Source organism: Natrix helvetica, assembly GCF_964273705.1.
Source record: "Natrix helvetica genome assembly, chromosome: 3".
In the NCBI taxonomy this organism is placed as follows: domain Eukaryota; kingdom Metazoa; phylum Chordata; class Lepidosauria; order Squamata; family Natricidae; genus Natrix; species Natrix helvetica.
This window is the reverse complement of record NC_138549.1, coordinates 130,154,529-130,284,639: the sequence shown is the minus strand read 5'-3', so window position 1 is coordinate 130,284,639 and position 130,111 is coordinate 130,154,529. Positions and strand designations below refer to the sequence as shown.

Below are 130,111 nucleotides of genomic sequence, written 5' to 3'. Positions count from 1 at the left end.
TAGCAAGATGGATGATATATAAATTCAATAAATAAATAATAGTTCAGCAAAAGTAAATCTATCCATGAAAACGGCAAAGCTCTGGTGGCTAGTGGATAGAATGACTAATATTTTAAAGTCAACATTTCAACATTTGCTTGGTTTCTCAACTGCTTTTATAGTCAGGGTCAGTTTAGGAACCGAGTTTAAAACAGTATACATGATGGATGGATATTTCTAGAATACATATACAATATAACACAACCCTTACTTATCCCCAACCACTAAATATCTACTTAAATACAAACATCTTGCATCACTTGTGGAAGGTCTCCAGGTCTGCTTTTAAGTTTTATGGTAGGGAAGAGAACTCTCTCAAGGTGTGTATGTCCACATTGAGTAAGAAAACCATCTCTCTTCTGTTTCCCACCTTCCCCCAACCAATTGAATACCTGGACATATCATTATTGTCCAAAATCTGAACTAACACGTAGGTCTTTTAATACATTTAATTTCAGGGCTATGGGAAAAGGGAGGTAGGATTATACTTGAATGATCTTATCAGAATTTGGCATTGGGGGTGCAATCAGAAGGTTGAGAAAGAAGGTCCAAGTTGGATTAGAGCTGTTGAGTGGGGTTACAGACATTTTACCAGCCCCAGCCCTCTTATGTGTATTGCAGTATAATAACAACCATAAGGTAAATAGCAGTTCACATCTTCATGGCTTAAGAGCCATGGTGGTGCACTGGTTAGAATGGAGTATTTCAGGCTAATTCAGCTCACTGCCAGGAATTTGATTCTCACCATCTCAAGGTTAACTCAGCCTTCCATCTTCCAAGATCATAAAATGACCCAGATCATTGGGGACAATATGCTGATTCTGAAAACTGCTTAGAGCAGTGATGGCGAACCTATGGCACATGTGCCACAGGTGGCACGCAGAGCCATTTGTCAGGGCACGCGAGGCGCTGCCCTGTCAGCTGGCTAGCGCACATGCGCGTGCTGGCCAGCTGAGTTCACAGTGACTTCCGGTTTGCTCTGAGGGTTGTTTTAAATGCTCCGAAGGCATCAGGGAAGCCTCTGAACCGTCCCTGAAGCCTTCGGAAGCCTTCGGAACAGAGGGTCATTTTAAATGCTCTTTTCGCCCTCCCCAGGCTCCTATAAAGCCTCTGGAGCCTGGGGAGGGTGAAAAAAGCATGTAAAAATGGGGGGGTCACGCCTGTTGTGCGTGCATGCGCACTGGGGGGTCGCGCATTGCATTCTGGGTGCGGCACGCCTGCACATGACCCCCCCTGCGCTCCCCCCACTTGTGGCACATGAGCCAAAAAAGGTTCGCCATCGCTGGCTTAGAGAAAGCTGTAAAGCACTATGAAGTGGTAGGTAAGTCTAAGTGCTATTGCTCACCATCCACAAAAAAGAAAAGGCAGGGATATGGTGCTTGGCTGTTAATAATGCAACTGTCCTTTCTAATTGACATTTAGCCTCTCATTTATTATTTTTTAAAGGCCTCCACAATATATTGTTCTGGTGTAACTACCAGTAACAGTATAACACTATTTTTCTTAAATACATAAGGCAGTGTTTCCCAAACCTTGGTAAATTGCTCAAAATGGATAAAAGTGTCATTTTTCTCCCTTCGGGTAAGAGCACACAAACCCATCACCCAATCACAACAGGAACATTTATATTGACTTGAAAGTTTTTACCGTTGGTAAAAGGTTTTTCTAATAAGCACTGTCTAATACGCATTTTTGTAGTGGAGGAAAATGTCTAAGTAGCACATAGACAGGTAAGAATGGTTGGGAGTTTTGTGGATCCTACCAGTCTTTATTTCATCAGGAGAAGTAGAAATACAGGGAGATGCAAGCCCTCTGCTCCCTAAATAAAATCATTTATGGTAACAAGATTAGTGCCTTAATGTGATTCCAATTAACCAGTGTTAACTCTATAGAGAAAGGCTGTAGTACCAACTTTACTTCTGTCTCCTTACCTTGCAGCCTTTGAAGATGAGTTGACTTTGTAGGCAAAGAAGCTCCAGTTCTAGTCTATTGACCTGGGAGCCTGGCCATTGTGGCCCATTGAATAATAATATTGGTTTTCCCCAACAAGGCACCTTCCAACTTGTATCCCTCCCCCAATTTATGCAGGTCTCAGATTCTAAGCTAGTATATGCCTGATCATATATCCTTAATGGACCCAGATTTTACACACAGGGATCCTTTCCCACATTCCTTCCTTTACATTTCACATTTTATCTCCTTGTGTTTGTGGATCGGTCCCTTCAAATGGAAGTGGGAGATTTGTCAGGGGAGAGTGGGATGGTTAGAGAGGGAAAATGGCAGGAGAGGGCACTGCAGGGATGACAGGCATGAGAATGTTTGGTGGGATGCAGCCTGGGTAAAAACCCAAAGATGCCCATTGGGAAAGCTGTATGGAGTCTCTAAGAGGTAGAATAGTTCAAGACTTAATGGACCATCAGTGGTCAAGTGCAACTTTAAAGGAACTCAGCAACCCAGGGCAGACTGCCTTAGAGGACAAGGACCAGCCAATGGAGGAAAGTCCAGCACTATGGCCAATACAATACAATACAATACAATACAATAGCAGAGTTGGAAGGGACCTTGGAGGTCTTCTAGTCCAACCCCCTGCCTAGGCAGGAAACCCTATACTGTTTCAGACAAATGGCTATCCAACATCTTCTTAAAGACTTCCAGTGTTGGGGCATTCACAACTTCTGGAGGCAAGCTGTTCCACTGATTAATTATTCTAACTGTCAGGAAGTTTCTCCTCAGTTCTAAGTTGCTTCTCTCCTTGATTAGTTTCCACCCATTGCTTCTTGTTCTACCCTGAGGTGCCTTGGAAAATAGTTTGACTCCCTCTTCTTTGTGGCAACCCCTGAGATATTGGAACACTGCTATCATGTCTCCCCTAGTCCTTCTTTCTCTTAAACTAAACATACCCAGTTCCTGCAACCGTTCTTCATATGTTTTAGTCTCCAGTCCCCTAATCATCTTTGTTGCTCTTCTCTGCACTCTTTCTAGAGTCTCCACATCTTTTCTACATCGTGGTGACCAAAACTGAATGCAGTATTCCAAGTGGGGCCTTACCAAGGCATTATAAAGTGGTATTAACACTTCACGTGATCTTGATTCTAACCCTCTGTTGATGCAGCCTAGAACTGTGTTGGCTTTTTTGGCAGCTGCTGCACACTGCTGGCTCATATTTAAATGGTTGTCCACTAGGACTCCAAGATCCCTTTCACAGTTACTACTGTTGAGCAAGGTACCACCTATACTGTAGCTGTGCATTTCATTTTTCTTGCCTAAATGTAGAACCTTACTCTTTTCACCATTGAATTTCATTTTATTAGATAGTGCCCAATGTTCAACTTTGTCAAGATGCTTCTGTATCTTAAGCCTATCTTCTGGAGTGTTGGCTATTCCTGCCAGCTTGGTGTCATCTGCAAATTTGATGAGTTCCCCATTTATTCCCTCATCCAAATCATTGATGAAGATGTTGAAGAGTACTGGGCCCAAAACAGAGCCTTGGGGTACTCCCCTGCATACCTCCCTCCATGTAGATGCAGTTCCATTGAGGACTACACGTTGCGTGCGGTTGGTCAACCAGTTACGAATCCATCTGGTAGTGATGCTGTATAACCCACATTCTTCTACTTTATCTAGTAGTAGGTTATGGTCTACCTTATCAAATGCCTTACTGAAGTCCAAGTAAACTATATCGATGGCATTCCTTTGGTCCACTAATTTTGTCACTTTGTCAAATAATGCAATAAGATTAGTCTGGCATGATCTGTTTTTGACAAACCCATTTGGATTTTGGCTATTACTTTGTTTGCTTCTAGGTGTTTGCTAATTCGTTGTTTGATTATCTTTTCCAGAATCTTTCTTGGTATTGAGGTCAGGCTGATAGGTCTGTAGTTTCCTGGATCTGTTTTTTCCCCTTTTTGAAGATGGGAACCACATCATCTCTTTTCCAGTCCTCTGGTAGTTCCCTGGTGCTCCAGGATCTCTGAAAGATATAGTTCAGTGGTTTTGAGATCTTGTCTGCCAGTTCCTTCAGAACCCTGGGATGTAGTCCATCCGGTCCTGGTGATTTGACCTCATCTAGGGTAGACAGGTGCTCACTTACCATTTTCAACTTGTGTTATTATAACTATTTCAACTTGTGTTCCTAATATGATTTTTGTGGTGCTGTTTTTGGTAGGTTGGACTGTTTTATCCCTTTGTGTAAAGACAGATGCAAAACATGAGTTAAATAGTTCTGCTTTCTCCTTGTTGCATGTCACCTGCTTGCCACTTTCTCCCAGCAATGGACCAATTGTTTCCTTAACTTTTTTCTTGTTTTTAACATGTTGGAAGAAGCTATATTTGTTATTTTTTACTTTTGTGGCAAGCCTTTCTTCTGGGTGACCCTTAGCTTTCCTCACTTCAACTTTATATGCTCGGGCTATTTGCTGATATTCTGCCTTAGTTACGCCCCCCCCCTTTCCACTTTTTATACTTATCTTTTTTGTCTTTCAATTTCTCAGAGTTCTTTATGCAGCCATGCTGGTTTCTTTTGGGAGCTATTATTTTTCTTCTTCATTGGTATTGTGCTAGACTGGGCTTTTGTAATCTCATTTTTCAAAATTTCCCAAACTTCTTGAGTTGTTTTCCTCTTGAGGATTCTCATCCATGGAATTTTTCCCAAGCTGTCTCTAAGTTTATTGAAATTAGCTCTCTTAAAGTCCAAGACTCTAGTTTCACTTTGTTCTACTACTTGTGTTTGCATAATGTTGAATTCCAATATTGCATGGTCACTTGTCCCCAGGATTCCTGTCACTTCAACACCTTCTATCATTTCCTCTCTGTTAGTGAGAATTAAGTCCAATATAGCTGATCCCCTTGTTCCCTTCTCTACTTTTTGGGAAACAAAGTTGTCTGCTAGGTTTGTTAGGAACCTGTTGGATCTTCCACTTGGTGCAGGGTTTGTTTCCCAGTTGATGTCAGGGTAGTTAAAATCCCCCACTACTATTGTGGTGTGCTTCCTACATACCTTAGTTAGCTGACTAGCAAAAAGTTCATCCACTTCCTCTGCTTGGTTGGTTCCCTGTAGTATAGACCTATGGCAATATCATCCCCCTCCCAAACCTTTAATATTGACCCAAATGCATTCAAGATAGTTCTCATCATTGTTGTGCTCTATTTCTGTAGAGGGGTAATTATTTCTTATATATAGTTCAACTCCACCTCCTCTTTTATTTGGTCTATTTCTTTTAAATAATTTATATCCTTCTACAGTAGCTGTATGTTCCATTTGTTGGTTTCATCCCACCAAGTTTCTGTAATGGCAACAATATTGTATCTGCCCTCTTTTACTTGAATTTCTAATTTCCCCTGTTTATTCCTCATACTCTGTGCATTGGTGTATAGACATTTGAATCCATTTTTGATTGACCCTGTGTTTACTGTCTACATAACCTGTGTTATGCCTGACTGCTCCTATTTTCTTGCCACTTGTATGATTCATGCACATGGTATGGCACTCACTATTAAATGCTTTGTTTTGCTTGACAGCGGGATGATAAACTTACCCGCACGAGCATCTGTGTTACATTGACTGATAACCCTATGAATTTTAGATTGCTAGGGACAGAAATGTTCTGTATCAATTAATTCTCTGTCCCCGCTGTTCAGTTTAAATGTTTATCCAGAAAATCTGTGAATTTAATGCCAACTAACTCAGTCCCTTTCTTGCATGGGTACAAACCATCTCTTTTGTTCAGTTTTTCATTGGACCAGCTGCAGACATCATGACTAATAAAACCATAGCCTTCCCTTTTACACCACTCCTTTAGCCACACATTAAACTCTGCAACACACTGGCCCTTCCGTTTTTATTCCTTATATACTGGTAAAACCTCTGAAAAGATAAGCCTACAACCTATACTACTAAGTTCATGCCCCAAGCTCTGGAAATCATTCTTCACAGAAAGTACATCTTTTGGGGACAGATCATTTGTGCCAAGATGTCTAATAGCATCAACATCATAGTCCTTACTTGCATTCTTGACTATCTTAAGAATGTGCCTCTTGTCTCTGCTGGCAGTAGCTGGCAGACACCTGACCTCTTTTAAAACCTTCATATCCTTTCCTAAATTTACATCCCTTATCATTGAATCACCAACCAGAAGGCAACTTCTCTTTTTGCATACCTTGCTCTTCTTGTGTGACTGATGTGTGATACCTGGTTCCCCATTTTGCCTTTCCGAAGTAAGTTCTTCGTTTTGGACCATGATCCCCTGCTTATTTGAGTCATCATTATCACAACTACCTTGACCTGTCTCTTTAGTGTCCCCATTAGGGTCAGCAAGGGCGCTATATCTGTTATGCTGGGTCACAGCAAAAGCTTTGTGTTTATGGTTCACAGCTCTCACCCTTCCAGATCCCACGGTTGTCCAGACTGCTCTTCTCCTGCAGGATCTTTGCGGTAGGGGGGACTGATAGCGTGGCATCTCCGTAGAGTGGAATGGCCAAATTGGACACCTAATTTCTGCTTGGAGAACACAGATTAGAGATTCTAGAGAGGTAATCTGTCTATGTAGACTAGTAATTTGTTTACAAAGGGGACAGTATCCAAATTTGAAAAGAGTACTGCGAAAGACAGGTGCAAGACAGCTATTACATTGAACTAAACTGGTCATTTTGAAATAAATAAAATCACAATTTCAAGTGCACTAATCCAGAATGTATTATTACTATTTTGGTTTATAGACATATGATTCAAATGAAATGGAGTTAAAGGGCCACAACCTACTCCTCTTTGTCTCTCTGCTTCCACCTTCCAGCCAGCCGCCCCAATCACCAGCCACAGGAAGGTTCAAATGAAATGGACCAATTAGTGCTGAGGCTACTATCATATTGAAACTAAGCATTAGAAACCATCTGCTGTGAAAGGCTTAAGGTTTTCTGGTTGGGAAGCAGCCATTTTAAATCTAAGCAGGAAAATGTGGGTGTGAAGCATATATTCACTCATCTGGGTGAAGGAGGAAGGATATGTCATCTGCTCCTGTACTTAGCACTGGATTTCCCATGATGGCAAGCAAGATCTGCCCCAAGATAGACAGAAAACTGTTCTCCTTAAAGCAGGAACCATACCCACCCTTAGGGAGTCTGATCTTAGATTCTGATCCAAAATCACATGGAAAAGTGAGGTAATAGATTGTTTGGCCTTCCTTTTTCTGTCTTTTTTTTAAAGAGACATAGTGGATTTGCTTTGATCCCATGTCACAGGTTAGCTGTGACAGTGACTTGTCAGCTTGTCTAATCTGGAAATAGTAATAGAAAAAATTCCATGGCTGGATTACTGAAAACATTTAATCTTCCCTCCTTTTTGTATTTTGGTTACCCATGGTCTAGCAGCAAGGAAAAGATGCAAGTTTTAAAAGGGGTTGCTGACTTTGAATATTCAGCCAAGCATCAATTTCCCAGATGCCATTTGCATCACCTTTGTTGAATGGGAAATTCCAAAAAATGTTAATAATAAGGAGGAACCAAGTCCATTTTTAAAAAAAGCAAAAGCAAATGCAAATTAGATCATTTTTATCAACTACTGGGCCGTCTTTTGAGAGAAAGGTCTGATGTGTCCAGAATGAACACAATGAACGGTATTGCTATCATTTTGCTTTGAAAATTGAAGAAGAAAATATCAATTTATTAAATACATGTAGAGAAGTATAGCTTCCTGCAGTCACATGATTTCCAAGACTACCTGCTGGTTCCCCATTGGCTTTGCTTCTGGGGATCTGTCAAGAATCATTGGAAATTGTAACTACACTACAACAGCCACAACTTTGCAAATAAACTGATCTGAACATTCTAGGAATTTCAGCTCAACTGGAATAGTAGGTCCCAGGTTGTTCATATTTTTAAGCTAGCAGATTTTAAGTCAACAATTCAAAAAATTGTTGCATTATAATGCATCATTTGGGTTAACTCGAGGATACAAACAAAGCAAACACTGAGAATTCTGGTAATATATAGGTCTCACATGAAAATCTCCAGATTAGTGGTTGATTTTAGTTATTTCTTCAGGAGATAACTAATCATGTAGTAGACAGAAAAAATGGTGCTACTTGCTTAATACATGTAATGAAACAATCTCTAAAATGCTAATGCTACAATTACCTTAAATTGCAAAGATGACATTGCAACAACAGTTTATCACAGAATAAGATATTATATGGTAGTATCACATTCCTGAAACCCAGTCAAGAGTTGATATTAGTTGCATATAAGCAATTTCTAATCATGGTATTGAAATGCCCCTCTGATCATTTTTGGAAATTGTCCCCCACTGAGTCTCCTCCATGCCTTAAGTATGGCTATTCCCAGTAATACATCCTATGTCAACAAGCTGCTCTGGAACCTGCAGTAAGATTAATAACATTCATCTGATTATGTGCTGATTTCAAGTGATCAATATCTACAGTAACAGGTTGCAATATATCTAGCTGTAAAGGCTTTTGGATGGAAGGTTCTCATTCAACTGACACTTCATTGTGTTTTCCTGTCATCCTAGAGCTGTGAAAATTTACATCATCTTAAATCACACTGCCTAGATAGCATCTTAATGAGCATCTGGAATGGGGCTTTGCTGGATGGCTCCTACACATGACACTGGCTGTAGTTGCACTTATTGCCTAACCCTTGGCAATCTAGAAAGGAATTTTATTTTGACTGCATAACATTCTACTCCGTCCTATCCCCCCTCCCAATTCCCCACTATAGAAACAGCATAGTGGAATAGAAGTGTGGCAGGCCAAAGATCCAAAGGGAGCATGGCTGTAGGCCTGACAAATAGTGTGTCTTCTATTATCTTAAATGTTCCAAATATAGTCGAACTGTGTCAATGTAGATTTCAAGGAGTCCCAACTAATTAATATATATATATATATTATAAAATGCATATACCTCCAATTTGTGTCTTTGAAGCAGTTCTTATTCCAGTCTCTACATCAATCCATATTTTCCCAAACACAGAAAAACAGTATTCGAACATTCTGCTTCAATATTTAATTATAATGATCTAAATTAGTTAAGAAAAGCTGTGAGATATTCCCCACTCTGGAAAAAAAATTGGAAATGCTTTTGAATTAGTATGTGTTTGGTTCAGGTTCATTCAAGGCTGACTCGTCCATGTAAATAATACAACACAGGGACAAAAAGATCCTTAGTTGGTTAGGTTTCCCATTCCCATTCTTATTCTGTATTTGCTTATATCCTGTTTGGTTTCCAATAGGAGAGTGCTTGCATAAAAAAGTGTCCATTTCAAAAAGGTTGCCTTTAGGCCTTTCTTGTTAGATCTTCACTACATTAATGGCCCTTCCTAATAGTATTGTAATATAAAACAGTGCATTTACTTCATAAGTGTTGGGAAAATGAACTAAGCATTCTATTCCAATTCCATTTGTTGTAAAATGAATTGCAAGTACAAAGATTTGATACAGAATAGATATAGCAGTAGTATCGTGATAGTCTGAAATCTACACTTAGCTTTGGAAACTCAATGACTTTCAGTCAGTTGCTATTCCTCATTGTTTCCCCTTTTGCATTTGAGCATGCAAGAAGGGGCAGGAAAGGAGAAAGGTAAAGAGGAAAGACAAAGAAAAAGAAGAAAAGATGGAAAGAGAGCAAGGAAGGAAAAATAAGGAAAGGAGAATGAAGAGGAAAGGGAAGGGAAGGAAGGAGGAAGGAAAGGAAGGCAGGCAGGCAGGCAGGCAATTATAATGAGAGTGAGGGTCCCAGCCTCCCAAGGTCAAACACAACCCTGATGCGGCCCTCAGGGAAATCATGTTTGACACCCCTGTTCTAGAAGGTCTCTTTGAAGACTAATGCAAACCTAACCATTTCCTAATATAATGTAAAATGCAATATAAAAGTGTAAAGTCCAAGGAGAACTTCAGGCTATATATGTCAATCAATTGTTCAGTTTCAGGCATTCAAATGTTAAATGACAATAATAAAAGCATACGAATATACACATAAATATACATTTATGTGTACATAAATATTGCTATGTCATACATATAGTACATACTTATCTCAGAGAAGTAATATAACACAGTTTAGAAACAGAGACAGAAATAGTAAGCACTTTTCTTTTTTTCAAAATCACTCCAAATTTCCTCTATTATTCACACTAGTCTTTGGTTTGGTTTTGTTCCATTATACAACACATAACAATATCTTTCCCTTATCCTATTTTTGTGGCAATCACTATTTTATATGCCTGTGTTTCCCATCACAACTTCTTTCACTTCAATCAAGTATTTTCTTTTTTGTATTTCCTGTTTAGTCTCCATGGACTTTTGTCACTCAGTAACTAACATCTAATTATTATTTTCCAAGATGTTTCTGTCCCCTTTCCTCACATTCACATTTGTTCATTCTCTTGGAAGATTAATCTATCTTGTAATACTCTTTCACCCTTTGTCTTTTATTTCTTTTACTTCCATTTTATAGAATGGAAAGCATACATCTATAGGACTTTTTTTTTTAAAAAAATAAAAATTATGGCTTTACTTAGGTCTAATGTTGGTACGATTTTCACATCAACAAAGAAAGTTTCACTCTCTCCAATGTGATAATGTGCTTTATCTACATAGACTAAAAAAATAGTTAAATCAGTTTCTAAGGTTTTTTTACCCTGAAAGCACACATTTCTACAATCTCTGTCCTGATTTTTTTCAGGGAAAGCAAAAAAGATTTCAGGGGTTAAAAAAAAGGCATGCATAAAAACTAAGGAATATATTTCATTAAAGCCATGAATGTTCCCAGTATTAAACTGAGGAGTGCCTTCAGAAGGGTCTATCACAATTCACCACGGCCAACTCACATGGCCAACGTGCCATAGCCAACTCGCTGCAGACCAACTCGCTACACCAATCTCACCACAGTACAACTCACTGTGGGACAAAAGTTGCACTAATATCAAAGAAATGGTGGAATAGAAAAATTAAAGAAAGGATGCAAAAGGAGGGACAGAATAAAATGTGAATGGCAGAAATTAAAATATTTTTATTTATTTTAAATAATTACATAGAATTGTTACATTGTCCTGCAGCAAGTTGTCCTGTGACAGGTTTTCCCACAACGAGTTGGCTGTGATGAGTTGGTTGCGACGAGTTGGCTGTGGCAAGTTGTTCCATTTCCCCTTCAGAAAGGACAGGATTGACGGCAATGCTGATGTCTTGCACATGCAATGCCATTAAAATTGGGTGGACCTTCAGTCACTCTATAATGGTCAGCTTGCCTTTTTTAAAAATCCTATGGCTATCCTGCTTAAAATGAAATATGAAGAAAATCACTGATACTCCAAGTAAATTCAACCCTGGAACCAAAGATTTTAGAATGGTGCAAAACAGCATAAAAATAGTTACACGATCTTATCAGAATAATCTGTAAATTGAATTTTACAAAGAAATATCATTCTGATTTTAAAGCTCCTTAGCCTTTTTTTTTTAACCAATCTTCAGTCTTAGGGTAAGATTGGCACACAGAAGGACGACAAGGGTGAACAAGTAACAAAACATGCCACAAACTGTGCCTCTTGTATGTGATATTGTGTACAACATCACAAGTACAAAAGGACATAGCTTGTTTATGGAAGTCACATTTGGTCATTATCCTGGCTAGTCAGAGATGCCTATACTTCTAAAGAACCAAAATTTCCACTTCCATAGCTGTATTGTACTGATATACTTATTCTGATGTCATAACACAGAAAACCCCAGATGCTAGCCGGGGCTCATCCTCTTTCCTCCAACTGACCAATAGGCAAGTCCAAGAATATGTTCCAATTAGTGTCCAGTGCTCACCCTCAGATATCATAGGTCATGTGGTAACAAAATTTTACTTACTAAGGAAGTTGCTAGACTAGCTTCCCCCTGCATGTATTTGCATGCATTTACTTCTTGTGTTTGCCAAAATATCCATGAAGGTGCTGTGATGGAAAACTGCATGATAACATCAATTCTTTAAAAATGAGCAAGGAAATCCTCCAGAGACTTTGCAGCTTACTCACTATCTTTCCTCTGTTTTGTTTAAAAGCTACTCTGAATGAGAAAAGTGAAATGGGAGCATCTCATCAATTTTCCCTCATAGCTATGATCATGGTTACATGTTGCCACAGTGGCTGGATTTGAGGAGGAAAAGAAATAAATAATGCATCCAGGAAGCGACAAGTTCCAGGAAGAAAGATGTTTAATTTTTATGGAGAAGGGAGGACCAATTGAGAAAGTGACAGTTGATTTCAGTCTTGGATCCAGAAGCCACGGCAAGGCAAGAGTTCCTGCCAATGTGAAAGTTACAAGATCTGTGATGATTCAAAGAAAATGCCCACATTGCTCTAATTTTAACAGATATAACCTGATACTAAAGCAAATGATAAAATTAGCTTAATCACATCCAGAGTTGATCCTAATTGAGGCAATAATTTATGTGAAAGGGCTCTTAGAAATGGCAAACAGGATGTAATCTGCATGTACAATAATAAATGAAAGTTAACTCTGCACATAGGTAAGGAGCACAATAAAGAGTACTTGATTTCACTCTCTTATGTGTAAAGAATTCTGAAGAGGATATTCCACTTCTATGCGCTGGGACCAGGTGCTTATTTCATCACCATCTATTATCAGGCTCCTCTCTTGTTTACTTGTCTCTTCAAGGTTATCCAACCTTAGGAACCAAAGAAAGCTGCTTAATTGTGTGTGATTTATGAATATGAGTATCCTGGGGACATGCATTGTTCATTTTAAAGATGAAATAGAAAGTGTGGTATACATAATCCTCATCCCACTGAAATATTCTGAAAAATATGTATTTACTGTATATTGCCACTTAAATCCCATATCAACTGGGTACACAATGACTCTTCTAAATTGACTAATCTAATCATCCAGTTGGGGTGTTCATTCTTCTGTCATTGTTCCTAACTGGAGTGGCCATTGCATCAAAGGATTAGTAGCTTTCATCTCAAGTGCTTTGAATTGTATGGAGTTTGGTCTTTATAATTCTGTTTTCTCATTTTGTTTGTTTTAAAGCTATATACAAATCTCTCTAGGGCAACATTTTGTAAACATTTTGAATTTATCAATGTTTTGTAAACTTTTATAACCATTATATCAGATAAATTCCTGATTTCCTGAAGTCATCTTTCTTGTTAATCTCACATTGAGTTGGTTCAAGAGAACCACTGGTAAGAAGTACTCCATTTTAACTGATCCTGATCAGAAGGAGAGCGAATAGTTCATAATCATTATTAAAAGTTATTTAATATCCTTGAAGGTAAAACTAATGTATTGCCCCCTCCCAAAAAAAAATCCCTGAGAGGTAAAGGGCTTTTCTCTGCTATGCATAATCACATATTGCCCAAAATGACAGGCCATGATATCAGTATAGCTGGGAAATGGCAAAGATCTAGGGCCTATACTAGCGCTACAATTTTTACATACCATTTCTGCAAATCAGCATGTAATAAGGATTATAAGGATGTGGCGATTTTCCTGGCCAAGTTTGGGATTTGCTGAAATCAGCAGTCAGTTCTGGCGTCAAGTGCACCATTGACCTTGGCATAAATATTCTCTGTGGGATGCAACAAAGCCCCTCTGGAATTTTGCTTTGGTCTCCCAAGGCTAAGGGCAAATAGCTTTTTTTGAATTTTAAAGCAGAAATTTCTGCAGCAAGATACTTTCTTGTTTTGTTTTTTTTTACTATTTTCACAAAACGTACAAGAACTATAGAGTTGTTCCAAAATCTTCTGATACCTGTGTTCTCTCTCTCCCCTCCCAATTTGTGAGGAAAAAACAAACTAAAGTTATATTAAATCAACTACAACGGTTAAAGTAAATCAAACCAGGTAAACCAAAGTAAAACTAGGAATGCATCGCATCTCCCTTGAAAGCAAACCAGAGAAATGAAAGAAATCCTAGCCTCAGAAAAATACAAGATGGGACACATTCACTAGACATTGTTACTGTGTCACTTCCAACTTTTGCTGCCCTTGGAACATTCAGCACAACTTCCAGCCTTCAATAGTTTTTCACCCTTGTACAGCATTGAGAACAGACAAAATAATTCCTACTAATCATAGTCAAGATACAGAATTATACAGTATTCTTTAATGTTTTAACTTCAGAGGATTAACTATCTGTACCATAATTAGTAAATAATTTGTGCTTGATTTCTTGGAAGGATTTTCCACATCAATGAATTTACCTTACATTTCATGCTTCCTGTATTTCTTTTTTTTCCTTATTTTTTTTATTTTCAAAACAAACGCAACACATCCTTCTTTACATACTGTAGAAAGTGTATCAGTTGGTTACAAAAAGACTTTCGTGCATCTCTTCCACAGTCAACAAACATAATTCATATTAACTCAAGTATTTTAACTCAGATATTTATACACATTACCATCATCATACTTCCATTTTCATTTGACTATAATTGTTTAAACGTCCTTCATCATAAAATATATCAAGATTTAATACATAACCACATACTGGCATTTACTATTTCTAAAACCCTCCAATAATTCTGAATCCTTATATCCTATTCTAGCTAAACATCCATAATATTTAATAACAAAGTTTTCTAATCCTCCTTTCCAAATCAGTGTTTACAATTTACATCCAGTTTTCTTATGTTGTACCCATACCTGTATATATGTTGTTATCATTATCCCTCCTTTATTTAACTATATCCTGCATCATAACATTTCCCCCCTAATAATCAAGACTTAATTGTATCTAACTTAGTTCTTTTTTATTAACCTTTATATATAATCCAAAAGGATTTCTAATCTTCCTCTGATGGGTACCATTCAATATTCATATCCAATTATTACTTATCATAACACTACACATTATATACATTATTATCATTATTAATTATTTATTTAACTATATCTATTGCCACTAAATTTCACTAAGTTTAACTAGTTTTAAATTATACCCTTCCATCTATCAACCTGTATCTTTCCAGTAGCAAAACAGTCTCATATCTTCTGCCATTTGTGGAGTCAGTCCTCTAATCATCTCCTTAATCAACTTTGTATGGACTCCTCTTAGCAACTCCTTGCTTATAAAATCTCTCATGTAATTTCGATGCCCTTCTTCTGTTACTTTAATCAGCTTATCTTTGATTGTCGGCAGTGTTATCAATGATATTGCTAATAAAATTTCTCTCCTTAAATCCATAAATTCTTTTGTTTTTTCTTCTTCTGTATCTTGCCATCTGGGGTAGATTTCTCCTCCATTTAATTCCTCTTTCAGTATTCCACTCTTTCCATTTTCAGAGACAAACCAATCACCATAAATATCAGCAATTTTAATTTCTTTATATTCATTTTCCTCTTCGATTTTTAGGATTTTAACCACCACTTTTTCCATTTGATAAAATCTCCAACTTCTTCATCATATCTTACTGTTAGATACTCTAAGTCTTCCAACTTCTTCTCTATCCTCTCATATGTGTTTGATAATTTCTGTATTTCTGAGAATATATTTTGCAGACTTAAAATTTCTTTCTGCTGTTGAATGTCAGGCCTGTAATTCTGTTCCTTTTAGGATCTTTGGCCTGCCACATAATTAAAACATATATATTATGCTGTTTCATTGGTATAGTAGTTGGGAGGGGGGAATAGGAAGGAGTAGGATTGTGGAATGTATTGTTATGAATTTCTTAAAAGCTCAAGGTCGTCTTTTGTCTCCGCACCTCGACACCTGGCCGGAAGAAGAGGGGTGTGCATGCCAGCGTGGAAGATGAAGATTGGACCATGTGATGAATTATGGGGTGTGGGGAAAAATGATGAACTTTTAACTGGGTGAATTCACCGGATGTACATTAGAGTTGAAATTCACCAGCTTAATGCCAACATGCCTGTCTTATTAAATTGGAGTTTTAAGGACTACTTTGTCTTGGACAATGATTTAATTCTGCATGATATTTGGAACGCTGCAATTATTTCAACTCTCCCTTAAAAAAAAATTTCTTTCATCGGGGTACTGAATCCCAGCTCTGACCCAACCTTGGGCAGGACGAAATTTCAGTGAAGATGGAGGAAGGAAAGAAAGCAGCAGAGAAAGCTAAGGATGATGGATCGCTTATTTTTGTTGAAACCATCTATGCACCTTCTAAAGAAATGGTTCAACAAGCAGAGGCGAAGTAAAGGGAGCTTCAGCAGGGCGCCCGGCGAAAGGAACCGAAACCAAGATATCCCTCACAGACGGAGTTTGATCTGCGGGAGGAAGTTTCGGGATTTATTGCTTCTCAGGAATGCTTGCTAGAAGGAGAGGGGGCCCCCAAGGGGGCTCTGGCAGACGACTGGAGCATGGGGAGAAGAGCAAATGAATGGAGATCTCAGTCGCTATCACGCAGCCAGTCTTTGATGGGCCTTCCGGACCAATTCCGACGCCTAAATGTGAGTGAACAAAAACCCCTGGGGCCCCCAGAACCACCCGGGTGGAGCCTAGCAAAGCCCACATTATCCTTTCCCAGCAGAGAAACTGCTGCGCAGTGGAGCGGAGACCTTGGGTCTTTCCACACAGCCATCAGCGAATCAGCACCCCCCCCTCCTGGAGTGAAAAAAAGTTGGGAAGTAAAACTTAACCAGCCGAAAGGGGCCTGGAACACTTTCACCTCCCCCCCTCTGCAAAGCGATGGCTCTGGACCCATCAATCAAGCCAATTCAGGTTGGGCTTTCTTCCCGGGTCATGGATGGGCTCAATGCCAGTGGACGCCTGCCCCTTCCCAACGAATGGCGCCACCCCAAATAGCTGCTCAGAGGCAGAGCCAGGGACTGGGACCACCACAGGGCCCAGCCCCCCCACCAATGCCTCAGCAGGCTTTTGCCCAACCGATGGGTGTGGCCCCACAAAGAAGCTTACCACCCCAAGCAGCAGGCCGACAGGTTGCTCCAGTTCAACCACCAGCACCCCCTCCTCCTCCCACACCCCCAAGGTTCCGTGCAACCTATGATGGCAGCCGAGACAAACTAGCTTACTTTATGAATCGAGTGTTGGCATACATTGACCAAGTAGGCCCACAATACCTGACGGATCGAGAACTGATCCAAGAAATAGCAGAGGGGATGAATGAAGGAGAGGCAGCGCAATGGATAGCGGAACTCCATGAAGAAGCAGCTCCTGAGTTAGATGACATAACGGGGTTCATCCAACTGATGCGGGCCCGATTTTACGATGTGGCCCAACAGGTAGATGCTGAAGACCAGATCCAGGAATTACGACAGGGGGGTCGGCCGGTCAAAGAATTAGTTTGGGAATTCCGGAGAATAGCTGGAAGACTACGTTACTGGCCAGAGAGACTATTGGTCTATACGTTCAAAAAGGCCTTAGATCCCAAACTGAAACAAGCTTGTGCCGTAAGGGGGACCCCAGATCGTATCCAAGAATGGTACACCACTGCAATCATACTGGACCACGAGATTAACACCTATCCAAAGCCAGGTACCAGAACCCCTGAAAAAAAACCGTTAGCTCACCGAACGCAGAGGCAGCAAACTGAAAAGCTCCCGCCAACCCCGCGTTCCTGGGCCCCCAAAATAAAGTGCTACCGTTGTGGTCAACTTGGCCACCGGGCATCTACATGCTGGGCTCCAGCCCCAGTTCCACAACCACGCCAACCACCTGCCAGCACAGTCAAGAAACCCCCCAGAAAACCACCAGAAAAAAGTTGTCTGGCACAACAGCCAGCAGGGGCAGAGAGCGGAGCCACTGAAAACGCCCTGGCCACCTCAGAGGAGGAAGAGGAAGGAAACCCAGAAGACGACCCAATGGTGAGTGCACCTATCCGCCCCTTCCAAATAAAAGCCAAACTCCAAATACCGAAAACGGGGGTAGAAGGGGAAGTTGGGGTGATTATAGATACCGGCTGCACCCGATGCTTAATCAGCATGTCAATAGTGGAGCAACTAGGTATACGCACCAGACCCCTGAAACAACCCATTCCGTTTGAGCAAGTGGATGGAACCCTAATTGGGGGAGCTCCAGCTACAAAGATTACTGAGTTAGTAAAACTGGTGATAGGCCGCCACTATGAGTTCCTCAGATTCATCGTGGCCCCCGGAATGCAGGAGTCAGTTATCCTAGGGCTTGCATGGTTGGATAAATGGGAACCTACCATAAAGTGGGAGGATGGTGTTAGAAAGGTGACTATTGGACTTGGGCTGTTACCACCAGTGGAACCAAAAGGCCACCCAGGAACATTGGAACCTTACAGCCCAACTCATCCAGAACGTGCAGCAACCGCAACAGACACTAAACTTCCGGGAATCCAACGAGTCCCAAAGATCTATTGGGATCTGGCGGAGGTGTTCAGTGAGGAAGACGGAAACTACCTTCACCTCACCGCGCCACAGATTGTGCCATAGAGTTCAAACCTGGGGCAACCTTACCAAAGCCCAAAATGTACTCTATGACGCCTAAAGAGATGATAGAATTGAGGAAGTACATCGACACCAATTTGAAAAGAGGGTTTATTGAACCAGCAAAATCAAAAGTGCCCCAGTGCTCTTCAGGGAAAAGAAAGATGGGGGGGTTCGCCTCTGTGTGGACTTACGAGCTTTGAATGCGGTATGCGAAAAGAATACCTATCCCCTCCCTCTCATGAAAGATATGTTGAACCACTTGGCTAAGGGCAAGATCTTCACCAAGCTGGATTTGAGAGAGGCGTATTACCGTATACGAATCCGGAAAGGGGATGAGTGGAAGACCGCTTTTAATACTCCCTTAGGCAGCTTCCAATATAAAGTCATGCCTTTCGGACTACAAGGAGCACCCGCAGTATTCATGCAGTACATAAATGAAGTGCTACACGACCACCTGTACCGCGGAGTACTCGTTTATTTAGATGACATCTTGATCTTCTCTAAGACCATGGAAGAACATGTGAAACTGGTACGGCAAGTCCTGAAAAAACTTCTAGCTGCCAAACTTTATGCAAAATTGTCAAAGTGTGAATTCCACAAGACCTCGCTAGATTATCTGGGATATCGTATCTCCAATGAAGGAGTAGAAATGGACCCAGAAAAAGTGAAAGCGGTGTTAGATTGGAAACCTCCAAGCACTCGCAAACAATTACAAAGCTTCCTTGGATTTGCAAACTTTTATAGGCAGTTTATTCCAACCTTTGCTGAAATTGCCCTACCATTGACTGACCTATTAAGAACGGGGCCTTCTCCTACTAAACCAAAAGCAAACCAACCATTAAAATGGACAATCGACTGTCAAAAGGCTTTTGAGAAATTAAAATGGCTCTTTGCCCAAGAACCCATATTGCAACACCCCGATCCAGAGCGACCTTTCATAATCCAAACGGATGCCAGTGATGTCGCGATAGCCGTGGTGCTACTACAAAAGAATAAAGAAGGCCACCTCTTATCATGCGCTTACATCTCCAAGAAACTCACCACTACGGAAAGAAGGTGGCCCATTTGGGAGAAGGAGGCATTCGCGATCAGGTGGAGCATGCTCACCTGGAGGCATCTCCTGGAAGGGGGGGATATACCATTCGAGGTATGGACTGATCATAAAAACCTCGAAACTCTCCTTGCCCATCGAAAGTTATCCCCCAAACAGGTCCGTTGGGCCCAATATTTCCAAAGGTTCAAATTTGAAATTAAACACATCCCCGCAGGGAAGAACTTGTTAGCAGATGCACTGTCGAGGAAACCCCAGTTTGACAGTAAGAAGGAAGAAATTTTCCACCCCATCATATCTCCTTCTCACCAAAAGGCAGCTCAAGTCACCAGTCGAAGCCAAGATAAACTGAGAACCGAACTGAAAGCAGCCCTCCAGACAGACCCATCGTTCAACAACAACAAAGACATCCTAACGATTAATGATGGCGTAGCCTGGAAGGGATCCAAACTGTACGTCCCTGCAGAAATGAGATTGCAAGTGCTACAGCGGAGTCATGATGCGAAACTAGGAGGTCATTTCGGATTTCTGAAAACTCTCCACCTCGCTAGACGTCAATTTTGGTGGCCGAAGATGAGGTTGGAGGTGGAAGATTATGTAAGAAGCTGTGCTACTTGTGCAACAATGAAAACCCGTCCGGGAAAGCCCCCTGGACTACTACAACAAGTGGCCAACCCTAGCCGACCATGGGAAGAGATAGCAATGGACTTCATTGTCGAACTTCCAGATAGCAGTGGTAATAAAGTAATCTGGACAGTTATTGATTTGTTTTCCAAGCAAGCACACTTTATCGCTTGTTCAAGCCTACCATCCGCAAAGAAATTAGCGAAAATGTTTGTGAAACATATTTATCGCCTACATGGAGTTCCAAAAAGGATCATTTCAGATCGCGGAGTTCAATTCACCGCCAAGTTCTGGAGAGAATTCCTAAAATCGATCGGGTCCACGCAGGGACTCAGCTCAGCATTTCATCCCAGCACAAATGGGGCAGCAGAGAGGGCCAATGTGATGGTGGAACAGTATATCCGGTGTTATGTGGACTATCAGCAAGACAATTGGTCGGACTTGCTACCTTTCGCTGAAGTAGCATATAATAATGCGGTTCACAGCAGTACCGGATTAACTCCTTTCCAGATTACCAGTGGCATGGAATTCATTCCCATGCCTGAACTACCTAAGGAACCTCCCTCATCCATGTCCCTGAATGAATGGCTGGAGGCACTAAAGAAGGGATGGGAGAATACCAAAAAGGCACTAACAGATGCGGCAGAAGCCTACAAGAAGCAAGCTGATAAACATCGTTCCCTACAACCCCCCTTTCGAGTGGGGGACAAAGTTTTTTTGTCTACTAAATACATAAGATTAAAGATGCCTAGTAAGAAATTAGGTCCAAAATTTCTAGGTCCTTTCCCAATAGAAAAGATAATTAACCCAGTTACAGTTCGACTCAGCCTACCCAGACTCTTAGGGAAAAGAGTATTCCCTAAGTATTCCATTGTAGCTTATTGAAGCCGGTAAGGGAGTCTAGCACGAGACCATCCACCCAAACTCCACCTCCTCCCGTAGTGGTAGAAGGGGAAACACATTATGAAGTGAAAAAAATATTAGATTCCAGGCTGTATAGAGGTAGTTTACAATATTTAGTGCATTGGAAGGGATACCCTTTGTCAGAAGCTACGTGGGTGAAAAGTTGGGATCTGAAAGCAGATAAATTAGTGAAGCAATTCCATGAGAAATTCCCTGATAAGCCAAAGGGTCCCCCTTGGGGAGGAAGAGGTGGTTAAAATTTGATGGTTAACATTTATGTTATTCTCTTTTCAGGAAATGTTTTTCTCTTGAGGAGAGGCCGCCTGTCAGGCCTGTAATTCTGTTCCTTTTAGGATCTTTGGCCTGCCACATAATTAAAACATATATATATTATGCTGTTTCATTGGTATAGTAGTTGGGAGGGGGGAATAGGAAGGAGTAGGATTGTGGAATGTATTGTTATGAATTTCTTAGAAGCTCAAGGTCGTCTTTTGTCTCTTCACCTTGACACCTGGCCGGAAGAAGAGGGGTGTACATGCCAGCGTGGAAGATGAAGATTGGACCATGTGATGAATTATGGGGTGTGGGGAAAAATGATGAACTTTTAACTGGGTGAATTCACCGGATGTACATTAGAGTTGAAATTCACCAGCTTAATGCCAACATGCCTGTCTTATTAAATTGGAGTTTTAAGGACTACTTTGCCTTGGACAATGATTTAATTCTGCATGATATTTGGAACGCTGACATTGAACTTGTGCCATTATCTCCAGCTAACAAACACTGCTGCTCTAGCTTGGAAGGTTTTAACAAAATTAAGCATAGATTCACAATAACGTTTTAATTTCACCTTTCTCTGGTTAAAGATATACTTCAAAGGGACATCTGTATGCTTTTCTTCTTATAAATCTCTATAAACAAGCAGTGAGACCTTGGAGTGCCAAGCCAGGATAATCAGTGAAAAAAGTAAGAGTGTTTCATTTCCAATACACAAAGCACCTGTCTCCGAGTAGCAGTGTTATTGTTGCAATCTTCTTCATTTCTTTTTGTATCTTTTTTGTATTTCAAGTTTTAAAAAAAAGTTCGATTCTTGAATGAGTTAGAAGAACACCCACAGTAATGAAAGAGAAGAATTTTAGTCCATAAGTTACAAAGAATAATAAAAGGAAAAAAAATGGAAGAAAACTTAATCCATTCGTTTTAAAAGGCTTGCATAAATTTGATCCATGAAGATAGCATTTAAAAAGTAATATAACCCACTGTCCAAAACCATTCCAAATTTAATTCCGCTGCTTATTTCTTCTGTTCTCCATTTTAAATTAGTTTTACGGTTTTTATAGGAAGTCTCTTTTAAAACGGTAAAAATTCCTCACCAGCTGAAAACACTTTTTCTTTCCGTATCCTTCCGTTTTGGATCCGCCCCGACTTCATCAGCCTAATGGCTGGATTTTTTGTCGCCGGCTTAAAGAACTTCTCTTGGATCGATCAGGGACTTTGCAATGTCCCCGAGATCAGCAAGACATATTCTTCCTGTTCACCATCTCTGCGGGACGGTTTAGGTCTGTTTGGACCACCCAGCGGCAAAAGTATCAAGGGCGATCTCAGAGCATTGACATCTCACATCGTCTCATCACGACATTGGCTCCTCCTTCGCTTCCTGTATTTCTAAGTGTGTCTTCTGGCAATGTTTGTCTCCCTTTCCTCCCCCTTCCTATTCCTACCACGCAAAAAAAAGAGTCCCTGAGTGAATATCTCAATTCAGTAAGTGAGATCTGAAAGTTGTGTTAGAGACAAAACAGAAAAGCACATATGGGAATCTAGAGGCCCTTAAACTTTCTGTTTCCCCTGCATTCCATCATATAGAAAACCAACATAAATTGTTTTTATGGTCCCAAAACCTTCTGCAATGAACATACCTTATCTTATCATGAGTACATTTTAATCTGCAGGTTGCACAGAAGCTGGCTAATCATGGTGTATAAAAATGACATCATAAACCATCTCTTTGTGCCATATAATTTTGCATTGCCTGAAATATTCTAGAAATAACATAGTTCAGTTTATTTCCACAAACTCAACATTCTTGAATAACATTGAAGTTAATTATACTAGCATTTGGCACTCTTGCTAGTTTCATCTAAAATAGTTTTCAAGTATAGGTTCTTAGGAAGATTATGTGTTCAAATAGTTTATCCCAGTCTATTCAAAACTTCCACTGAGCAGAATACAGGGCTAAAATTTCAATTAAAATTAAATAAAATAAAAATGGTAGGAAAACCCAAAAGTCTGAGAATATTTATGCCATTGTTTAAAACCAGTAACTAATATTGAAACAACAAACAATAAATGCTATTTATTTATTTATTTATTTATTTAATAAAATATGCCTTATAAGGTGAATCTTATATGAATAATGGGGCAGACATCCTCTTTGCAACCGCCAGATTAAACCCGAATATTATTAACTCCAAATATTAATGCTTAATATAGTTGTATTCTCTTCAACTAATCAGTCAGGGCTGTAAGATAGGGCTGTGTTTCTGAGTAAAAGTGATGTTTCTGTTCATCTCTTGTAAAGTCTCTGCTTAAGAGAGGGATTTTATATGGAATTAAGTCAAGGGTGGGATTCAAAATTTTTACTACCTATTCTGTTGGTGTGGCCTATTCTGTGGGCGTGGCATGGTGGTCATATGACTGGATGGGCATGGCCAACTTGATGTCACTCAACAGGAAATGTCATTGATTGGGTAAAATGTGGTGAAGCTGACTTAACAACGCTCTTGCTTAGCAACCAAAAATTTGGGCTCAATTGTAGTCATAAGTCAAGGACTATCTCTTCCTTCCTCTGTATGGCAGTCTTTTCCTAGTAAACTCCACTTTTCTGGCAATTTTCCTCTTTGTTAGAGGCACCAAAATAATCCAGACAATGTAAGCTTTCCTGCTGCAGCAGTGGGTTGGACTAGATAGCCTCTGAGTAGCCTTCTAGCCCTATATTCCTGTGCTGTGTCTTTTTCTTTTTCTTTCTTTCTTCCTTCCTTCCTTCCTTCCCTCTATGGGAAGCAACCCCCCACCCAAATAAAATATTACTCCCAGAAAGACTCTGAGAAAAAGGAAAAATCAAGCTGCTGACAAAGAAACCCGCCTGAAGCTCATTCCACATTCCTGCGAAATAGAGATAATGAGATAAAGAGCCTATAGAAAGTTTGGCTCCATTCACACAAGCAGGGAATCATCCAAACACAAAGCCCATATTGCACAAACCCCAAAACTTCAAAAACATAGAACTATATAAGAATCCTTCCTTTTATTCAGTTTGTCATTCAGCTGACCCAGAAACAAACTGCTGAATGTCACTTTGCAAACCTCCTTCCGAGCAGCTTTTCAATTTAAAGCAGGACTCCAAAGTTTGCAGCTTTAAGACTTGTGGACATCAACTCCCAGAATTCCATAGCCAGGTATGCTCAGTTCCGATTTAAAGCGACAGCATTTGTTTTTCTCCTTTGCTGAATCTCCTGACTGAAAAATGAGTTTTCTTTTTTCTTTATTTCTTTTTCTTTCTTTTTCTTTCTCCCTTCCCTCCCTCCCTCCCTCCCTCCTGCTCTCTCTCTTACTTTTTAAAGCTTTTTTTCCCTTGTCTGAACCAGCAGGGGGAAAAACTTTTTTTAAAAAAAGCTTCTGATGGGAGAACAGGTTCGGTGGCATGGCCAAGCCGCCATTACTACAGTCCTGTCCGGTATGCTAGATTTTCACTACCTCTTCTGGCATACTGTACCGTACCGGGAGGAACCCGCCTCTTAATTAATTGCAACAGAGTGGTAAATAAATGGCTCTCTGCTTATTTGATTTCAGTTAGGGAATAACTACTTATACAGGAAGTAGTTCGCAATTAAAAAATAACCATCACAGATCAGGAATGCCTACTACTGCATAACCAAATAATTAATTTTCCCTTCCTTTAAGACGATTGTATAGAACAAAGGAACTGCTACCCATTCAGTACTGTACCACTAAGTGATTTCTGTCTCACAAACCTATTCCAATATTTCTGCTGTCAATGACATCAGGTGTATAACATCTCACCACTGCCAACTTACCACAGACAATTCTCCATGGCCAACTCACTGCAGGCACCTTCCTGAAGGACAAGACTTACACTAATATTGAAAAAATAGTGGAACAGAATTATTAAGGAAAGGATCCCAAAGAAGGCAAAATGAAATGTGAAAGAAGAAAATTAAAATATTTTTAAATTATTCTAAATAATTAAATTGAATTGTTGAATTGTCCTGCAGTAAGTTGTCCCATGATATATTGACCACAGTAAGTTGTTCTGTGGCTAACTGGCTACAGTGAGTTGACCACAGTGAAATGGCTGTGATGAGGTGACCATGACAAGTTGGCCATGGTGAGCTGAGTACAGTAAGTTGTCCCATTCTGGATACGGATCTAGGGTTCACCCGCAACATGACATTTTTCTAATTCGGGAGAGGGTTGCGGCTAATCAAATAAAATTATTATTATTATTATTATTATTATTATTATTATTATTATTTGGAGGAGCTGGTAGAACTTGCAGGACTACCAAATTTGTGCTGCAATAATCCTGTAGATTATTGGATGCCAGCATAGATATATTTAGTGGTCCCCTGGATTTTTGAGACCCAAATTTGATAGCTAAATGTTGGAGCATTTTGTCCTAAATTTAATCTACAATTTTCATTTAAAATGCTTAGATCTATTAGCCAAGGCTTATATGATATTCACACATGAAATATGACTTTGTCTGTCTGAAAGCAGCCAGAGAGAAAAGATATCAAAAATGAAAAGTAAATTATTCATTCTTTAGTTTATTTGGACAGGTGAAACCAGAACCATTGTGGAAATATCCCCAAAGGGTGATAAATCAAACCAAGGATATTTGGTTAGATATACCTGCTTCAAGGAATATTCATCACTTACCGTAAGGGCTCACTATGATGCAAATATGTATATGTCCCTGGTCTTGTAACATGTACAAAGGGCTTTATATACTATATGTGGTCAGTGACTTTCCATTAAAGTCTAGAGAATTACATAATCAATAAACAATTCCTCTTATCCCTACAAAGCATACATAAAACAAATATTTCATACTCCAGAGATAATTTTATGTACCTATGTGTTTCATTACGCATGTGCACTCTAGGTATGTGTGGGTTTCTAAAACAAAGGATTTAATGATTTGCTGGAAGTCCACCTACATATACAATGACCTCTGTAAGCAAAAATCTTAGTCTAAAGCTTAATGTTCTTTCAAAACTTCAGTGAAAAGGAATGTTAAGAATCCATAGAGCTGGGACGTTTGGAAAGGGAAGTGTAATGCCTCTGATTTCTGTGCAAAAGGAAAAGCTTTGGCTACAATTGAACTGTACCATGGCTGTTCTCTAAGGTTAAATATACTCCTCTAAACTTACTGTAAATTATTAGCTTCTGACTTTTACTAATTACAGGATATTGTATCATCCGATTACCTAGCTGATACCATACAGCCTTTCTATTCTTTGCCAATCTGTCTACCTATGGATATTAAATGTATGTGAGAAATTTATTCTCTTATCATGAATTATCATAGAATCATTCCTATCCTGTTCAGTGATATTCCACTAATAAACCTATATTCCAAGGATTTATTGGTTTTACAAACCAGTTAGGTCAGTGGTTAGAAAGTGGGAGCCTGTGAGTTCAAGTCCTCCTTTAGCCATAAAAGCCAACTGGGTGACTTTGAGCCGGGCACTTTCAGTCCAAACCAGTTCATAGTGGGAACTATTGTGGGGGAAATAGAAGGAGGAAGGTGTGTCAGATATGTTTGCCACCTTGAGTTATTTACAATAATAACAAAGGCTGGATACAAATAAATAAATGAATGCATAAATACATTTAGAAGTAACCATATGCCATTTTTTGCTTCTAGATAAAGGATGGTTAGTAAACACAAAGTAATATAATACACTGCTGTAGTTTTGTTGTTCTTCCAACATTTGCCTTATCCTATATATGTGATGGGTCACAGGGTGATTCTTATTAGATATTAACAAGATTGATAATGAGATGATACCTGGAAGTATTACACTTGAATAGGGTCATAGATTTTTTTAAAGTCCTTAATAAATTATATTTTATTGTTGGTCAGCCAGTCAACCAAATGTTTGGATTTGACATTTTGTCCACCTATCAAGCCATTGTTATTATGGTTCATTGCATAGTCAGCCAGATATTTAGACTGGTTTGGCATTTCTGTCCATCTATGAAGTCCAGAGGTGGTATTAAGCTGGTTCGATCGGTTCAGACGAACCAGTAGTAGAAACTTTGAGTAGTTCGGAGACCCACAAATACCACCTCTGGTTGGCCCCGCCTTCCCACCCCCGTTGTTCCCTGTCTTATATTCTGTGGTTTTTTTTTAGCTCAGCTGATTCGTGTGGCAGGGTAGATTGCTGCGCCTCAGCTGAGCTAAAAAACAACTCAGTTCATCAGCACTGACACAAAGGGCGGTCTTTGAGTGCTGTGCATGTGCTCGAAGCGCTCTCTCATAAAACCGGTAGGAAAAGATTTGGAATCCCGCCAGTGATCAAGTCTTCCCAATAACCTGAGAAAGGCGGTATTACAGGTATCCTCATAAGGTATAAACTTTATTATTGAATAATGTGGTAATAAATACAAAAAGTGCACTATTTTTATGGGTTCTTGTATCCTCTATAGTTGTTAAAATAATTTGTAACTGTAAAATATTTGCCGTATTTGTGTCAAATACTAGAACTGATTAAGGAAAAAGTTCTGGGGTAGTTCCTTCTACAATACAACGTAAATCGTTTTCCCTTCCTCAAATTTTAGTCATCTATACTAAATAATCAACCAGATGCCCCATGCTATTCCTGTTTATTAGGAAGTTGAATTTTATTTGGTTTAAGTAGAGCTTACTTCCAAATAGGAATGCCAACTTGCTCTTGGTTTTAAATAGCTTGGGCAGGTTTTGTACCTTGAAATAGAGAAATCATCAAGGAAATGTTCACTGCTATACACATTAGTAAGATTTGCAGATCAAGTGGCTGCTTAAATCTGCACGTAGAATAGATAGTTGAAAACTTGAAAAACTATACTTTGAAATAAATAAACATCAGTCTGCTGCTGCCAAGACAAGATACTTTATGCTGACACCAGCCCTGGTAAAATACACAAGTGTATTTTAGGTATACACTTGTGTTAGAAATGTGTTAGAACATAGCAACCCTCAATGAGATTCTCAAAGTTTATACAGCAATATTTCTTTTAGTGATCATTCAAAGATGCAATGCCACTGAAAAGTGACTTATGACCATTTTTCATACTTATGACCATTGCAAGCTCACATGACCAACATTTGGATGCTTGGCAACTGACATGTATTTACGTATGATGATTGCAGTGTCCCAGTGTCATTTGACACTTTTTGCAAACTTCTCACAACCAAGTCAAGCAAGAAGAAGCCAGATGCATTCAAAAATGGCAGCGATTCACTTAACTGTGGCAAAAATGTCATGAAATGGGGCAGAAGTCACTTAACAACTGTCCTTCTGAAATTTGGGGCTCAATTGTGGTTGTAAGAAAATACGATTTCAGGAACAGAGTGGTCAATGCCTGGAATGCTCTACCTGACTCCATTGTTACATCCTCAAGCCCTCATAGCTTCAACCTTAAACCGTCTACTACGGACCTCACACCATTCGTAAGAGGTCCATAAAGAGGGTGTGCATAAGCGCACCAACATGCCTACCATCCCTGTCCTACTGCCCCCATTTACTTGTATTCATTTCCTTTGTTCATGTCCATGTTCATACTTATACCTGCTACCCTGTACATGTTTGACAAACTAATAAATAAATAAATAAATAAATAAATAAATAAATAAAATAAGTCAAGGACTCCCTATGAAGCAAGGCAATAACATAAATAAAAAACAGTACCCAGCTATATTCTTCATGAGTAGAAACACAAGAGAACTTTCAAGTCTTTTTTCTGTGTGGGCCAAAAACTCTGGTTGCTTCTTTTATTTTTCTCCCAAGCCCTCCTCTGTCCCCCACCCCTTCCCCATTTTCTCTCTAATTTCGGTTCCTCATTCCTGCCTGGATAAAATTCTGCCTCCCTATGTTAGCTCAGACAAGTATTCAAGTGAACACAAGGGGATTTAGTTGGTCTAAAAATATAACATAAGGCAACTTGGGAGCTAAAATTTCAATACGGATTATTTCTCCTAAAAGAAGCAAAGGACCTGTTTCTCTCCTGAGTAACATTTCTGGCCAAGTCCTACAAAACTGCTTTGTTTCAGACAATGAAACTCATTTGACTAATGGAGGCATTTACTCTAGGATTATTGCTGATTGCCCCAGTCTGTTCAAAATCGAAACTTCCATACAGAAACATAATTATAGTGAGAATATTATAAAGAATTTATATGCAGAACTTTTTCTTGGTGATTAGAGCACATTATGTTAAGTTAGAATCTCAACCATAAAATGGCAAATCCCAATGAGGGAATTAATGCACTTTAATTGTAATTACTACAAATCTATAGAGGTTAAACTGGGATTAAGTCCTATTGACTTTTCTATAGTTCAAGAATTGGACTGCTATGGTTTTAGTGAAAGCTTAATGTCATTTATCAAGTTTGTACCCCTTAAAACTTCAATATTTCAAATCATAAAAGTTGCCATTCTAAGTTGGGTTCATAAAGGTTGTTATAATAAGTTCATCCGTCCTAAGATATTATCCAATAAAGAGCCATAAATTCACTAATAATAAGTGTCTAGAAATAATCCCTCTACTTTGATAATGTTATCATGGTGTGTGAAAAACAATTATATTTTATATGTATGTACATTCTAGGGTACACAAAGGTCTAGAACAGGATAAATTTATTTCCTCTTTCTCAAACTTCCTTGAATAAGTTATCAGCAGAGCAATAAGTAAATACCTCTGGATACAGAACTCTGCTCTCTTCAAAACTCCCCCATCTAGAAAAGAAGCAAAGCAGTGCTAAACTTCTTGAGGAAGATTGACTCAACCTAGGTCTTCTCTTGGAAGTAAGAGTCAGAAGTAAGGACTGGGTTCATCCCTATGCTAAGCCAAGATGTGGTTTGTGTCTTGGCATATTGCATGAACTTAGCCAATTTTAGCTTATTCAATAATTATGATTAACCAAATGAACCCAACCAGTGAACCTCTCCCACCTTTGATGTCTCTCAGCTGTCCAGGGCATTATACAGAGTTATCTTTTGCAGGAACTACTGATTGATAGGGTCAAACTTCCTGCGTCTTTCATAATTTCAGTACAGTATACATTGTCAACTGGCTATACCTATTGAAATAGCTTTGCTGACAATTATTCAAGATACAGGACCTTTGCGTCATTTTGGTTTCAAATGTCTGTTATTGTGCTGTAGAAATGGTAATAATGCTTCAGCTTCAAATGATATGTTTAAGCATATATAAGCCACCATCTATGGAGAGCAAGCATTGCAAGACAAGATACTCATGTATAATAAATGAACAATAAAGAAGAGTTGATTTACAATATTGTACTAATGTGGACGCAGCAGTAGAGATAATAGACAGAATGCATTTCTTGTCATAATTTCCCTTTAACACTCTTGCAATCACTATCCTTCCAGATGGCACCCTGTGGCTGAAGAAAATATTCCTCCTTTACATTTGGAGAAAGTGCATGGGATTGATTAGTGATTACAGATCTGGCTACAAAACTCTTCTGTATATATGCACTAGCTGGCAATAAAAAGATGTGTTTTTTTAATGTTTGCCATTTATTGGATTTTAAAACCCTGGTTTGGTGGCTCTAGGAAAGACATATCCTGATTGAAATTCCTATGGATCATTCCTACAATTTCCTTGAAAACTTAGGTTTTCAAAGAACATGGAACCAAAAAAAAAATCAGCTGCATGCACATACCAAGGAAAGCTCCAGAAAACCACTAAACTTAAAGGTAACACCTTTACCAAAGATAAATAATGTATATTTATTCATATCAGATTCCATTTTACAGGAATTATTAAGTATGCTGTTAGAACATATCATAAAGGTGTAACCCAACTTTTAAACTCCGCAAAGTATAATGCCAAATTTGAATGTCAGGCATGCACACTCATTGTATATGTGTACAAGATTTGGTTAATGTAGTAGTAGTTTGTAGTATGTACTACTACCAGTAGTAGTTTCCATTCTACCAGGTAACAACCAACAGAAGAGGAAAGGGATAACAACCATTCCAATGTTCTGAGTATTTGCACAATTAGTAAATTTCTAAATAATGTTTGTTTCTGTTCTATAATCCTGCACTGCAACACTTAACCTTAAATCCCCTGAATCCCATGATATTAAATGTTATTCAAAGTAAATTATTAGAAAGCAAGTGTGGTGAAGTTCATTGCTCATGACATACAGTCCAGCACCTTATAGTGGTCACATAGAAACCTCTAGGTCTAGGAGTTCAAAGATGATAACCTTCCACTAGCTCAGAAGCATAGGATTATTCTATTTGGCAACTATATATAGCCATGGGCTGCAGACATGTATAGCAGGTTTTTTTAAGTAAGCGGTCATCACTATATCATCATACATTTACTATTCATTATGAATGTTTTGAAGAAAGAGAAAAGAGTCATCTATTTATGGGTCAAATAATTATGGCTTTGAGATCACTTTCTTCCATCCCATCTTCACAGTGATGTTGTGAAGATACCATTAAGAGTTCTGATCTATGCCTGAATATAGTAGACAGATATGGAGCTGAGGATCTTACAAAGCAACTACCTTAAATCTGGTATTCTTGAGATGTATAATGGAATGCATGTTCCAGAATCTGAAATAGACTTTGACCATATTGGCAGTGAAGTTTGAACAATGGAGTTCCACCACCTCTCAAGGACATGAGGGCAGGAAAGACAATATTACAGGTATGATATTCTTTTTCTAGGATTTCTTAGTTTCATATTAAGCTGCCCTGTAACCTCAGGTGATACAGATAATTAATTATATTTACAGGGGAACAAGTGTGCACCTATTTCCTCTTATCTCTCTGGAAACAATTAATCAGACTTCTGCTTTCATTGATAAACCAAACAAGTATGATTTCTGGGCACTGAGATAAGTTTGTAATATTAATTATACTTATGGATGAAAAATTACTGACACTCTTGCACTCCTCATTTGAAAAAAAAAACCATATATCAAAATTAATTTCCCAGGGTTAAATGTAAATTCTTGGGAACTTGTCAATGGCATCTCCATCTTTTTCTCTTCCTGCTTTACCTTTCTGTTTATGCTTCCAATTCTTCTCCTTCCCCTGTTCTTTCTCAGCAGCTGCATATCAAAACAACAAAGCAGAGTATTGCTGTAAACATCTCTGCCAATATTTATAGGACATGTAATGCTGACTGGATTGTAGCTTAGCTCCCAATATTGGCATCTGAGCACACAGAATCACTGTCAAGTCATTATACAGTCTACAGTTGTCTACTAATCCTAACCATTCACTAATCACTAACCTGTGATGCTCCTTCTTTGCACCCACCAGCCAAACGTCACCAAAATCCAGCTTTAGGTATGCAATCTCCCTTGTGTTACTATCTGAAGAACTGTCATTGTGTGGAAAGTGAACAGATCACTGCTTTTTTATTTCTCTCAGGAAAATGCTACTATAATCATTCTGAAGTAAAAAGCAGAGGTAAGCTCTGCAAATGCTTTTTTACTGCAATTTCCATCATCTCCTAACATTAGCACTAGTGTCTATGAATATATTATGAATATGTCTATGAATATGACTAGCACATATGTGTGAGGAGAACTTTTACCTTTACCTATTAACTATGACATTAGCTCTCCCAACAGAAACTGAAATCTAGTCATAGTACATTTCTTTAAAATTATTTTTTAAGGACCATGACAGGCATACAAATAAGGATAATATATTTTTATTTTGGAACTCTATTCCAATGAGCTCTTTTAAAACTGTAGCCTTGTGTGATTTGTATGCTTGCGCATCTATGTGTATAAGTCTGTACCAGTGTGGAAGGGGGAGAACTGAAACTGCTCAATTTCAGTCTCTTCCCTCAATTCAGGGAGTTCAGAATCAATTGCCACTTTTGAGGAGGTCTTTCCTTTGCTTTCATTCCACCTCTTTTATCTCATTCTTGTCTAAAATAAAACCTGGAATCAAGAAAGGAAGTGCTTTCCCCTGGACATCCCATCTTCAAAGCCCGACTTGTGGGAGTTCAGTAGATGGTACAATGAATCCCATTGTCTTTGACTGATGTAGATTGGCCATCAAGAAGACAGATAGACTGGCAGGAGACACTGTCCAGCCCATCAGGAAACCATAGAACAGGTCAACAAAAGCAATTCCTCAGTTGGCAACCCTCCCAAAAGTCCCAACTTTGGAAACAGAGTGATGTTGGGGAGGGGGGAGAGCCCACTGGACTCTGAATGTGATGTATTGTCTAAGAGTGGCCACCTAGGTCAAAGGGATCAAACAACCTGATTCTAAAGGGAGAGGAGACATATAGAGAAATTGGGGGTGGAGGGAGCTGTCCTTCTAGTGCCTTCTTATCTCCTTTTCCTATCCCCTGGGCTTTGCCTGGATAGAGCTGTTAGAACTGCCTTGCTAGCAAGCCAATCAGACTCCAAGCTCTGCCCTCTGTCCACTTGACTGAGGTGAGTTATAAATGAGTCGCCGGGCTTTTGAAGCCCAGTGCTTCTCAGTTGCAACTCCTTGCAGCAGGCAGCTCTCTGCCTCCTGTCACTTTGTGCAGCTCACTCACCTGCCCGGATCAGCCCTTTACGGCTCTCCTCCTGAGCGAAGGTAAGCCTTGCTCCAACACAATTGGGTTCTTTGTTCAGTTTGGGCATAGGGAGGGAGAGGGGGGGACTTGCTTGCCAAACCATTGGGTGTGAATTTCAATATTATAAGACCTAAGGTGCCTTTAAAAAAAAAACACCCTATTTTTTCTTCTTTTTGTGCAAAGCAAATTTACCAAGGAATTACTTGGTAATGATTCATGAAAGAAAATACGGCAGGATGTATGTGAATTCATTATTATAAATAGTATCAAAGCCCTAGCGTTCCATGCTCAGACAAATTTGCCCTGAGTTTACTAATATATATATATATATATATATATATATATATATATATATATATATATATATATATATATATATATATATATATATATATATATATATATATATATATATATATATGCTGGATAACGCAATAAATAGTCCAGAATTATGCAGTATACCCCCCTCCCCCAGTCAGAGGGGATTTAAAACTTCAGCCAGTGAATCTTTTCAATTAGATTTTAGTACCCAGCAAATCAAAGAGCGGATCCAAAGAACTTACAGCCTAAATACTGAAGAAAGGCAATTGTCGGTAAATTATGCAAGAAAAAAGAAGTAATGGCATCCAGGCAAAGATATATGAACAAAAGAAGGATGATCATCAGATCAGTCAGTCTTCCTGCTATCCTTCAAAGCATTGCCCTACAGTTCTCATCTGGAGCAGCCAGCAAGCTCAGTATATTGAGTGATGATGAATGAGAATTATAATTCAACATACCTAGTAAGCACTAAATAAGGAAGATAAAAGATAGTTAAGCTTCGGTTTTTCTTGTGGGAAAAAAAAACACGAATTTCCACCTAGCTCAAGGAGAGTCATGAAAAGTCATGAAAAACAGTGTTGTGGTGGTAGTTTGTGCCAGACTGACATTTCAAATGTCAGGATGCTATTGTCTTATTTGCTAGTATCCAAGAATTTGACATTTGAAAGAAAGAGATCGGTTTCTGGGCTCTAAGCATGCAAAAGAAGTTACAAGAGAAGAACCAGGTGTTTTTTGGCCAGTCTTCACAAAATCATTCACATTGTTTCAGAGCAAGGAAAGGATGCATATCACTAACATGAGACCTACGAACACCCCCACCCACAGAAAACCTGTATCCAATTATTTGTGTTCGCCTGAACCTAGAAACACAGAAACAGAAACTGAATCCCAATTTTTTTTGGTGTGTTTTCCTGAATCTTCCTTTTAACAACTAAGTACAAGTTAGTTGAACAAGTAAGGTTCTACATTTAGGTAAGAAAAACAAAATGCACAGGTACACTATAGGTGGTAACTTGCTCAGTAGTAGTAACTGTGAAAGGGATCTTGGAGTCCTAGTGGACAACCATTTAAATATGAGCCAGCAGTGTGCAGCAGCTGCCAAAAAACACAACCAATTCTAGCCTGCATCAACAGAGGGTTAGAATCAAGATCATGTGAAGTGTTAATACCACTTTATAATGCCTTGGTAAGGCCACACTTGGAATACTGCATTCAGTTTTGGTCACCACGATGTAGAAAAGATGTGGAGACTCTAGAAAGAGTGCAGAGAAGAGCAACAAAGATGATTAGGGTACTGGAGACTAAAACATGAAGAACGGTTGCAGGGACTGGGTATGTCTAGTTTAATGGAAAGAAGGACTAGGGGAGACATGATGGCAGTGTTCCAATATCTCAGGAGTTGCCACAAAGAAGAGGGAGTCAAACTATTCTCCAAATCACCTGAGGGTAGAACAAGAAGCAATGGGTGGAAACTAATCAAGGAGAGAAGCGACCTGGAACTGAGGATAAATTTCCTGACAGTGAGAACAATTAATCAGTAGAACAGCTTGCCTCCAGAAGTTGTGAATTCCCCAACACTGAAAGTCTTTAAGAAGATGTTGGATAGCCATTTGTCTGAAACGGTATAGGGTTTCCTGCCTAGGCAGGGAGTTGGACTAGAAGACCTCCAAGGTCCCTTCCAACTCTACTATTGTATTGTAGTGTATTATAACTATAGTAACTGCAAGAATAGGGAGAAATGGAAGAGAGAAACATATGAATATTTCTCTGTGTATGGAAGCATTTGAAAATGGCACCTGTGCTCCAATCTGGGATTCTGGCGCAGGAGAAAGGAGATAATTTAACCCTCCCCACATTTATATTCTCTCTCTCTCCCCTCTCCCTCCCTCTATGTCTCTTTCTCTCCCTTCCTCTACCTCCCAGGGCTGGATTCTGGCAGAGATTACTGCTGGTTCACTCAGGGACGCACATGCGGCTTGATGCTTGCTGCACGTGCATGCACAGTACAACTAAAATTGCCCTGCGCATGCGCAGAAGCAAAAGAAACAAGATGTTGGCACTTAGTTTGGGGGCATAGCAGGCCTGAGTCGCTGCTGGTTCCAGCGACCCAGGCCGCCAAGCTACTACCGGTTCAGCTGAACTGGTCCGAACCAGTAGGAACCCACCACTCCTCCCTCCCTCCCTCTCCCCCCCCCTCTCTCTCACACACACAAACTTATTTGCCCGTATAGAAAAAAATGTCAGAAAAATATAACCTTTGCACAAACTATGAGATGTACAGCACAAACACTATCCAGTGTATACTGGTATATACATTTTCATTTGATTCATCCTGATTCATCCTCTTCTCTGATAGATTTGGTTCACTGTTATTGAAACAGCTGTCCAGAACACAACTTTTCAACTTAACAGTTCTGGATCTGATAAGCAGAAATAAGATTTGTGCTCTGACATCACCAGGGGACCATTAATCATGTAAAGAGAAGGGTTTAAATAAACATAATCTGAAGTCATACTGAAGTAGTTAGATTGTACTATTTAAATCACTAATAATACATACTTTAGGACAGTGTATTTTTTTCCTATATGAAAAAACAGGGTATACTAAATTAATTGAGCCTTGAGAACAGGTTATACTGAACTAATTGAAAAATTATGTTAAACTAACTTAAAAATTAACAGAAAGTGGAAAAAGAATGGCCATAATAATTGTTTAAGATTCACTCTCACACTTACATACAAAAGTAAATTCCATTAATCTCAGAATGTACTTTTATGTTTAGTGCACAACATGCAGACCATGTGCTACTTCATATTTTTAAATAAACATTAAAATACTTGTGGCTTACAATTGCTAGAAAGATAAATATTTTAAACCTTTTAATTAATTAAAGAAAGCATTTACACGGAGTGATACTACTAGAATTTATAACTAGCTAGGCACATTCAAATGCATTGCCTAGATGCTTAATAAGCTTTTCACAGAATGGAGAGATGCTCTTAGGAAAATGAAGTGTGATGCTAAAGATTCTGGAGTTTATAGTCCCAACACTTCTGGAGAGCCCTGGAAATTGAGAAGCTGCCTCAGGGATCAGTTCCCAAAGGAAAAACTTTCCTACTTTTAGAAGCCTTCACTTCCGGAGAGACAATGAAGATGGTATGAAAATTGTTAGATATTAGCATATATCGGGGCAAGTCTCCTCTCTGGTCCGCTGCTACAGCGGGAAACAGGTATCGTTCTGATTGGTCGAGGGGCGTACCCGATCCCTATAAAAGGGGAACCCTCCGACCACAGAGCAAGCTGGATCACTACTACTATTAATAAAGAGCTGATAAGTCACTCCGTGTCCGCAGTCTGTTCTCTCGTTGCCCAGATCTAACAAAAATATTTGTTCTTTTCAGTGCCTGGTTCTCTAACAGAACCTGGGGGGTGGTAAAGAGGTGTGCCTTAGAGAGCTTTCTACAGGCACCTGGCTGAAAGTGTTCTCGGGTTCTAGTCAAATACTACCGTCTGTAAACTTTCTAATGTTATAATACTTTACATTGAGCATTCATTTGGGGTACTAACAGTAAGTATAGCAAATAAATTACATCTACACTGAGGGAAGTGTGCAATGGGGTACCCCCAAGGTTCTGTCTTAGGCCCAATGCTTTTTGACATCTTCATCAATGTTCTAGATGAGAGGATAGAAAGGGAACTTATCAAATTTGCATTTGAAGCTAGGGAGAATAACTAACACTTCAAATGATAGGCTCAAGATTCAGAAAGACCTTGACAGACTTGAATACAGGGTCCTAGTCAACAAAATGCAATTCAGGGGTGAGAAAACTAAGGCCGTACATTTAGGAAAGAAAAATCAAATGCAGATATGAAATGGGTGGTACCTGGCTCAATAGTAGCAACTGAGAGAGAGATGTAGGCGTCCTGGTAGACCACCATTTAAGTATGAGCCAGTAGTGTGCTACAGCTGCCAAAAAAGTCTTGCATCAACAGAAGGATAATTTCAAGATCATGTGAAGTGATAATACTGCTTTATGCTGTACTGGTGAGACCACATTTGGAATACTGCATACAATTCTGATCACCATGATATAAAAAAGAAGTTGAGATGTTAGAAAGAGAGCAAAGAGCAACAAAAATGATAAGGTCTGGAAGATAAACCATATGATGAATGATTGAGGGAACTAGGTATGTCTAGTCCAACAAAGAGAAGACTAGGGGTGATATGATATCAGTCTTCAAGTACTTGAGGGCTACCGCAGAGAAGGACTCAACTTATGCCCCAAAGCATTTGACAACAGGACAAGAAATAACAAGTAGTGTACCATTAAAGAGAAAACCAACCTAGAACTAAGGACAAATATCCTAGCAGTGAGAACAATTAATTAGTGGAATGGCTTGCTTTCAGAAATTGTGGGTCTCCATCATTGGAGGTTTTCAAGAAGAGACTGGACAGGCATTTCTCCAGAATAGTTTCCTGCTACAGGCAGGAGGCTATACTGGAAGACCTCCAAGGCCCCTTCAACCCTATTATTCTATGTTCTATTTAGAAATAACAAGTTCAGGAAAGAATGTCCATTTTGCCTCCTTCATTTCAGTGTGTAGTCCTACATACTCCCCAAGGGGAAAAAAAAACCCAATGGGAATCTTCTGGTTTTTGCTCTAAAAGGGATTTTCTCTGTCGGTCTGAAAGAAGTGGGGAGAGAAATATGTCTCATCTTTTAACCAACCTATGACTTCCACAAGCCAAGACCCATGCGCACATCATAAGGTGACCAGTCATTAGATTTCAGAGGTATAGATACAACCTCTCTCAATTGCATTAGTCCCCAATCTTTGATTGCAAAAAAGCAGGATGCAGATAATGTCTATACAACAGTGGAAAGAATATAGCCATAAGAATATTTACAACAAGCCATGGCTAACTTCTCCGGGTAATTCCAGAGATCAATAGTCTGCATCCTTCACTTAAAGACATACAACAATAGCATTCTGAGAAGGAGCAGAGCTTGCATCAAAAGTGCAATGTTGCTTTCATTATTTGCTCCTGCAGTGAACACCTCTGAAAGTAGTAGATTGATCCATGGATTCTTCTGCTTGCTTCTATATCTTCCTTTCTTTCACACTCTGCTTCTTATTTTTCTTTCTTTTCATCCCCACCTATCTTTGCCTCATCTTTTGCCCCCAGTACACCTTTGTTCATATTCTTTATTTTGCTTCAATCCCAACATATTGGATTTTTAAGAGAAAGCTTTATGCCTACAAGGAAGTTATAATCTAAATCATTGTTTTTCTAACTTGGCAAATGCATAGGCTTCAAATCCTAGAACTTTCCAGCTAACCTGCTGGCTAAAAAATTTTGGAAGTTGAAATCCACAAATCTAAAAGTTGACAAGTTAGGAAAAAACACTGATATAAATGGAACTATAAATGTCAATAGGATTTGGATTTTATCTAGATCAAGACAATGTTGCCCAGTGCTGACCCAGATTTCCAACAAGTTAGCATGAACTGTTTACTAAACTTGAAGTGAAAAGAAGATACAGAAATATAGAAGGAAAAAGAAAAGAGAGAGACAAAAATGTGCAAAAAAAAATGATCCCATCAAGTTTTTAAAGATATTCTTCCTCAGAAAAGAACAGATTAACAATTTCATCTGGTGGAACAAATGTCCTGGTTTATCCATTCCCCCCCCCCTCCTCCTCCTCCTCCTCCTCCTCCTCCTCCTCCTCCTCCTCCTCTTTCTTCTTCTTTGTTCTTTTGTGTTATGGAACTTCATATACACTTCCAGATATTTGAGGCTACACTAAACTCAGGCATCATGTTCAATACTAAGTGGTCATGGAAGTTATAGTCCAACAGCTGGAGGGCTACCAGCTAATTGTATTTTTACTGCCAGGAAGCAAATCATAGTTTCCCGCCTCTGGGGCCAAAATAATTTGACTGGACTAAAATTTAATTCATTTTGACTCTGACAAAATATGTCCTGGTTTTATGGATTATGCCTATGTCTATTTGCTTAATTTCATTTCCTACCCTCGGAAGAAAAAAAATATGCACATCCATTTTAATTCAATTGCTCCAGGTGTGTGTGTGTGTGTGTGTGTTAGTAGTTGCTAGGTGTCTGGAATCCTCATTCTGGCTGCCAAGCCCATCGTTAGTTTGATTTGAAACTCATGTGAAGTGGTACATCAAACATTGGCACAGGCTCAGCAAGTGTGAAAGCCCTAAATCTACGACTGACTCCTGGCTATTTTATTTTTTTACACTTTAAAAGACCATCTGCCTCTAAACTCATCTATAAATGCTCCAAATATTTAATGTAAGCAAAGAAAAACATTGACATTTGGCTTACTAGTGAAGGCTCAAGAGGTCTGGTGAGAACCAGAGAGCTTTATGCTGACATCCTACTTTGGGAAAATGAATGTAAGAGCATTTTAAAACAGGGAACAGAAAGGAAAATGAAAAAAGACATCAAAATACATCTGCTTTCAAACATCTATTAGACTTGCTGCTGAGTGAGTGTGTGTGTGTGTGTGCGCGTGCACGCACACGCATAGTGTGCAGAGGTGGGTTTCAAATCCCGGCACTACCGGTTCACTCGTGCTTGGTCATGCGTGCATGACACTTCTGCATATGCGCAGAAGCTTCTGGGTGGGTGGGCGGAGCCTCCCGCCACCGCCACTAATGGTTCGGTCGATCTGGGCCAAACTGGGATCAACCCATCTCTGATAAGAGTTTACAAATAATGGTTGCTGCTATTTTAAATCACAATTTTAGATTCTTTTAACGCAGCCCTCTGGATCCCGCCCATGGTCCTTCTCCCTGCATGTCGTTCCTCCACTCAGTAACTCTCAGGCTCCCCCAAAACATTATATGCCTCCATTTTTATAATTCTGAAAATGGAGGAGAAAGAGTCTGAAAAAGAAAGTGGCCAGTTCAAAACCAGCCATTGGACTTCATGACCAACTGGAATTGAAATCAAACCTAAAGTCACCTTTCCACCCCACCTATAATGTCGCTAAGGTCTAGGACATCTCACCATGGGGAATTTGCTGCACTACAATTCAATGCTGCATTAAACATTTATCCAGTTACTTTTATTATTGGTGACCATGTTTGCATCGAAATTATTCTAAATCTTGTTTCTGGATTGAGTTTATTTTATTATTATTGGCTAAGGTTGCATTGAAATTAATTTAACTTTTATATTTGTTGAATTGTCTTGAGGTGAGTTGACCATGGCCAGTTGGCTGTTGCCATTTATCCCATTCTGCACTAGCATGCCGATGTCACTGGGCTTTCCTTGTGGCAGTAAAAGACTGATTGTATCAGACAAAGTGCTAAAGAAAAGACCTGACTGTTGATGTACTAGTTCTTTAGGGAGAAGAAAACCCTCTGCTTTTCATACCAATGGTTCACAAGGGATAGATTATTTAGAGAATCAAATCAATGAAAATTTCATAAATGTCAAATTATAAAACATGCACGCCAATGGATTTGCATTCTCATTTTCAATAATGGCATCACAAAGCAGAGGCAAAGAAAATGACACATTGGCTTTTTCATTTGTTGGCTTTCCTCTTTTAGCAGGCAACACAAACATCCAGGCATTTTGTGATGAGAGAGAGAGAGAGAGAGACAGAGACAGAGACAGAGACAGAAGAGAGACAGACAGAGAGAGAGAGAGACAGAGATGGAGAGTCAGAGAGAGAGAGAGACAGAGACAGAGACAGAAGAGAGAGAGAGAGAGATGAAGATGTGACAAAAGACAATATTCAGTTTCTCAATGTATATATAATATCTTGCATTTACATATCAGGAAAAGAGCATCCAAAATTTGACAGTCATGCATCTGATTCAGGTAACCATTTAAAATGGAAAAACTGGATTCAGAATATTGAACAAGCAATTGGGGGGTGGGATGTGAAATGAGGCCTATCAGCTCTTAATGTACAGCACCTAGCATCATTGTTGGTCAAGGCCTCCAGATGGCACTATGAAGCAGTAGTTTGAAGATATAGCAGGGTCGTTTGCTGCTTTGGGTCAGATTCACACAATTCTTGCATGTAAATCACTTTAAGTGGTTATATCACTTTAATAAATTAGTACAGGGATGTTAGGAGTTCTCATCAGCTGAATAACTGTTTTATTGGACTCCATTTAACTGAAGATGCTTAGATTTTGATGCATCTAGTAAAAAGCTGGAGCTGACAGGCTAGGTTCAAGATCCCAGTGCCATGTGACAGGGTGAGCTCCTGTTACTTGCCCCAGCTCCTGCCTACCTAGCAGTTAAAAAGCATGCAAATATGAGTAGATAAATAGGTACCACTTTGATAAGAAGGTAACAGCATTCTGTGCACCTTGGCATAAAATCATTCTGGCCACATGACCATGGAAATGTCTTTGGATAACGGTGGCTCCCTCAACTAAGAGGAGATGAGCACTGCCCTTAGAGTCAGACATGACTGGGCAGGGGAAACTTTTGCCTTTACCACAGTATCTCCACATACCAGCATAAGAGGTTTTGCCCTGTAAGCATAAGAACTTCTATAACATACTTTCGTTCACTACACTTAAAATGGTATTTACCTCTTCCAATTTTAAAGTAGGGTTTTTTTGGTCTTCTTTCAACAAATATTCAAAACGCGGGTTGGTGTCTTTATCTCAGTTTGGGGATTTGAAGCTCAAAAACTGATGAGGAACAGTTAAAATAATCCATACTAAATTCAAACCTAGATACTTGGATAAAAGCAGGAAGAAACAGAATGCGATCAGTATTACAGGAAAAACAATCCATGCTGCCTTTCCCCCCTGAAATAGATCATATTCCATTTCTTCTTGCTTTTATGTGCCCTAATTCTGGGATTATATAAATCTTCACACTACATGCAGCTTGTACTGCATGCTAGATTTCTTTTTAGCTATGATTGGCTAGTCTGGCTAGGAATTTTGGAAGCCCTAGCACTTCACTGGAGGCAGCAGCTACAATACTATACTCAACCATGCTGAAGAAGCTGAAGCGTCTTAAAAGGACTCACTTTCCCAAGATATGACCAATTCACATCAAGCAGGGAAATTAGTCATATCTCAAAGGGCTGAACAATAACATTAGCAATGGCAAGATGGGGACAGAGAAAATAAAACAGTGCTATATATGTTTATCAAGTCCCTCCAAAATTAGGCAATTTATTCTACATATAATTGCAGTTGTTGTCCCTGAGGTCCAGAATCTAGAATGCAAATTATTTTTCTGCCTCCAAAGATTTTCCTTTCAAACTGTTCATGATTCATTTCATGTCACTTTATGAATACAGGTTTGCATTCTTAGTGTTAGAGTTATTAAAACAATTCAACTTGTCCTGTGGACTTGATTTTTACTTCAAAGTTATCAGGCTTGCATTCTTCTGAATCAGTATTAGCTAACTTATTCTCACAATGTTTTATGTGGGCAGAATAAATGTGCTAATATAAATTAATGCCCAACTATAACAAAATGCTATATAATTGCAATGCACCTCTGGATTTTTGAATTCAGATTTCTTTCCTACTCTCCCTTTTGCTTTTTTTTTTTTTTTTTGCTTTTTTAGACCATTGCTAACATCTGCAGAAGTGAAAAGGAAGCTAAATTATTCATTTTCTTAGTACAATATATTACATTTACTAAAATAAAGTAATAACTCAACTCAAAACTATATCAACTAACTTTTATTGCTGATTTCAACCCGAACCATAGTGTTTACCTGTTTTAGTAGTAGAAATATTTATGTAGATGAGATCAAGGCAACTGAAAACATGTTTAATGAAGAGCATTGTCAGGTGCTCAATTTAGTCGCACCAGAGCAATATTTCATCTGAATGAAAGGTACCTGACTTCCTGTGACATGAATTCTGCTGTAATATTTCAACATATAGACCATGGTAATAATAGAGTGTATTACAATGTGTTGTCATATATTTATTCATGACTAGACTGTGTCCTAAATGGTGCACTGAGATCTGTATCATCCTCAGTTTCCCCCATCCTATTTACTTAAGAAGGGGTTCATTTATGGTGCAACACAAACTTTATTTTCCGTTCTAAATACAAGGTAACAGAAGCTCCCATTTCATTTTCATTAAGATAATACAGGTAGTCCTCGACTTACAGTCCCAATTTTGAGCCCAAAATTTATGTTGCTAAGGAAGATGGTTGTTAAATGGGTTTTGCCCAATTTACAACCTTTCTTGCCACAGTTGTTAAGGGAATCATTGCAGCTGTTAAGTGAGTAACACGGTTGTTAAGTGAAGCTCGCTTCCTCATTGATTTTGCTTGTCAGAAGGTGCCAAAAGGGGGTCACATAACCTCAAGCCACTGCAACCATCATAAATAGGAGTCAGTTGCAAAGTGTCTGAATTTTAATCACATGATCATGGAGATGAATCCATCAGTGGTCATAAGCAGTACATATTTTCAGAGCCATTATAACTTTGAATAACAAACTGTTCTGAATTGAGAACCACCTGTATGTATTTTAGAAATCTCCAATATAAAATTAAGATTTTACGTGGCCAAACTTCCTTCAGGATAGTTGAAGTTGATAGTTGCCATGCACTTTACAATTTTCCACCTTCTAATGAATAACAGGAATGGGCAAGGATCTCTAAGATAATAAGTGTGTGGCAGATTTCCAGGGAATCAAATAGCTCAGTTTTCATATCTAAAGCTAAATCTGTATTATACATGATATACTACAATCAGTTGCAGATAGCAACTAGTGACTTCAGGATCTGCATCTTAAGACTGCCTAACGATTCATCCAGTCAGGTCATGAGAGTCAGGTTCAACATCCATGAGCATTTTCCATGTAGTCCTGTTCTAATAGCAACAATGAAAACAAAATAAAAACACCCTGCTCTTGTGAAAATATGTCTTCCTCTAGTGGAATTCTGATGATTATAGTAGTGGAGAGCAGAATAAAATAGGAAGCAAACCATGTCTATACAGATGACTCTTATGAGGCATATAGGTCAACTACACAATAATTAGCCCAATAGACTACAGCCAGGAAATCAAAACAACAATCAAATGCAAATGTGTGATGGAAACTTTAATAATCCATGCAGCTAGGGCATCAAATTTTCATAATCCAATTCCCATACACAATTTGTCTGAAAACTAGGCTGAACATGCTCTGAACATTTTAAATATTAAATTTCAGGAAACTAGTTACTAATCATACTTAATAACTACTTACATATTTACATACTTATGCACTTAGAAACTGCTACATTCATGCTAACAAACTATGCCTATTACCACCAATATTCTGCTGGAGATTATATTTTTGTAGTATACTTAACTACCAAGAGAACTCTTTAAGATTCTAATAGAGATACATAATAGGATAAACATGTACACTACAACAATAGATAACCTGAAGCATGCCAGATGTTTTGAACCTATCCCACAATCTGCACCATTAGTCATGACCTATTGGAAGCTTTCTAGAACGTCTGGAGCAAATCAACTTGCCTGCTTCTACTTTATGAGATCTAAATTTTATTTTTCTAAATGAACGAGGATGACTGCTATTCATTGGCCAAAGCATCTAGTTTTCGTTTAATATGACCAGATTCAGCAGAAACAAAACACAATAGAAAACTTCATATTCCTTTCAAGCAGTAGTCTTATTTTCTAATACTTTAATACTTAAACCTTTACTTGCTAAAAATACACTCCTTAGAATCTTCAGTAGCCTGTTCATCTATTTATACATAAACTACTGCTACTGAAATGAATGCAATTTCTTCTCATATAAGTGTGCATAGTTATAGCTATAAATTCCTAGGATATTTTTGAACGGAAGCCTGATACCGTAGTATCAGCAACCATAAACTAAAGGGGAAAAATAACAGAAGATGTGGGGAAAATTGGAAGATTATAGAAAACAATTTATTTGGAGATCCCATATAATTTTTAAGCAAGAGAGATGTCTCATAACTCAAAATGTATTCCAGAAGTTCCAACACTCCCCAAATGCTTCAGTTTCTTACTTTCCAGAAGTGTCACTAAAATAGCATTTTTGGTGCACTTTTATGCTTAGGTCAAGCTTATGAGTTTGACTGAACCTTGTCTTCATGAGTACAATACAACTCTTAAAAACATCTATACTTATTTTATCTCTCCCAATAGATCATTCTATTGTGTTACACAAGTTCAAATGTAGAACATTTAAAGACTTTTCTTCCAATTGAAATGATACCAGATGCTCTTGACAACAAAGAACAAAGCAGAAATAATGGAGGAAAGGCAAGCAGCAGAATGATAACAAAGTCTCATGATTAAAGCTCCCCCTAAAACAAACAGGCCAATGATGTCAACATCACCAAGAGTCAGGTTTTGAGTTAATCTTATCAATGGTCTTTCCCTAAATTAAACACTAATTGAAACTTTACAGATTAGGACCCATGCAACAGAGGACACTGAACTTGAAATAGAAAACATGGGAGAAAATTGAGGATACATTTTTATTTATTCAAGCTGACCATCAGACTCTATTCTGATTCTAGAATCTCTGAAAAATGTTGTTGCCAACTTTTATTCAGCACTCCATTGTCCTACAGATTGTTGCACACAAAGCAAATCAAGCAGAAAAGGAATGATCGGGAATTAATATTTGGAAATATTAGGAATACTGAAGAAAATTGGATGCAGTGATTGCAAGATTTGTCTTCATTTTGTGATCAGATTAACATTGTCCCTTACCCCAATCTCAGCCTTTCAGACAGTTGGCAAGTTCATAGAAAGAGAGTATTTTAAGTTCTGAGTTAAGGAGGATAATCAGAGCAGAGGTGGAATTTGATTAATTCCATTTGCATACAATTTCTGGAAACTTTGGAAATGTTGCAACTATAATAGTAAAAAGACAAAGAACAAAATACTAGGGTTGTGCAGTGCTTCAGTTCAGTTCCAAAAAGGTGCTGGAAGCAATGGGTGCAAATTTAATGCCCCACTGCAACTACTTAGAGCAAATACTTCTTTTCCTGGGATTGCATGGCAACTGTGGAGGGCAGCCATTTGATTATAGGACAGGTGTTAAATTTGCATTCCCACTAACTCCAAATGATCTTTCATAATCAAATCAAATCTGCACAGACCTAGAAAATATAGGCAGGAAAACAAATGATGGGTCCTCTGCATAAGGCAAAGAGTTGTATATCTGGGGATGAATGACACCAAGAAATGGTGAGAAGAATGTTATCCTTTCTCTCAGCTTGTTCTTCCACCTTTCTCAAAATCTGAAGAAGAATTTGGCTAGTTTCATGCTGGAAGCAGTTTCGATATATCAGGCTTCAGTCTATCAGCCTAGTTCCCCTAGACAAATTCTGAAGAGTTGGCTGGAGGGCAGAGGAAAGGGATGAAAAAGTGATCTGAATGTATTGCTGTGGCTGAACTTTGACAATCTGATCAGATAAAGAACAGAAAAGAAAGACCCACTTCAAAGTATTGTTTTCTCAAAAGAAAATGATACATGGAGAATAATCTTCCCAACAAAAATTTTACCAAATCATGGTCGTCGTCTAGGGACTCAAGCAGGTCTGGCAAATGAAGAAATCCTAATTTATGATTCAAAATCAGCAGCTTGAATTGTCTTTCAAACGCAGAATTATTACTGGGTAGTGCTCACCTTTGATTTAGCAGTGTACTCTTCTGCAGTCCATTATATTTCACTACAAATGCAACCTCGTCTAGATATTTTTGTGAATCAAGATGGTTTTATCATTCTCTGAAAGATGGACCCAATCCATGGGCATCTCTTTCCTCCCATTTCATGAGAAATCACACGGTGTAAAATTCCAAAATGAGTGACAAAGAGCTAAATTCTTTTAGTGACAGCAATGATTAGTTGGCCATTTCAGAAACTTCTAGCAGAAACTTGCCTTTTCCCCTGGCAATCTTTGCTGCCCCTTTCTTACCCTCTCCTTCCCTTAGGCAGTCTCAGGGTGGGATGCAGGAGGCCATTTGTTATGAACTCCTAATAGATATTGGAAACTTCAATATACTTGGCAGTTAGTAAAAAATTATAATTTTGAAAGGGGTCACAAGGTGAATTTTTTCATTTGAGTGCTCCCAAATTTTTGCATACGAAGAAAATAAGTGTTCTCAGCTGAAGAGAGTCATGAATAATGCTTCTTCGGAGAGGTAGGTTCCCCTATGGAGTCTACTTTTCATTAAGGGTTTAAATATGTTTAGGATTTCAGTTTGACAAAACAGAAAGCAGTCCCAATTCCCCATTCCAAAACTAGTCAAGGGAATCTCAGTTCCAACAATCTCCCATGTCCAGATTATTTATTCCAGTTAGTCACTGGACAGAATCAAATCCAAATGTCCAGTTTTGCAAAACAGATATCCCCAAAAGAAAATTTTATCAAGATCTGATATTTGAAAATTATATGTCAAGTTGACATTAGTTAGTATTTTTATTTCCCCCACACATACATTTTTCAGAAGGTTGATATTTTATGGGCAATTGCATTTCAGTGATTTTTTTAAAAAATTGTTATGTATTGGGGAATGGTTTCTAAACAGGTCATTGGTTAAGCAAGTCTATCTGTATTGAATTATCACAACCAAGGAATTTCACCTTGATATCTTAGCAGTAAAGAAATAATCCTCTTTAAAATAAGAGTCTATCCAACTTTCTGCTTGCTCCGTTACCATTAAAGGCCACCCATCACTGTTTGAGTGTAAGAATGTATGAGTTGATGTCAATCTCCATCTACGTCCATCCTTTTGCACACTTGAAGCTTGTTTTCTGTTTTAAAATTACCATCTTCCATCTAAGCAGTTGTTAGACCTTTTCAAGTGAATGGCCTGCACACGCCTTCTCCTCTAGTGTCAGCTCTGATTGGCTACAGAAATTTTATTTATTTATTTATTTCTTAGATTTTTAGACCGCCCCTCTCCCAAAAAGGGACTCGGGGCGGTGTACAGTCAATATAATAAAATCATTCATAATAATTAAATACATTTAAACTACATTTAAGATAAGCATATCCCTCCCACCCAACTTCAGGTCACTACTCTATGCAACCATTTCAGCTGGGTACCAGGTTCCTATATTATCCACTGGCCGGCAGTTGCCATTTTTAATTATTTTGTGGTTAACCCAACAATGCACTTACTTTGGGCTGTGTTTTCTCAGCCTATTTAAAAGTTTATTGCTCATTTCAATCCATATAGATGCCTTTTGTGGGCACCTATTTGGTTTCCACTCACGTTAGATAAAGCATGAAGTAAAACCTAAGAATTGGCAAATATGAAACTGTCTTGGAAGCTCGCAATACTAAACTTCTGGTCCCAGTGATCAACCCAGACTGGATGCACATATATTTGTCTTCATTCATGAAAGATGAAACGATCCCTAAAAGAAAAAGGCAAACAGACACTGACCTTTGATTTCCCTGCTTGGGTAGGAAGGATTAAAAAAAAAGTATGGTAGACCCAACATAGACTGAACTGACTCCATTGCTAGCCCAATGTCTAATAAATGTGGCCCGATTGCCAAGCACCCAAAGTCTAGTCATGTGTCTGGAGGAGGGCAACTATTTGAACTTCCAACCCAGCTTGTAAGTACCCTCTAGATAAGTCCATCAGAATGTCAAATGATGTCTAAGATGAGGTCTATCTGTAATGCAAAAAAAAATGCCCTCTGAATTTAACTATGTGAACTGTTTCTCCAATTACTTCATAATTCTTTTCCTAATTTTTGCCCACTTACAAGACACCTAAATACCTAAGCATAACACTAAAATAATCACCTGTGTACTTGTTCTATTTTTGAACATTTTCTCCTCCATCTCCAGCTTATCATTATGGAAAACTGCTCTTTCCCCTTCCTTTGATCCTTTTGTTTATATTAAGGCCTTTACCGCAAGGAGTTTATTTATTACGTGCCACTGGTAACACCTTGATACTGACACAAGACTGGTTGAGCTGGATTGATTGGCATTATTATCATTTAAATAGGTCAAATTGTTGCATTTCTATGTTGTCCTTCATTCCAAAGCATATTTATTGAATGGAAGCTCACACACTAAAGTTCTTGGAATGGCTACTCTGAATACAACCAGAATCCCCAAGGCTCTGCTGTAGAAACTTTGGCAGTTTCTAGCTCATGTGTGAAACAAGAGATACAGCAGACACGAATCCCATTTTCTTTGTGATAAAACTATGGTAGAGGAAAACTGAAGATCTGGCCCACAACTAACAATAGAACAGCAGTGTCATCACAGCAGTATCATCACTGTGATAGTCAGCACTTGGCCATGTGTGTGTTTTTTGAACCTGCTCTTCCTCCCACACCATTCAAATTCCAGGAGGCCTTCCTTAAGGCAGTGATGTCTCAAGAGAGGCCCAATCCCTGGTTTCTGGAGAAAGGGCAAGGACAAGGGGTGGGACTTGGAAAAGAAAAACCTAAAGCACAAGTTAATGGGGATAAGGGTAAGAGAAGAAAGCTAACTCATTTTATTAACAGACCTTCTTTTTGTGATGCTCACTTCCTTCTCCAGTTGACTTCCATTTCACTTTGAGGTGAAAGATTTCATGAAGCAAAAATGATTGAAACTCGGTCACGCTACATCATCAACCGTCCAGCTTATTCTAGCAACTACTTTGATGAAGAGTTTGACAGGAAAAGTAGAAGTTACCCCCTTGGAGAGAAAATAAAGAGTCTTTTCAGGTAGGTGGGATATTATAGATTGTAAAGCACACATGCTCTCCAGATTTTTGGATATCCTAGCCCTTGATGGTAAATGTATTAGTCATCTAGATTTTTTTTCAACAGGTATTGTCAAAATGAGCATCTGATTTTGGTTTGTACAATCCAAGAGCAAGGAGACCAATTTTTATCCCAGGAATCTTTTCCAGTAAATTTAATCCCAGAAATTTTTTCTCCAGTTAATTCATTCAGAACTTGCAGTCAAAAGAGTAATTCAGATCTGGAATCGGGTGTACCAATTACCCAAATATTAGATTCATTGGTAAGATGTGGGAAATAGTCCTAGGTTACTTTTCTTCTTTTTTGATAAGATGTTGTTTAGTAAAGGACAAGTAGAGTATGTTTCCATTGCCAAGGCCAAGTAAGATTAGAATAGGCAAACTATGCAAAGAGGAAAATACAAAATTACTTTCCAACTTTCATCAACAGAACGTCATAAAGGATGCAGATAAGGGAACTGGCTGTACTAATTCAGTGCCAACATACCTTCCATTTGCCTTTATTTGTTATTGAGCAAATATAATGATTTTTATTATAAAAGAAAAGAACAAAAATATTGATTAGTAGCCCCTAAATTTTTTTTCATATATATGTATATGTGTATATGTGCATACATAGACATGCACAGGCACACCCAACACATTACATGAATACTTTTAAAAAGTAAGCAATAGTAAGAACAAAAAGACATTTGTGCAAACTATGGAGCCTTCAAAAAAAACCCTTTCTTTTTCTTTTTAAAAAACCTTGCCTTTTATTATTTCAAAGCAAGTTTTAAATTATTTTTTTCTCCAAAAAATGCTTTGTGGTTCAGGGCATGGACATTTTTACACTTAGCTTTTTTCAAAAAAATGTGGGTCAAAATACATAAGAGAATTTCCAAGCCGCATTACAGTTTCTTAGTGTGGTATTATTTCTACTTCACCTGAAGAAATGAGGTGTGGTATACATAGCAAAATAAACGACCTCTTGTCTTTGCCCTGAAGCCTACAGTCTGAAAGGCTATAAGGGAAGGCAAAAACAGAGGTCAGAGCAAAAGGTGAGTTTTGATCAGTCCATCACCGAAATTAGCCATGCAGCCTTTATGACATCTATCCCACCATCTATCTTTTGTATAGGGGGGGGGGGCGCGGTAAAATCCTTTCAATCAACCCTAATTCCTGGCAATGGAAACTTGGTTTGATCCCTATTTTACAACCAAGCACAGGCAAATAAATGTTTACATTTGTCCTTCATACTTAATAAAACATTTTATAATGGGGGTGTCTTAATGCATGCTTAATCAAGTATCCTTTGAGTTTTCAACTTTGTTTTGAAGAGAAGTAAAAACTTACCCGATTTAATACAGAATATTGGTAATAGCATAATTCAAGTGCAAGAAATATGAAAATAACAACCGGACTCTGTAGCAAGAACATTTTTATTACGGTATTATTTGAATAGTATGCTTCTACTGTTGTGACTTGTATGCATGTCATTTGATGTATGCCTTTGGTAGATGTCAGTTAAATGAAGGCATAACCGAACTAGCTTTACTTAAGTAAACTGGATGCATTACTTTAAACTACACAGCAATTCTCATGTTGACTTTAGAGTTGGGTGGCACCCAATGTAACTGAATGGTCTCTTAAGTGGACAGCGATGGAATCATGCCAAATAAATAATTGCTTTCTGAATGATCTCATAGATACATGATCAGAGCTACTTTAGAGTCTTAGTCAAAAATAACCCATTTCAGTAGCAAATGTACAACACACCTCTTATGTTGGATATATTAATGCTTAACCAAAAGCAGCAGTAGCTTAATTATTGTCACTTATTACCAATGTTACTGAAAATTAAAAGCCTGACAGCTTTCATGTTTAACCGGGAAACTTAGTTCAGGTTGAAGGACTTCTTTGGCTGTGATTAACTCCTTATGCTTTCAGAATTAACTGGTTTTTGTTCAACTTTTATTTTTGCTTTCTGCTGATATTTATTCCTTGCTGCAGAGATATTGGTTTCTATACAAGTTTGGCATTTGTTTAGTATAGAAACAGTCTCATTTACTGCTCTTAGTTCTCTAACTATAGCAGGGGTGGCGAACACGCGGCTCGCGAGCCGCATGCGGCTCCCAGCCAAAATAAATGAGGCTCTTTGCCTCTTGTCATTATTTAGTATACTGTGGCTCGGATCGCGCGCTCCCTTTCGGAAGCTGGGGAGGTCCTTTGCAGGCAGCTAGAACGGGCCGCCTGCAAAGGACTTCCCCAGACTTGCTTTGAGGAGCACAGGGCGACTGAGGCTAGTTGTGAAGCCCCAAAGCCCCCACCGCCACCGGAAGAACTGCTGCCACCTCCTCCTCATCCTCCTCTAACAGGCAGCACTGCCGGATTTGCCACCCGGCGCTGCGGCTGAGATGAAGCCGCCAAAGCTCCAGCCGGCATCTCCGCGCGTGGCAGCGGCACCTCCCCTCCGCTCGGAGCAGCTGAGCTCAGTCAGCGCTGGGTTACCCCTGTCCCCTCCTCCTCCTCCGCTGTGCTTTTGAGGAGCCAGTAGGAAGGTGGGGGGGGAGCAGGGGGGAAAAAGCCTCATGGCTCGTCAAAAGCACGGAGGAGGGGGAGGGGGCAGAGGTAACCCAGCGCTGAGCTCAGGAGCAAATCTGGTGATTCTGTTGGAGGAGGAGGAGGAGGAGGAGGAGGAGGAGGAGGAGGAGGAGGAGGAGGTAGCAGCAGTTATTCTGGTGGCAACTCGTACTCGTCGGCATCTTCAGCAGAAGCCCTGCCCACAATGAAGAAAGCAAAGATGGAGCAGATCCACGCAGATGACGTCGCTGCAACATGACTGGAGGAGGAATTCTGGGAGTTGAAGTCCACAAGTGTTAAAGCTGTCAGGTTTGAAGACCCCTGGGGTTTTTTTTCCCTAAAGGGTTAGGGGTGCAAGGGTCTTGTAACTTGACAGCTTTAAGAGTTGCGTGCTTCAAATGCCAGAGTTTCTGAGCCAACATTTTGGTTGCTAAGCAGGAGCGTTGTTAAGTGATACTGATATTATCTAACACTTTGAATTAAGCGGGTACCTTGAAGAAACATAACTTTGACTTTCAAATAATACTGATTTCGTTGTTGTCTTAGGTGACATCTGTGAAAAAAATTCGGGTGCTCAGGCATGAAAATGTGCCGCTCAAACACTATACTTTTCTGCTCACATCGAAAAAAAATTAGAGGGAACATTGCTTCCGGGTCTGTTTTGGCAGGTCACTGCGTGGTGTGGCTCTCTGACTCTCACAGTTTAAAATTTTGGCTCTTTTTGTCGAACTTGTTCGCCACCCCTGAACTATAGGATCACATTGGTGCAAATAATAGACTTATGTTGGGTGTATTTTATCTGTAAGTTGTAGTACTCTGATCAGCTTTGCTGATGTGTTTTGATGGGCTGCTGAGTCAATAAGAAGCCTATTCTGCATACAGACAAGATTAAAGAGATGGAGAAAACAATAATCTTGAACTCCTTATTGATTTATTAGGGTAGCTGGATTGAGGTTACTATTTTATAGTGGTGGAGTTTAGCCCTGGAAGATAGCAGACTTCGTCCAACACTTCTCCCTTATTCTAATGTATACCATAACCATTACAGTAATGCAGCACTTACACTGAATTAAGAGTTATAACTGCTGTCATTAATGTTGTTGCAATATCACTGTTTCTTTACACCTTAAATTTAAATGCTTTACAGTAAAGGATTTTGTAATGATCTTATCTGAGTGCAATCAGTGTAACAGAGCAGTAAACTATTACTGGAATAAGCTATAATCCTATGCATGCTAACTATAGTGCATACTTATGCCAATATATTTCAGGTTTTTTATTTTTAATAAATTTACAGACATGTCTAAAATTCTGTTTTCACTTTGTTATTATGGGATACTGAGGGTAGATTGATGAGAAAAACAATGAATTTTAATAACTGTAGAATCAGACTGCAGCATAACAAAATTGACAAAAGTGAAGGGTTTTTTTAATACTTTCTGAATTCACTAAATGCATTGAAGCATGTGCTTTGCTAGATTCAAATTTGTGCATTTCCAGTTAAAAGGTGAGATTAAATAAGGTCTCTAGAAACGTCTCTAACCAAGAGAGGTTTCTTGGGAAACCTCTATTTATAACAGTTCTGACTCAGTCCAACACATCCTGGATAGAAGGCTGTAGAAGTAAACATTGACTGAACTAGGCAGTTAAGTGCTATTCTATCCAATTGATTTCTTCTGTTCCACTACTGAAGTAGGCCACTTGCGACTGCTTTGTTCTCTTAGCTAATTTGTTGAACATATTGTACTATGTTTCCTTGAATTGATAATATAGGCGCTTATTAGAATAATTGGTATTTAATTTCTCAGTAACATGCTAGATATAACCGTTTTGCTAAATATTGATTTGGCTTGAAATTTTGACATGTAAAAACTTGAAAACAATTCAAAACTTAGGCCAGATATTATGCTCTCTGGAATTTGATGAAGCCAGGATTCAGGGCATTACATACAATGTGAAGATAATTATGAATAATAGGAGAAATACTTTTTTTCATTGTGCTTTCTATGATTTGTTCCAGTGCTGTGTGGGTACTGAAAACAAACCTGAAATGGTAGCTCTTTGCTCTAGTTGCACATTCAGATAATGAATAATCATCTGCCTTCCCATGTTGCAGAATAAACCTCATAATAAATATTTCCTATTAATGTCTTTTCTCCAAAGATGTTCACCATCCAGACTCAAGCTCATCCTTTACAGTCTGTTTCCCATACTTGTATGGCTTCCAAAATACAAACTCAGAGATTACATTGTACCTGATGTCCTTGGTGGAGTAAGTGCTGGAACTATTCAAGTACCTCAAGGTGAAAGAAACTTGCCTTTTCCATATTATTCAAACATTACTGGGTAGTTTAATTGATGGACATATTTGCAAAAAAAAAATCCCTTCATGTTCCTTGCTCCCACATTCCATATAAATCCTATTTGCAATCATGCTTAGGTTCAGTTTGTCAATGCAGTCAATGAAATAGTAAAGTTTGCAGTTTTTTTTCTTTCTTTCTTTTTTAAAGTCTACCCAAGCTTTTTAAAAATTATTTGGGTATAACTTTCCAATTTCCTGTTTGGGAAGTATAGCAGAAAATGTTCTGGTTCTCACAAAAAATATGGGTTCAAACATTATACTTGACCAATAATAGAGATTGTTTGCTTTTGCAAACCCAAATGTTGTTTGTAAAGTATTGTTTATAGATTACTATAGTGCACTAAGCAGGAAAATTGTGAATTATTCAATTAACATGTTTAAACAAACCACGATTTAATGCAATACATGGACATCCAAATACAGCCAATTTCTATTACCTTCAAAAAAGAATAAGTCATTAACATTAGCATGGGTTTATTATAGAAATATAAAGCTTTTCAATTTCAGGGTTTAAACCCTTTACACAGATTCATATAGGCAATGTGGATGCGTCTCTATGAATTGTTTTGTAATATACTAAATATATTAACTTCTATTTTTTTGTAATTTTACCCTTATCTTGCTTTTTGGAGAACTCCTCTCCAACATCTATCACTGTTCTATTACTTTGCCTCACCAATAATTAAGGTTGGGCAACATGCAGACTTACAATCAATCATAGGCAGTCTATACACCAATTTTCATTGCAACTGTTAACTTAATTTCAAAAGTCCTCTGCACTTCTCCCAGCAACCTGCTTGGAAAGAAGAATACAAAACTAAAAAGGAAGGAAAAAGAAAAGAAAAAGAAAAGGGAGGGGGGAAGCAAAGAGTACCTCTCCAAAGATTTCAGCTTCACCCATTGTTGGTTTAACCAACACCAGGCAGACAAATTATCTCAAAAGACTAATAGTTCCACATAGGTTCCTATGTTATAATTCATTTCTGAACATATCTATTACACCTTCTGTAACACATTCATCACAATATGAGTCCTGGAAAGCAGATATGAGACTGTCATGTTTTTGAATTATGTGATCTTGAGTGTAATTGTAGGAAGGAAGATTTGATGTGTTCTTCATGTTTGTTTTCAGGCATGGCTTTTGCCCTGCTGGCCAACCTACCTCCAGTCAATGGGCTCTATTCTTCGTTCTTTCCTTTGATTACCTATTTTTTGCTAGGAGGTATTCATCAGATGGTCCCAGGTAAGATTTCATTTTCTATTTTAATATTTACTGAATGCACATATTACATGTTTGCAATCCTAGTGCATGAAATTATATTATCTGGATGTTTTTTTCTCAGTTTGCCATCTCAAATCCTTTCATGAAACAACTGTAAAATATTGGTTTCTTGATTATGATTTAAGCCAGAGCTGAGTCAAAGAACTTCCTTTAGAGTGTAATCAAATACCAATTAACTACTATTACTAATTTATATGCAATCCAGATATATTGTACTTTTGACTGTTAATTACAGGATTTAAATCTAACATACACTGATGGCATCAGGTTGAAGAAGATTGATCTGTACAAACTTGGAATTACCAGTTATTTACAGACTAACTGTAATATGAGAAGATACTCAGCTCAAAAATGTAAAATAAGTTTCATATGTGTTTCCAAACAGGTACATTTGCAGTCATCAGTATTATCGTAGGAAATGTCTGCCACGAGCTGGCTCCGGATTCTGACTTTCAATACTTTAACCACACAGCCAATGAAATTATGGTTAACAACACAGCCATGGAAGCAGCCAGATTAGAGATCTCTGCCACCTTGGCTTGTCTGACAGCCATAATACAAGTAAGAGTTTTTTGCATACAAAACTATAGGAAATTTACATATGACTTACAATTCCAGTGACTGAATGTCTGAGTGGGACACATATGGATCTCATGTTTATGCTAAATTACAATTTCCAATAGCCCTCAAAAATATGTCTAATAGTAAATAATACAAGGAATTGTATTAACAAATGGAAGACCATATGTTCCCCAACACTAGTTTTATTGTCCTTATCTGTGTTTCTTCACTACATACTTTGATGTACTCTAAGCAATGTGCTACTGGTTTCTAAGTTGCTCTTATGAGATCAAGAAAACATTGAAATCTGAATTCTTCCTTATCTTGACTGAAATATAATTTTAATACTTGTTGCATAATGGAAAATCTATCAATCTATTTATCATAGACATACATACAGGCAGGCGGGCAGGCAGATGATAATAATAATGAGGAAGAGGAGGAGGGAGAGGGAGAAGGAGGAGGAGATTAGAATAGATCAAAGGTTTTTATCGTTAGAACAGTAGACAAATTAATTAATGGGAATGTTCTTTCCATGTTTCATAGCACTTAAATATTGGTGCGATCCAGGAATCCTGTCTTCCAAATTTTCAAAATGTCATTAAACAAATGGTCGTAATTCAAGGACTACCTCTGGCATATCTTTCCACACATCAGTGGTTGTGCCAATTTTTTATTATCTGCAATCTCTTTCTCTGAGAAATTCCATTTATTATTGCATCTGACATGCCTGACCATCTCTCTGTCCATAGATATGCCTAGGATTTGTGCAGTTCGGCTTTGTAGCCATTTACCTTTCAGAATCCTTCATTAGGGGTTTCATGACAGCAGCTGGTCTACAGATCCTCATCTCGGTTCTCAAGTATATCTTTGGTCTGAAGATTGAAGCCTACACAGGACCCCTTGCCATTGTCTATGTAAGTGAGGCTGATACTATGATTATTGCTAAATCTTATGAGATTGGGTGCACAATCAGTGGGATCAAGAGTAGCACATAGATAACTGGAATTTGTCAGGGGCTACATATGATTAAGGAAAAAAGGAAGGAAGGAAGCCAGGACGATCAAAGCAGGATAGTGACTTATTGAGGAAAAAGAAAGACATTTTCCTTACATTCTATTTACCTTTGGTTTTCCACAACTTTTACTTTCACCAGTTTTAAAATATTTAAGTGTAATTTTGACTTAATTACCAAAATGGGGAATTTCATCTATTTCCATATAAAGGTAAACTGCCCAGATATGTCTAACTCTAGTGGCGATGCTCATGTCCATTTCTTAGCCAAGGGAGCTGGTATTGTCTGAAGACACTTCCGTGGTCATGTGGCCTGCATGACTATACGCCGAGGTACACGGAATACAAAATGTGGAATCATAGTCATAGATTATGCCCCAAAGATAAATGCCCCCTGGATGGACCCAGGAAAAGCCAATTTATCAGTGTCCTCTGTAGGAGCTGCAAGATAGGGGGTGGGATGGTTTCAGAGTGATGCAGTCTGTATCACAACACAAACTCCTCCCCATTTCTACATGTACCACAATGTTACACTCATACCACAAAGGTCAGAGCTTGCTAAATGGTATTGTGACTCTGCTGCAACTTTTTTGATCAAAGTAGCAAGAGACTGCTGCAACTCACTGTACAAAGAGAGCAATTAACAAAAGTATAATCTGAAATCATTAATAATGGTGATGAAACAATTTCTTCTTACTTCAAAACACAAGTAATTAAACTATATGAGAATCAAATGTTTATGAAAGAAAATATTATTGCTTTTAACCAATAGGATAATTAAGGGGCCTGTAATTAAATTTATAAATATTCATTTCCAAGGTAGCAACAGTTATTTAAATTTCTCATTGTGATTGAAAGCTGTATAAGAATTTGGACACGGTGGTCTATAATAATTAATCCTAATGTAAATTTATTGTACATTTTCCTATAAAGTATAATTACTTATTTATATTTATTCCTTACTAGAAGGAATTAATTGTTTGCTTGTTATTAACTACCATAAACTGTATGTTATTGCAAAATAATGGAAAAGGAAATGCCACTTTCTTTGAGCCACTGGTAACTAACAATGGATGAAAAAAGCATTGACTGAACAGTTAGCATAGCAACAAAAAGTCTTGAAGAAACCTTTAAAGAATATATTATTGGCATCTGGTGTCTATTATTTAGAACACTATAACAATAGGGTACTTCTATTTAAAAATTGATGGAAATGTTGAATTTGATACTACAGTACATTTATTTTAACTCCCAATTATTTTACTTTTTGCTTATGAGCAAAAATTGTTTTCTGGATTTTTTTTATTTCTTGGTTCCTAGATTTTTAAAATTATTTTAAATATTTGTTGATAACATTGTTAAAGTGTTGTTGTTATTTTAAATAAAAGAAAGAATAAAGTCTGAAGCCAAGGGAAAAATATTAGGATTCCATTGTTCACCAAATGTTATACCAAAACTTGAATTTTATTATATAATTTTTTCCCAAATCACTGCAACAGAACAAGTAAACAAAATTTTGCCTGGAACATGTTTTCTTTCTGGGCAACTCTTGATTGTTAAGACCCCAAATGCCAAGGTTTTTGCAATATTAAGGAATGCGCTTAGAAATAGCAGACAGTTACAATTAATTCTAGTCCATTTTAATTATAAAGGATTAGAAGAAAGCCTTCATAGAGTTTTGGAGTTTCTCAGTTACCTGTTGTGAGCCTCTTGAATTTTCTTCTAAAGTCTCAGCAGGATGTTCAGGTTAGATTAAATACATCCTGTCTGGTCAGGCCCTGTTTACTGACCTTTTAATTAATTCAGAGTTGGCTACTGTCAGAACTGCATTTTATTTTTGTATTGCTTTGAATGTTGGCTACTACTGCAAAATGCAGATTTCTAGGTTAAATAATGGTCCCCAATCTTTACATGTTGATTAACAAACACCATAGCATATTTTCCATTCTAGCTGGCATGTTGAAAAACCTCATATTATCTTTTTCTTGATGAAACCTCCAGACATTTATTGATATTTGCAAAAACCTGTTGAAAACCAATGTGGCTTCCTTGGTGTTTGCTGTGATCAGTTCTGTGCTTCTCATCATTGTGAAAGAGCTAAATATGAAATATATGAAGAAGATTCGAGTCCCAATTCCCATGGAGATCGTTATAGTAAGTAGCAGTTACAGATGTTTTCATTCACCTACTATTTCCCATGGGATTGGTACTTTTCAGAAGCAGAGATAAATTGAAAAAAAACTTTTAAGATGGAGGTAGCATGCCTTTTTGTTGTTCATTTTAGGAAATGCTGATTTGATTATAAGTGAAAGTGCAGTGCATATGGCAATATAAGAAGACCACTTAGCAATAATATTTTGTACAGTAATTTCAGAACTATCGTATATAAATAAAAATCACTGGAGCAATGAAATTACTACTGAGATACCAATAGACCCTTGCTCACTTATATTTTATAGAGGTTCCAAGATACTGAAAGCAACCATTCCAAAGATATTGCAACCTAGATATGTTGAACTCCATATTTTCCATCCTGCATGGTCTTTGTTATAGTTGCCGTCTCAAAACTATTGTCAGATATGGGGTGACTTTAGTCATCCAAGATAAAACGTTGGCATGCAGAGGTTGACCTTGATTGACTTACATTTCAATGCATCCGGGTTCAACATCCTTGAACTATTCAGTAGCAAAGGTACATGCAGGTAATGCAGCTTTATTCTAAAGCATTGAAATATGATTAGAAAAAAAACTATAGTAAGATGCTTACGTGTCTCTAGTACGTGCTGACATCCAGGGAGTATTGGTGTAATTAGAGCTGTGGGAAATGCACAGATTTTGGCAGACAAATGTCTTTGGTTTCAGTTTGCAATCCATCCAGAATTGCATTCCTGTGAAATGAGCATTGCTTGCTAATATGGGAACCTCTTAACCAAATTTTCCCTGTTCTGTATGAAAGGCAGTAATGGATACAGAATAACAGGAAAAGAGTTTATGGTAGTTTCAAAAACTACAGTGAGCAAAACAGTTTCTGAGAAAATGGGTATTTTGTAGAAACTATTCCTAGGGGAGTAAACTCAGAACAAGAGCCCAGTAAGAACTTTCTCTCGTAGATACAGATCAAGTTTAAATCTGGAGATCTAAACAGTCAACTATGTTAGTCCATGAAAACAACCAAGCATGTTCGAATCTTAGATCTTCCTCAGATACTACCACTGTGTTCTGATTTTGCATTTGGGGATTTCCCTCCCTTGAAATTAGTGTATTTGTAAATTGAAGTATTGTTGTCTAATTACTTTGTTAAATATGCAATACCTACTTGAATCATATTAGATATCAGTGAGGCACTATGTGCAACTGAGCTTTGATTTTTATGATCAGGCTACACTTGTACTTTCTGGGGGCAATTGAACTTAATAAAAAAAATAAGAAAAGATGGGTCATAACATTCAGGGCCTTTATTGTTCATATACTACTTCTCTGAAATAAACCAAGGTAGGCAAAAACATATTATGAAGACCGACTGAGGTACAGAATAGGCAAAAACTAATGGACACCCGGTGTTTATCCAGAAAAGTTTGGCAGACAAAATAAACCATTCAGCTGCTTATGTCACCAGAATATTTCCTGGATCACCATATCCTCACTAGAAGTAAGAATCTAAAATGTTGATGATAAGTTAGATGAATGAATCAAACTCATAGAATAAAATTTAGCAGGGACAAAGGAAACTACCTTCACTCAGTTAGGAAATATTTGCAAGTAATAGCACTTGTGAAAAAGTTCTTGGAATGGTATTATGTAGGGGCCCAATGTGTGATATGATTGCAAAAAAGACAAATGCAGTTTTTAAACTGCATCAACAAATCAACTGTTTCCCTGAAAATAAGACTTCCCCAGATAATAATCGGGCCTTTGGGTATATGCACTAAAATAAGCAGTTCCTGAAAATATTGCAACGCAGCAGCAGCCATGAGGTGACCACGCTCACTGCCTCCTATACCTCAAAAATAAGGCCAGGCGCTTATTTTAGGGGTCAAAAAAAAATAAAATAAGATCCTGTCTTATTTTCAGGGAAACACGGTAGTTTGCCAATTAGTTTTCCTTTATTTCCATACTTAGGTGAATTGACAACTTAATTGTATAACAAGGCATTAATATACTGTATATGCAGAAGTCTTTTTTGTTTACTACGAGAGATTTATGCTTTTGTACAATATAGTTTTTCATTTTTCATATCGTACTTATTTTAAAATGAAACTGATGAGCAAAAATTGATATTACGGCAGTCTTGATAAGGTAATAAATACTCTTTTCAATAAAGAGGAGGAAGTAAACTTAATTCTTCCTCTTTCATAGAAAGTCATCAACTTTTATGAACCTTGAAAGAGAGAGTGCTTGAGGTACTCAATCACACCACAACATTTCATGAACTTTGAGCCACAGCTTATAATAAATATTGAATCTTTTTCAAACATATGCTAATACACGCATTATATTCTGAAATAGTACAGTTCCAATGCTGATTAACATCACAAATGAAAAATTAAGCTGAGTTAAAATTTCTGTTTATGCTTGGACTTCAGGTCATTGTGGCTACAGCCATTTCTGGAAGCTTTAATATGCCTGAGAAATACGACATGCCAATTGTTGGACTTATTAATATGGGGTAAGTAAATATTATTCCTCTCCAAATAGGAATATGCTAATGAAGCTATCTCATTAGTACCATTGTATTTATTACATTGCTAAATCTGTTGTTTCTTGAGCAAGAATTAAATTATATAACACGATAAATTAAAATGGTGAATTAAAAATAGTAGAGTTAGAGGATGGTTCTAATGAAGAAAACAGTATCAGGAATCAACAAGACAAATGGAAGGACTAAACTTCTCCTCCTCCTCCTCTCCAGCTTCCAGTATTGTAACCAGTAGTGTTAAAAGGAAGGAAATGATGGATCTTCTTGAAAACAAGTTAAATTTAACTTAGAATTTTCAATGGCTGAATTAATCATACCATTTATAAATACCATAGAATTTTGTAGAAAGTAGGGCAGACTAAAAGTGTTAGTATCTGCAAGGCTTGAATGACAATGAGTCAATCCACTACTAATTTGCAGTAATAGCATAATTACAATGTGCATAATAATTATTGCTATGTAAAGCAGGTGACAACTCATTATAGTGTTCTAATTATAAATTTACATTGTCTGCATTGCTATGATGAAATAAATACTGGGAATCCAATAAACTAATATTTCCCAGTTTATTGCTTTTTGGGTAATTTCAAGAAGATTGTGGTAAACATAGATCTTTAGATGTTCTTTGTTTAATTCATGCATTGTTTTATGCTACAATTTTCATGATATATACCATCTCTATTGGAACCATTAATAATGTTATGGAACTTCTGCTTACTGGATCAAAATCTATATTATATATCAGTACACTGAGAAAGTCATAAGGACTGAGTGTACCTCAACAGCTACAGCTATTTTACTAAGGCTGCTGAACACTGGGGGGTGGGGTACGGTGCCTCAGCAGTTAAAAATGCTGACCTTGTCAGCCAGAAAGTTGACAACCTGGGTTTGAGACCTGAGTGCCATGCAACAGGGAGTGCTCTCATTACTTGCCCCAGCTGTTGTCCAGCTAGCAGTTCGAAAGCATGCAAATGTGAGTAGATAAATAGATATCACTTCAGTGGTAAGGTAACAGCATTCTGTACACCTTTGGCATATAGCCACACTGGCCACATGACCATGGAAAATCTCTTTGGACAATGCTGGCTCTCTTGGCCAAGAAACGGAGATGAGCACTTTCACCAAAGTCGGACATGACAGGACAGGGAAACCTTTACCTTTGCCTTTACTAGACACTGAGCCTTAATAATACAGATGCCTAGTTATTGTTTTCAAAATATTAAACTTATAGGGCTCCTTACAGTAACTACATTGAATTCTACTGTATAGTGCAATATTAATGCAATATCAGGTTTTCAATTTCAATTATATAGCACGTGAAGGATGTGTGTTGTGTTTTTAATTCGTTGTACAATTTGCAATGACAATAAACTAAAGTAAACTAAACTAAGCTAAACTAAAGTAAACTAAACTCCTCTAGCCATACAGCTTTTGGAGAACTCAGAAAAATACCATTTTTTTAAAAAAAAGATATAATAATAATGATGATGATGTAATAATTAATCAAATATAAATGTCATCCAACTCTTAGCAGACTCTGGGTAGCTTCCAATTTAAAAACATTTAAAACAGAAAAACCACGAAGAATGAGCAAAGATGGCAGAGACAACTAACTCAGACAGAAAGAAAATAAAAGAAGGATAGGGGACTTCAGTCATGTTGAGCAAAGATCTGAGATAAAAGGCAGGAGTTGAGGGCCCTGTGAAACACCAATAGGATGGCGGGGGGAGTGATGGACATTTGAATCTTGGGAGGAACCCCATGCCCAGTTTCGCAGTCTCAGTTGTCCTTAAATATATTGTATTTGACAGCCATACTTTTGCTCATAAAGGACTGCTTCCTCAATCTGGTAATTTTGGTATGGAATATTGTTTCCATGCTAAGAACAAAATGTCCAAGTCTGGTTTATCAATTTTGAACTGAAGCTTGGGCTTTTATGTCAAGCTTGCTTTTCTTCTTTTCATTCTTAGGTTTCCATCTGCCACACTTCCTCTAGTGAGCAAATGGAAAGATATGATTGGCCCAGCTTTTTCACTTGCCATTGTGGGCTACGTGATCAACCTAGCCATGGGCCGAACCCTTGGTAACAAGCACGGCTACGATGTGGACCCAAATCAGGTAATCTTGATAACTGGGAAATATATAGAATGATTAAATGGCTTACGTGTCCATAATTGCAGTGCCACCATGTCCAAGGCTGGAAATTTAAATACATCTAGTCCTGGACTTACTATCGTAATTGAACCTAAGAATCAGTCATACGTCGTGATGGTTATAAAGCAGGTCATCACATGAATGACCTAAGTTTGTGACCTTTTTTGCAGTGGTCGTAAAGTGAATGCCACAGTCATAACTAAGCCCATTGTTCTTTATGGGCATTTTGTGCTGGAAACTAGAAGGAAAAGCCAGTTCCTGGGGGGGGGGGGAATAAATTATGGTAATGTGACCACAGGACATTGCAAATGGCTGTAAATGCTATATGCTGACCACTCAAATTTGTGGTCACATGGCCTTGGAAGGTGTGGCCATCTGAACTTTGGAACTGGATTATAAGTAGCTTTGGAGGAAAGGGCAGGGTCCATTGCAACTTTGAACCAGTGGTGCAATTCAGCCGGTTCTATCCAGTTTGGGCAAACCAGTAGCTATGGTGGCAGGAGGCTCTGCCCACCTTCCTGGACATCATCACGTCCCATTTTTGATGCTCTGTGCATGCACATGCTCATGAAGGGATTTCACCCCTGCTTTGAATAATTGCTAAGCAACCAGTCAGAAGTCAAGGACTACTGTCATCTTCCTCAGAGAGACACAATTAGATTTATGGAAGGATGGGTAGGCGGGACTTATTGGACAGTGTCCCCCTCCTCTGGCCTTTTTGGATTATGAAATCCCTATAAACAGTAAAGTTCCATTATATCAGTGAATTTTTAAAAAATCTTTATATAATTCGAAAACTGCAAAGTATAGCGGTAATAAAGGAGTTGAAGTTATTGAGAAAAATGGTCGCTGTAACTCAGCCTTTTCCAAGGAAATCTCTTACCGATAGTAAGTTAGCAAGCCTACTGGACAATTTTCTCAATACTGTCTTCCCTCCAAAAGGGAATGGCATGTATTACTCAGAGAAAGCAGATTGCTTCACAGAAAACACAACCTCATAAAGACGGCTATTAGGTGGAGCCGTTTAACTGTCTCTGCTTCTTGGCATGGTTAATTGGGAACTTATGTGTAGAAGAACAGGATGTAACTTACATTGAATAAATAATAACAACAACAGAAGGAGGAGGAAGCTAGGACACTTCCCTGTGTCATAGTTTTAGGTGACCCCTCTACATAGAGGTTGTGCTGCCAAGCAGCCACTAAGAACCTGATCATTACTACTCTTCAATTGCTTCACAACTACTGACTTGCCTCAGAGCAGAATCTGGAGCAAACCGTTCAAGGGATTTAGTATGTAAATATTTTTAGTCTAATTAATCAAACGTCTTTGAAGAGTAACTTAGAATGATGCCATCTGAGAATGCCATCAAGGCACATCATGTACAATAACTTGCGCAATGCTGGCCTTTAAAACAATTGCTACAGCCAACTGTGCCATTTCTGCTCTCTCTTAGCCCTGAAAGGATGATTCACTTGGGTGGCAGATTTAAATTGGCAGTTACCTGTTAGAATTGTCTTGGCCTGAAAGTTTCCAAACATGTGACTGATGTGACCCAGAGAATCCTGGGATAATTTTGGAATGAGTGGAAAGAATTCTCGTGGAGTGTTGGTGGTGGATGATTCTCCTGCAATGGGATATCAGATTCTGAAGACTTAATCGGTGCAGTCTTTGTATGAATAATGTCACCCACAAATGAGGGACCAGATTAGGATAATGACTGACCTATTTCTATTTCCAGTTAAGTGTTGCCAAAACAAACTCACTATAAGGACAAGGGCTTGATGTTTTCTACAACCTTAACTGACTCATCCATTGTCTCCATAGGAAATGTTGGCCCTGGGCTGCAGTAACTTTTTCGGATCCTTTTTTAAAATCCATGTGATCTGCTGTGCGCTTTCAGTCACCTTAGCTGTGGATGGAGCTGGTGGAAAATCTCAGGTTGTTTATCATTTGCTTGCCATTTCATCTTCATAATGGGAAGATTTATTTGTGAAAAGTATTCTAGACATTTACACACTCTGTATGATGATCCTGGGAATTCAGAATTAAAGTTCTCAGCATCCTCTCCAAACCCATATTTCTAGAGTCATATTCAAATTAATACAGAATATTTGTAAGATATAACTGGGAATTTCAGGCCCGTCACATTGCAATTGACCATGGCGATTGGGACTGCTGAGTTTTGTATTAGAGCAACAACTAGAGATCATTGTTACTCTGCATAATTTACCTTACCATTCTTAAAGAAGTGGCCAGAAGGATGAGGAACTCCCAGAAAAGTAAGTTCTGCGACTGATATATGGCACAGCGATACAGTTCTTTAGATTCAATTCCAGAAAGTTGCTATACAAACCCAGGAAAAGATGTGGCTTCTTGAAGGAGTTGTAGGCACATGCTACCTTTGCAACCCCATGCTCTCCAAAGCACCTTTTTGGGAATCAAATCCAAATTATTGGACAGCTCTAATAATTAGCATTTGAAACGCCATATGGTCATCCCTGTTTTAATTAAACATACCAGGTAGGTCAGTATTACTGTTCCCGTACTGTAGAAAGGAAATGAAGTAATACAGCTAAGACCACCTTATTGATTTAGAATCCCATCTCTTCGTTATTCTGCTCTCTTACACTACACCACTTTGCGAGCTAGCACTCTAAATTCAGCAAATTCAAATTATTATAATGAGTCATTTTTCATCAGCAATAGTTCCAGGAGATTTAGTCAACTTTTTATACATAACATTTCTTTCTTTTGGGGGCATAATGTAGTTAAAAATAATTGTGCTGCAAGAGAAGCTTCTTTTTTTCAGCTTAATTCCCAGAGTTCTTTAGTATTTTTGGACTTATTTTGTTGTTGTTGCTACAAGGTGATGGAGAATATTGTTGTTCCTTTCTAATACAAATTTCTCCTACCTACAGAAGTCACAATGGTTATCCATCCCTTCTAATCTGAAAAAAGATCTTGGAAGTTCTATCTTGTCTTCTCTTCTCTTGAGGTTTAATTGAGGTGTGAGATATTAGGGAAATTGCAATCCATTGAGAAGTGATTTGTACAATGAAAAACAAGACACACAGACACATAATTTAGCCACATCCTAATTAAAAATCCCAACTTCTCATTCCTGTGAATGTGAAGGCAGCCTGGTGATGCAGTGGTTAGAATGCAGTATTCCAGACTAACTCTGCCCACAGCCAAGAGTTCAATCCTGAATGGTTCAAGGTTGACTCAGCCATCCATCCTTTCAAGGTCATGAAATGACCCAGATTGTTGGGGGCAATATGTTTTTTAAAAACAATTTTTATTTATTTTTGAACAAAGACAAACAAACATAAAAATAAAAAAGGCCATCTTCCATTACAAATTGGAGAGAGTGTGTCAGTTGGTTACAGTATTTCCATGCATCTCTTCCATAGTCATCACCTGCTTTTCATATCAAATCGCATATTTTAAATTCATATATATTCATATATATGATTATTATATCTCAACCTTAATTTGACTATAATTGCTTTTACATTCTTTTATATATAATATTCAAAATTTAGAATAGAATTATATGATAACATTCTATTAAATCATCCTAAAATCATCCAGTCGCAATACATCTTTATAACATATTCTAGATAAGCTTTTAAACCTCCTCTCATATTTTCCATGTGTTGTTTATATAAAATTTCATATTATCAAACTAATATATCTATATGTATTGTTATCATTATTAATCATTATTTAACTATAGCTATTGTCACTTCATTTTATACATACTACTAGTAAACTAAATTTAGCTTAGTTTTTATTATACATTTTCATTGCCTCAACCTATATCTTTCCAGTAATAGTGCAGTCTTATATCTCTTGCCATTTGTAGCATTAATATTCTAGTTACTTTCTTAATAAATATTGTATGAACTTCTCTTCGCAACATGTTGTTCCTTTCGTATCTCATGAAAGCTCGAAACCCAGCATCTGCTCTTTCTATCAGCTTATCTTTGGTTATCACTGGTGCTTCTGTCAAGATTTCTCTCCTTATCTCCGTCAATTTTTCTCTCTTTTCTTCTTCTGTGCTTTGAAGTCTGGGGTAGAGTTCTAATCCCCTTTCCATATTCCGCTCTTACCATTACCAACCACGCTCACTTTGTTGTAAGTATCCACAGTTTTCTTATCTCATTGCTCATTTTTTTCTTCCATTTTTTGAACTCTGTTCTCCACATTCTTCATTTGATATACATCAAATATACATCAGATATACAGTTTTTCAATCAAATTTTTCTGTTTTGTATTCCATATTCTCCAATCTCTTTTCAATTCTCTCTGTCACAACTAATAGGTTTTGAATTTCAAACATAATCATTTACAATGTTACAGTTTCTTTTTCCTGCTGCGCCATTCTTCCAATTTTGCAGGTACTGCCACCATAGGATTCAAGGCTATTTTAATAAACTTCAAACAGGTTCATTTATTATCTTTCAAGTCAAAATGTTGTCTTCCCTCCAATAGCTAGTGATAGAACTCCCAAAAAGCACCTGTATAAACAACTTGTGCTCTTCCGACTATCACTATCAGTAAACAAACTGAAAGAACCTGATCAAAGAGAAAGAAGAAAAAACAATATATCCAGCCTCTAAGTGGCAGTGTAATTGCTTTTCCTCCTGTTGTTGCAACCCTATTTATAATCCTTCTTATTATCTTCTTTATATTCCAAGCTTAAGAAAGAAAGAAAAAACCTTAAATGGAGATCAGAAACAATCCAATCAGTCCAATCAAGCATTAAAAAAGAAGAAAATTTTTATTTAATCCATAGGTATAATCAAAAGTGAAAAAGAAGAAAAATTAATCCATTTAGTGTAAAAAAATAGGGAGTCTTTGCAAAAATTCCATCCATGAAAAAAAAAAAGAGAAACAGGATAACACACTAAATTTAATGTAGATTAATTTCGCCGCTTATAGTCTTCTATCTTCAATTTTAATTTAACTTAATTTTGGGGGGGTTGTCTCTTTTTCTAATAATAAAATTTCCTCACCAATTTGTCACACTTTCTCTTTTCGCTTTCTTCCCATTCCGGAGGTGTCCCAACTTCAGCAGCTTCATTAGCTGCATTTCTGTCACCGGAAAAAAAGGCTATTCCTGGATCTTTCAGGGACTTTGCGGTGTCCCTGAGATGAGCAGGAGGTGCCCTTCTCAATCACTGTCTCTGCAGGATGGTTTAGGTCCAAATGGACCGTCCAGCGGCAGAAATATCAACTGAGATCTCGGAGCACCAAGATCGCACATTGTGCCGTCGCGACGTCAGCCCCTTTTTCTCATTGGGGGCAATATATTGACATTATAAACCTCTCAGAGAATGCTGTAAAGTACTATGGAGCAGTATATAAGTCTAATTGATATTGTTATTGCTAATATCACTACATGTTTTCATTTTGGGGGAACTGCTTTTACATTCAATTAAATGGGATGTTTCTTTATTGCAAAACAAATATTCAGTGCAACAGCAGTAGCTATTATTACAATGATTTCATAGGACAAGTTAAAATGTGCATTGTTATAAATTAGGACAGGAAACTATCTTTATTTCATAACACTTCCTTTCATCAGTTATTTTGATTTGTATTCTTAAACTGGAATGTACTATGACATAGTCCCAAATAGTTTTTTGTAATAAGCTACTTTTCTCTTCTCAGGTGGCAAGTTTTTGTGTAGCATTGGTGGTAATGATGACCATGTTGTCTTTGGGAAGCTATCTTAGCCCTCTTCCAAAGGTAAATATTCAAATCACTAGATCTGTTTTTAGAGGGTGTTTTCATCACAAACAGGGGAATTGCATTTTTGTGAACACATTGTTTGATTGCCAAATTACAAATTTTGCAGGATAAGTCAGAAAAGTTGCATTCATATGCAAACAACTTAAATAACTGAATAGGAGATGCAACAAGACACTTTGACCAAACTTCTAGTAACAAACTATGAGTAAAACAAACTATATGATTCAGTAATAATTTGTCCATAAATCATCTGACTCTTTAGAAGCTCCAATTTTGTCTCAGGATGGAATTACAACTCCCCCCCCCCTACACACACACACACACCAAGGAAAACCAGATCCATGATTAGGAGATTCACTTAGATTCATGGTTCCTGCTCAAACAGAAGATGGGAGACGCCACCAGGAGTATATCCATCTGGATTTAGTTGAGGCACCAGAAGTGGCTGTTCTTAGAGCTATATGCTCTAGCTAATGTGACTCAAGCCCTTAATACCTCATGGTTGGACAACTGTAGAATAGTCTACTTGGGCCTGCTGTTGAAGTCATTTCAAAGAATGGTAGAAAATGTGCTGACAGTTAAAACATGATTCCACAGACACCTTTCCTTCAGTCAATGCACTGGTTACTAATAGGTTTCACATACAATTCAAGTTATTATGTATTAAGGCCTTTATGGTTTGGGTCCTTTGGGATTGCCTGCTTCAAACAGAATCTGCCCAACTCTACACATTTGAACTTTAATGCATGCTGCCTATTCTACTTCTAGAAGAAGACACTGGCATTCTTCTGTTTGGTTTTAGGGTTGCTTTACACTGAAAGCTACTCAATCTGTTTGGGTGGCACAGAAATATTGTAAAACAAATATAAATAAAGAAGTAAATATGATTTTCAGACATTGTAAACTGTAATTAAGATCAAGGGGGTCAACAGACTTGTAACTTTCCTTGCAGTCAAGGGCAAATTATAATGGCAAAACATTGTAAATTCTTTGACTCTTAAACATTTGCCTTTTAGATTTTAGTTAAAATATAATTGCCTTTGAAACAGGACTGAGCAAGAGGATTTCTGAAGTTGCCCTAGTTTAAAATAAGAAGCCTAAAAAAGAAAAGAAAACAAATCAGTGAGGAAAGCCGTAAACTAGGTTTAGTAGAAATACTATAAAACATTACCCCACGCTCATGTACTATTTGTACCATAATTCCACCCTCCTTTCTACAGTAGTTTTTTATAGGTTTGGGAAGCTGAAACATATCTATCAATTAGAGATAGTTAACTTATTACTTAATACACACACATACACGCCAAATATTTTCGGTTACTGTTTTTTCATCATCCAAAACCAATATGACTAGTGATCAGGGGCTAAAAATATCAGAAATCCTTGCAACTAAGTAATTTATTTCAAGGAAGAATTTGCTTAATGGAAAGAGGAACAGAAAATAAAAAACTAACGAACCAGAGAAGAAGATTTTTTAAAATCTTCTCATGATGCCTCTCATATTAGGACAGCAATTTTACATACACTTCTTGGGATTAAGCCTTGCATTTATTGAGACTTAATTTCGAGAATATTTCCGTATGATTTGCTACTTTTCTTTCTTCTGTGATCTGTGTCCAGAAATACTGTTCTATATGATAAAATAGACTGTGATAATAATAACACAGTACTTTCATCAAGTCCTCTGAAAGGAGACACATTCCATGTGAGCAGGCAGGTCTGGGCTTAAAACATTTGGCTATCCACTAAGCAACAGAAATGTTTTCTGCCATCTGGTGGTCACCAGATTGTTGCAGCCCATATCTGAAAGACCTAACTAAGCCACATTCCATTTCACATTATTTGGCAAATACACTTCTTTTAGGTTGCTTCTATAAACTTATCCTAGCTGTTTTCAAATAAAAAGGCAATACACTGTGGGCCTACATATTCATGCCTATTTTGTCATTCATTTTATCATGTAATCTCCATCACAGGCTGTTCTAGGAGCTTTGATAGCTGTAAATTTGAAGAATTCTCTCAAGCAACTGACTGATCCGTATTACCTCTGGAAAAAAAGCAAGTTGGATTGTGTGAGTAGCAGAATATTTAGCTAAAGCAGAATTTGCCTTTTAGTGTGAATTAAGTCACTATTTTATACAATGTTAGCAAAAATCTAGAAAAATATTTTATTTTTACTGAACAGTAAAAAAAAAAATTGCATTCCTGTACAGCAGAATTCTCCTGGAATCTTACCATAAAAATATTCAGAAGCTTTGTTAAAACAGTCTAGTCCAGAGAAGCATTTCAATCACGTCTTTCGTTTTAAAAGATACTGTATGTCACAAAATGCATGTTGTATAAATTGCATTACATATTTAGTTTTTAGGGTTAGAATATATTTATTTCTTATACAGTCTATCTCCCCCTCTAAATGTATTTTAAATGTATTTTATTGTTATGACTGTATTTTATTTGCATTGACTGTACACCGCCCCGAGTCCCTTTTTGGGAGAGGGGGCGGTCTAAAAATCTAAGAAATAAAATAAATAAAAATATTTAGCTAGATACCAGGTTTTTCTTACTGTTAAAAGGGTTTTTTGTGACTTTATAACTAGTTATGCATGGATGTTAATAAGTGTATATGAGTTGATATTACAAAAAGTAAGTTGAGCTAAGCTGTGATATAGGTAATACCCAGACCGGAATTACTATTGCATATGTTGAATTTAAACATCACCAAAGCTTTAAAAGGTGAGAAGTTTTAACTGAGAACATGGATAGCAGGTGCTAGTCAGAGCAGAAAATATGAGACCAGAAACAAATTACTTGAATTTCCACAAGGTGACAGATTTACTAGAACAGTGTTTCTCAAACATTTTCAGCCTTAGGATCCCTCTACGTTCTTATAAATGATTGAGGACTTCTGGGGGCTATATCTATCAACATTTATTGTATTAGAAACTAAAACCAAGACATTTTAAAATGTTTATTTATTTGATGTCACATATCCCCTGAAAGGGTCTCATGGATTTCCAAGGGTGCGTAGCAACTTTGAGAGTTGCTATACTAAAATATAGATGACCTTCCACTGACCAAAGGAAAAGGCTTAAAAAGAAAACGATAAGAGTACTAGGCACTGATTGAAATAAATTCCATTGACAAAAGAATAACATGTTCCAAACATTTTATCATGGAAAAAGCAAATCTCTTCGATGTTTACTGTTGGATATTTTGTTTGAGCAAGTTGCATAAGAGTAGATTACATCTGCATACATTTTGCCTATATTTGCTAAAAGTTTATTCAGAAATTGCTTCATCAATAAAAAAGAGGTGATCCTTCCTTTGAATTTCATTAATTTATGCTCTGTCAGTTAGCATTGGAGAGAATGGTTCACATCAGCTTGCAAACACAGAGTTACACTCTGTAACTCTTGGAATCCTGCTCCAACTAAATTCTCTTTTAACTAAAGCAAAGGTAGGCAAGCAGGCTAGCCAAAGCTTCCTGCAACCTCCCCTGGCCCATTTTTGCAGTCCACAAAGCACCACCAAATCTTGTCTTTGATCAGCACACATTTCTGTGGTATTAGCAAACAAATGTGTAAAATAAATGTGATTAATGTCTGCATGGCCTGGTTTATAGCTTACCCACCCAATTCTCCCCCAAAGTTATAAGTTTCCCCCTGCCTGAATAATACTCCGATAGTCTTTGTAATCAGAGCAAATTTAAAAATAGGAGAGGGGCTCCAATGGAAAAAGTTACTTATCTTTGATTTAAAGCATTAATACTTAACTTTTTTGCTGGAGAGATTCCAAGAGCAGCTCATAAGTCAATAAAAATTATAGCAACAGTAACTAAAGAGCTACTGTTTTAGTAAAAGCTAAATAATTTAATCTGCCATTGTTGTTATTTTAAAAATTAGGAAGAAAAGAGGGTAGAAAGGGAAAAGGGAAATTCAGACACAAATTTCTTCTGTTATACATTCCTCTTGGGAATAGAAACTCTTACAATGATTATGCTTGGTTAACACAATGGAAAATTGGAAAAGATTATATCAGTGCTTTCTGATGCTGCCTGGGCATGTTTCAGGAAAGGGGAAAAATTATTCTACAATGATATACAGAGAGAGGCCGGTGCTTATTGCTACAGAGCAAATATGTAAAAAGAATAGTTGTTGCATGAATTTGACTTGGTGTTTATGAAATTGTCCTGCACTTGAACTATTTTCATACAGGGCAAGGTTACAATCGTGATCTTTACAAAAAACAGAATAGTGACTTCAGCATTTGTAGGATTCCAGATACATATTAATGGTGCCTCTAGAGTACCTGATCTTGATTTATCGAGAGGCAATAATGTAACTCCAAGTTCTAGTTTCCATAAGCCATAGCTAAGCAGGTGTCTTTCAAATACATGCTCTGCTTTACCCACTTCAGCAAACTTGGGCTCAATGCAAGGAAGTAACCTGCTGTGTTTCTGTCTTTCCACAGATGGTGTGGGTGGTGAGCTTCCTATCGGCATTCTTCCTAGGCTTGCCTATTGGACTCGCTGTGGGAGTGGGTTTTTCCATCCTAGTGGTAGTTTTCCACACCCAGTTGTGAGTATTAACGCATCAGTAGAGACATTTTCCATAATTTATGTCAAAATGTCAATGAAAATGTTATGTGGAACATGAAGGAACTACCCACTGTTAATAAACTGCTAATCTATCTTTCCTGTGAACATATTCCAAGGATGGAATAGGAAAGTACTTCTGCCCTGTATACACAAGGGAATTTCCTTTTATTGCTTATCAAGGGCTCCATGTAAGAAGTAAAGGGTTTATTGACCTAAGCTAATCTTTCCACAGCATGACTTCATTTGTGAAAGCCAGTCTTGGGTGCTATACTTCTCTGTTAACCTCAGGTAAAACATGATTGGCCTATGAAGCATCCGGATGTGCTTATGAACTGTATTATTGTTATTGTGGTAAATAAACATTTAGGAAGCATTCAAAGTGTTTTAGGTGCTGGACAGATTATGGAAATATGGAATAATTCTTATCTATTCTCTAATTGGCATGATAGAAAAGGAGAAAAAGAGCAGGAAAGATGAGGAAAGTAAACATTGGATGGATCTTTACTTGTCCATTGGTATTTCTTCTCAGGGAAGTAATTTTTAGAAAGCAAAAGATGCTGGTTTCTAACAGCACAGAAATCCTATAATATCGTTTATGGCAAAGGACAAGACATGCTTTTTTCTACATGTCTACAGTCCAAAGCATCAGAAGATACAATTATAAAGTACTTCCACTCATGAAATTAAGATGGCGAAATCCACTATGTGAGAATTTCACCACCTAGTAGTCTGTAGAGATTCTCAGTCATCCAGGTTATGGCTGCCCCAAATATGCTTTTTCACGAAGCAACTGGACTTTCTTGTTTTTTCTTTTGAAGACATTTCGCTTCTCATCCAAGAAGCTTCTTCTGCTCTGACAGGATAGTGGGGAATGGAAGGATTCATATTCCTTGCAGAGAGCTGGCCATTTGCAGCCTTTTAGAGGGTCGTTGAAGCATTTGGAGGTTTAGCTGTGTCCTCAGGGGCCACCTGAATAGTGTTCCTGGTCCTGTAACCTGCAATTATTTCTCTGGAAATCCAACAGTGCTTTTTCAGGAGGAAAAACTCGACTCCCTTATTTCTTCTTTTCTTTTTCATCTTTGGGACAACCATGACCTGGATGACTGATAACCTCTACAGACTTTTAGCTATACAGTTTGGGATGAACACCCTTTGAATGATATGGGAGTAGGAATGGATTTCCAGAGGGGAAAAATATTGCAAACTACAGGACCAGGAGCACTGCTCAGGTGACCCTGAGGGTGCTTCAACGAAGAGGGTGCTTCAGGGACCCTCTAAAACAGGGGTGTCCAAACTTGGGAACTTTAAGACTTGTGGACTTCAACTCCCAGAATTCCCCAGCCAGCATGGCTGGCTGGGGAATTCTGGGAGTTGAAGTCCACAAGTCTTAAAGTTCCCAAGTTTGGACTCCCCTGCTCTAAAAGGATGCAAATGACCAGCTGTCTGCAAGAAGTATAAATCCTTCCACTATCCTGTCAAAGATGAAGAAGCTTCTTCAAAAGGAAAAAACAAGAAAGTTGCGTTGTGTCCTGAAAAAGCACCTTTGGGACACCAGCTATAGATTAACAAACCAATAGAGAGAAACTTTTCTGCGGTAGGAATTTGCAACAGTGAACAGTATACATGCGATGCTGGCAGTGCTGATGCGGGCTTCCCTGTCTGTGTTAGGCATGATGTCTGGGGAATTCTGGGAGTTGAAGTCCACCCATCTTGAAATCGCCAGGTTTGAAAAACATTAATTTAGGAAGATAATTCTTTATCATTAGTCTGCCCTCACCTGGTGACATTTTGGTATTTACTTGTGATTAAGTACTGTGATTATTTACTTGTGAAGTGTATCTTTGTGATTACCACTGCATGCAGGAGTATTGTAATAAATGTCCAGTTGCATGTGTAATAAATAATCCACTTCCATGAAATTTCATCCTTTTCTATCTCCACAATAACTATTTCATTTTCAATTCTTAATTTCAGTGTATTTTTGTATTCTAAATATATCTATAAAACTTTATCATGCATTCACGTAGGGGAAAACAATGTATGCTTCAGACAACGTGTTGATTCACACACATTTTCTACTTCTTCCAGAGGAATTCACTGGATATTGGGAGAAATAATCAAGATGGTGGCCACAATGGTGTGACTGAAGTTCAACATGCTTTTCATTTGCATTGCAAATGCATATAAAATAAATGGTTGGAGCTTCAGTCATATTGTGGCTGCAATCTTCACCCTTTTTTTAAATCAAACTCTCTAAAAACCATTGAGGTTTTCTTTTCTCTGAAAATCCAGTTCTGCTATTCCCAATCTAGTACTCTTTGGATGCTGGTTGGTAACATCCAAAATTGTAGGCCACTTAGTTCATTAGCAGCAGGGAGAAGGATTGAACTGCAGAAACAACCACATAGGCATATTGTAAAACCAGTGCACCTAATTCACTTAGAGAATTTCCAATAAATGCAGCAGATGTATTTTGAAGAGTTGTCTTCCATTGGCCAATTCCCCATGATTGCTCTGGAAGTCACTCCTCATCACTTTGTCAGAGCTATCTAAAACTCTTCTGCTGCTCCACAAGATCTGGAAATGAGGTTCTTTTGTTCCATGTATGTCTGCATCAGATGAAAGTTCTCACCTGTTTATCTATCTAGTTCTTTGCATCGTGACTGCTTCCCCATCCTGACTTATTCTTGCTCCATCTCATTCCTTCACTCCTACAGAGTGCAAATATTGTCTTCCACTCTGAAGGACTAAGCTTTCCCATCACCTGGTAATGATCTCCGACAAAGAAAAAGGAAGAATAGTTGAATATGATTAGTAGTGCATTGCTTCCAGACACACCCTTCATCTCTTTCACTAAGGAAACCTCTCCCAACGTCAAAATTAATCAGTCAGGCCAGGGTGGGTAGGAAAGAATTCAACATAGTTCCAGTTAATTTGTGTAGATTTTCTCTAGTATTTTATGCATGAGAGCTAATTCCTTACAAATATTTATTTATGTGCTTTTATGCCACCAAAGACACAATCCTTTCTAAGCTTTCTTTTCTCCTTCACTCTACAGAAGATAACATTAGATTCAAACTCCTGCAAACAGACCAATGATAGTTTGATAATTATCAGGTTTAAAAAATCACCTTCTTCTTTAGCATTTACTGCTGTGTGCATATTTCTTGTAAACTGCATCTGTTAGCTATCTGTAATTTAACATTCATGCTCCATTATTTTCTTTCCCAGTCGCAACGGTTCTGTCCTCGGCCCTGTAGCTTCTACTGATATATATAAGAACCCCAAAGTCTACAGCAAGGTAATGGAAGCAACAAAAGAGCTTCATACCATATTGATGTGATTTGACTTTGTTGTGTGATTATGGTTTCTATATAATGCTAAACTATAAAACATTTTTGTTTGATTGGATATGATGTGCAGCCTATCCCAATGAAGCCATAGTTTTGAAACTGAGAGGCAAAATGCTCAAACAATATTATAGCTTCATAATCTGTGAATCAGCATTATTGCTAAAGGTAAAGGTAAAGGTTCCCCTCGCACATATGGGCTAGTTGTTCCTGACTCTAGGGGGCAGTGCTCATCTCCGTTTCAAAGTCAAAGAGCCACTGCTGTCCAAAGTCATCTCCGTGGTCATGTGGCCAGCATGACTAAATGCCAAAGGAGCGCGGAACTAAAGGTGGTTCCTATTTTTCTACTTGCATTTTTACATGCTTTCGAACTGCTAGGTTGGCAGAAGCTGGGACTAGTAATGGGAGCTCACTCTGTTACACGGCAATAGGAATTTGAACTGCTGAACTGCTGACCTTTCTGATTGACAAGCTCAGCATCTTAGCCACTGAGCCATCGCATCCCCTGCATTATTGCTACTGGCTCTTATTTCAACAATATTGAAAAAGTAACTCTTTTATCCTTAGAGTTCTTCTGCTCCTCATGTGAATAGGTTGGGATTATTAAAAAAAATCAAGAAGGTCTCCGTATAAAACCACACTATTTGGAGGACCCATAATTCTGACATTTACGATCTGATATTAGGCTTCATGAGACCATATCACATTTGGAGGCAAATGGTGTAAATGCAATGAGATAATTTAATACCAAAGGTCCAGTCCAATCTCTTTTTCTTTTGCCCAAAGCACTGTTGACTACCAACACCCAAAATGTTGGTGCCATTATGGGAAAATAGGAGATTTTGGAAATAGTTTTAAAAGCTGTAATGGAAATGGTTTTTATTCTGGGCTGCCTCAATTCTTAATTTACCTATTCTTAATTCACCCATTCACTCAATTTTTTAAAAAAAAACAATAAAAAAAGAATTGGATGTACTGTAGTCAGAAGTGGGTTTCTGCTGATTCGCCTCAGATCGGGAGAACCGGCAATGGCAGCAGCTCTGCCCACTCCCACCTGCCCGGACGCTTCTGCGCATGCAGAGAATCAGTAATAAAATACATTGAAACCCTATAGTGACATTATGGTATCAGTGGACAGCTTCCAGGCGCTGCCAGAGGAATGGAGCCTAAGTTGTGGCTGCTTCTTGTGCCATCCACCATTGTGTTCTATCACAGTGGTCTCCAACCTTGGCAACTCTGCTGGCTGGGGAATTCTGGGAGTTGAAGTCCACCAGGCTTAAAGTTGTCAAGGTTGGAGACCATTGTTTCATCATAAATGAATCATTTCTCCCCAATAATCCTATACACATAGCACATATTGCTGAAGTGTATTCTCAGTTATAGCAGATGTTATGTGAACCAGAAAGAGAGAAAATAAGCAATCCTTTCAAAAAGGAGTCTTCATTTGAAGCCTGGATTGTTTAATGGCAAAGGATGAAATTTTTATTTTATTTATCCCTTTGGCAAAGGGAAGAAAGTGAGCAGAACTAGAAAACCCTTCTGTTCTTTTCTTCGCTCCTTACTTTTATTGCCATTGAACCAGAAAGGGGAAGAAAATAACAGAACAAAACAGAACAGAACAGAATAGAATTCTTTATTGGCCAAGTGTGATTGGACGCACAAAGAATTTGTCTTTGTACATATGCTCTCAGTGTACATAAGGAGAATAAAATACATTCATCAAGAATAAAAGATTCAACACGTAGTGATAGTCATATTTAAAATTCTAATTAAATCAAATTCTGTAATATAATTCCTATTATTTTTCATGCCTTAAAGAACTTCCCTTTTTCATCACATTAAAAAATAGAGCGCAGCAACTATTTTGGAGAAATCTAAATTTCATTCTATGTCAAAAATTCTAAAAGACTTAATCTGAAAAAGACTTTGTAGTACACCTGAAATTGCATCATTACGATCTACAAAGGTTATATATCTGTACTATATACAGCATTAAACATATAGCCCTTATTTTGCTGCCCTAATTAATCCGTGATTGAAAAACAATACGTATTTTTATTGTTGATATTTTAAAAAGACAAAGTATAATTTAACTTCTCTCTATTTTTTTGTCTTCCTTCTCATTTTGCTGGTCCCATGAAATATTCTCTTACTGAAATTTGTCACTCTTGTTTTGTAGGTTCAAGAAATAGAAGGGATTAAAATTGTCACCTACTGCTCCCCATTATATTTTGCTAATTCAGAAATATTCAGGGAGAAAGTTATCGCAAAGGTAAGAGGAAACATATCCAAACTGGAAACAAAAGGCTGGATCATTTCTGTATATGCACATACATGCACACACGCAAATGCACACACATGCACATGTGTGTGTGCGCGCACTCACACACATAGTTCTTTAAATTTATTTTGGCCTTGTGGATGAGAAGGCTCCTTGCAGTTATCTTCCAGGGAGACAAGATTGACAGTTCTTCTGATATCTTGTTTAGAAGAAGTGAATATATTGTTACTTCCCTTAAGTTTTTTTATTACTACGATGTGCTTCAAGTTTTGGTTTTAATATTTTATTAATGTTTTATTTTAGGCGAAGAGATACTTTTATTCAAAATATTTTTACTGATCGATGGCATTAAACTTCTTAAATATAATGTCTGCTTGTTGAAGTTTATTGCAAAGGAAAAGCATCCGATGGGCAAACATTTATACTGCAAAATTATATCTTAACTTTCCTCAGTGTTTCCCAGAGAGATGTTGGTATAGTTTATTATCTAATAATAAATTAAATTTTATTTCATATGATATTTTTATAGTCTCAATATATGGTTTTAAAAACCAACCAGGGATATGTTAATATAAATTCTATTATTGGATGCTAAAAAAAATTCCAATTAATTAAGTTGAGGTCCTCTGCTTTATTTTTTTTTATGTCTTAGCATGAAAAAATAGTACTGCTTTATTTATATGTCAGGTTGACATTCAAATATCCAAAAAGTCCAGGTAGGAAGATAATGCAACTAAATACTTTTTTTCCCTCTAAACAGACTGGTGTGGATCCCATCAAAGTCTACTTGGCCAGAAAAAAGTTTGTGAAAAATCAAGAAAAGGTGACAGCAGCAGTACAGAAAACGAGCAGATTCAAATCTATCTTCAGAAAAGACAAGGTAACCAAGCAATTATCTAGGTTATAAGTGAGGTTTCCTACAGTTAGGCAAAAATGGCATTTTCTTTCATCCTGGAAAGAAAAAATACTAATTTACACATATATTTATCACACATTAAATATTCTGAGCACCTGGCTCAGATTTGTAAAATAACTACTTTTCTTTGTTACAGACTGTGTCTCTGCAAGAACTCCATAAGGATTTTGAAAGCAGCTCTCCAATAGATACCAATAATAACCAGACAGCCAATGGCAGCAGCATCTCCTCCTATATTGTCTTCAACCCAGCTGTGAACTCTTTAAATCCAAATAATACCTCATGTGAACAGAAGAACACAATTGACCATAGGAATAGTAACTGCAGCATTATTCCAGCCTCTGGAATTGATCCTATGAACCTTGCACCCCCTTTTGTTAACTTCCACACCATTATTCTTGACATGAGTGGAGTTTGCTTTGTGGATCTGATGGGTACAAAAGCTTTGGGAAAGGTATGTGGGTTTTTTTTTTTGTTTTTTTTTGGAACCTGTCTCGTTCACTGAAGCTGGTCTTTAAAATGTTCTGTTTAAATAGGATTAATCAGGACTAAAGTTTGATACAAGTAGCATTGTACTTCTGGCTGCAAATTGGAAAGATGGGCAACTCAGTATAGTCAGAATGACTATATTGTCTCTGGAGAACACATGTGAGAAGCCAGGAGATTATTTGTGAAACCAAAGTAACAACTAACACTCTGTTGATCAAACAAACAAAAAAACAAATATTGCACCTTCAGTCGATAAAATATGAGTTTTTACATTGTTATTTTAACTTTCTGACTAAGTACTAGATAGCAAGCCACAGAATAAAGAGATGGAGATTGTGGCTTCAATTCTATATACCAAGTACAATATTATTTTCATTTTCAAAGATATACCTTATAAATAAAAGTGAGTCTTATGATTTCCATTCCCGTTCTAATTATTTGGTTTTAGACTATATATTGCATCATTAATAACTGGCCGTTTTGGAAAATTCAGTGCTGTGTTGTCTTTGGCTTTTTTAGAAAAGAAAAAGGGCTTAACATATTATATCTAATACTTACACATTAAATGAATGCATGTAAATGCTAAGGCCACAACTATTTGAAATCAATCCATCACCACTGTCTCATTTTGTCTTCTTGTGTAGCTGTGTACCAACTATCAAAGGATTGGGATTAAAGTCTTTCTTGCAAATATACCTGGTAAGAATTTTATTTTTTATTACTTATTTAGAATGCGATACTGTTTGAGCTGAAAAATATCCAGGGTGGTTTACAGATTAATAAGGAAGCCATGTTTTCAGAGTTTAATATATAAAGACAAATAAAACAATTGAAAGAGGTAGTGAATAAGGGAAATATGGATATTTAATATTTCAAGAACTTTAATGACAAAGCCGATAGAACAAGCTATTTGATAATTGTTGGTAAAGAGACAAACCCATATACCTAACTTCATTTGACTTCCATTTAACAAGAGGCAGAACCATTTCTGGTGGCAAATATCAAAAGTTGAATGTTCACTTACTATATCATATCATATGTAGGTTTACAAATGCAAATATAGTATAGCCCAGCGACTGGAAAAATCACAGTTCAAGCAATAGTTTCATTTTGCTATCTTCTGTTTTTTTTTAGAATTTAAAAACAAACACAAAACTGATAAAATTATATTGACTCAAAGGCTTCTTTTTCAAGGCAAAAACACTTTAAATAGACTTTTAGTGATCTAGGGCAAGGAAAAAGTTTACAGCAGTACTAGCTCCTGAAAAGAGCAGAAATGAAATCAAACTATTTGAGGTAACTTTCTAGTAATATGCATGCACAAACATATGAGCTGCATGGGTTATTTTTAAAATGCAAGATAGCTTCAAAGTTTAAACTCAACCATAGGTGAATGATCAGGCTCATAAAGCAGTTTACACAGCACAAGGCTTCCAAAAGTAACATATATGGAGAGGAACAATTTAAAATTTTTCAAAACGCTCAACTGACTGACTATCATGGCAGAGCTAAAATTTATTTTCTTTCAAAGAAGGAAGGTTATCTAGCCAGTCCTAAGGGGTACAGGTTTTTCCTGTTCCCTGAAAAATGTTCAGCTATGTAAAATCAACTCTGTTTGAGTATATTGCTCAATAAGCTCATTATCCAGGTAGGGGCAGTACAGTTCTTTCAATCTTCCTGTTCAAACTATTTGGACTTCAGATGAAAGCAACAATAGGGTTTACTTAATTTACTTAAAAGGTTTTGGAAATCCCTCTCTAACAGCAGTTATAGTGAAAAAGAAATGAGCTGCAATCAGTAATGTTAAGTTTGTCTTTTCATTAGCTCAAGTGTACGATGATATTCGCATTGGTGGAGTCTTTGAAGAAGGAGGTCTTGAGCCTTGTCACCTCTTTGTGTCCATCCATGATGCTGTTTTGTTTGCAACAATGAACAGCAGCAGAGCTCCTTGTCATTCTGTCCTAGAAGAGGTATAAATAATTCACTTATTTAGTTATATTTACTACTTTATTTCATACCCTGATTTTAATTTTTTTAAAAAAATGACTAAATACTGATGACGCACGGAACACTGTTACCTTCCCACCAAAGGTGGTCCATATTTTTCTATTTGCATTTTTACTTTCAAATTGCTAGATTGGCAGAAGCTGGGACAAGTAACGGGAGCTCACTCCGTTATGGGGCGCTAGGGATTCGAACCGCCAAACTGCCGACCTTTCTGATCAACAAGCTCAGATTCTTAGCCATTGAGCCACCGCATCCCCATTTATGGATACATAACAACAATTCAAAAAACAGAAATGATATCATGTATGCTCTTCCATCTTTTCTCATGACCACCAAAACTGTAGCTGGCAATTCCATTGCCATGGCCAAGCTAACTTTAGCAGTCAAAATTCTAAAAGGAGAAAAAGAGAAGTGTAGACATTGGGGAAAGATAGATTTTGTGCAGCTAAAATCAGAAAACAGTATGAGTTTGGTAACAGGCGTTTTCATTTTATTTTTTTACTTGAATTCCATTCTATTTGTAGTTTTACTATCATTAAATTCTATTCAAAGGCTATACTTGCCCAGTCCTAATTATGCTACTATTTTGAAACAACCCAATAGCTTACTTTTCCTGTAAATCTAGTTGAGTTTATTATACTACAAATTAAGATGAAACACAATTGTTGACACTCTAACATAAGCATAATGAACAAAGCATATAAAAATGGATCTATATAAGTGTAAATCAAATGTGATATATAATGAAAATGGTTGCTTGTAATTTATTTAATCACAAGATGACAAATCACACTTCATATCTTAGTTATTGCATATATGCAATCATAAATTCTTATTTTAAACTCCATGAAAGTCAAGTTAGAGACAAAATCCATTGAAGAACAACTTCTTCCTCTTCCTCCCCCTCCCCCTCCTCCTCGCATTTATTGTGAAAAGCTAAACCAGGACCAGTTCTGTTTACTCTTACAATGTATCATGTAATCACTTTGGTCAAAAGCTTATTGATCAGCAATATCTTCATTTTATATAGGTCAAACTAGCTTATTAGCATTTCGTTTAATCATTCACTGATTTGAGCACATTTACCATCTCACCTAAATCTGACTGGGATGATAAATGGACTTGCTACCATCAGTACACAAATATGGCCTTACTTGAATATATGAAATGGCAAGTTAAATCATTCTAGAAGTAAACCATATATTTGTTGGTATAGTAGTTAAAGGCCTTGAGCTAGAAATCAGAAGAAATCAGAAGGCAAAGCCAGCTGAGTGACTTTGGGCCAGTCAGTAATTTTCAGCTCTAGGAAGAAGGCAATGGTAAACCACTTCCCTAAAAATAAAATTCTGTTCAGAGACCTGCATAGACTTTTCTATGTAGTCTTCAAGAATCAAAACTGGCTTGAAAGGCCACATACATATAAAATCTGCTTGTTTGATCTGTAATGACACATTAAAATTTAGAAACATCAGCTGATGCTGCAGTTTTCAAAGAAATCTGCCTTCAAAGTAAATCTACTACGTTGTACACAACGCACAAAGGGAAAGGAGGTATTTTAAAAAGACCACCAGATTCTATTCAGTTACGGAGATCATGGGTCACTGTAACATTTCTCAACTCAGCAACTTTAAGATATATAGACTTCAGTTCCCAGAATTCCCCAGCCAGCAAGATGTAAGTATAATTGCAGAATTGCTTTCTAGTTTTGCTGTACGTCAAAGAAAATACATCAGGATGCTGAAGTGATTTAAATTGTAAAAGTAAGACCACAATTGGAGTATTGCATCCAGTTTTGGTTGCCAAATATAAAAAATTATATTGAGGTGCAGAGAAGGGTAACAAAGATGATTAGGATACTGACGGCTAAAACATACAAAGATTCAGGAATTCAGCATGTCTAGTTTAATTTAAAAAAAGGACTAGGAGTGATATGATAGCAGTGTTCCAATATCTAAGGGGCTGCCACAAAGAAGAGGGGGTCAACCTATTTTCCCAAGCACCTGAAGGCAGGATAAGTAGCAATGAGTGGAAACTAATCAAGATGAGAAGCCACCCAGAAGTAAGGAGATATTTTCTGGCAGTGAGGACAATTAATCAGTGGAACAACTTGTGTCCAAGTGGGTGCTCCAAAACTGGAGGTTTTTAAGACAACATTGGACAAGCATTTGTATGAAATAGAATAGGGTCGCCTGCTTGAACAGGGAGTTGGAATAGAGGTTCTTCCAACTCCGTTACTCTGTTATTCTGTTAAATGCTTTTATCTTTCTTGTATATCAAATATATTTACTCCATAAAGGGATACAAATTTCAATCAATCTTGTAATCACTTGGATCCTGGCAAAGTATTAAGCTCAGGTTTTATAGATAGCTGAATTTAGATTTTGTGTCTTAGAACAGAATTATAGGACTAGAATAATCTTTTCTGAAACTAAGTCTACATAATATATATGAAATAAATACTAAGTGGTATATATGAATATTTACAGTTAAACCCAGTTGTATACATTCACTTTTTCAAACCTAGAATGATTTCCACTGTCTGTTTCTTCTTTAATAAATTATTAGAGAATTAGAGGAATAATCGTGTTACCCCAAACTTTGAAAAACATAGGACTTGTATTCTAGGACTTGTCTTTCATGGGATGTCTAATAATTTGGTTTGAGTACATTAATAGAAGATAATTGCCAGCTATGAATTCCATTTATATTTTTCCAGCTCTATTCCTTAAGCATTTAAAATACTTCCTGTCAAGTATTTATTATACAATCCAGAAATTTTACTGGTATTTGAAGCACAAAGATAATGACAGAGCTGATTAAAATATCATACCACCCTAAAACATTATTTGTATACCATGCTATTGTTAAGATAGGAAATGCTGGTTCACACCTACTGTACATTTATTGCAACTCAGAGCTATGACACATGTATCATAATTATCGTTTGTAGTTTGTAATCTGCTAAATGTATGTCTTACAAGGCTGAAACATTATCAGTGGCTCTTGAAAAAAACCCATACAATATTTATATTATGCTGTAACTCGGGTTAATCATCTTATATATGTGTGTATTGATTCATGAACTTATTGAAATGTATGTTACATGAAATGAATTCTCTAGAATCTTATGCTGATAAAAAAATAGACTCTGAAGCTTTATCGTCATATGTTAATCTTATAAACAATAACAAGCCATTTCTTCCTACTCAGAGGTCAAATCAGATCGAAGTCTCTGTTTCAGATGAATCTCTGGAAGATAGCAGTGGTGAATTCCAAAATTTGGAAGAGGTCAGTTAAAAAAACAAAATGATATTAAATGAAGACACTGACTCATTCCTCTGCCAGATGTACTGTCTATTATCTCTCATGTTCATGTTTGAATTGTTGCAATTTGTTGTACGTGGTCTGCTACTGAACACATTTAGACCTTTCAGTTAGTACACTTAGTCCGTTGCAGGAATTGCATAATTTATAGATATTAATTTGCTTCCAATTGCAATTCAAGGTGGTTGGTGATTATCTCTCTGGCTTGCGTGGCTTGAGAAAGGGATGAGACCTCTGTTTTGATTCATATCTGCCCATCCCAATCGTGCTTACTGTAAGGGAATTAGATCAGTGGTGGGGTTCACATTTTTTTACTACTGGTTCTGTGGGCATGGCTTGGTGGGCATGGCTTGGTGGGCATGGCAAGGGAAGGAAACTATAAAATCTCCATTCCCACCCCATTCCAGGGAAAGGTTACTGCAAAGTCCCCATTTCCTCCTGATCAGCTGGGACTCGGGAGGCAGAGAATAGATGGGGGGCGGGGCCAATCAGAGGTTGTATTTACTAGTTCTCTGAACTATTCAAAATTTCGGCTACCGGTTCTCCAGAACTGGTCAGAACCTGCTGAATACCACTCCTGAATTAGATGGTGTGGGACTTAAGCCCCTGCTATCGCTTCCTTCATCTGGAATAGGCTGCTCCCTAAACTCAAGATGTCCCTATTAATATTTAGGACACTAGCTGTAACACTCGTCTTCCCACAGACCTTCCAGTAATCAGTGTTACCATGCTGTGGTTGAATTCAGCGATGGTTAAAGTGAAATGTTAACTGTTCTATTTCTTTGTTCGGGATTATATTGCTTTATAATGAATTGCTTCTGTATTTTATTATAGTATAAACTGCCTAAAATTTGTAAATTGAGGCAGCACACAATTATGAGTAAACAGATAATAAAATCTAAGCATAAGTAATAAGGAATTCATAATGGTTAAATTTCTCCAAAACCAAAAGGAAAAATTAGTCACGATTAAACTACTGGTCAATGCCATAACTTAATTACAACTAAAGTTTATCATAAGCCATAGTCCAGACATACATCGGATTTGAATGTAATTTTGTGACACATTGTTAGTAAAGTTGGCATCAGTTTATAATCCAAACCTCCATTTTTTTCTAGGAAATGTTTGGAAGCATTTTTCATTCGGAAACACAAACAGCGCTGTGAGCAACTCAGGAACATTCCTGTGATGGCAAATTATTTCTTTATGATGTTTCCTTATGAAGGTTCCTGTGTCTGAATGGCAAGGGAAATGGTCTTTCTAGCAAGGGGCCATGGGTGCTTCTGTAGCACTGAGGACAGACTGTCTCTCGGACCTGGTATTCTCTTCTATAATTCCTCTTGGATTATGAACCTCAGAGAACCTGACTCTTGAAACAGTTGGCATGGAAGGAAGAAACTCAGGGAATATATTTCATCCATCTAGAAGAAGCAGAAGGATAGCTTGAATATCTTCTGGTTCATATTTTCCTCCTCTCACACCGTTATTTATGGAGTCATAAGTATGCATGTAGCAGGCATGCATATCTACTAATTCTCCAGCATTGTTCTTATGAGGGAAAACAAAGGAAAATACGGAAAATGTTTGATTGCCAGATAAAGCGCTCACAAATTGCGGCAGTTTCAGTTCACAAGGAGGGGCGATTGTTTCATTGCATAGACTCCACACCAAAGTTAAACACAAGTATGATGATGCCTAGGCTTCTTCTAATTCTGTTCATTGCAACATACTACTATATTTCTTATTTTTGTGGCCTAAATGCACCAACTCATTTCTCAAATCAAGGGCTGTGTTTAGTGTACTACTGGACATCATTAACATGTATTATTATATTGCCTAGAAGTAATGCTTCCTTTTTCATTATAAACGACACCTATCTCTGATCTTTTTCTCTCTCTCTTCTGAAAAATGTGTTTATGTTTAGAGGATGAAAATATTTCATGTACATAAAGCATTTTTAATGTTCTTTGAATTTTTTTTCAAAATTAAACTTATTTGACATAGGTTTAATTAAACAAACCCAAAGAAGATACATTAATTTATTCTAATACAGGTAGTCCTCGACATACGTCCATAATTGAGCCCAAAAATTTTGTTGTCAAGTGAGACATTTGTTAAGTGAGTTTTCCCCCATTTTATGATCTTTCTTGCCACAGTTGTTAAGTGAATCGCTGCAGTTGTTAAGTTAGCAACACAGTTAAGTGACTCCAGCTTCCCTATTGACTTTGTTTGTGAGAAGGTTGCAAAGGGTGATCACACGATCCTAATACCCTGCAACTGTCATAAATATGAGTCGATTGCCAAGGTCTGAATTTTGATCACATGACCATGGGGACGCTGCAATGGTCATAAATGTGAAAAATGGTCATAAGTCACTTTTTCAGTGCCATAACTGAAGAGTAACTAAATCAGAGGTGTCCAAACTTGGCAACTTTAAGACTTGTGGACTTCAACTCCCAGAATTCCCCAGCCAGCTGGCTGGGGAATTCTGGCTGGCTGGGGAATTCTGGGAGTTGAAGTCCACAAGTCTTAAAGTTGCCAAGTTTGGACACCCCTGAACTAAATGAATGTTGGAAGTCGAGGATTACCTGTAACATTTTTATTATACTTGCGTTTAGAAATTTCAAGGTTATTCCACGTTATTCTTGGTATTGTAGCCTTTTGTTCTTAATAACTAAACAAAACAAATTTACCTTAGCTTCATTTTGAGAAATAAAATTTCTGTAAGAAACTATTATTTTTCAGCCTGATTACCAGTCCTGTGTATTGTGTTCAGAAAAAGATACAGAAGTGTAAAGCTGTCTAACACATTTGAAGGAGGCATTTCCCAAAGCGCCAAACATTTATAGAATGCTTTGTACCTAGGGCATTCAGGGAGGGTTCCAAAAAAATCAAAATGGTGGCCACAATGACACAGAGGCCATCCTTTTTACATAGATTGCATAAATGCATATTTAAAAGGGGCAGTCTCAATTGCAAAGTCACTGCTGCCATCTTGACGTTTTTGACTCCCCACTAATGTCCCTGCTTTGTACAGCCATAGTAAATTGTACTGCCTAAGTATAACATTAAAATAATTTAGATTAAAACTTTTTTAGTGCTCAAGTTTTGCCTTGGACTCAATTCAAGAACTGCAGTTTGTCATCTGATTCCTCTCAAGCAGTTTAAAACTAATCAAACATTCTCAAGGGTTTTTTTTTTAATTATGCCACAATGAAGAGAATCTACCTCTCAGGCAGGTTTGCCTAACTAGTTAATCTAAGCGAAGATAGTTTTTAAAATTGTGTTTTGTAAATGCAAAATAATTTTATATAAAAATGTAAATGATGCAAATGACTTTTGATGTTGGATAGTTTTTTGTTGTGATTGTTTCTTCCACCAGGATAATTCTGTAAAGTGTATGATATACCCAGCATATGATACGCATCATGTGAACAGTCCAAACCAAAGGATGTTTCTTTAAAAGTCTCTTAATATACCAAAGTTTAGTTCTACCATATGAAAAGTTTATCTTTAAAATGCTAATGGAGAAAAGCACCCAGTGGTTCTGAAATCAATTAAAGTAGAATCTGAAATTAGAGCAAATAAAGACTGACTTGTTCAAAATGTTACATGCATTGAATTGTGGATAATTAACTAGATTTTGTCTTATACAGCTATAAGAATTTTATTAAAATTTCTGGTCTCAAAGTCATGTTGCGTGTGTATAAATAGTAAACTCTCATTCAGTCCAAACTGGATTTCTGGTGATTTCATGGACCAGTCCCTGCATCTTTATTTAGAAAGTAGTGCAACTGGTTTCCCAATTTAATACAATACAATAGCAGAGTTGGAAGGGATCTTGGAGGTCTTCTAGTCCAACCCCTGCCTAGGCAGAAAACCCTATACCGTTTCAGACAAATGGCTATCCAACATCTTCTTAAAGACTTCCAGTGTTGAGGCATTCATAACTTCTGGAGGCAAGCTGTTCCACTGATTAATTGTTCTAACTGTCAGGACGTTTCTCCTCAGTTCTAAGTTGCTTCTCTCCTTGATTAGTTTCCACCCATTGCTTCTTGTTTTACCCTCAGGTGCCTTGGAAAATAGTTTGACTATTTGACTGCAGTACAGGCCTTCTCTTGTGCTTGTGGTATCCCAGCAAGCACTAATCATGTTGATCTAACCTGCTGCAATCGCCAGAGCAACATGAAAGAATAACTGGCAGGGTGTTTGCAAGTAAAGACAGCAAGATGCTGTTTTAGCCCAGTTCTTTGATCGAAAGACGGAGCATTCACAAGCCATAAGAAACAGTTATGGGTAGTCCTCGACTTACGACCACAATTGAGCCCAAAATTTGTTGTTGAGACATTTGTAAATGGAGTTTTGCTCCACTTTATGACCTTCCTTGCCTCAGTTGTTAAGTGAATCACTGCTGTTGATAAATTAGTAACACAGTTGTTAAGTGAATCTGGCTTCCCCATTGACTTTACTTGTCATAAGATCACAAAAGAGGATCACATGACCTCGGGACACCGCATCCGTCATAAATATGAGTCAGTTGCCAGGTCTGAATTTTGATCAGACCATAGGGATGCTGCAAAGGTCTGTGAAAAACGGTCAAAAGTCACTTTTTTCACTTATAACTTTGAACAGTCACTAAACGAACTGTTGTAAGTTCGATGACTACCTGTATTAGCCCCTTAATCATCTACGGGCCATTTCTAAATGCCATCAACCGAGTCAATTGAGATTCCCTTCTCCCACGAAGTGCGAGGGACTTCCGCGAACTGCACAAAAAAAGCCCTACCAAATCAAGTTTCCCGCCGCGGTGATAAATTAACAGCTCCGTCAATGATTGGCTAGAAGCCGCGCCTGCCTGTCAAAGTTCCCAAAGCGGCTGGGCCAAGACGCAGGAAAATGGCGACCTTCGGTGGTCGGCTGCGGGGCGTCTTGTGCGGGGCTGGCTTGGGACTGTGCGGGATAGTGTCGCTTTTGCTAGTCGCGATGCTCCTCCGAGCCTATGGGACGCGACCTTCTGGCCCGGCCGTAGGACTGCGGGAAAAGCAGCAGCAGGGACGGCAGAGGCGAGGGGAGGCTGCCTTTAGCCCCCGCGAGTTGCAAGAGCTCAAGGAGGTGCTCCAAGGTAAAAAAAGAAAAGAAAAAAGAAAAAGAAAACAAAAAAGAAAAGATGGAATCGGGTGTAAAAGCAGTCATTTCTTAAAAGTAAATGTTTCTCTCTCTGTTTTTAATAGGAAGCTAGTACTAGTGGTTCGAGAGCAAAATTATAGCCTTGTCTACGTCTGTTAGACTAAATTGTGTTTTCCTCTGTTATTGACTTAAATTGTTTGGTACAATATGCAGATCTCCTGTCCTGGAGTAACCGCATAGGACTGAATGTCTGTTGCTGCTGAAGTTACCTCTGCTACAAACTCCTGCTTTACTGATACTCTTTCACAATCGGAATGCATAAAACAACTTTATATTCTGCTCAGAATAACACTAGCTTTTTGGAGGCTGTAAGATGTATCGTTTTGAATAAAATCACTTTTGAGGTCCTTATCCTTGTACATAGTTCTGTATATTTAATACCTATAGGCATTCCGTTTGTAGACACAAATATATCAGAAAAGACAGTATTCATATGATTTGATTTGTTATAAAAGGCAGGCTTTGAACCCTGCACGACTTGGGGGTGGATTCTTCTTTCCTTCCTCAAGTTAGGTGGGATGGGAAAGCTGCTTTTCCAGGCAGTCACCCTTCAGTCACTAAATAACTCTTAGTTTATTTGGAGCTGTCATTTTAATTTTTGCCCCCAAAGGAGATACTAACACTTTGCAGATGCTTTAATGCAGGCGTGTCAACCCACGGGCTGCAGGCTGCAAGGGGCACTGGACGGATAGTAATGTGGCCCCAACAAGATCATAAACTTTTAATATTATTATGTGATTCTTAGTGATCAAGTATGTTATATATTTTATATGCAGCCCAAGACAAGTCTTCTTCTCTCATTGTGTCCCAGGCAAGCCAAAAGGTTGGATACCCATGCTTTCATGTAATGCTCTATTTAGGCTGCTAACATAGTGATGAAACATATGCTGTAACATCACAATGTACTTCCCTCCCACATCAGGATACAAGTGCATGGACTGTATTTGCACAATGATTTTGCTGCATGCCATCAGTTTGTCATTGCTAGAACTAGCTGAGGTGCTTTATAACTTCTACTTACTTGGAAAGAACAGTTGACAACAATATGCAACTGTCTATTTGCTAACCAGGCAGTTTAGAGAATGACAACTGTTTTGCAGGAACAGCAGAGTGACATCTATTTTGCATGAACTGCATTAATTTCTGGCAAGTTTCCAGGTACAATTCAAAATGCTTGTCAATACCTATGAAGCCTTTTGAGGCTTGGATCCCCAATTACCTTGGTAACATCATTTACTCCACATTCAATTTTCCTGATTGATTTCCAACTTCCCATGAGGTTTCAGGGAGGCAAGTTTTTTTCATGGTTGCTCCAAACCATGGTTGGGGGGATTATTTTTCTCAAATCTAGGAAGGCCCGTAGATTTCAAAACCTGGTAAAATTCCTTCGGTTTTTGCATCCCTTCTTCTTTTTTGGGGGGTGGGGGGTGGGGGGTGGGGGTGGGGGATATTAAGGAGATTGAGGTAGCTTGCTGTGGAGTCTCTGACAACTACTGTATGCTTTGTTCTTCTGTGTTTTATTATGCCCTGTGGATTTGTAAAGTATTTTAAAATCATTTTGCACCTGTTGGAGAAGTTAAATATGTATTTGATATTTTATTTTGAGCTTTTCAGAGCCTATGATTAGTGTGGCATACTGTCAAATACATGAATGGCAACAAAATGAATTCTAATCCCTCATGTGCAGGTCTTTCTGATGGATTTGTGCACAGAGATGTGCTCCCATCTTAATGTACAAAGCCCTTACATGACAGCTGTTCAATATTATCACAAATGCCCTCTTATAATTGATACTAGGGCTTATCAATTGATAATGATGGTTTCTTATATAAGTGTATCTTTAAGACATCTTAATGGGTGCAGTTGTCCATCTGTGTTACTCTTTTCAAATATTGCCTGAGCATTTTGAAAAATGCTTTATCCTTTACAAAAGGTGCTGTCAGAATACAAACCGTTTCCTTCTCACCAGATGATCAGAATATAACAGCCCTGGAAGAATTTGAGCCATATATTTACAAAGGTATTTAAATGTAAATAAATAATAAACAAAATTGTTTTTTATTAGTGATAATGCTACTAATTGCATAGAAAATATAATTATTGTATTGCATTTATTTCTTGATAGAACTGAAGCACCAAACTGAAAAAATATGGTTCATTATTTAATAAAGTTCAATTGACAAAAATTGTGTGGTGGTTATAAATGTTATTATAGATGTTATCTGTGAAGAAAATAAGGATTCTTTAAAAAATGAATATGTATTTGAATAATAATTTAATATTGTTTTTCAATTGGAGTTACCATTCTGTTATAAATTACACTGATTCACAGAAAGAGTAAACATGTATATTTAATGGCGAATTCTCCCAGTTTAATATTAATGTAAGTGGCAAAATAACATCCCTTTCAATCAGTGGTTGGCAGAGATACTGTACTAAGTTATGACCAGCGTTAATAGTTTTGTTGGATTCAAATGCTAAGCTACATGTTATGGATTCTAACTAAATATTTGGTTTATGATTCACCTCTAGTATGACTCTATAAAAGAAACTAAAAGGAAAGCTGCAGATAGATAGGCAGACAGACAGACAGCTTTAAGCATTCTTAGGGAAAAAAAACCACCACATATTACTGAGAAATTAAGTCCTATTTATTTCAATATACTTGGTTCTCGCAACCTAAACCTCATGGGTTGAACCAGAAAGTGCAAAGTTCTAAAATCAATTCAATTAAAAAAATCAGTAAGGCTGCTTTAAATAAGCTACTTTCTCTCAGGCATGGAGAAATAGCATGGCATTAAATTTACTTAGAAAATAAATTTGGTTCCCTGTTGTTTAATCAGTAATTTTGTTAGGTGATTTTCTTTGCACCAAGTTCCCGTTTCTTGCTGTTATGATGGCAAAGTGTTGTTTATCCATCTAACTGCAACACAAGGATGATACTTTAGGTTTACTTTAGATTATTGAAATTTCAGAGATAAAGTATGAGTAGAACTTTGAGCATCCAAAGATTGCTATGTACTGTATATATTCAGAGTAAGATAATAAATGCTGATGAAGGAACAATATAAATGGAAGAATTATTGTATTGCAGATGATGTCACTACTCTGGTCACAAGGGGAACATTTGTTGTGTTTGCTAGGATATACTTGTTTTTTGTTTCCCAGTGAATAAAAGAGGGAAAAGAATAATTTCAAACTTTTTTTTCTTGTTTATATTATTTGCTTTCAAAACAGTTCGTCTACATACAGAAATACAAAATACTCGTTGACCCCGAGAGGTGTAGGAGCCGGAAGTTAAGGGGATTTTTAGTAAAATGTTTTTTATCTTTTTTAGGGGGTTCCAGGGTGGGGGGGAGGGCCAATCAGACCGGGAGGAGAGCCAGTGCCAGGCAAACAGGTGAGTCCAGGAAGGACGGGGGTGAGGTAGAGGGGGGGAAAACAAAGGTCACTCGAACAGAGGGTTGTCCTATTACAACGGTCGTGGGGAGGGGGGGATGCGAGGACAGGATAAGATCCCAAGGTCGGTTGGGAGACCGTGGCTGTTGGTTACGCCCGGTCGCTTGTACCAACCCCTGCAGTCTAGGTGGACAGGAACTACAGAGCCAGGGCCTGCGGCTGATGCTTTGCAATGCAAGGTCTGTTACCAACAAGGCCCCCCTCATCAATGAGTTGATCTCAGAGGGGGAGCTAGACCTTGCAGGGATAACGGAGACCTGGTTGGGCCACGAGGGTGGTTTGCCCCTCGTGGAAATGTGCCCACCAGGTTTCCTGGCATTCCATCAGCCCCGGGCCCTGGGTAAGGGTGGTGGGGTGGCGGTGGTTATTCGGGAATGTTTAGAGCCGAGGGAGTTCACTGTCCCTCAGATACCCGGGTGTGAGTCCCTTGGTGTGAACTGGGGCCCAGGGAGGCAGTGGGGCTTGCTGATTGTATACTTGGCTCCTCGCTATGCATCAGCAGCCCTGCCCGAGCTCCTCGAGCTAATCTCAGCGACGGCAGTTGAGACCCCCAGACTCTTGGTCATGGGGGACTTCAACTTGCCGTCGACGGGAGCGGCTTCCGAGGTGGCTCGGGAGTTCATGGCTTCCATGACGGCCATGGACCTGACCCAATTAGTTCAGGGCCCCACTCACGAAGGGGGCCACACACTGGACCTCATTTTTGTATCTGAACAGTGGACGAGTGATCTGGGAATAGGGGACTTAGTCATTACGCCCCTGTCATGGTCAGATCACTCATCCCTCCGGCTGGACTTCCCTGGCGCTATCCCCCACCGCGAGGAGGCGGAACCAGACTCTACAAGCTGGTACCGCCCCAGGCACCTGATGGAATCGGATAGATTCCAGACGGAGCTTGGGCCAATACCTGTAGCCCTGTCCCGCTCCCGCTCCGAGGACCTAGTGACTGCCTGGAATAGGGCGACGACTGGGGCCTTGGACCAGGTTGCGCCTTTGCGACCTCTCCTGCGGCATCGACCCACCCGGGCTCCTTGGTTTACTGAGGAGCTAAGGGTGATGAAGCGCCACAGGAGACGTCTAGAGAGCAGGTGGAGGTCCTCACGCTCCGAATTTGACCGAACACAGGTAAGAGCCTATTTGCGGACTTATCTTGTGGCAATAAGAGCGGCCAAGTGTAGGCATTGTGCCGCCCTTATTGCGTCCGCGGATAACCGCCCTGCCGCCCTGTTTCGGGTGACCCGCTCCCTTTTATCGCAGGGGACGCGGGGGGCACCCTTACAGGGAAGAGCAGAGGAGTTTGGGGAATATCTGCAGGACAAAATTGCTCAGATCCGGAGCGGATGGACCTCCGTCAGTGGACCAGACGAGCCGTCAACAGCGAGTCTTGAGAGACCATTCTGGGAGGAGTTTGATTCTGTTGCCCCCGAGGATTTGGACAGGTTGCGTGGACGGCTGCGTCCCACCACATGTTCAATGGACCCGTGTCCCTCCTGGCTGGTACTGGCAGCCTGGGAGGTGACACGAGGCTGGCTTCTGGGCCTGGTGAACGCCTCATTGGGTGAGGGATACTTACCAACTGCCTTGAAAGAGGCGGTGGTGAGACCCTTGCTCAAGAGGCCTTCGCTCGACCCAATGGAGCTAGCTAATTACCGTCCAGTCTCCAACTTCCCCTTTTTGGCGAAGGTTGTTGAGAATGTGGTGGCGCAGCAGTTTCCACGACACCTGGACGAATCCGATTATCTAGACCCACGCCAGTCCGGCTTCCGACCCGGGCACAGCACAGAGACAGCCTTGGTCGCGTTGGTTGATGATCTCTGGAGGGCCAGAGATAGGGGTTGTTCCTCTATCCTGGTCCTATTAGACCTCTCGGCGGCTTTTGATACCATCGACCATGGTATCCTATTGCGCCGGTTGGAGGGGATGGGAGTCGGAGGCACCGTTTTGCGGTGGTTCGGCTCCTACCTCTCCGACCGGAAGCAATGTGTGTTGACAGGGGGACAGAGGTCCACCCTGAGGCCACTCACTTGTGGGGTGCCACAGGGGTCGGTCCTCTCGCCTCTCCTGTTCAACGCATATGTGAAGCCGCTGGGTGAGATCATCCGTGGTTTTGGGGTGAGTACCACCTGTACGCTGATGACACTCAGCTGTACATTTCAACCCCAAACCACCCCAACGAGGCTGTCGAAGTGATGTCCCGGTGTTTGGAAGCCGTCGGGGTCTGGATGGGGGACAACAGACTCAAACTCAACCCCTCCAAGACCGAGTGGCTGTGGCTACCGGCACCTCGGTTCAGCCAGCTGATACCATCGCTGGCCATAGGGGGCGAACAACTGTCCCCTGTGGAACGGGCGCGCAATTTGGGCGTCCTCCTTGATGCCCGGCTGTCAATGGAGGACCATGTGGCAGCCGTGGCAAGGGGGGCGTTCCACCAGGTCCGCCTGGTGCGCCAATTGCACCCCCTACTGGACCGGAGTGCCCTGCGCACGGTCACTCATGCGCTGGTGACGTCTCGCCTGGACTACTGCAATGCCCTCTACATGGGGCTTCCCTTGGGATGCATCCGGAGACTGCAGCTAGTTCAGAACGCAGCCGCGCGGGTCATCATGGGGAGTACACGATACTCCCACGTAACACCCCTCCTGCGCGAGCTGCACTGGCTGCCTGTGGCCTTTCGGGTGCGTTTCAGGGTATTGATTACCATCTTTAAAGCGCTCCATGGCATAGGACCTAGTTATCTGCAGGATCGCATCCTACCACACACGTCCCTACGACCAATCCGCTCACACAGGGAGGGACTCCTCCTGGTGCCGTCCGCTAGGCAATGCCAGCGGGCGACACCTAGGAGTAGGTCCTTCTCTGTGATGGGCCCAACCCTCTGGAATGACCTCCCCCCCGACATCAGAACCACCACCGACCTCCGCTCCTTCCGTCAAAAATTAAAGACTCACCTGTTTCAATCAGCTGGCCTGGCACTCTCTTAGTTTTGCCTCCCGGGGATATATTTTAATTGGGTTTGGGTATTTTAATTGGGGATGATTTTTAGGGTTTCCATAGCATATTTATTTCTTGTACAGTCTTATCTCCTCCATCTAAATGTTTAGTATTTAATTGTTTTTATATTATTTATATTGTTATTCATGTATTTTATCTGCATTTTATCTGATTGTACACCGCCCCGAGTCCCTTTTTGGGAGAGGGGGCGATTTAGAAATCCAAAGAAAGAAATAAATAAAAATAAATAAATAAAAACAATTTCTTTCTCCCATATTACAGTTAACCATTTTCCAAATCCATTATATCATCCACTATTCTCTTATACATGCCATTCATTAAAAGTCTGGCTTCTGTACCCAATACACAGTAACTTTAAAATTAAACCCAGTGGCTAACTTTGTTTAATTCTCTTTCCTGAAGTTTTTCCTATAGTGTTTTCTACCTCATTCATTCAACATGAAGTTATCGGAGATTATAGCCATCTATTCACCATCCAGGGATCTAACCCTCAATTACAGCCATATATGCTGCTTGCACATATAGATGTGGTCCCAGCATACCCTGACGGATGGGATGTCAGTGATCCCTTTTCTGCTGTGGAACATGATGGATTTATATATGGAAGAGGAACACTAGATAATAAAAACTCAGCTATGGTATATCAATTTATCTCCTTTTTGTGAGATGCAGAAATGCTCTGAGTTGCAGGAGTCTATGAAATTTTATGTACCATATTTATGATAAATCATGGCTTCCATTACACAGTATGGGACGAGGCAGTCAGTTTTCTTTCTGTATGCTGCAGTTTTCAAAATAATTTTACTGCTTTTAGAATTGCATTTGGCTGAGCTTCATACAGACTTCTTAGACACACCTTTTGCTTCAACAATTGCTCCTTCTGGAAAACTGAAAAGGAAAGCTGGCTTTTCCTGCTTTCACTGAACAAATGGTTCTATTTTTCCCCCCCAGAATAAATTAAATTGATGATTGTAGGGGAAATACAGGTCACCTATGCCATCTTGAAGTGAAAAAGTGGTTGCTGGACACAAGATAAAATGGAAAAGTAGTGAAAGAGAGTCAAAGGATGTGGTCTGTGATTCTTTTATTTGTTGGTTTGGGGTTTTATGGCTGAGTTGAGCCATTTGGCGATTAAAGGTAGTAAATACTTTCATTTCACTATGAAAAATATTGGCAAATTGAACCTCCCTTGGAATAGTGTGATTTTAGTGGACTTATGAGGCATGTGAAAATGGAGCAGGGCTGCACATTTCCTACTGCGTTAATCAGTCTTGCTGACTTCTCTGGTTGCAACAATCTGGCTAACTAGTGATTAAAACAGCCTTTCTGAAATGAATTGACTCATGATTGACATGGATCTAATGAAATGCAGAGCTTCAAAGATCAGAGAACAACAACACTGCTCTAACTCAGTTTGGAAAACTGGAGGGAAAAGCAATAGTATCCTTCTTCTGTCCCAATACTCTATGAAAGCTGATTCAAGGCTAGAAACAAGCAAGATGAGCCGTCTGATTAATAACATATTAGCCACATATTATTAGATCATTATAACAACATATTTAACATGTCTGCTGATGCACAGAAGACTTTGGTTGAGGACGGATGAGATACGTGTTCTGAGAAAAATAAAATATTATTTAATCCCAGGATTAGGAGCCCATTATTGCATTCATAAGCTTCAAAACGAAACGTCTGCCACCAAGTTGACATGTCTTTAATATGACAGATGGGAAAAATGATTAAATACATGATGAGACTAAGTAGATTTAATTTAAACAAAATATAGTTTTTGCCTTGGCTCACTTCACTTTTGGAGTACTGTTCATGGCATGCTGCCAAAGGCAATTTATAGCTGTTGGCTCGAAACAGATTTTACTGCCCTGCTCTGATGTTAACAAAGCATTATTTATTGCATGGTTGAGTCAGTTGTCCTGGGGGATTATTAGAAATAGTGGGCAGCATATATACAAAATTTTAAACATACGTAAAAAAGAGAAGAAATCCACACACAGTCTTTGGTATGGTAATTTATTTTCTTCAATGAAAAGGAAGCAAGATTACATAGAGATAGGTGATACAAAAAGTTACCTAGGACACACACTCCCTTGCATCCAACACAGCACAAACGCAGGAACCTTTTCTTTGTGCATTCTGTGTTCCAGTGATGATACTTCCTTCATCTCATCCCCAATCCATGAGTGTTACTGGCTTAACCAGTCTTTAAGCAGCATTTTCCTCTTTGCTCTAATACCATCCCTGGGCAGCCTCAAGGAGTAAATGTAAAATGTGTAAAATCTGTTAGTCTTCACCATCTGCTATTATGGAAGAAAACAAGATAACTAGGGACAGAGGCAATAGAGGTTCCTATTGGATAATGATCAGCTATAGGGACAGCAAATTTCTTGCCAAATATTATTTACATGTATTGGTCACCCAATTCCAGGAGACTCACTGGATTATGCTCACTCAAGGGTGGCTAGTACTATATAGCTCTGTAATAATCAAAAGCCTTTAGTGAATAGAGTTAAAGTCTCTGTATGAGCTCTGCTTTCTGGTAGTCTAATTCTTGATAATAACCATATATGGTACAATTCACTGTGTAACCAAATGTAAAATAGTTATTATTTTCTTTCTAATCCTCAGGGCATTCTACATTCTCTAGAGTTTTTACTGAGACGAAATTACAGACCACAAAGATCTTTCTATATAGGCCTTGGGCATGATGAAGAGGTATTATTTGTTTGTTTGTTTAGAAGAACGTGAATTCTAGTCCCTTTTTAGGCATGGAAGATAGCTGGGTGACTTTGGGCCGGTCATTCTTTCAGCCCAATTCACCTCACAGGGTTGTTGTGAAGAAAATAGGAGAAGGGAGGAATATTAGGTATGTATATTGCCTTGAATCATTCATAAAAATAATAAAAACTGGATAAACAAATCTTTAAAAATATTCTCCAATTAGGATTTAGATACATGTGAAAAGATAGCTTAGATATACAGTATAAAACCATGGTAGCGCAGTGGTTAGAATACAGTATTGCAGGCTAACTCACCTTACATTACCAGGAGTTTGATTCCTTCAATCCTGACAGATTCAAGGTTGACTGCACCTTCCATCCTTCCAGGATTGGTAAAATAAGGATCCAGATGGTTGGGGACAGAGGTGGGTTGCTCCTGGTTTGGCCAAACCGGTAATGGAATTCAGACCAGGGTTGCAGAACCGACAGCGACCCAGGCCTGCCATGCCCCCCAACCGGTTCTCTTGTCACCGCCTGGCCACCGGCATTTTGGTTTTTAGTGACTGCGCATGCACAGTTCACTGTAAATTGTTCTGCGCATGAACAAAGAACAATTTTCACTGAACAGCGCGCACACGCTAGCGAAGCGGGTTGCGAACTGGTAGTAAAACCGGCAGCAACCCACTCCTGGTTGGGGGTAATATGCTGACTCTGTAAATCAGAGAGTGCTGTGAAGTGGTATATAAGTCTAAATGCTATTGCTATAGTAGCTTTCTAAATGGGATTATGTACAATCTCTTTAAATTCGAACTTTAATGGTTTGGGCTATAATTAGTAAATCATTTACATCTTTGCGAGTCCCTTTGGGGAGAGGGAGCAGTTTACAAATCTAATAAAATCAAAAATCAAATCAATAATTGCCTTCTTTCAAAAGACTAGCCAAGCAAAATGATATTCTAATTCCCTTTCAGGTGGGTGGTAAAAAAGAAGCAATGAAAATTGTGGCTGAGCTGGAATCTAGAGGGGTACAACTTTCTTTAAAAAAAAAAGTTTTATTAGTTTTTTCAAGTATTTTTGGGAAAAGGGTACATAAATGTGGAGAAAAATTTTGACAGCTACATCATACGGAAGGTGGTGCTTCCCCGGGGTCTTACATCTCTTTCTTATTTTATATATATCAAAATATCATTATTACGTACATATTAGGAGTTTAGGTATACTAAATTCTTTAACATCTTCAACCATACTTTATATCACTTCTAACCATTTCATTGTATTGACAATTGCAATGTGTTTTTAAATCATTTCTGTGACCTAAGTCTCATTGCTGTCTCTTCTCCCCTGTCTGTTGGCTGAGCCTTGGCTCCTCCCTCCTTCATGTCTTGTGCACTGTCTCTTGTTTCATCTAGGAGGTTCTTGTGTTTTTCCATGAAGGCTTCTGCCTCCACTACTGTATTAATTATCACTCTACCCCCCCTCCCAGAAAATCAACAAGCCTTCTGGAATTAACCACCTGAACCAGATATTTTTTTCATATAATTTTTTAGTTAGAAAGAAGAATTTCTTCCTCTTATCTCTTATTCTTTTTGGTATCTGTTTCAAAATGGTTATTTCTTTGTCCTTATATCTTAAAGGTTCCCCCCTTTGAACTCCTAGAATCTCCTCTCTTATAGTCTTTCTAAAAAAATTTAACATGAACTTCCCTTGGAACATTGTGTGTTCTGGCATATGCTGAGTTAATTCTATATATCAAATCCATATCCCACCCTAGCTGTTGTTTATCTCTTTTAATATAATCTGCTAGCATTGTTATCATAATCTCCCTTAAGTCTTCACCCTCCATTTCAGGTATGTTTTGAAATCTAAGAAAAAGAGACATCCTTTCAAATTCCATTTTTTCCATATAATTCTCAATCCCAGCATTTTTTTTTTGTAAAGCCTTCATCTCTTCTCCCACCCCCACAGCACCCTCCTCCAGAGCGTTTATTTTCTGGCTATTTTGTAAAGTCTGTTGTTTATTCTCTCTGAGTTCTTCCCTTAAGTCCACCAACTGTTTTTTTTTTATTTCATCCTGTCCCTTTAAGAGTGTCTGGAACATTTGTTGAAACATTTCTTGAGACTGCTGTTCCCCCTGGGGGGGGGGGGGCTTTGGTTAATGGTTTGGGCTATAATTAGTAAATCATTTACATCTTTGCTGAATAATAATTGCCTTCTTTCAAAAGACTAGCCAAGCAAAATGTTATTCTAATTCCCTTTCAGGTGGGTGGTAAAAAAGGAGCAATGAAAATTGTGGCTGAGCTGGAATCTAGAGGGGTACAACTTTCTTTTGTGCTTGATGAAGGAAGCTTTATTTTTGATGGAGTGATCCCTAAAATAGAGAAACCAGTAGCTGTGTAAGTAAAGAAATACAATTGTTTTCTACAGTAAATGCAGTTCTTTACCTATCTCATAGAATCAGGTTTAAACAATTGAATGTTGGAAGCCATGCCTTACAATTCATAAATAACTGAAACTGCAATCTATCAAATTACTTTGCCTGTTTTTGGCCCACATTTGTTCTGGAAAGACTGTCCATATTTTCATCATTCCACAACAAAGGTGGGCAAAAAACAGGCAAAGTAATTTGATACATTGCAGTTTCAGTTATTTATGAATTTATTCATCTCATATTGGTTGTGCATATGATAACTGATTAACTTCAGGTATATGAATGCCTGGTCACTGTAGCGCCCAGCAATAGAGTACATAGACCTATTACAAATCCAGATGTTGGTTTCTGCTCTACTTATAAGACTAGAGTAACTAGGGCGACATGTATTTTGTAATATCAGATGGGTGACGATTTGCCCTGGAGTGCCAGAGAACATTAGTAGAAATTCCTGCTGCTCTGCACAGCAGGCAGGAAATCTGACTGCAGAGTAAATACAAAGTATGTCTGTATGTGCTGGTTTAAGCAAAGCAAAAAAGATCTACATAAAATTGTCCGAAAAGCAGCAAAAGTCAGACCTAACTTCTTGTTTATTCAGTTTGAATATAACAAACAGTCCAACTGTATTGCGTTTGGAATTTCATTAATGGTTTTTTCCTCTACTTATCAGGATAGGTATCACAGAAAAAGGTGCGCTTAATGTAAATCTCAGTGTAACATCTCAAGTTGGCCATTCTTCTGCCCCCCCTAAGAGGACCAGCATTGGTATTCTTTCTGAGGCCTTATACAAGTGAGTGTCTGTCTTGGGAATTCAATGCATATCTAATGGGGAAATTTTTTATTTGGGTTGAATGCAACAGTTTTCAGTAAAACATATAAAGCACAGTAGTCTAAGGTGCTACAGAATAAGTCATGAATAGTTGTAACAGAATTTTACAACCTGGCAGTTTTTAGCTAGGATGGTTTACAACCTATCTAACCCATTTTTGCTGGATGTTATAGTCCAATACATCTTCAAGGGGGAAGTTATGGTTGTAGAATTAGGAAATAAGTGGTATCTATTTATTCCGTTCTATTGTGTTATTTTCTAGAACAAGTCACGATAATTTGCAAAGCGGATGATATATCTAAGTTTATGGGGTGCTTTATTGCTATGCCATTGAGAGGTTACTAGGAAAGAAATCTTAATTTTGTTTTGTCTTCTTATCTTTTCCTGCCTATCATTCCCCTACCGCCAATCATTTCAACATAGGGGATAAACAAGAATAACAGTCAAATTCTATTTCTGAAGAATCTTTTAGCCTTCATCGACAACTAAGGCTGTTGCCTATTATACATTGCTGCAATTGAGCAAATAATTATACTTAGGAACAATTAACTAAACTAATTGCATATTCTTTTTCTACTCCACTTTCCTCTCTCTTTCAATATTGTTCCTTCAATTAATTCTATTGTTATTGAATAAAAAAGAATCAAAAGCTATGTGTGATAGGCTACAGATAATTAACACAGTACATGACTTATATGGTAGATTCTCATATACTTTTATTTTACTTATTCGATATATTTATATAGTTGCCCATCTCAAGAGTAAATGACTGGATAATGAACAGCAAACAATCAAATAAAATTCCAGATCCGTAAAAATAATTATTGAAGAATATTTTAGAAATCATTATTAAAAAGAAAAATAGTACAAAATTTATTTAAAAAGTTTAAAATATATCCACCACACAGAGAGAGTAAAAACTATCTATCTCAATCCATTTTACACTGGGAATAGAGAATGAAATTTGGTCCATACCTTCTGCATGTCCTACCAGCAGGAGTTCCTTCTTTTATAGAGGGCTACATTCAAATTATACAATACAATAGCAGAGTTGGAAGGGACCGTGGAGGTCTTCTAGTCCAACCCCCTGCCTAGGCAGGAAACCCTATACTGTTTCAGACAAATGTCTATCCAACATCTTCTTAAAGACTTCCAGCGTTGGGGCATTCACAACTTCTGGAGGCAAGCTGTTCCACTGATTAATTCTAACTGTCAGGAAATTTCTCCTCGGTTCAAAGTTGCTTCTCTCCTTGATTAGTTTCCACCCACTGCGTTGTTCTACCCTCAGGTGCCTTGGAGAATAGTTTGACTCCCTCTTCTTTGTGGCAACCCCTGAGATATTGGAACACTGCTATCATGTCTCCCCTAGTCCTTCTTTCTATTAAAGTAGACATACCCAGTTCCTGCAACCGTTTTTTATATGTTTTAGTCTCCAGTCCCCTAATCATCTTTGTTGCTCTTCTCTGCACTCTTTCTAGAGTCTCCACATCTTTTCTACATCGTGGTGACCAAAATTGAACGCAGTATTCCAAGTGTGGTCTTACTAAGGCATTATAAAGTGGTATTAACACTCACATGATCTTGATTCTCTCTCTCTGTTTATGCAGCCTAGAATTGTGTTGGCTTTTTTGGCAGCAGCTGCACATTGCTGGCTCATATTTAAATGGTTGTCCACTAGGACTCCAAGATCCCTTTCACAGTTATTACTGTTGAGCAAGGTACCACCTATACTGTACCTGTGCATTTCGTTTTTGTTGCCTAAATGTAGAACCTTACTCTTTTCACCATTGAATTTCATTTTATTAGATAGTGCCCAATGTTCAAGTTTGTCAAGATCCTTCTGTATCTTTAGCCTATCTTCTGGAGTGTTGGCTATTCCTGCCAGCTTGGTGTCATCTACAAATTTGATAAGTTCCCCATTTATTCCCTCATTCAAATCATTGATGAAGATGTTGAAGAGTACTGGGCCCAAAACAGAGCCTTGTGGTACTCCACTGCATACTTTCCTCCATGAAGATGCAGTTCCATTGAGGACTACACGTTGAGTGCGGTTGGTCAGCCAGTTACGAATCCATCTGGTGGTGATGCTGTCTAACCAACATTCTTCTACTTTATCTAGTAGTAGGTTATGGTCTACCTTATCAAATGCCTTACTGAAGTCCAAGTAAACTATATCAACGGCATTACTCTGGTCCACTAATTTTGTCACATTATCAAAGAATGCAATAAGATTAGTCTGGCATGATCTGTTTTTGACAAACCCATGTTGGCTTTTGGCTATTACTTTGTTTGCTTCTAGGTGTTCACTAATTCGTTGCTTGATTATTTTTTACAGAATTTTTCCTGGTATTGAGGTCAGGCTGATAGGTCTGTAGTTTCCTGGATCTGTTATTTTCCCTTTTTTGAAGATGGGAACCACATCAGCTCTTTTCCAGTCCTCTGGTAGTTCCCTGGTGCTCCAGGATCTCTGAAAGATATAGTTCAGTGGTTCTGAAATCTCGTCTGCCAGTTTCTTCAGAACTCTGGTATGTAGTCCATCCGGTCCTAGTGATTTGACCTCATCTAGGGTAGACAGGTGCTCACTTACCATTTTCTTCCCTATTTCAACTTGTGTTCCTAATCTGATTTTTGTGGTGCTGTTTTTGATAGGTTGGACTGTTTTATCCCTTTGTGTAAAGACGGATGCAAAACATGAGTTAAATAGTTCTGCTTTCTCCCTGTTGCTTGTCACCTTCTTGCCACTTTCTCCCAGCAATGGACCAATTGTTTCCTTAACTTTTTTCTTGTTTTTAACATGTTGGAAGAAGCTTTTTTTGTTATTTTTTACTTTTGTGGCAAGCCTTTCTTCATTGTGAGCCTTAGCTTTCTTCACTTCATCTTTACATGCTCGGGCTATTTGCTGATATTCTGCCTTAGTTATGTCCCCTCCTTTCCACTTTTTATACTTATCTTTTTTGTCTTTCAATTTGTCAGAGAGTTCTTTATGCAGCCATGCTGGTTTCTTTTGGGAGCTGTTGTTTTTCTTCTTCATTGGTATTGTGCTAGACTGGGCTTTTGTAATCTCATTTTTCAAAATTTCCCAAGCTTCTTGAGTTGTTTTCTCCTTGAGGATTCTCATCCATGGAATTTTTCCCAAGCTCTCTTTAAGTCTATTGAAATTAGCTTTCTTAAAGTCCAAGATATAAAAGATCTCTTTGCCACATAATATGATTGAAAGAAGATACTTTCAGAAGAATGAGTTACACGTTTCATATTCTAAGGGATCCTTTTTTTCCTTAAAACCTGTTTGATTTACTGTTTTAAGAAAGAAGCTAACAGATCTAACAAACCTACATCTTAGGCACAAAATAATTCAACTGAATGTACTTCATTTTGCTTTTTGCATTTGATTCCTATAGGTTGGAAGCGCAGCCGATGCCCAATTTGTTTGGTCATGGACCTGAAATCATGATGTTTGAACAACTGGTACCAATGGTGAGTATTGAACAGTACATGTTTTCTTCCTTTCTAGATCTTTCATAAGATCATTTTAAGGCATTTAAGGCATCTCCCAAGGGAATTCTTGGGATAATTCCCATGAATTGCTATACTGAGCACTAGGCAAATGTACTTGATTTAAGGCATCTCCCAAGGAATTCTTGGGATAATTCCCATGAATTGCTACACTGAGCACTATGTACTTGATTTTCAGGGACAATGACTCTGGGTGGCATCATCATACAATACATGCAAAACAGTTTCCAAGACATCCCCAATCACCAGAAGAAAGACAGCCATTAAAAGATAAAATAAGCAGCAGGACGTGCCACCAACGTGCCACCAAAGCCTGGGGAAACAGCCAGGTTTTCAGAGCTCTATTGATCATAGCCAGGTGGCAGCCAGCTATATCTTAGAGGGGCATAATTTTTCTGAACATATAGGATGGGCAGAAATTGTGAACCAGTGTCTGCTCAGATAGTCAGATCTGTGCCATAAAGGACTTTACAACCTACAACCTTTCATTTAATAATGGTTCGAAGTTCTAATGGCCTTAGAAAAAGTGACTTGCAACCCTTTCTTGAATTACAACCATGACACCACCCTTGCAGTCGCATGATCGCAATTTGGGCGCTTGGTAACCGGCTCACATTCATGATGGTCACAGCATGTTGCAATTATGTGGCTGTGATTTGTGACCTTCCCAACGGGCTTCCAATAAGCAAAGTCAATTGGGGGAGCCAGATTCCAGTGAATGACTGCGTTATTCACTTAATGACCACAATGACTTGCTTAACAACCACGGTAAAAATAGTTAAAATCATATCTAGTCAGTTTCACTTAATGACCACATCGCTTAATGACTGAAAGTCAAGTCCTAATTGTGATTGAAAGTCAAGGGCTACCTGTATAGGCAATAATCAGGATCTTGACTTGCATCTAATACCATACATTGTATTTTTACAACGATTACTTCCTTTGTTCTACAGATTCACTTTCTATTCTTCTTTTTATTTCATTTAAAAGAAAATTGTATCTTGGCTTTGTTCACAAATAAAAACAAGTACTCAACTCAGTTTATAATTAATAGTATAAAAAAATAATCTCATAAGACCACTGCCTTCCCTAGCAAGAATGGACTGGATTGTAGTTTGTATATAGTAATTATGTTTACTTATGCAATCATTGTTTTCTTGAGTGGTAGATAAATATGTAGAATAAAGTCTTATCTGGGGATACATTTGCTGATGTGTATATACTCTCTTCCCATTCCCAATCTCCTGCTATTCAGTTCAACTTCCCCCTCAATATCATCATGGCAAATCTATGGCTCTTTGGACCTCTTGTTGGCTGGTAAGAAAGAAGATGCTTTTATCACTTTCCTTTCTTGAAACCTACATGCATAAATTAATTAGGAAATGGTGGCCATAGGTTCTCCCTGTAGTATTCTTTCTTACTGCCTTTCTCCTCCTTTCTTAAAACTTCTATTTTGAGAAGATGCAACAAAAAAATCTGCAAAACTTTCTTCAACTGCATTGGTCTTTTATCAAATTCTGAAAAGGCAATTATGTGAGTGTTAATACAATGCTATCACATCTGTTTGTGGGAGGAATAATATCTGCTAATGAGTGACTTGACAAACTGCAAGAGAAAATTATCTCCTGAACAGTTAATCTAAAATTTATTATGTAAAAGAGAGCAGAGGAAATAAAAATAAGCTGAGCATGGGTAAATAAATGAAAAATATACTGGAAGCTACAGGCAATATATTTATCTGGATTATATAAAGGGCTTCTTCTTTTTTCTCCTTTTTGTATTAATTGCTGTACTTCAATTAATATAAAATATTGCTGCTATTTTGCAGAGTACAGAAAGTTATATTGGTTTAATGTGGATACCAAAGAAACTTTTGCCTTTTAAATCTTTATGCAGGTTTCTTGAGCGAACTCCTGGCACAAATGCTTTGGTTCGGACCACCACTGCAATCACCATGTTTCATGCAGGAATAAAGGTATAACTGGAAGACACTAGATTGAGGAAAGTTGCAACTGAATCGGATAATTGGTGGCTCCTGCCCCAGTTTTGTAACCTACAGAGAACCAACATTTGCATTATAAGATGCCCAGAATTGCTTTCAAAGCAAGATGGGCAGAATATATATTCAATAAACAAACATTTGATAGGAAAATAAATCCAGATAAGATTTCCCGCCATTTTTGTCAGAAAATAAAATAAAACAGGTATATTTGGCAATGGAAATGCTTAACATACTTAAACAGAACAAAAACGCAACCAGAAAAAAAATACCTTTATTTCCACCCAATTTTCTCATGTTGCATTATTGTCCTGCAAAAATAATATGTTATTCTACTAAAACTCTCGTCATGACTTTTAACTGGGCGAAACAATGCATTGGAGGGCAACTATGTTTGAACCTCAAATTGGCTAATTTGCAGGATGTGTCCAAAATCCAGGACCCATGAATTCCAAGGGAATGAAATTTAGGGAAATTGTGACTGCTTTTGTGCTACTGGCTCCTCCTGGCATCTAATGCAGTTATGTGATCTTCATTTTTAATGTTTCCCAATGTAGTTCAAAAAAAAAAACCAGTTGTTTACAGTTGTATATTAATTTTTAAAATCCTCTGAATTAATGTGTATATTTGAATCAAGAATTTTCTAGCTATTTTACACATCCACCAAACATGATAAAATGTCCCTTATTGTTATTAACATTTCCAGCATTAATTTGAAGTCCCTTAATAACATTCTTGTTAACGTATTCATCTTTCATTTATTAATCTTAAAACCTAATGCACTACATTATTTTAATTTGCCCATTGAAATTGCAATTCCCTTTGAAGGATCTTCTACAACCAATAGTAAATCACTTGTAAAGCCCCTAATTTATAATTTTCTATTAAAATCACTTCCACAGTCCTCTCATCTTGCCTTATATCTCTATTCAATATTTCCAAAACCACAATAAACATAAAAGAGGACATCTCACAAGGGGAACACATCTTTCCCAGACATCTACCTAATCCCATAAAACAAAATGAAGCATCCACATCCCTACATGGTGCAAAACATCTTTTGTCCTAATAAATACACATACAGGTGAAACTCAAAAAATTAGAATATTGTGCAAAAGGTCATTTATTTCAGTAATGCAACTTAAAAGGTGAAACTAATATATGAGATAAGACTTATTATATGCAAAGCAAGATAGTTCAAGCCATGATTTGTCATAAGTGTGATGATTATGACATACAGCTCATGAAAACCCCAAATCCACCATCTCAGAAAATGAGTATATTACATGCAATCCATAAAACAAGGATTGTACATAGAACAATATTGGACCTCTGAAAAGTATAAGCATGCATATGTACTCAGTACTTTGTTTGGGCCCCTTTTGCAGCAATTACTGCCTCAATGCGGCATGGCATGGAAGCTATCAGCCTGTGACATTGCTGAGGTGTTTGGAAAACCAGGATGCTTCAATAGCGACTTTCAGCTCTTCTGCATTGTTCAGTCTCATGTCTCTCATCTTTCTCTTGGCAATGCCCCATAGATTCTCTATGGGGTTCAGATCAGGCGAGTTTGCTGGCCAATCAAGCACAGTAATCCCACAGTCATTGAACCAGGTTTTGGTGCTTTTGGCAGTGTGGGCAGCTGGAAAATGAAGTCAGCATCCCCATAAAGCTCGTCTGTGGAAGGAAGCATGAAGTGCTCCAAAATCTCCTGGTAAACGGATGCGTTGACCCTGGTCTTAATAAAGCACAGTGATCCAAAGTCCTGTTGCTCAGTGGTCCAAAGTCTTCTTTTCTGATGAGAGCAACTTTTGCCAAAAGCACCAAAAACTGGTTCAATGACCGTGGGATTACTGTGCTTGATTGGCCTCTCCATTCTTCCTCCATACTCTGGGTCCTTGGTTTCCAAATGAGATGCAAAAGTTGCTATATTAGTTTCACCTTTTAAGTTGCATTACTGAAATAAATGAACTTTTGCATGATATTCTAATTTTTCGAGTTTCACCTGTATATACATAAGATGCACATTTTACAAAGAGCTCGTCATGTTTACCCTAATTTTAGATATACAGTAAACTTCAGTCTATGCTTGAGAAAAGTAAGCTTGTTGAATAATGGAAGTGCTTTGTTAGTCTGATGTCTGTGGCTGTCTGTGTGTATATGTATACATGTAGAAAATAGAATACCAAAGATGCAGTGTTTTATCACTTAGTAATATGGCTATTGTTGAACAGCGACATCAGCTGGTAGAACTGGGAAAAGTTACCCAAATTACAGATCCACAACTCTAAATGCTGCTCTGTTCTGGTCAAATGTGAAATGGAAATGTGTCCAGGGGTGAAATGCTACCATTTCAGACCGGTTTACCTGAACCAGTAGTAAAAAACGCTACCAGTTCACCCAAACCGGTAGTAAAAAAAAATGCTACTGGTTCAGGCGAACTGGTATTTCCGAAGATCAGCTGTGACGCACAATTTATATTAACTAGAATTGTCCGATTTCCCGCTTTCTAGCTAGGTTTAGATTAGCTAGAAAGCACAGTGGATCCCCCTCCCCCCCCCTTTGCTGTTCTACTTACCTTTGCAGACTTGGAAGGCTTCAAAATGTTCCTTTTTTAACGCTACGTGGGCTCACCTCAGGGGCACAAAGCACGCACTTGGTAGCAGACTCACCGAACCGGTAGCAGACTTCAGAGGATTTTACCGCTGTATGTGTCTATCTGTGATTTTAAGTTTAAAAAAAACTTAATCCACAATACAGTTGCTTTACTTGCAAATAGTTCAGTTATAATAAAACAATCCAAAAGAGAAAAAAGTTAGGGTGGGAGTGATGACTGTTGGGGATGAAAATATGGTCCAGCAAATCAGCACTTTGGATATATTTCAAATTGAATCTCCACTCACTCTTTTATCTATGTTTAGAGCTGAGCCATTATTTAAGATCATGGGTCTACTATCGTCACATAGACATACATGCCCAATGTAAATTTGTATTTATGTAAGGCATGAATTGGCAGCATTTTTCTTTCCCTGAAGATGGACCCACATTTCCCTGTGAAATGAGTTAAGGACAAGCACAAGTGGGTCTGTCTACTATTCTTCAGAAGCAAGCTATTTACTGCCATGGTATGTGGCTACATTTTTTTCAAGTGCATATACGTCTGCCAAGTTCTTTTTTTGCAGAAAAAAAGAGGCAGAGCTTTGCTCATTGTTAATAGAATGGCATAGGGGAAGGAATAAAGGCATTTAGAAAAGAGTAAAAGCAAGCAAGCGCTTCAATAAGCCACGTTTGCAAGTCTCCTTTAAACTTAAAAGAGATGTTGATGACAAACCAGGAACTATGTCATAGCTTCAGGTGAAGCTGCTTTGAGTTGCTGCCAGAGATCTGAAATGTTTTGATGCTTGAGGATAACTCTACCCTCGTTTAGATCTTCTTTTTTCTTCTTTCCTTCTTTCTAGTCAAATGTTATTCCACCAAAAGCTGATGCCACGGTGAATTTCCGCATCCACTCATCACAAACGGTTGAGGAGGTAGTATGATGAAGAGCAGTGGAGTTTTATATGCCTTTGCTGTTTTAATCTTAGAATTTGTCATAGTTCAGGCCTAGGCTTGTAGAGTTTGATATTCTAGTTTTACTTGAGGGAACATTAAACAGGTTACCTGATTTGGATATAGTGCTGCACTCTCCCTCTTTAAGCAGCTCTGATATAACCTGGGCTGATCCTGTTAATACCTGTTTCTTATAGGCGAGATGCTAGCTGGTTCTATGTCGCAGCTACTGGCATTCTGGCTGCAGCAGCAGAGGGAGATAGAGCATAATTGGGAGCGATCAACAATCATGTTCTCTTATCCACTTTAGCACCATGTAGGATTCCAGTAGCTGGAGGAATTCCCTCACCACCTACATTTTCTCTAACACAAAGTCCTAATTTCTGGGTCCTGAATGATACTGTTACTGCTCCCTGCTTGAGAAAACCTGCTCCCTGCTTGAGAAAGTAGCATTCTCTCTCTCCAGAGGTATTGGGAAACCTGAGCATTTCCAGAGGTCCTTACCTTCCCACTAATGTTAGAGAAGGAACAAACAATTTTTAATAGCTGAATATTGCAACACGTGCTTTGAAGGCAAAAGGCCCTAAATTCAGTCCCTGAATTTCTCTGGCTAAGATTTTCTGGAAGCTTGGAAAGACACATCAGTCATAGAAAGCAATATTGAACCAGATGAAACAATGCTCTCAGTTGGAATCAGGCTGCACCCGTTTAGCTGACTGGCTGCCTATATCAACATGCCTATGTGTTATGTATGATAGGTTGTTCCATACAAGGATAATAAAGAGAAAACAGTTAAATCCCTGGTGTTGCATCCCCTTTTTCCTATGTCTTTGTGGTAGAGGAAGGCATCAAAAGAACATTTTCTCCTACAGTATTTGTGACAAAAATACATGAAATAATGCTTAAGCCAAATGTTAAGATTATAACAGTTCTTTACCATTCTGCTTGATTAATACAATACAATAGCAGAGTTGGAAGGGACCTTGGAGGTCTTATAGTCCAACCCCCTGCCTAGGCAGGAAACCCTATATTGTTCCAGACAAATGGCTATCCAACATCTTCTTAAAGACTTCCAGTGTTGGGGCATTCACAACTTCTGGAGGCAAGATGTTCTACTGATTAATTGTTCTAACTGTCAAGAAATTTCTCCTCAGTTCTAAGTTGCTTCTCTTCTTGATTAGTTTCCACCCATTGCTTCTTGTTCTACCCACAGGTGCCTTGGAGAATAGTTTGACTCCCTCTTCTTTGTGGCAACCCCTGAGATATTGGAACACTGCTATCATGTCTCCCCTGATTATTGGGTTCTGTTATATATTTCTGTATTTAATATGAGTGATTTAAATTTTGGAATTATATCTGCATTAAAGACCATTAAAATATATATTTCGATACAAGACCCAAATTCAAATTGCAAGAACTTTCTGTTCCTTTGTATAACAGGAAATAAGATTTCAGCAATGAGATTCCTGAAAGATTCCTATCCTCTCTACATATTTTTATTGGGAGAGCTGAAACTAGTATAAAGGATTGAGGGAGAGTCTGGAACTTGTGCTAATATCATGATGAAAACCATCTTCGCTGCTTTAACTTGTTTGTTCTTTGGGTGTATTCTTAGATCCTGGAAATATTAGACAAAACAATTAATGATAAGAGAGTGAAGATAGAAGTGATGGATACCTTTGATCCACCCCCCGTTAGCCCCTGGGACGATCAGACCTTCGCTGTACGGGTTTTCCGCCAGACCATCCTGGATGTTTTTCCAGATGTTGCCAGTGTAGTTCCAGGTAGTAGCAGATGCATGACCATTAGTGTTTTTCTCTTCTGTTTCCATTCAATCCCAACATTGTTTCTATTTTTTTCTATGTTCTCTTTTGTTCCTCTGCTTTATTCCAATGCATGTGGATGCACATTAATATAAGGACACTTCAAATACTATTAAAATTACATACATACATGGAAACAATTACATTTTTTTTCTTTGATGTCTGGGAGCTGTTTTTTCAAATTAATATTATTACTATCAAGTACTGGTGAACTGTATATTCTCCATTCATACGTAAGTTTTTTTCAGGGTCATGTTAACCTGTGCATTTATTTCCTTCACTGAGACCATCTCTGCTATTCGATTACGTCTTGTAGCACTGGATTGTTCCAGTACAAAACTATGAGTCTTTCAGCCATTGTTTACTGCATTAAAAGCTTTCATACTTAAACAGATTCTTCTTGAAACATTTAATTATTTTCTAGACTTTTTAAAAATTCAGGAGAGAATTGTCAAAGCTCATGATAAAACTTTGGCCCATAAGTGTCAGTGCAAATTAAAGGAAACTAAATATAGTACTGATTAAAATTGATGCAGCTTCAGTTATTTCAAAACTGCTAAATATATAGACAGACAGACAGATGGATATAGATATAGTTTTATCACAAAAGGTAAAACACAAAAAAGATAAGCAAACAAATAAAACTAAACAAAAACATACTAACGGCGTTTTTGTACTGATTATTTTTTTACAGGGATTTGTATTGGAAACACTGATAGCAGGCACTACAGCAGTCTCACAAAGGCTATTTATCGATTTAACTCCGTAACCTTTAAAGCTGATGATTTGCCAAGGTACAGTACAATGATCATTCTTAATGAAATACTGGAGGAGAAACATGAGCGTTTTTTCTAATAAAAGCAAATGAGACATAGCCATTGAAATCAGAGAAAGAAAACAGTAATTCATAGCCCTGAATTATGCATATAGAATTAATTAAAAGATAGTAGAGGGAGAATTAGAGCTGGTATCTGTCCTGATAAAAAGCAAAATGAAAGTGCAGGATGTTTTCTAGAACTATTGATATCTATCTATCAAACGTATAGGTCTGCCCATCTCATAAAAGGTGTTCCTGGGCAGAGCACAACCTGGTTAATTAAAACAGTAAATGTATAAAAATAATAATTATTAAAATATAAAGCAGGCTTGTATCTAGTGCTTCCAATAAATCAAAAGCACCAGATACAAAAGAATGTGAATATTAACCTCAACAATGGAGCCATCTTAGAATTTCACCAGTCCCCTGGGAGTCCTGGGTCTGATGACACAGCCAGATCTTAAGGGACTTCTGGAACATTAACAGGGATAGAACTAGCCTCATTTTGGAGGAAAGGGGTTAATGTTCTTTTAGATGGGTACCATGGCCGAGAAGGCCCTGTCTCTTGCATCCTGCCTAGCAAACAGGACGTACAGCATACCTTCTCTACCAATCTGATGGGATAGGCAGATACAATTGGGAAGAGAGCCTTCAGATAACCCAGCCTCATTCAGTGAAGGGCTTTTAAACTTAGACTTATTACCTTAAATTAGACCTGGAAGCAAGCTGTCCAACAATGCAACTCACGGAGCTGAGATTAATACCTGCACCGCTGCATATTCCCACATTGTCAGCTAGATGAACCAGATAAATGAATGGCTTTACATTTTCCCATTTATATTCCTGTGTCTGGGTTCATATATTCATTATAATTGCTTGCTTTTTTTGTGTGTAATGTGACTCCAGTCATTTTAGTTAACTGTTTTATGAACCAGTTCAAAGTAGTTTTTTCAATGTCATGATTCTAGACACATCATACTTTAAGTTAATGGGTTTGCTGTTTTGGACACTTTTTAAAAGAAACTTAGAATATCAGGATTTATATAAGTAAATTTCATATGTTCTTTAGGCACCTGATAGATAGATTAACTGGTTAATTGAGGGTGCATTTCCTCCTGGGGTTTTACCTCAGTTCAGAATCACCTTCAGGTACATCCAGTCCTACAGTGTTGGCTTTGCCTGGGGATAAATGAATATATTGTTGATTCAGTCATAATGTATTTGCTTAAAATGTTGCCACTCTGGAACTACTGTAGCTAGAACATTCTCCCTTGTTAGGAATGAGCAATAATTCATTCCCAGCTTCTGGCTCCATTGTCTTTTTCTTATTTCCCTTATATTCTGCAGATTTTAAGAAAATTTCAGGTCAATTTCAATTTTAGGAGATTGGGGAGAAAAAGCAGTGGCAATATGGAGGTGCCATGCATTTCTGTTGTATTAAAGGTTTGCTGTGTTTAACACTCTGGGGAAGAAGAATTCCTGATTTTAATTTCTTCGCTGGGGTGTAAAACAAAATCTGAAAGAAAACTATAGGCGCTTGACTATACAAATATATGCCATTGCATGTGTTAAATGTAAGTAGAAATGCTGAAATGGACATTCTCACAATAAATACTGTATCATAATTAGGATTAGATTCTAATTATGTTTAGATCCAAACTTATTCATACTTAGGCAGGATTTTTGCATAGGATTAGGCTATTTAATCGTGTTTTCAAAATAGCTATTGGGGTATACCCAAGCTGTTAACAAGGAGTTGCCAACTTTGCTGCAACTGGGAGTTACATTTAAAAACGGCTTCCCGGTAGCTTTAGAGAATTTGGCTAATCATGTACTGAGTTTAGAACAGATAAATCCAGGAGCAAAAGGGAAGAAATTGGCAAGGCTTAAGGAACTCATTTCACCTCTCAAATTCTTCCCAATTGTAAAATATTGGCCCTGCCTCATTCTATGGGGGGCTTTGGAGACCACCAATAGGAAATTCAGGGGTTATATGGCCACAGGTTGTACAATGTTATCATGAACGTTGGGTTGTATAGCATGCTAAAACAAAATTAAGCAACTCTATTAAGGATTACTGTGCTATGTAAACTAGTCCCTGAATTAATTTAGTTTTGTCTCTGACTAAATCTAGATCTAAATTTTGGAGTACTGTTGCACTGCACATATATTTGTAATATAAAACTTTTACTTAATGATGTGACTAATTTGGCATTAAGCAGCTGCTTTCTTTTCCCCTTTTAATCAGATTCCATGGGTTGAATGAAAGAATCTCTGTGGAAGATTACGCAAAGCAAGTGGAATTTTTCTTTCAACTAATTCAAAATTGTGATTTAAACCAACCCACAGAGCCACATACAAACCTCCATGAGCTATAGAAACAAGAAAATATAAAGGCTTGTGGGAGTTGTTAGAAATCTGAATTATTCAAAGCAGCTGTGTTCCATTTTATTCTCAGTGCCCAAACTTCTTTACTGTGTTAGAGATTTAAAGTAATAACACAATCTAGTTGCACTGCAAGTTGTTGTGAAACAAACTATTAAACATAACAATTCAACACATTATTCGGAACTACACAAAGAAACTATGTTTCAGACTAGCTATACCTCAAAGGCACTACAAAATGAAAACAATGCTGTCTACATGAATTATGTCACATGCAATAATACCACAATGACCTCTAAAGGAATTAGGTGTGATGACATCTTGACAAATGTGATATAATTAACCTCCCTTATTCACTTCCAGACAACATCCATAGATGACTTTATTGGAAAATAGTATAATATTTACGGTACATAGGGAAAAACTTTTCTGTTATTTTAACTGTATAGAAGGGCAGTTTTGCATAAGAAATAACTTTTCCAAATATCAAGCAACAGCCCTTTTGTAACTGCAGATCTGAGGGTCACAGGAAAAACTGGAGTGTCTGGTGCCAAATGTTAAGTATAATATAGAATTATCACTTGAAATGTGAACTATATCACTGTTCTTTTTGAATTCCTAAATTTTACCGCTGCCAATTGTTTTTTTTTATGCTTATTATTTCATTTTTTGTTTTCTTTTAACTTCTCTTTTGACACCATATTGTTTTAATGGTTTAGCATAGATAAGACAGTTATGAATACCTCCAAAGTTGGCAGAACTACAGCATTTCTACTACACAAGCAAAAATATTGAGTGGGTGATTCAGAAATGTGAAATATGCATACAAGCCAAATCACAGGTGATTTATCTCAGGAACAAGAGAGTGATTTACCTCAGGGACATATGAAACTCATGGCAAACTTTGGTACAGGTAGTCCTTAACTTACAAACACTATTAGGACCAGAATTTCCACAAGATTTGTATGGGGGACGTGGGAACTGCTATAAGTCACTTTTTTCACCACTCTCTTAAATTTGAACAGTCACTGAATGAAAAGTTGTAAGTCAAGGATTATCTGTATTGTTACATTTTTAGAGGGGTTAATTTAGTGGGTTTGGTTTCCTTTATTCACTGAATTAATGTATATGAGGCAAGGAGAATCTTTTTAATGTCAAAGCCTGTAGTTCTTGGAAACAAATCTTGTGTAGACCATATATTAGGGGTGAGGCCAGGTTTCATAGCTGGTAAGAAAATGTATCCTTCCAGGATTTCTCTTTTCTTTCATTGTCTGACACTCTTCCCCACAGAAAATACATTTAGTGGCTTATTTTTGCTAAACCTAAATAGTAAGGAGACAGAAGGGGTGTATGGGCAATTTTTGGCAAAATAGCAAGCTAGAGTAGCCAGGCCACATTCTGTATAACCTTTGAAATAGCAATTAGATTGGGGGGAGGGGGGGAGATTCCATTCATGAAATTTTGAGAGAGGGGTGTGGGTGTGTAAGTCATGAAAGCAAGAGAGTTGTAGGTTCTCTTATTCTAATGCAGTGTAAGGTTCAGGAATTCTGGGAGTTCAAGTCCACAAGTCATAAATGGGCCATAGTTCCCCACCTCTGCTGTAATGGTTTGATAGCTCTGACTATAATGAAGGCAACTTTATGTTTATCTTTCTGGGACTCTATTCTCACTTGATTTTTTTTTAAAGCAGACCGTTTTTTATCTTGTTAAATTATATTCTTCAATTGAGATATTACTATATGCACAGTTGACAAATAATGCTGCTTGTGTACGACTGCTACACCTTATTTGACTCTAATTAATTACAAGATCTTGTACTTCTGTGGCACATAACTTTTGTTCAGTCTGATGACTGCACTTGACTTTTGATTTCAAGCCAGGGATTGCACTCCACAAAATGTAACCAGGCAGTTTTAAGGTTTCTTTTATGATTTTTTTCAAATTATTTTTCTGCACTGAAACATAACAATAGTTATATACTCCCCCCTAATATTTATAACAAAAATATGATTTAGCAAAATTTGTAGCACATGACAATAGGGTTAGCAAAGGAAGATGATACTATGATTCTTACAGACTTCGCAGTGCTTACTAATGTATTTTCACCGTTACTTTATTTGTATGTGCCAACTGCTAAGGTTTGACATTTTTCTTATTGGTAATTAAAAAAAAGTAATTATCTGTGAAGTGCTGTTTAAATATATCATATAAATCACTGTGGAGTAGTTTTCTATTCCAGTGATTTCTCAACACTATTTCCTCAAAATAATAATTACATAGAAATAAATCTGCAGTAGTTTCCAGCTCTCTGTGTCCTAAAATTCTTCTTTTTCACAAAAACTCTATGATGTGTTGGACACTCTATTTCACCCCCAGACTTTGATGGTTCACTCATACAGGATTGTAATCTCTACATGTCATTAATTATGATATAAAACACTTCATTTCGCTTCATTAAGCACTTTTTTGAACATTTATGAGATAGTAAGCAGAGTAATGCTTAAATTTTTGAATGATCTCTTTTCTCCAAATTATCAGAAAAAGGCAAAATATTCTTGTTCTTTTCAACAAAAAGTAATGGATCCATTGTCTAAAGCAGCCTCTGGTTTTATTAACTTCCATTTAAGCAATATTTTCTTGGCAGATCTTCTTGATCAGGCTATGCCCTTGGATGATGAGAAGTGTGTTTGGAAATAAAACAGGATTTAGACACCCCTTATGAGGAACATTTGTAAGAAAATGGTTTCAGTGATTGGAAGTAGATCAAACACTCATTTATACCCAACATTCTTGGAAACACTGAAGTGTTATCTTTTCCAAGATAATTACTGTATTTTTGGAGTATAAAACGCACCTTTTTTCCTCAAAAAAGAAGCTGAAAATCTGGGTGCGTCTTTATACATCGAATACAGCATTTTTTTGCCTCCCGAAGCCCCACCCCCTTCACCAAAATGGCTGTGCATACCCTTATGGAGGCTTTCAGAGAGCTCCTGGGGGCTGGGGAGGGCAGAAATGAGCAAAAAATGGGTTGTTTTTTGCCTCCCCCACTTGCAAAATTGAAAGTAAAAGTGAATCCTACACAGAGTATTGACAGACTCTCTTCTACTGTTGATTACTCAATATTTATACAATTTAGAAAAGTTTTAAGGGATAAAATACAAAAGCACTTTTGCTGCCCTTTGCCATAGGCTTAGGTGACTGTACTATAAATTTCATCACTCAAGTGCGGATTAGTTATTAGTCAATATTTTTGGTAACCTCACCTTTCCCATCAACCTTCACTTGGAGCCAAGGAAGCTACAGAATATTACAAAGTGGAGCTATACACTGTTCCCTTTCTCTGTAGTGATTACACAAAGACTTATGGGAGGAGGAGCAAAGGAAAAATAAAAACATGAGGGTTAGTGCCCCAAGCAGTGGATTTAGAGTCCATATTTAGTTTTCACCTTGCAAAAGGCCAATTGATCTGCAGCCAAAGAGAAAACTGCAGGTTGCCCACCTGCTGGAAACTAGCAGAGTTGAAACAAAAGTCAGTTATATATCATTGATTAATTCCATAAGAATAGTTAAGTTTAGTACAACAAATTCCCACTTGTTATAATCTCAGGCAGTAAAATAGATACGTGTTAGAGATGATCTATAACTAGTAAGACATGAATTATTTAGCTGTTATATTACTGAATAAGCAGTTAGCTATTTTTTTACACTATGCTAAATCACCATGCTTTACAAACCACAGTGACTGGGTCTGTGCAGCATATCAATCTAAAACTTTAAAAACTTGTATTATGCTTGGCACAATATGCGAATGCTTCCAATGTAAATCATCTCTTCCGTTCTTTCATCTTTACTGTTTATGAAAGCTCCACTTTTTTGACTTTGCATTAGTCATGTAAAAGGGCTACTGTATAAGCTTATAAATTAGAAATTCTAAGAACCCAATTTTTACTTTCTTCATGCATTTATTGTGCTATATGTACAGTAGTATATTATAACAAGAATTTGACTAATCTGTTGGCCATGTGCCAGGCACATATCAACTCTGTTGAGGAAGTGTATGACTAAAGCATACAAAGAGTACTGCATCACATCTAAGACAAGGTCAAATTCCACACCTGCATATTCTGAAGCAATCAGTCATGCCAATTTCTATTTTAAGGACAGGATTTAATTCTGATCCTGTGACTACAGAGCCTGTATATCTGTTGGGGCATGCCAAGAAGCAGGATTTTTAAGACAAGATAACTGCTGCTATTCAAATGTAAGAGTGCTACGAAGTTCTTCAAAGCTAATCTCTCTATCCTTGACTCAACATTACCTCCCCAAAGTTCCTGTGGTTTGCTCTTCCCCATTCAGATCCTTTCTATAGCCTGATTGCTATTGTTCAGATTTTAAAGGCACAATATCTCTGAATACCAAATCCTCATGACAAACAATGTGAGCATAAATTTTGCACTAACACTTTGCTTCTAAATTTCCCAGAGATGTATGTCAAGCTACTATTACGGTAAATGGGTGGAAGTTTTACCCAGGGAGATCCAAAGTTGAAATAGGGAGGAATGACCTGACTGTGAAAGGGCTATAGTTCTGGGAGAAGTACATATTTTATGTGCAGAAGTTTCTGAGATCTCTCCCCAATTCCACTAGAACTGGTAAGAAAGCTCTCAGCCTGAGTCTTGAAGAGTCTCTGCCAATTGATTGTATAGCCAATATTATGCTAGATTAGTGTTCCTCAGACTCAGCAACTTTAAGATATGTAGACTTCAAGACTGGCTAGGGAATTCTGGAAGTTGAAGTCCACGTATCTTAAAGCTGTTGAGATTGAAAAACACTGAGCTAGTTGGAATGTCAATGGAGATCCTCAATCATACACATCATGGTTGTCCCAAAGATGCGTTCTCAAAAAGGCAATTGGACTTTCTTGGGTTTTTCTTTAAAAAAAGTTTTGTTTCTCATCCAAGAAGCTTCCTCTACTACTAAGCTAAAATTCTGTTGGTGAACAAACCTTCCTGTTCCTGGATCAGGAGGGTTTGCTTACCTGTCATTGCAATGAAACATGGGATTGCCCTTAAAGACCACCTGGAAACAGTGTTATCTGATAGAATCCAGGAGGTGTGCCTTCTCAGTTGATGACTAACTCTTTGGGACAACATGATGCCACCACCACCACCAAGATTGGGATGGCCCTGGCCCCGTTATTCTTATGTAAAGTCTTGAAAGCCTAGCTTTCCCCCTGGACACTGGACTTCATGAACTTGTCTGTAATACTTGAAAAGCAAATGATTGTCAGACTTAGTTTCTCCTGAGTATGTATGCATGGTATATGTGTGTATATTTTTCTATGTTATATAAGCTGTCCAGCTCTCATCATCAGAGAGATATGCACTATATAAAATAGAGTAAATAAATGAATTTTATCTGCACGTTGGGCTGATTCTGAAACTGAGTTAGATTGGATTCCTCAAAATTGCAAACATTTTTGTAAACTCTCCTCCATGCTCTGTCTTCTTTTTTCTGTCTGAATTGCATCTGGATCCGATTCTGGATCTTTAGTTAGAACCTTAACCATACATGCATGTGCATGCATGTGTACAACTCTTAAAAACAAAGATGAATATACACAATTATCTTTCTTTGAATTATCCTTACTGAATAAGAAAATGCATTCATTTCATTTGGGCTCTGGGGAAATAGCCAAGCCACCAAGAATAATGGGGTGTGAATGGTGTTTCCCTCTTTTTCAGCCATTAAATTAAGCTTTTTCCTCCCTTTAAGACTGCAAAGATTGGCAGATGCCTCTTAGAGGAACACTGAGTAAAGCAAAAGGAATCCAAATATATTTTGAAGAGTCAAAAGTGGATGAACCTCGCTTCCACCATATGGGGAGGAAGTATCAAATGAAGAGATTAAAACAGCTAGATTTTCTGTTGATTCTGATACTTATTTAAATGTCTTAAAGAAGATTTGCAATGGGAGAAATCTATAGCTCTGATAGCAATAGACCTTGTAGGTATGCCTCAACAATTTACTAAACAATTCCCCCCCCCCCAAAAAAAAATGTCATTTTACTTCTGACATTGCCCTTTCTTAAAAATCTATTTTTGCTACTTATGCTTGGTAAGTGTTGAGCCCTGTGGAAGTTTTTGCTCACAGGCTGGGCCTGCCCCTTCGCTCAGTTCTGCTGCCATTTCTTAGCCCTGTTGCTCTTCCATACCTCAGCTACCACAACTAGACCCACTACAAGGCCACCCACCCATCCCTCCCATGCTACTTAGGAGCGGTCAGAGATGTTAAATGTGATAAATGAGAACTGAACAATTGCCATTCTTCTCAATGCAGACAGAGCGCTAATATGGAGGCCTCCTGAGGAATAGAGGTTTGCTAGAATGGCACCTCTCAGAAATACTGCTGTCGGGACATGTTTACAATCGCCCTGCATGGCCTATAGGCCGAGCTGCCATTTAAAGGAACTCATGCTTCATTTCCGGGCTTAGCAGTTTCCCGGGACAGCAGGCTCTACAGATAGCATGAGCTCAGTGTGATGGGAAAGGGAGTGCCGTGCATCATTCTCCCCATTCCCTTCTTTGTGATGGATTTAGGAACAGCAGCCACCAGCACAAAAGGAAATGGTGTCAAACAGGAAGGAAAATGACCACATTAAGGGGAGGGGGAAATGATGGATTTAATGATAGCTCAGCTGGTCAAGCCTGGGACAAAGCAATGCCATGGTCAACGAAGCAGGGAAATTGAGATATGGGCAACTCTTATTGAAACATTCCATTATTGTTTTCACATTTTCTTTCAATGTGTTTCATTATCAATAGGTGGAGTAATAGTCATTAACATTACACCATATACAGTAGGCTAGGATAGAGAGGCTTACTCAGAATTATAAAATCCTCTCCATTCTGTTTGCTTTCTACATAACTTAAACTTCGCCACATTTTCTGCCATTTCTGATCATGGAATAGCATGCAGAAGGAAAGCTCAGCATATTCACAAGAAAATACTCATGGCTGACTGGGGAATTCTGGGAGTTGAAATGTGTTTGAATATTAGTAGTTGCAACCAAATTGCCAAGCTCGGAACTCAAACCAACAGCCTAATTCTGAGAGTCTCAAAGTTGCCAAGATTGGACACTTCTGCTTTATGTGGCATTACAAATATTACAAATGCTTTACGCCAGTCTCCTCTTACAAACCTACATAAGCGTTAAAATCCAAGAATCTTCATAGACAACTTCAGTCTCAAACCTACTAGCCGATATCTTACAGTTCTGCAAATTAATAAATATTGATCAGTGGAGCTAGAGTTCCATTTACTTTCTGCTTCATTAACAGTAAATGGGTGCCATGTGAAGGTTCAGCTTCAGACATTATTAATGCTTTGGAAATAGTGTTCAACATTAAAATTTGGATTTTCTTAAAACGTGTATTCAAACATATATAGGTAGATGCTATATTCCTGATATTTTTCTTCTGAATAAAGTTAATAGGCACTCCCTGCATCCTACAATAGTGCACTAGAAATGTCAATCTGTAATAATCCTATGCTTATTTTCTCATATATAATTCTGATTCATTAGATTGATATTTACCTCAGTTAACGCTACAGCAAGCCTAAATTAACTAAGTGAGATTGATTTCTCACCAGACTCATGTTAGAATTGTACTCATAGTATTAAAAAGAGAAGCAGTTCCATTAAACGAAATCAAAAGAAAATGAACATGATTTTTGTATTGTATTAAATCAAGATATTCTCAATGAATATAACTGGAGGGGGAAGCCTGAATTTTTACTTGACAGGTGGGTGTTCTGTCAGCTGAACAACAGCAGCTGCATAGGAATCTAGCCCCGTCACACAGGATATGAGGACATTTTAATCTCAGCTGTGGCTTTAATCCCCACTGAGGGAACAACTGAATTCACAATGGTGGGTTATCTTACATAGCATGAGACCAGCATGTGAAAATGTCATGATGGGACAATTCTATGTTTGCATGTTCTCAGATCAGAGCGAACTGGGCTTATCTCATATACTATTTGGAAATAGTATTCAACTTGCAGATAAGGAGACCAAAGACATTTATCCCGCAATACAAAGTTTAGAGCTTTCAACTGTTTCAAAATTTGAGTTCAAGCTTAGTAAATATGTTGCACTCATAACCAAAAATACATGGTTGGATAGAGGAAAGGCTGAAATAAGGAAACTATGCTATACAGCCAGGAGGGACCCCATGTTCTTCTAAGCCACCATGTGGTTTGTTTGGGAGTTACATTTTGTGTGAACACAGCCATTGTCATCTATAAACCATGGGTTTACGGTATATGTCCCCCCCCCAATATTATATTTCAGACAATAATATATAGTTAATCAAGATGCAGTATATGTAATCCAGATAAAAATATTTTAAAAAATAAGACAATTGAATGCTAATACCTTTTTTTCTCTCCCTTGGCATGGATAACATATATTTATGGTAGTCAATATTCTTTTTTCTGAAGTTGTTCTCAAACTCAGAAAAACTAAATTTTTAATTCTAACTTTTACAAAAATGTATCTGCAAATAAGCATTTCATATCAAAATAGAAGATGATGATTTAATCATGGAAGCGTTTATGCCGCTCTTGAGTTTCAGAAATTTTATCTGAGAGTACTCATACTCAAAAACCCCTAGAATTAATTTTGCCTTGCAATAGCGGTCTCTATTGATGCATTCCATTTACTGGTGCGTTCTACTGTTTACAGCTGGCGAATGAAAAGACAAAAAGATGGCAGCCAGGGGCACTCACCTCCATGTCTTATTATGTTTGCAAAAAGAATATATATAAAATCTCCAGCTAGTCACTATTTGAGAGAAATGACAAAGCTACACCTCAGGCTATTTAGAACAGTGTTTCTCAGCCATGGCAACTTTAAGATGTGTGGACTTCTGGCTAAGGAATTCTGGAAATTGAAGTCCAAACATCTTAAAGTTGCTAAGTCTGAAAAAAAAAAGGTTTAAGGAGATGGTGGCAAGCAATTTTGGACTACAGAAAGGAAAGGGGAAATCCAACAATTGGGATATGTTTAGAAGTTCCACATAGAGGGAAACCATTCACTCTACATGTCCAGATAAGTGCTGCAAATAGCATCGGTAGCATTTCTTTTTGAGCAGGAATCAACTTTCCAAGCCCTATATTATGCAGGGGAAAATATTAATCTCAGTGCAGTTCTTCCATGCAGACAAAGCCATAGGCTTGGTTTGCACAAGCTAACAAAAATGAGGTTGGCTAGTCTGTAGCTCGGTGTTATTTATTTTAAAAGAAATGCTCTGTTAATCCTAATTTACAGTGTCTCTGGGCAGAAAACAAGATTAAAAAAATACCATCCAATGCAAACAAAAGAGGGGACAAACCAAGCCAGTCCAATTACTTATGATTCAATAGATGAGGCAAATGAAAATAATTGGATTATTTCAGTAAATCATTACCACAGCTTAGCGTGTGGTGCCAAAACACCTTAAAATGGAAGCCTTAAATATGCTAATGTAAGAGAAATTGACTTACTTCCAAGTAAGCAGACATAGCAGTAAGATACACATGTCCTAGTTAAGGCACAGCCTTACAGGAGTCAGGAAAATGATTTGGCTGAAAATCTAATTTGGGACCTTGCATTAATTTCATCTGATAAGAAATGTAATCAAAACAAACTTTAGTTAGCATAATTGTTGCTTCCCAAAGTCACTGAAAAATAGTACAGGTAGTCCTCGACTTCCGTTCACTTAGTGATTAAAGTTACAACGGCACTGCATGACTGTTCTTCATATTTATCATGGTCACATGATCAAAATTCAGACAGTTGGCAACTGGCATGTATTTATAACAGTTGCAATGCCCCTGGGTCAAAGTAAATGGGAAAGTCAGATTCACTTAACAACCAAGTTACTAACTTAACCATAGTGATTCATTTAACAATTATGGCCAGAAAGGTCATAAAACGGCAAAACTCACTTAACTATTTTGTTTAGCAACTGAAATTTTGAGCTCAATTGTGGTTGCAAGTGGAGGACTACCTGCATCCTAA

The 130,111-nt window shown here is 38.1% G+C and overlaps 2 protein-coding genes across 2 annotated transcripts; both read left to right on the top strand.

Moving 5' to 3' along the window:
* The first annotated feature begins 33,791 nt into the window (after positions 1–33,791).
* Positions 33,792–90,712, top strand: SLC26A9 (solute carrier family 26 member 9). Its single transcript, XM_081948574.1, has 21 exons — positions 33,792–33,889; positions 50,746–50,915; positions 55,679–55,818; positions 57,010–57,120; positions 57,545–57,720; positions 58,473–58,637; positions 60,736–60,888; positions 63,318–63,400; positions 65,401–65,548; positions 67,410–67,523; positions 71,265–71,342; positions 73,322–73,417; positions 75,816–75,922; positions 79,174–79,243; positions 81,472–81,564; positions 82,334–82,453; positions 82,626–82,943; positions 83,623–83,677; positions 84,803–84,948; positions 88,196–88,273; positions 89,428–90,712. The coding sequence occupies exons 2-21, from the start codon at positions 50,791–50,793 to the stop codon at positions 89,473–89,475; spliced, it is 2,424 nt and encodes an 807-aa protein (XP_081804700.1). The 5' UTR covers positions 33,792–33,889; positions 50,746–50,790; the 3' UTR covers positions 89,476–90,712.
* A 2,372-nt stretch (positions 90,713–93,084) lies between these two features.
* PM20D1 (peptidase M20 domain containing 1) lies at positions 93,085–120,083 on the top strand. Its single transcript, XM_081948575.1, has 13 exons — positions 93,085–93,431; positions 95,430–95,516; positions 100,370–100,605; positions 102,611–102,697; positions 104,962–105,095; positions 105,801–105,920; positions 109,358–109,433; positions 110,728–110,789; positions 111,369–111,447; positions 114,930–115,001; positions 116,636–116,804; positions 117,538–117,637; positions 119,909–120,083. The coding sequence occupies exons 1-13, from the start codon at positions 93,206–93,208 to the stop codon at positions 120,036–120,038; spliced, it is 1,578 nt and encodes a 525-aa protein (XP_081804701.1). The 5' UTR covers positions 93,085–93,205; the 3' UTR covers positions 120,039–120,083.
* The last annotated feature ends 10,028 nt before the right edge of the window (positions 120,084–130,111 follow it).

What these genes read in the sequence shown, in the direction of transcription:
- SLC26A9 (XM_081948574.1), top strand. Translation starts at nt 50,791, where the DNA reads ATGATTGAAACTCGGTCACGCTACATCATCAACCGTCCAGCTTATTCT. An exon ending in AACTATTCAAGTACCTCAAG is followed by an intron (nt 55,819 to 57,009) that starts GTGAAAGAAACT and finishes GTTTGTTTTCAG; the next exon opens with GCATGGCTTTTGCCCTGCTG. An exon ending in GTAGTTTTCCACACCCAGTT is followed by an intron (nt 75,923 to 79,173) that starts GTGAGTATTAAC and finishes TTTCTTTCCCAG; the next exon opens with TCGCAACGGTTCTGTCCTCG.
- PM20D1 (XM_081948575.1), top strand. Translation starts at nt 93,206, where the DNA reads ATGGCGACCTTCGGTGGTCGGCTGCGGGGCGTCTTGTGCGGGGCTGGC. An exon ending in CTTTCTGAGGCCTTATACAA is followed by an intron (nt 105,921 to 109,357) that starts GTGAGTGTCTGT and finishes TGATTCCTATAG; the next exon opens with GTTGGAAGCGCAGCCGATGC. An exon ending in CATCACAAACGGTTGAGGAG is followed by an intron (nt 115,002 to 116,635) that starts GTAGTATGATGA and finishes GTGTATTCTTAG; the next exon opens with ATCCTGGAAATATTAGACAA.